At 39.1% G+C, this 144,179-nt stretch overlaps 1 protein-coding gene and 1 pseudogene across 3 annotated transcripts; both read left to right on the top strand.

Moving 5' to 3' along the window:
- Positions 1-30,662: 30,662 nt before the first annotated feature.
- LOC149195529 (putative multidrug resistance protein) lies at positions 30,663-128,039 on the top strand (annotated as a pseudogene). Its single transcript, XR_016255120.1, has 6 exons — positions 30,663-30,740; positions 30,822-30,876; positions 30,963-31,141; positions 41,973-42,349; positions 42,762-43,145; positions 127,906-128,039. The product of XR_016255120.1 is annotated as a putative multidrug resistance protein (transcript).
- On the top strand, positions 124,036-136,210 carry LOC149195528 (protein unc-13 homolog). Of its 2 annotated transcripts, XM_089405352.1 has the most exons (5): positions 124,036-124,501; positions 132,558-132,882; positions 133,120-133,186; positions 135,191-135,572; positions 135,755-136,210. In XM_089405352.1, exons 4-5 carry the CDS (start codon positions 135,525-135,527, stop codon positions 135,974-135,976), a joined length of 270 nt encoding a protein of 89 aa, XP_089261478.1. In that variant the 5' UTR covers positions 124,036-124,501; positions 132,558-132,882; positions 133,120-133,186; positions 135,191-135,524; the 3' UTR covers positions 135,977-136,210. The 2 variants fall into 2 exon arrangements, with proteins under 2 accessions (XP_089261478.1, XP_089261479.1); XM_089405353.1 differs by lacking the exon at positions 132,558-132,882.
- The last annotated feature ends 7,969 nt before the right edge of the window (positions 136,211-144,179 follow it).

Raw genomic sequence — 144,179 nt, 5'->3', positions numbered from 1 at the left:
TTAAGGACTTTCATTAGTTTATCGTTAACCATTACAATAATTTTTTTACCTAAACATCTAAAGTCTTCAATAACTTTTGAAGATCAACTAGTTCATGGATTTTGTTTTTTCATTTGAGAGTTTGTGTTGTTAGTTAAATGATGTTACCTTGTAAAATATTTTCAACATTAAAGTAACATTCTACCTTTCATGCACATTTGTCTATCTGCAATTTTCCCTATATGTGAGGTTTTGACATTTGTCTTTGCCAGCATGTGTGATCATGATTAGTAAAACCACAAATATTGCAAGGATGCAAATTCCAACTCCTAGCTTGTATGTCCCCTATTAAAAAAAATGACTACAATATTGCTCTTGCTTTTGCATATGTTTTGTTGCACTTCTGCCTATAAATAGTTCATATTTTTTCAATATTTATGCTTTAAGAAACTTAATATCGACATTGCTTACGTGAGCTTCATAACCAAGACCTTCATTTATTGTTCTTATACATATCTCTATGGGATTCTAGATTCATTGCTCATTTTTGCTTAAACTTTTTCCACCAAACCCCATCTTTTCATGAATTTGGACCCAATTCCTTTTGTGTTCCTTTCAAAAGCAACCGATTTCATCATCATTAATAAGTTGTTTACTTTCATAAATATTCCAAAGATCATCATTTTGAGTCTCGTAGCATGAGAGATACAAGTGTGTGTCATGATTATTAGCATCAACCAATTTACTTGTGTCACAATAACTATTAAGTTTTTGAAGCAAATCACTTTTCTAAAAAATTGCAACACACATTATTTTTTATTTTCTCACTTCACTTTTCAATGTTAACAATTCTCATTTTCATTTGATAGTAACTATTGTTTCAATGATTTTATATTTTCAGCTTTCCTAGATCATGAAATTTTAAAATACCAATCACCCTTTGATCCAATGATTTCAACCTTTCTTCTAGTTTATTTATGTGTTGTGTAGTGAAACCAACAAATTCTTGATAGAGCTTGTCATCAAGTCCTTTGAGTTTCGTGATTTTACCCATTAATGAATTATTAAATTTATCTACCATGTCTATTCTTAGAAATGATGATTGATAGTTTACTCAAGTAATTCAATTTCATGATTATCATTTTGTAGTAATTTTCCTCCTAAATGATTCATGTTTGCCTGTCAAAAATCAACACAATGATGCAATGTGTTGTGTACAACAAATTAGGCACTTGTCTTTCACACTCAACAATGGCAAGGGAATTGAGAACCATAAAGCACACACCCTAAGGTGTTTCACATTACATTGAAATGTAAAACATTTTCCTTAAATACAAACTCAACCACAACAAAATAATTTATTAAACTAAATATAAACAAAAATGAAACATTTACAAAATAAACTTTTTTTCAGTATGGGGTGAAGGGAAATATGATCCTTTTTACAATTTGTCTCTTAAATAATTTAACAAAATCATCAAATTAACTCTGAATGAATTCCTAAAACCCTTAACCTAAATGAATCTATGAAACTTAAAAACCAACTCTAGTTTCAGTTAGATTTCAAAAACCCTCACTTTCTCAATACCTTAGATATACTTTCCAATATTTACCCCAATAAAACCCTATGTTACAAAAAAATCCTTTCTTTACAACAAAAGCTTTCAAAAAATTTAGCCACTTACTTGCAAACCAAAAAAACATCACCCCTTGATAGTGAATCTTTTTATGAAAATCCCTTCTCATTGATTACAAGTGAGGCATATAAATTATATCTCTTGGATTTTCCTAATTTCTATCCAAATTTATGTCTCATAGGGATTCCTCCTATATCACTATTGTGTTCTCCTCCTTCCTTAGCAACTACCCTCTTTTGAATCTACGCAATTCATGGTTTGACTAACAGTTGGCTTCTAATGAAAGTGGTTCAATCTAGGAAAATACAATGTGAAGTGGGTTGTTCCTTTAACAACAATTGTATCTAGGGTTTACAAAGGAAATGTCTCTGTTAGGTTTCCCTAATAGATTCCTCTAAATGATGACACAAACTACTTGGTGATTTCTTATGACCAACAACAACTAGTCTCCAGATGATTAGTGACTCTATAGGTTTGCTACAAATATTCTCACGATATCCTCTCAAATCCTCTCTCTCAATAACAAATTGTTCCTTTCAAATCATTCACCTGGCTAGTGAAGGATGGATTCAAATTTCTCTAATACTAATCTTAAGGATGGCAACAACATGGTAACTACAACTATAGCTATATCAACTAAATAAAATCCTCACACACTTTACACAAAAGAGATGCATCTCATAAACTTCTATTTGTTTCATTGTTTCATGAAATGATATTAAATACATTGAAGAATGTCTCTCCAAAAACAACTAGATTGTAAAGACAATCTAGATCTAACTACTAAGAACTATCTAAATGAAACATCTAGATCTAACTTCCATTTAACCACGTCGACAAGAAATAACTTAAGTATCTAGTTTAGTGGGAGTAGTTACATTATTGCAGCACATATTGCATCTTTCATAGAGAGAGGAGGTAGAGCCATGAATGTTATGATGATACAAATAAATTATCTAATATATTAAGGGACTAATAGTTAATCTATTTATGTTATAAAACTACTAATAAAATGCGAAAAGAAATCATGCAATTCTACAAAATCATAAAACATAAGTGACACTTCTATAACAAACCAACTTATAATGATTGTATTAGTATCAGTATCAATGAGAGTGGCATCGCCGCAATGGGATGACTTAGAGGTGTTACAAGCAGTATCAAAGCTTACAACTAAAGAGTTTTACCTCACATATGTACCTATATGCACTGAAGATAGTACATAAATAAGAGGGAGGAGAATGTAATACCCTTGGCTTAACCCTTAAATGATCTTGTACATCTACATATGATGCTTAGGCTAGTGAGACAATATATGTAAAATAAGCTAGTGATCCAAGCTTTGTTGAGGCCTACCGACCTATGTGTATAAATGTATTAGGCCGATGGGCCAGTGTACACAATGTTTTGAAGCCAAAGTGCCTATGTGGTTAGGTCGAAAAGCCTATGAGGTAAAAGGTCAATGGGCCTAGTAATTGCAATATGTAAATGCATATGTATTAATAAATGACACCACTACTTTAGACCAAAGGAAAAAAATAGTATGGGGGGCTAGGACTCCATGAGAGGGAAAGGTGAGGAGGAAAACGTAGGGTGGCCAAATAACCTTTACTAATTTAATATTTCTAAAGTCACTTTATGGGATGATATTGTCAATGGGTGTTAGCTCGAGTGGTTGGGATGGTAGTTTTCCATCCCATCCACCAGGGTTCAAGTCTCTAGAGACATTTCCTGTCATAGTAAGGCTAGAGGGATAGACATCCCGTTGGAGTTTCGGATCCCGACTCCAATTTCTAGTGGTCTCTGGATGTCTTGGTCCTAGGCTAAACTATGAGTTTCTAATATATGTGGCTCGCGATTTGTTATATTTAGGGAGGTTGTTGGTTCCCTTGAATGTTATTATAATGGAATGATATTAAAATATATTATAACATTATAATATATTTTAATATAATAATATTTATATTGAGCTATAAATAAAAGGTAAGGAAGGGGAATCATTTTTGTTCCCCCTTCCTCTCCATTAAATCTTCCATGGTTCTAAGGAGAATTAAAATATCCTTTGCTACCATATCTGGAGGACCATAGATGGGTCTGGGTATGAGTGCATTTCTCCTTTAGTTTCCTTGGGGAAGGTTGGAGCCCTAGAGGGAGAAGTATAGGGACAAATTTTTATGTATGGTTATGGAGTGTGCTTGGAGAACCCTTAGGGAAGATGGAACTCCTAGAATCCATAAGGCTTTGAGACATCCTGGTCAGCCTGAGTTGGAAATTCTTGGAGAAGAGTGGTAGAACTCAACACACAACAAGTGTAAATAATGGGGTGCATTACCTTGGATTGTATGGGTTGATGGGGGATGTGAGACTATTGGTTGGAGGTTACTGGGGTTTGGTACCTTAGACTTGCTTGTATTTGATGTTATTTATGTATCTAGATTTAGGTAACCATTGACATTGTGGATTCATGCCCCCAGCTCAGGGGTCACCCTCTATTGAGAGAGTTGGAATAGTGCAGTCTATGGCTAGGTGGGATGTTTGAGATCTGCAACCAATTGGTGGTTTTATGAGATAAGTATTATGTATACTCTGTTGTTTATGCTTTATGACTTTTTATGCACATTATATGTTGTTTTGGTCATATATATATATATATATATATATATATAGATATATATATTTGTTAATGTTATGAAGGTATCAGTATCAATGAGAGTGGCACCACCCCAAGAGGATGGTTGGGGAGTGTTACATATTTTATGGGCACCCCTTCTTTTGTTATACCATGTATGAGTATTGTTACTTATTGGAATAACAATTAGATATAGTTTCTCTATGACTTCTTTAAATGCTTCTTTTTCTTCTCTAACTTCCTAACTCCTCCTTTTTCCTCTTGTAAAAAGGAAATCACATTAAAATCCCTTTTAATAAACTAAGGATTTCTCTAGGTGGTAGTTCCCAATAGGTCGATAGAATCAATAAGATTCATTTTCATAGATTGGATAAGGAGGGTATATGTATTTGTTATATATACTTGTTCCAGAGAGCCCAAGACCTTGTATCTCCTTGAAAAACTTTATGTTTATATTAAGATGTCCAATCTCAGTAGATCAAGATCCCAAAGAAGTGTCAATCCACCCAATGATTTATCCACATCTATTATTTCTACTTCACAATTCTACAAATCTTCTGAATTATATGAGATATGTCCTCCTTATCGCATTTTTTTTTGGTAACATTATGATGCTTGGATACTTTTAGTTAATCCTTTTTCTTAAAATCCTATGCTTGGATGACACGTTGAGGAATATTATATTCCATGATATGAATTTCAAATTAAAATTGGATTGGGCAGGATAGTACTTCACCATGAGTCCTATGGTTTTCCCTAAATCCATTAGAAGAGTGCTTGCTTCTTCCACTTTTTGCTTGGTATATTTTCTTCCTCCCTTATTTTCCTCTACTCCCAACTTTTTCTATAATTTCAATGGATTTTCCCTTATCCCTATTCCATCTCATGTGGTTGAAGATTGCATAGGATTACTGCATTTTCTTTTCCCTTTTATCATATCCTTCTGTAGTTTTCTTAGTTGGCTCTTTGATAGATTACTTACGCGTTCTTCCCTACACATTACTACAATCCTACCAAGGCTAAGATATTTAATTCCATAGCATATTTATCCATCTCTTGTGTTGAATTGTCTTCTTCTAAATTATGTTGAGTGTCTGAACCATTATGTTTGTCTGTGGCGTCTCTGCTTCTTCCTCAGTTATTTCATTTGTTTAATTTGCTAATTTTCTTTCTCTATTTTCCTTTATTTCTAGGCCTTAAGAAATGCTCATGCTTTGCATCTCTTAAGTAAATTATTTCAACAAACTTCTCTTCAATATTGAGGACAACTGTAGTATCCATCTATGTTTATCTTATTTTACTTCATCCATAACTTCTGTGATTATTTTTGCAATGTTAGCAAATCTTCTACTTCTTCTCCATCAATAATTACAACACTATATGACTCAACGTGTTCCTAAACAATATTTCTCCCCTTTTCATTGTATGCTAATATCCCAAGTTTCCTTGGACCTAATTGTTCCTACAATTTTGGGAAGAACACCCTTGTCCAAGCCTTGTTGAATAAGACACAATTTTTTTGCATCATCCTTCTTTTTTTCTATGATTTGATCCTTCTAATCTTGAATTATGGTCTCATAGCATTAACTTTAACCATCCCATGGATTTTCTATGGGTTTCCCTCAACCAATTCAACATATCTATGGTTTTACATGCCTTAGTCTTAACCTTACATCATCAAGGATTTTCATTAGTTTATCATTAACCATTACAATAGTTTTTTAACCTAAACATCTAAAGTCTTCATTAACTTTTGAAGATCAACTAGTTCATGGATTTTATTTTTTCATTTGAGAGTTTATATTTTTCATTAAATGATGTTACATTGTAAAATATTTTTAACATAAAAGTAATATTCTACCTTTCATACACATTTGTTTATCTGCAATTTACCCTATATGCGAGGTTTTGACATTTGTCTTTGCCAACATGTGTGATCATGATTAGTAAAACCACAAATATTGCAAGGATGCAAATTCCAACACCTAGGTCGTATATCCCCTATTCAACCACAATGACTACAATATTGCTCTTGCTTTTGCATATGTTTTGTTGCACTTCTGCCTATAAATAGTTCATATTTTTTCAATATTTATGCTTTAAGAAACTTAACATCGACAATGTTTGTGTGAGCTTCATAAAAAAGTCTTTAATCTATTGTTCTTATACATATCTCTATGGGCTTCTTGACGCATTGCACATTTTTTCTTAAATTTTTTCCACCAAACCCCATCTTTTTCATGAATTTGGACCCAATTTCTTTTGCATTCCTTTAAAAAAACAAACAATTTCATCATCATTAATAGCATGTTTACTTTCATAAATATTCCAAAGATCATCATTTTGAGTCTTGTAGCATGAGAGAGACAAGTGTGTGTCATGATTATTAGCATCAACCAATTTACTTCTGTCATAACAACTATCAGGTTTTTGAAGCAAATCACATTTCTCAAAAATTGCAACACATTATTTTTTCTTTTGTCACTCCACTTTTCAATGTTAACAATTTTTATTTTCATTTGATAATAACTATTGTTTCAATGATTTTATATTTTTGACTTTCCTAGATCATGAAGTTTGAAAATACCAAACACCCTTTGATCCAATGATTTCAACCTTTCTTCTAGTTTATTTATGTGTTGTGTCGTGAAACCAACAAATTCTTGATAGAGCTTGTCATCAAGTCTACCCATATTAGACTGCTAAGTGATTCATGTTTGCCTGTCAAAATCCAACACAATGATGCAATGTGTTGTGTGCAACAAATTAGGCACTTGTCTTTCACACTTAACAATGGAAAGGGAATTGAGAACCATAAATCACACACCCTAAGGTGTTTCACATTACATTGAAATGTAAAACCTTTTCCTTAAATATAGACTCAACCAAAACAAAATAATTTATTAAGCTAAATATAAAAAAATGAAACACTTACAAAATAAACTTTTTTCAATATGGGGTGAAGGGAAATATGATCCTTTTTACAATTTGTCTCTTAAACAATTTAACAAAATCACCAAATTAACTGTGAATGAATTTCTAAAACCCTTAACCTGAATGAATCTATGAAATTTAAAAACCAACTCTAATTTCAACTAGATTTCAAAAACCCTCACTTTCTCAATACTCTCCAAGATTTACCGCAATAAAACCCGATTTTACAAAAGATTCCTTTCTTTTACAACAAAAGCTTTCAATTTTTTTAGCCACTTACTTGCAAAACAAAAAAGCATCACTCCTTGACAATGAATTTTTTTATGTCAAGATCCCTTCTCATTGATTACAAGTGAGGGATATAAATAATATATGTTGGATTTTCCTAATTTCTATCCAAATTTATGTCTAAGAGGGATTCCTCCTATATCACAAGTGTGTTCTCCTCCTTCCTTGGAAACTACCCTCTTTTGGATCTACACACTTCATGGTTTGACTAGTAGTTGGCTTCTAATGAAGGTGGATCAATCTAGGAAAAGACAATGCGAAGTGGGTTGTTCCTTTAACAACAATGGTGGCTAGGATTTGCAAAGGCAATGGCTCTGTTAGGTTTCCCTAGTAGATTCCTGTAAATGATTGACATAAACTACTTGGTGGTTGCTTATGACTCACAACAATTAATCTCCAAATGATTAATGGCTCTACAGGTTGGCTACAAATATTCTCACAGTATCCTCTCAAAGCCTCTCTCTCAATAGAAAATTGTTCCTTTCAAATAATTCACTAGGCTAGTGAAGGATGGATTCAAATTTCTCTAATACTAATCTTATGGATGGGAGCAACATATTAACTACAACTATAGTTATATCAACTCAATAAAATACTCACACACTTTACACAAAAGAGATGCAACTCATAAACTTCCATTTCTTTCATTGTTTCATGAAATGATATTAAATACATTGAAGAAGATCTCTCCAAAAACAACTACATGGTAAAGACAATCTAGATCTAAATACTAAGAACTATCTAAATGCAACATCTAGATTTAACTTTCATTTAACCATGTCAACAAGAAACAACTTAAGTATCTAGTTTAGTGGGAGTAGTTACATTATTGCAACACATATTGCATCTTTCATAGAGAGAGGAGGTAGATACATGAATGTTATGATGATACACATAGATTATATAATATATTAAGTGCTAATAATTAATCTATTTCGATTATAAAATGTTATGAAACTAGCTCAAGAAAAGATAGAAAAGATAGATCAACGCCTTAGAATTCAGCCTCTTCGAGGGGGAAACCTCCTTTACATTACATAAATGAACAATTCTTTGATGATTCAAATGACAAAACCTCCTTTCTATATATAGGAGTCTAAGGAGTCACAATATAATCCAGCCGACCTAAAAATAATAATATAAAGCCACAAAAATAACAATAGAGGGATTCTATGGGGCACAGTAATAACAATATGGGGCAATAGGGGCACAACAATATTAATAAGGGGTATAACTACAATAGTAATGGGGTAATCACTAGTATTATAGGGACCCAACATGCCCCTCTCCTTCAAAAAAGTGTTGTCCTCAACGCTTGAGTAGTTCTGGATACTTCTGCATAAAATTCTCATCCTCCCATGTGGAATCTTCAGCGGATAAGTTCTTCCACTTGATAAGATACTCTGAAATTGATCGATTTCGTAGCTGTCGAGTTTTTGTTTCTGTGACTGCTTCCGGTTCCAATATAATTTTTCCTTCCTCGTCAAGTTCTGGCAATATTGTTTGAACTGGGAGCTTGTCACCTATAACCTTCTTTAAACATGAAACATGGAAAACTGGGTGCAATCGAGAAGCTGCAGGAAGCTCCAATTTGTATGCCATAGTACCAATCTTTTGCAACACCTTGTACGGACCATAATACTTTGGTGATAATTTATTATCCTTCTTAGCTTGCTTGAGGGACATTTGCTTATATGGTTGTAGCCGTAGGAATACCCAATCACCTACATCAAAACTTCTTTCACTGCGATGTTGATCTGCCTGTTGTTTCATTCTATTCTGTGCCAACACGAGGTTATCCTTTAAGAGTTGGAGGACTTGTTGTTGATGTTCGATGTGATGTTCCACTGCCTGAACCTTAGAATTTTCTCTTAAATATGATGTGATGGATGGTGGTTGATACCCATAAAGTGCCATAAATGGGGTCATTTTTGTTGCTGTATGGAAGGAAGTGTTATACCACCATTCAGCCAGAGGCAACCATTTGACCCATTGTGTCTGTTTATCAGATACAAAGCAACGAAGATATCCTTCCAAACATTTGTTTACTATCTCAGTTTGCCCATCAGATTGAGGATGATAAGATGAGCTATGAGCTAACTGAGTACCAAGACAAGAAAATAATTCTGTCCAAAAATTTCCAGTGAAAATGGGATCTCTGTCACTTACAATAATCTTTGGGTTTCCATGTAGCTTTTGAATTGTTTCCATAAATGCAGTAGAAACTGTACTGGCTTTAAATGGATGTGATAATGCACAAAAGTGTGCATACTTGGTAAGTCTGTCAACTACCACCATGATGACACTCTTTCCCTCAGACTTGGGTAAACCTGTGATAAAATCCATTGAAACCTCCTCCCAACGTTGGCTTGGAATGGATAAAGGTTGTAATAGACCCGGTGTCTTAATTGTTTCAACTTTATTTTGTTGGCAAACCAAACATTCCGCCACAAACTTTTGAATATCTGATTTAAGGCCATCCCAAAAAAATTCCTTCTTAACCCTGTGGTAAGTTTTTAAAAATCCTGAGTGCCCTCCTAAGGGAGAAGTGTGCAATTCCATAAGAATCTTTTGTTTTAGCTGGGAATTCTTACAGAGGTATAAGCGATCTTTGTACCATAACGAATCATTTTGCCAGCTAAATGTATCAGACGTACTGGAATCTTGTTGTAACTTTCGAATAAGTGCCCACACTTCTTCGTCATTCTTCCATTCCTCCCTTGCTTCGTTTATCCAATCTGGTTGGATAATAGAAATGGCACACAACAATGCTTCCACATCCTCATCCTTTCTTGAGAGTGCATCTGCCACCACATTTTGCTTCCCTTTTTTGTAGATGATTTCAAAGTCATAACCCAACATCTTTGTGACCCACTTTTGTTGCTCTTCAGAGGATAATCTTTGTTCTAAAAAGTATTTAAGGCTATCATGATCCGTTTTTACCTTGAAGTGTCTTCCCATTAGGTAGGGTCGCCATTTCTTAAGTGCATGGAGTATTGCCAACATTTCCTTCTCATAAATAGCTTTGCTTAAAAACTTTCCCTTGATTGGACGACTTTCAAAAGCAATGGGTCTTTCATCTTGCATTAGAACAACACCAATTCCATTTCCTGAAGCATCACATTCCACAATAAAGGTTTTTGTGAAGTCCGGTGTAGCTAAGACCGGTGCTTGGCACATTGCCTCTTTAAGATGTTCAAAGGCCTTTGTTGCTTCCGGAGTCCATGAAAATGCATCTTTCTTCAATAATGTTGTTAGAGGTGCTGCTATTCTCCCATAATTCTTAACAAACTTGCGATAATACCCTGTCAACCCAAGAAATCCTCGCAGATGCTTTATGGATGTGGGGATTTTCCATTCCTTAATGGCTTTAATTTTGCTAGGGTCTACCTTAACTCCTTCATGAGATACAATATGACCCAAATATTCCACCTCCTGGACTCCAAAGAAACATTTGGATCTTTTTGCATATAATTGTTTCTCCTCCAATAGTTGTAGCACCCTGTCAACATGTTCAACATGATCCTTCCAAGACTTGCTGTAGATTAGTATATCATCAAAAAATACTAACACAAATTTTCTAAGGAATGGTTTGAAAATTGAATTCATCAAACCTTGAAATGTTGAAGGTGCATTGGTAAGGCCAAAAGGCATGACCAAAAATTCATAATGACCCTCATGAGTTCTAAATGCTGTTTTCGGAATGTCTTCAATCTTCATTCTGATTTGATGATATCCTGAACGAAGATCCAACTTGGTGAAGTAAATTGATCCATGCAATTCATCCAGTAATTCATCAATGACAGGAATGGGGAACTTATCTTTAATAGTGAGCTTGTTGAGCTCCCTATAATCCGGACACATGCGCCATGATCCATCCTTCTTGTGCACCAATACTACTGGAGCAGAGAAAGAACTTTGACTCGGTTGAATTATACCAGCCTCTAGCATTTCTGCAACCATACGTTCAATTTCACTCTTTTGGACATAGGGATATCTGTACGGCCTGATGTTTGGAGGAACACTTCCTGGAATCAGATGAATAGCATGATCATGATCACGCATAGGTGGGAGACCTTTGGGAGTCTCAAATACCTTGGAATGATTGTCCAAGACTTTTTGGAGATCTGGAGAAATAGATGATTCCAATGTGGAAACATCTAGCGAACATAATTGTGCAATTACACCTCTTTGCTCCTTTTTTAGAAGCTTTGTCATACCATTAGAGCTGATTATCTTTCCTGGTTTCCCTGCAATACCCCTTAATTCAACTTCCTTTCCTTCCGTAGAAAATTTGATGAAAAGTTCTTGAAAATTAAAAGCTATTGTACCCAAGGATTGTAGCCATTGGACTCCTAGTACAACATCAGCACCTCCCATTGGAATGGAAAGCATTGGGCTAGTCAATACATATTCTCCCATGGATAGCTTGATATTATGGCACTTTCCAGAGCAATTTATTGTTCCTCCATTTGCAATCATCACTTGACACTCTGGTGCTGGATATAGGAAGCAATTCAATTCTTTTGCTACCTTACAATGAATAAAATTGTGGGTGCTTCCTGAATCAATCAACACTATTACCTTTTTCTTCTTGATTTGTCCTTCTATCTTGATGGTTTGAGGAGTGGTAATTCCCGCCAATGCATTACAAGATATGGTCGGATTTATTTGTTCTTCATCTAGGCTTTGTTCCTGGAGTATATCCTCTTCTTTTGACCTTTCTTGCTCCTTTTCTTCTTCCTCTTCACAATCTATGTAGAATAATTTCTTCTCAGCACACTTATGACCTTTAGTGTATTTGCTATCACAACTGTAACAAAGCCCTTTTGCTCTTTTTTCTTCCAATTGTTGTGGTGTCAACCTTATAGGTTGTGGAAGACTAGGGGCAACAACACTTCCGTCTTTATAGTTGTGAGTGGTATGCTTCCTGGTTGCCATAATTTTGCTTTCCATTTTTCTTGCTAACCTGAATGCCTTCTCTAATGAATCAGGTTCCCAAAGGCGAACATCATGTTGGATATTATCCTTTAAAGACCCTATGAACACATCAATCCTATGCTCCTCTGGAATATCTTTTACCCTTATGTTCAATTTTTGGAACTCCTCAATGTGCTCCATTATTGAACCCTTTTGTTTGAGACTTATCAATTGGCTAAAAAAAGTGTTGCTTTTTGTATCCTCATAATGTGCTATCAATTCTTCCGTAAAAATTGCCCAAGTGATAAATTGTTTACGAGAGCAAAGCCATTGATACCATACAAACTGATTTGGTTCCAAATATAAAGTTGCCATACGTACCTTTTGTGTGTTTTGCACATTATTGAGATCGAAGAATTGCTCCATCTGTAATATCCATGTGGCGGGATCCTTGCCATCAAACTTCCTCATATCGATTTTTGGAATATGGTGAGTCTTCGATCCAACATTAGAGTCTATGGAATCATGATTAACATTTCTTTTGTTCTCATCATGAGTTTCCTTTAGTACCCTTTCACCCTTAGTGACCATTTCTTGTAGCAACTTATTCATATTTATCTTCAATTCTTCCATCTTATCATCCATGCCATCAATTTTAGCGTCCATGCCATTCACCTTAGCTTCCATGCCATCCATCTTAGCTTCTACGCCTTTCTTTAAACCATCCATCTTAGCTTCTACATCTTTCCTTAAACCATCCATCTTAGATTCTGTTGCTTTTGTGCAAGTGACACTTGTTGCACTTGTTCTTGTAATTTTGATATATCATATAGCATTTCTTCTTCTTCTTCATGAGTCATGCTAGAGCTTTCAGGTTCCTTACTAGGTGTTTGCATTTTCTTTCCTCGGGGCATCAGTTACCGATAATAATGCTCTACTATGCCCTTTGAATTCCTTCAAAATAAATTTTCAAACCAAGCTTAAGCAAAAATTTAAGAAAATCTACACACCTTTTTTCACTTTGTAAGAACTCAATATTGCCTCTGATGTATCTCTGTACTTTTTGATCATCTAGTTCTGAATTTGTGACCTGTAGTAGCCCTCTATGTCCTCTTTCCAATGCCACAAGTCTGACCCAAATTGGATTCTCCAAGGAAGAGTTATGCAAAATCTCCCACAGTGACTTGATTATAGACTAGTTCAGTAGAGCGAACTTGTACAACGTGCCACAAGTCACTGTTTCGACCTTTGGATCTGAAAAATGGATACAAGAAACTACAGTCTGTCCTCTTTCTATACCTTCTTACGAAATTTCAATCCGATCCCCAGAGAGAAAGTTATGACGATTTTCCCCAGGTCACCTGTTTGGAATGTAATTCAGGAGTCTGCAAAAAGACCAACTTCCTCAGATCATATCTCCGCAAATATAGCGTGAAAAGCTCTGAAATTCGGACCCGAGGTTCAGTGCGATTTCTTCTCAAATGGGTTTTTTTTGCAACTTTTGAAACGTCACAGAAAAAAAGTTATAGCAAAAATTCCACGATGACCTGTTTGGAGCAGCAAAACCCTAGAATCCAAAGCTCTGATACCAAATGTTATGAAACCAGCTCAAGAAAAGATAGAAAAGATAGATCAACGCCTTAGAATTCAGCCTCTTCGAGGGGGCAACCTCCTTTACATTACATAAATGAACAATTCTTTGATGATTCAAATGACAAAACCTCCTTTCTATATATAGGAGTCTAAGGAGTCACAATATAATCCAGCCGACCTAACAATAATAATATAAAGCCACAAAAATAACAATAGAGGGATTCTATGGGGCACAGTAATAACAATATGGGGGCAATAGGGGCACAACAATATTAATAAGGGGTATAACTACAATAGTAATGGGGTAATCACTAGTATTATAGGGACCCAACATAAAACTACTTATCAAATTCGAAAATAAATCATGCAATTCTACAAAATCTTAAAACATAAGTGACACTTCTATAACAAACCACCTTATAATGATGGTATGGCTTAGGGGTGTTACAAGTGGTATCAAAGCTTACAACTAAAGAGTTTTACCTCACATATGTATCTAGATGCACTCAAGATAGTGCATAAATGAGGGGGAGGGGAATGTAATATCCTCAACTTAACCCTTTAATGATATTGTAAATCTACATATGATACTTAAGCTAATGAGACAATATATGTAAATTAGGCTAGTGATCCAAAATTAGTATTCCTCTTTCTGTAACTTCTTACGAAATTTCAATCCGATGTTCAGAAAAAACTTATGATGATTTTCCCCAGGTCTCCTATTTGAGATATAATTCGGGATCCTGCAAAAACCCTAACTTCCTTGGATCATATCTCCACAAATATAGTGAAAATGATCTGAAATTCAGACTTGAGGGTCAGAGAGATTTCGGCTCAATTGGTTTTTTTTTGGCTTCTGAAACGTCACAGAAAAAAAGTTATAGCGAAAATTCCACGATGACCTGTTTAGAGCAACGAAACCCTAGAATCCAAGCTCTGATACGAAATGTTATGAAACCAGCTCACAAAAAGATAGAAAATAGAAATCAATGACTTAGAAATCAACCTCTTCGAGGGGGAAACCTCCTTTACATTACACAAATGAACAATTCTTGAATGATACAAATGACAAAACCCCCTTTCTATATATAGGAGTCTAAAGGGTCACAATATAACCAAAGCCGACCTAACAATAATCATATAAGGGCACAAGAATAACAATAGTGGGCTTCTATGGGGCACAATAATAACAATATGGGGACAATAGGGGCACAACAATAACAATAAGGGATACAATGACAATAGCAATGGGGGAATCACTAGTATTATAGGGACCTAAAATGCCCCTCTCCTTCAAAAACGTGTTGTCCTCAACGCTTGAGTAGTTCTGGATGCTTCTATATAAAATTCTCATCCTCCCATATGGAATCTTCAGTGGGTGAGTTCTTCCACTTGATGAGATACTCTGAAATTGATCGATTTCGTAGCTGTCGCGTTCTTTTTTCTTTGACTGCTTCAGGTTCCAATATGATTTTTCCTTCTTCATCAAGTTTTGGCAATATTGTTTGAACTGGGAGCTTGTCACCTATAACCTTTTTTAAGCATGAAACATGGAAAACTGGGTGCACTCGGGAAGCTACAGGAAGCTCCAATTTGTATGCTATGGTACCTATCTTTTGCAACACCTTGTACAGACCATAATGCTTTGGTGATAATTTATTATCCTTCTTAGCTTGCTTGAGGGACATTTGTTTATATGGTTGTAGCCATAGGAATACCCAATCACCTACATCAAAACTTCTTTCGCTGCGATGTTGATCTGCCTGCTATTTTATTCTATTTTGCGCCAAAGTGAGGTTATCCTTTAAGAGTTGGAGAACCTGTTGTTGATGCTCGATGTGATCTTCCACCACTTGAACCTTAGAATTTTCTCTTAAATGTGATGTGATGGATGGTGGATGACATCCATAAAGTGCCATAAATGGGGTCATTTTTGTTGCAGTATGGAAGGCAGTGTTATACCACCATTCAACCTGAGGCAACCATTTGACTCATTGTGTCTGTTTATCAAATACAAAGCAATGAAGATATCCTTCCAAGCATTTGTTTACTATCTCAGTTTTCCCATAAGATTGAGGATGATAAGATGAGCTATCAGCTAACTAAGTACCAATACAAGAAAATAATTTTGTCCAAAAATTTCCAGTGAAAATGGGATCTCTGTCGCTTACAATAATCTTTGGGTTTCCATGTAGCTTTTGAATTGTTTCCATAAATGCAGTAAAAACTGTACTCACTTTAAATGGATGAGATAATGCACAAAAGTGTGCATAATAGGTAAGTCTATCAACTACCACCATGATAACACTCTTTCCTTCGGACTTGGGTAAACCTGTGATAAAATCCATTGAAACTTCCTCCCAACATTGGCTTGGAATGTATAATGGTTGTAATAGACCTGGGGTCTTAATTGTTTCAACTTTACTTTGTTGGCAAACCAAACATTCCACCACAAAACTTTGAATATACAATTTAAGGCCATCCCAAAAATATTCCTTCTTAACCCTGTGGTAAGCTTTTAGAAATCCTGAGTGCCCTCCTAAGGGAGAGGTGTGAAATTCCCTAAGAATCTTTTGTTTGAGTTGAGAATTCTTACATAGGTATAACAGATCTTTGTACCATAACGAATCATTTTTCCAGCTAAATTTATCAGATGTACTGGGATCTTGTTGTAGTTTTTGAATGAGTGCCCACACTTCTTCGTCATTCTTCCATTCATCCCTTGCTTCATTTATCCAATCTAGTTGGATAATAGAAATGGCACAAAGAAATGCTTCCACATCCTCACCCTTTCTTGAGAGTGCATCTACCACAGCATTTTGCTTCCCTTTTTTGTAGATGATTTCAAAGTCATAACCCAACATCGTTGTGACCCATTTTTGCTACTCTTCTGAAGATAATCTTTGTTCTAAAAGATATTTAAGACTATCATGATCTGTTTTTACCTTGAAGTGTCTTCCCATTAGGTAGGGTCGCCATTTCTTAAGTGCATGTAGTATTGCCAACATTTCCTTCTCATAAATAGCTTTGTGTAAATACTTTCCTTTGATTGGACGACTTTCAAAAGCAATGGGTCTTTCTTCTTACATTAGAACAACATCAATTCCATTTCCTGAGGCATCGCATTCCACAATAAAGGTTTTTGTGAAGTCTGGTGTAGCTAAGACCCGTGCTTGGAACATTGCCTCTTTAAGATGTTCAAAGGCCTTCGTTGCTTCTGCAGTCCATGAAAATGCTTCTTTCTTCAATAATGTTGTTAGAGGTGCTGCTATTCTCCCATAATTCTTAACAAACTTGCGATAATACCCTGTCAACCCGAGAAATCCTCGCAGATGCTTTATGGATGTGGGGATTTTCCATTCCTTAATGGTTTTAATTTTGCTATGGTCTACCTTAACACCTTCATGAGATACAATATGACCCGGATATTCCACCTCTTGTACTCCAAATAAAAATTTCAAGCTTTTTTCATATAATTGTTTCCCCTCCAATAGTTTGAGCACCCTGTCAACATGTTGACCATGATCCTTCTGAGACTTGCTGTAGATTAGTATATCATCAAAAAATACTAACACAAATTTTCTAAGGAAGGGTTTGAAAATGGATTTCATCAAACCTTGAAATGTAGAAGGTGCATTAGTAAAGCCAAAAGGCATGACCAAAAATTCATAATGACCCTCATGAGTTCTAAATGCTGTTTTAAGAATGTATTCAGTCTTCATTCTAATTTGATGATATCCTGAATGAAGATCCAACTTGGTGAAGTAAATTGATCCATGCAATTTATCCAATAATTCATCAATGACGGGAATGGGAAATTTATCTTTAATAGTGAGCTTGTTGAGCTCCCTATAATCTGGACACATGCGCCATGATCCATCCTTCTTATGAACTAATACTACTGGAGCAGAGAAAGAACTTTGACTAGGTTGAATTATACCAGCCTATAGCATTTCTGCAACCATACGTTCAATTTCACTCTTTTGGGCATAGGGATATCTGTAAGGCCTGATGTTTGGAGGAACATTTCCTGGAATCAAATGAATAGCATGATCATGATCATGAATAGGTGGGAGGCCTTTGGGAGTCTCAAATACCTTGGAATGATTGTCCAAGACTTTTTGGAGATCTGGAGAAATAGATGATTTCGATGTGGGAACCTCTAGTGAACATAATTGTGAATATGCCTTGTTGTTCTTTCTTTAAAAGCTAAACTTGTCATTCTGTTAGAGCTAATTAACTTTCCTGATTTCCCTGTGATACCCCTTAATTCAACTTCCTTTCATTTTGAAGAAAATTTCATGAAAAGTTCTTGAAAATTAAAAGCTATTGTACCCAAGGATTGTAGCCATTGGACTCCTAGTACAACATCAGCACCACCCATTGGAATGGAAAGAATTGGGCTATTCAATACATATTCTCCCATGGATAACTTGATATTATGGCACTTCCCTGAGCAATTTGTGGTTCCTCCACTTGCAACCATCACTTGACAACCTCGTGCTGGATATAGGAAGCAACAATTCCTTGGCTATCTTACAATGAATAAAATTATGGGTACTGCCCGAATCAATCAACACTATTACCTTTTTCTTCTTGATATGCCCTTCTATCTTGATAGTTTAAGGAGTGGTAATTCCAGCCAATGCATTACAAGATATGGTCGGATTCATTTCTTCTTTCTCTACGGTTTGTTCATTGTGTATATCCTCTTCCTTTGATGTTTCTTGTTCATTTTCTTCCTCCTCTTCACAATCAACGTAAAATAATTTCTTCTCAGCACACTTATAACCTTTAGTGTATTTGCTATCACAACTGTAACAAATCCCTTTTGCTTTCTTTTCTTCCAATTGTTGTGGTGTCAACCTTGTAGGTTGTGGATGGCTAGGGGTAACAAAACTTCCATCTTTATGGTTGAGAGTGGTAGGCTTCCTTGTTGCCATAATTTTGCTTTCCATTTTTCTTGCCAACCTGAATGCCTTATCCAATGAATCAGGTTCCCAAAGATGAACCTCATGTTGGATGTTATACTTTAAAGTCCCTATGAACACATCAATCCTATGCTCCTCTGGAATATCTTTTAGCCTTATATTCAATTTTTGGAAGTCCTCAATGTGCTCCATCATTGAACCCTTTTGTTTGAGATTTATCAATTGGCTAAAAAAAGTGTTGCTTTTTGTATCCTCATAATGTGTTATCATTTCATCCGTGAAAATAACCCAAGTGACAATTTGTTTATGAAAGCAAAGCCATCGATACCATACAAACTGATTTGGTTCCAAATATAAAGTTGCAATGCATACCTTTTGTGTGTTTTTCACATTATGGAGATTGAAAAATTGCTCCATCTATAGTATCCATGTTATGGGATCCTCACCATCAAACTTCCTCATATTGATCTTTGGAACATGGTGGGTCTTCGATCCAACGTTAGAGTCTATGAAATCATGATTAACATTTATTTTGTTCTCATCATGAGTTTCCTTTACTCCACTTTCGCCATTAATAAGAATTTCTTGTAGAAACTTTGTCAAATATGTCTTCAAATCATCCATCTTAGCTTCCATGCCATCCATCTTAGCTTCCACACCATCCATCTTAGCTTCCACGTCATTCATCTTAGCTTCTACGCCTTTCTTTAAACCATCCATCTTAGCTTCCACGCCATACATCTTAGCTTCTACGTCTTTCTTTAAACCATCCATCTTAGCTTCTGTTACTTTTTGTGAGAGTGAATTTTGTTGCACTTGGTCTCGTAATTTTGATATATCATGTTGCATTTCTTCCTCTTCTTCATGAGTCATGCTAGAGATTTCAGGTTGCTTACTATGTGTTTCCATTTTCTTTCTTCGAGGCATCAATTAATGATAATAATGCTTCACTATGCCCTTTGAATTCCTTCAAACTAATTTTTCAAACCAAACTTATGCAAAAATTTAAAAAAAACTACACACATTTTTTCACTTTGTAGGAGCTTGATATTGAATTTGTTGTATCTCTGTAATTTCGGATCTCCAAGTTCTAAAATTTCTTCCTGCGGTAACCCTCTAAGTCCTCTTTCTAACCCTACAGTCTGATCAATATTGGATTCTCCAATGAAGAGTTATGCCAAATCTCCCACAATGACCTGATTATAGACTGGTTCAGTAGAGAGAGTTTGTACGAAGTTCCACGCGTCACTGTTTTGACCTTAGGACCTGAAACCGATACACAGAAGACTACAGACCACCCTCTTTCTGTAAATTCTTACGAAATTTCAATCTGATGTTCAGAAGAAAAAAAATAAAAAAATAAAAAATAAAAAATAAAATAAAATAAAAATAAATATTTATGACGATTTTCCCCAGGTCACCTGTTTGAGATATAATTCAGGATCCTGCAAAAACCCTAACTTCCTTGGATCATATATCTGCAAATATAGCGAAAAATGATCTGAAAGTCGGACCCGAGGTTTAGAGAGTTTTCGGCTCAAATGGGTTTTTTTTTTGCTTTTGAAACGTCGCAGCAAAAAAGTTATAGCGAAAATTCCACGATGACTTGTTTGGAGCAGCGAAACCCTAGAATCCAAGCTCTGATACCAAATGTTATGAAACCAGCTCACAAAAAGATAAAAAATATAGATCAGCCTCTTCGAGGGGGAAACCTCCTTTACATTACACAAATGAACAATTCTTGGATGATACAAATGACAAAACCTCCTTTCTATATATAAGAGTCTAAAGGGTCACAATATAACCAAAGCCGACCTAACAATAATCATATAGGGGCACAAAAATAACAATAGTGGGCTTCTATGGGGCACAATAATAACAATATGGGGACAATAGGGGCACAACAATAACAATAAGGGAAACAATGACAATAGTAATGGGGGAATCACTAGTACTATAGGGACCTAACAACACATTTCATGGTTTGACTAGTAGTTGGTTTCTAATGAAGGTGGATCAATCTAGGAAAAGATAGTGTGAAGTGGGATGTTCCTTTAACAACAATGGTGGCTAGGGTTGCAAAGGTAATGGCTCTGTTAGGTTTCCCTAGTAGATTCCTTTAAATGATGACATAAACTACTTGGTGGTTGCTTATGACTCACAAGAATTAATCTCCAAATGATTAATGTCTCTACATGTTGGCTACAAATATTCTCACAATATCCTCTCAAAGCCTCTCTCTCAATAGAAAATTGTTCCTTTCAAATCATTCACTAGGCTAGTGAAGGATGGATTCAAATTGCTCTAATACTAATCGTATGGATGGGAACAACATGTTAACTACAACTATAGCTATATCAACTCAGTAAAATACTCACACACTTTACACAAAAGAGATGCAGCTCATAAACTTCCATTTCTTTCACTGTTTCATGAAATGATATTAAATGCATTGAAGAAGATCTCTCCAAAAACAACTACATGGTAAAGACAATCTAGATCTAACTACTAAGAACTATCTAAATGCAACATCTAGATCTAATTTCCATTTAACCGTGTCAACAAGAAACAACTTAAGTATCTAGTTTAGTGGGAGTAGTTACATTATTGCAAAACATATTGCATCTTTCATAGATAGAGGAGGTAGATCCATGAAAGTTATGATGATACAAATAGATTATATAATATATTAAGGGCCTAATAATGAATCTATTTCCATTATAAAACTACTTATCAAATGCGAAAAGAAATCATGCAACTCTACAAAATCTTAAAACATAAGTGATGCTTCTATAACAAACCACATTATAATGATGGTATCTGTATCAATATCAATGAGAGTGGCATCGCCCCAATGGATGGCTTAGGGGTGTTACAAGTGGTATCAAAGCTTACAACTAAAGAGTTTTACCTCACATATGTATCTAGATGCACTGAAGATAGTGCATAAATAAGGGGGAGGAGAATTAATACCCTCAACTTAACCCTTGAATGATCTTGTACATCTACATATGATACTTAAGCTAATGAGACAATATATGTAAATTAGGCTAGTGATCCAAGCTCTGTTGAGGCCTACCTACCTATGTGTATAAATGTATTAGGCCGATGGACCAATGCACACAAATGTTTTGAAGCCATAGTGCCTATGTGGTTAGGTCGAAGAGCCTATGAGGTAAAAGGTCAATGAGCCTAGTAATTGTAACATGTAAATGCATATGTATTATAAATGACACCACGGCTTTATACCAAGGGAAAAAAATAGTATGGGGGGTTAGGATTCCATGCGAGGGAAAGGTGAGGAGGAAAACGTAGGGTGGTTCCTAGGCCAAATAACCTTTACTAATTTAATATTTCTAAAGTAACTTTATGGGATGATATTGTCATTGGGTCTTAGCTTGAGTGGTTGGGATGGTGGTTTTCCATCCCATCTACCAGGGTTCAAGTCTCTAGAGACATGGCCTGTCATAGTAAGGCTGGAGGGATAGGCATCCCGTTGGAGTTTGGGATCCCGACTCCAATTTCTGGTCGTCTTCGAACGTCTCGGTCCTAGGCTAAACTATGAGTTTCTAATATATGTGGCATGCGGGTTGTTATATATGGGGAGATTTTAGTTCCCTTGACTTTTATTATAATGCAATGATATTAAAATATATTATAATGTTATAATATATTTTAATATAATAATATTTATACTTAGCTATAAATAAAAGGTAAAGGAAGGGGAATCATTTTTATTCACCCTTCCTCCCCATTAAATACTGGCAAGCTTATACGGAGAATTAAAAGATCCTTGGCTACCATATCTAGAGGACCATAGATGGGTCTGGGTATGAGTGCACTTCTCCTTTAGTTGCCTTGGGGAAGGTTATAGCTCTAGAGGGAGAAGTATAGGATAGATGTCCATGTATGGCTCTGAAGTGTACTTGGATAACCCCTAGGGTAGATGGAACTCCTAGAATCCACAAGGCTCTGAGACATCCCTCGCTAGCCTGAGTTGGAAACCTTTGGAGAGTAGTGGCATAACTCGATGGACAACAAGTGTAAAGAATGGGGTGCATTACCTTGGATTGTATGGGTTGATGGGGGATGTGAGACTATAGGTTGGAGGTTATTGGGGTTTGGTACCTTAGACTTCGTATTTGATGCTAGTTATGTATCTAGCTTTAGGTAACCATTGACATTGTGGATTCATGGCCCCATCTCGAGGGTCACCCCCTGTTGAGAGAGTTCGACTAGTGCAATCTATGACTAGGTGGGATGTTCGAGATATGCAACCAATTGGTGGTTTTATCAGATAAGTATTATGTATACTCTGTTGTTTATGCTTTATGACTTTTTATGCACATTATTATGTTGTTTTGGTCACACACACACACACACACACACATATATAATTGTTGATGCTATGAAGGTATTAGTATCAATGAGAGTGGCATCACCCCAATAGGATGGTTGGGGAGTGTTACATATTTGATGGGCACCCCTTCTTTTGTTATACCATGTATGAGTATTGTTACTGATGGGAATATCAATTAGGTATAGTCTCTCCATGGATTCTTTATATGTTTCATTTTCTTCTCTAACTTCCTAACTCCTCCTTTTTCCTCCTATAAAGGGAAATCACATTAAAATCCCTTCCAAGAAACTAAGGATTTCTCTGGGCGGTAGTTCCCAATAGGTCGATAGAATCAACAAGAGACCTTTTCATAGGTTGGATAAACAGGGCATATGCATTTTTTATATCCTTGTTCTAGAGAGCCCAATACCTTGTATCTCACTGAAATTAACCTTTGTGTTTCTATTAAGATGTCCACTCTTAGTAGATCGGGATACCAAAGAAGTGTCAATCCACCCAATTATTTATCTACGTCTACTATTGCTACTTCACAATTTCTACAAATATTTTGAACTATATGAGACATGTCCTCCTTGTCGCATTTGGTTTTTCGTAACATCATGATGCTTTGATACTTCCAGTTAATCCTTTTTATTAAAATCCTATGCTTGGATGACACATTGAGGAATATTATATTCCATGATATGACTTTCAAATTAAAATTTGGATTGGGCAGGATAGTACTTCACCATGAGTCCTATGGTTTGCCCTAAATCCACTAGAAGAGTGCTTGCTTCTTCCTATTTCTGCTTGGTATATTTGCTTCCTCCCTTATTTTCCTCTACTCCTGACTTTTTTTATAATTTCAATGGGTTGTTCCTTATCCCTAGTCCATCTCATGTGGTTGAAGATTGCATAGGATTACCACATTTTCCTTTCCCTTTTATCATATCCTTCTATAGTTTTCTTAGTTGGCTCTTTGATAGATTACTTACGTGTTCTTCTCCACACATTACTACAATCCTACCAAGTCTAATATATATAATTCTAGAACATCTTGATCCATCTCTTGTATTGAAATGTCTTCTTCTAAATAATTTTGAGTTTATGAACCACTATGTTTGTCTCTGGCGTCTTTGCTCCTTCCTTGGTTATTTCAGTTGTTTCATTTGTTTTCTCTATTTTCCTCTATTTCTAGGCTTTAAGAATTGATTTCAATCTTATTTTATGTTTAGTTTTGATGGTCCTTCACCTTTGGGTCCTTTTCATTCCAATTCTAAGAAGACATGACAACTATTTTTTGTATTATTAGCCTACAAGGTCACTGGCTTTGTTGGGTTCCTTCTTGACTTTTTCTTGCTTCGAACATTAGCGAATCCATCATTGTCTTACTCCTCTCTAGATTTAGCTAGGGGGTTATAGCCATTCTTGGGACAATCCTATAAACAAATGACCATGATCATGACATTTCATACACTATAAGGGATGTATTCTTGATGTAAAGTTTGGATCCACTCGTCATCCTAGTGGGATATAGTAATTGAGTCTAGAAGAGCACTTGTTGCGTTCACATAAAAACTTATTCTTACATAGGATGTATAACACCCCATTTTTATTACCCTTGACACTTTCATAAAGGTTCAAAGGCTGTGTCCTAGAATTTCCAAATTCTCTTTCTCCTAAATTCTTAAGGTGGGGAGTCCATCCGAATCTAGACCAATACCTTTGTGAAATCCTCCTCTAGTGAGAACTTCTTAGTATAATACCTCAAGTGGAGTCTTGTCAAATTGAAGAAGAAGGATCCTTCTTCAAATATTTACTCTCTATCCTCATTGCATACACATATCATGGTGAAAAATCCTTTTGATCCTTGTTTCAGATCGATTTGACTTTTTGGTTTCCAATAGGTGCTCACCCATCCTATTAGGACCTTTTTAGATGGACAAATGCCCATAAATTTTCCTATTGTAGCATGGTCCTCCCCCCTACTACCCATTTCTTTGTCTATCGAGGTAGGTCTGAATCCCTTATCATTGTATCTTTAAATGATTTCCCTACCTCTAGAGCTCCTGCCCCACTATCTCCATTAGCACGTAGGCTTCTTCTGCTACTATCTCCATTGGCCCATAAGCATCTACCATCACTTACTAACACTGCTTATACTTTTGACCTACCCTGTGTCTCAAATTCATAACCTACCCTAGTTGATACCCCAATAATCTTTCTATCACTCAATTAGTATATGTAAATTTTTATAACTAGTCATAATTTTAATCAAATTCATCACTTACCCTAATTGGTACCCCGATAATCTTTCCGTCACTCAATTAGTATAAGTAAATTTTTATAACTAATCATAATTTTAATCAATCTTCTGTATAAGAACTACAAAGAAAAAAACTCATATTATCTTCTCTTAATTAATTATCTACTCCAAACATTCAAATATTTATAAATTCCAAAATAATTTATATCTAAAAATTTTGTCACAAAAAAATTAAGAATCAAAATTTTCTATAACAAACAATTTAGACATCAAATTTTAATCTTATGAAAAGTCTACAACAAAGGACATATGTAATTTCAATAAACATTTCATATATACCAAATTTGCACATATAAGAAAGAAAAATTCGAAGTTAAATTATGATTTGTTTTGATATCAAACAACCCTCGCGTGCCATAATATCTCCCTGGTAGTTATTCGTCAACTTTTAAAATATTTTGGTCATATATTCCCAAATACCGATAAGCATTTAGTATCTTTTTTTTTTTTATATGTGGGAAAACCTATCATAATTCAATTGTCAAACTAGTAACTATTTCTAGCTATTATTAGCAAATGCAAATTAACTCATCACCCTTATTCAAGAAAAACATTTAATATCTTTTATATCCATATTTTTTTATTTTATATAAATAAAATATTAATTCAATATTTTGATTTCTTTAATTGTGAAATTGAAAATGGAAAACAAAAAATAAAATAAAGTTGTGTTTTTTACAATACATTAGAAGATTCAAAGTAACCCCATTTTCCAAAACATAAATAACATGAAAAGCTTTATCATTATTAAATTTAAAATTAGTGGTGCCAATAATAAAAACTGTTTCCATCTCATGTATTTTGGGAAAATATAAATAATTAATATACTTAGAGAATAGTAAAAAGTTAAAGGATCATTAAGTAAAAAGTTAAAGGATCATTAATTTTAAATTAAAAATGTCTATTAATTTAATATTATTAAAATAAAATAATAAAATTTTAAATATTTTTTAAAATATGTAAAATGTTTATTGTATTAAAATTATTAAAAAAAATTAAGAACATATATATTTTTTTGTTTTATTTCGAGAAAGAAAGTTTTCATATTTTGCTTTTAGTTTTGAAATAGTTTAGATTTTGCAAATTGATGTTGTATCTTACCTCTGTATTTTATCTTGATTTCAAATTTATTTTTGGTTCCTTCAAGGGATGCGTCTCTATTCTATTTATTTGCTTGTTGCTTTTAGTAGCGGTGTCATTCAATCTTGGTTAATGTGGTTAGAAAGAGAGTGTAGTCTTGACTTTTGGTGTTGGTTTGTTTTATTTCAATGCTAACATGAAGGTCGCTTTAGGTGGTGGTGTTATTCAATTTTGGTTATTGTGGTTAGAAAGAGAATGCGGTCTTGGCTTTTGGTGTTCTCCTTTTTAATTACAATGCTAATATGAAGATGTAGGGGGTAGATGCTCACATGGTAGCTCTTGTGCCAAAGTCAAAGGTCAATCTTTTAGAAGGTTTTTTACATGCAAGCTCCTCTTGAGATTCATAAGGAAATTAGAGAGGCAGTGGAGGAAATAGTCAACAATAGAGAATGTGACTTAGACTCAGAAATTTTTTCCACAATACTAGGTGCGAGATACTATGTTCATGCAATACTAGGTGCGAGATACTATGTTCATGCAAGAGACAAACCAATGTTTACATAATATACATCTTTATGGCAGATAAAGTCTCTTCTAGGAAAGTCTTCATTGAAAGGAATGACTTCAAAGATGAAATTTTGTTGCATTTGTATGAAATACAACTTGAGCACAAGGAGATGGACAAGAGCTTGCATGGAATCGAGGCATCTATTTTGTGATTGCTTTTTATTCTAGTTGGGTTATACTATGTATGCAGGACAATTGTATTTTTTTTGAAATCTTGTACAAGATTTTCTATTTTGTCAATGTTCTAGTTCCATGAGTGGTAGACCAAAAATAAATAGACAATATATAACTTTCCTCATCCTAACTAAAAACTTCCAAAAATAAATAGAAAATATATAACTTTCCTCATCTTAAATAAAAACTTCTAACTTTTTTTTTTTTTTTTTTTCAAAAGGTGGAAAAACCTATCAAACTCAGTTTGTCAAACCAACAGTGAGGACAGCCATCTCTGGCTGCTATCCGCGAATGTTAGTTTAACACATCACTGTTATCAAGGAAAACCACGCCACCTGAAATAACCCGCTGGTGGTCCGTAAGGGAGCAGGTTATCACTCCTGCCAGATGCCTCTGGGTCTTGGGCCGTTAACCTGTTTCCTTACGTCCGAGGAAGACGAGCTCTTAGCCAAGCAGAAGCAGTTTTAGGGCATACTCCAGGCCCAAAAAACTTCTAACTTACTCCATCCATATATATTTTTAATATTATAATATAAATAATGATAAATATTTAAGTATATTAACTATTATATAAGCAAGATAAAAATAAGTATATAATATTGATTCAAATAAAAAAATAAAAAATGTCATAATAAGTAAAAATATTCTCCTATATCAATAAAATAAAAATTTCACCATAAGCATAGAGGCTACCTATATAAAACGTAGGTCAAAGTCAAATAATGTATTTAGGTAATGTTTAGCTCCCAAAACAGTGTTAGGCATAACTAAACAGTGTTTTAACATATATTCTAAAAATAATTTTATAAAAACGGAAAACAAACCAACATCATGACAAAGATTCTAAGAATAAAAAAACAAGAGAGACACCAAGATCGTGACCATGAAACTCAGCCTGCAACTAAACATTTCTGACACCATTATCATGACAATCAGCATGCGACTACACCAACTCCCTTAACAGAGTGAATCACCACGGGGAAATCATTGATTCAAAGAGCCCTCTTAATCCCACTGAATAACACCCACTTTCTCTTGGCCAACCACTAGCAGAAGGAGATTATCGAATGGAATGGTTCTGTTTCTCCAAAGCTTCGAGCCACTTAATATCGCTTGCAGAAGAGTTTTACCATCCTGGCTATAGTTGGGCTGATGGCTGAGAGTCTTAATACACGCCAGAACCGAAACTCAAAGAATCCAGAAGGCGGGAGCATATCGATATGGATGATTTTCAATTCTGTAGAATCCATAGATGTGTCTATGATGGTGTTGGGAACCTTGTGTTGGAAACTATAAGTAATTCCAACAACCAGACAGCGATATTCAACAATCATTTAATGTTGTATCTAGAAATCAGCTAGCCACTGTTCTAGAAGTCGGCGGATACATTGACAACAGGAAAGCTTCTCCAACAAGCCACCGACTCAACTGATCTCCGGAAACATCTACAGCTTGTATATATACCTGTTCTACAGCTTGTATATATACCTGTTGAATCTGTGAATGAAGCAAGTGTTCAGATTTGGTTCTGTGTTGTGTTGATAAGTTGTGCGTCTCTGATCTTTTCATGGTATCGGAGCCAGGTTGAGGGCTGAGTGTGAGAGCCCAAGTTGAGCGATCAGAGTGGGTGAGACATCGCTGTAAAGTGAGCTGTGAAGCTGTGTATCGCTGTGTGGTCAAGAGCTATGTGAGCGGTGAGCCGTGAAGCTGTGTATTGCTGTGTGTTGCTATATGGTGAGCGCCGTGTGAAGCAGTTGAGTTCGTATGGTAAGCGTGCCGAAAAAAACTCTGAGTAAGTCGGATTTGCAGAAGTTCCATGCATTCTGTTAGCATGCGATTTGCAACAATATTTTGTTCTCGATATAAATAAATTTTGTGCGAAGTTAATCTCCGTAAATATCACATATATGGATCTACTAAGTCATAAGGCAAACTTGAAAATTATTCGATGGTATTTATAAAGATCAGCATCAAAGAACGATTTAGATTATTATGGTTCAAAACTTCTTGCAAATATTCATGTTGGAAGATATTTAATTCCAACTACCACTGTTAATGCAGTAGCTAGATTAATCTAGAATACAGCAGATAGTCAAAGTGCAGGTTCTGGAGAAGTCGGCAGCAAGCGGCGATAGTGGGCAGATCACTGTTTAGACGGCGCCGTTCATTGTTCATTCGGCGCAGTTAATGTTTACCGTAGCTGCAAACTGTGTATAAATTGCCAAGCTCAGTCATGAATCAAACAAGTGGTGTTGTCATCTGTTTGTATGTATTTTCTGTTCTGTGTTTGTGTGTCACTGCTCTCCCTCTGTCATGGTGCGGTGAGCGTGGACAGAGGGAGAGCAGTGACACACAAACACAGAACAGAAAATACATACAAACAGATGACAACACCACTTGTTTGATTCTGACTGGGCTGGAAATCCAGATGATAGGAAATTTACTACTGGATACCTGTTCAATATTGGTTCAGGACCAATATCATGGAGCAGTAAGAAACAACCAACTGTTTCATTGTCATCCACTGAAGTTGAATATAAAGCATTATGCAGTGCAACCTGTGAAGCAATATGGCTTAGGAGGATCCTTGAAGATGTTGGAGAAACACAACAAGCACCTACAGTAATCAGATGTGACAATCAAAGCACTATCAAATTGGCAAACAATCCTATATATCATGCAAGGACAAAACACATTGAGACACAACATCATTTTGTAAGAGAAAAATTGCAATCAAAAGAAATTGACTTATCATATTGTAATACAAATGAAAATGTGGCTGACATATTCACCAAGCCTCTTGGAAAGGCTAAATTTGAAATATGTAGAAATATGTTGTACATTGTAGAAAATCCAAATTTTGTTGTAAGACTAGCTAAGACTTAGACCAGCAGGCATGACAATTAAGAGTATAGTGTCTTGTTTATTGTATGTAGTTGGAATTAAGGGGGAGTGTTGGAAACCATAAGTAATTCCAACAACCAGACAGCGATATTCAACAATCATTTAATATTGTATCTAAAAATCAGCTAGCCACTGTTCTAGAAGTCAGCGGATACATTGACAACAAGAAAGCTTCTCCAACAAGCCACCTACTCAACTGATCTCCAGAAACATCTACAGATTGTATATATACCTGTTGAATCTGTGAATGAAGCAAGTGTTCAGATTTGGTTCTGTGTTGTGTTGATAAGTTGTGCGTCTCTGATCTTTTCACCTTGGGTTCAATTGCTGATGTATTAGCAGTCGCTGGTGTTTTGTTATCATGAGTGGATTAATAAATGCTCTTGGATCTGATCCTCCATCGCTGAAGTATGACGATTTCGTGGATATAATGAACAAGGTGAAATTATAGTCGATGGTTTTCTTGAGCCTTGATTTGTTACTGGTTAATTTTTGATATAAAATTGTGGTCAATATGCAGCAAATGGTGCCTTATATGTATCCGGCAGCCGGAGCATGGATTGCAGCGTTTTTAGGTTCGGTTTCTAAAACTCTCTTAATATTAGTAGGTATGATGGAATTTGAATTAATTCATTAATTGAACATTGGACGTGTTTTCCAGAGGGTTTCTGCTGGACAAGGACCGGAGAAAGACAGACATCTGCACTGCGCAGAAAGTATTTGAGAGCTGTTCTTCGGCAGGACGACAGGTTTTTCGATACCAGAGGCACACATATTGCCGAGGTGGTTAATAGTGTTTACAACGATACCTTCGTCATACACGATGCCTTCGGTGAAAAGGTTTGTTTCCCACCTCTACCAGTCTAAAATTATTAATAGTGAAAGGTGTCGACCAGTCTCAAATTAATAGTGAAAGGTGTAGTCTAATTAATTAATAGGTGAAGTTGAAGCAATTTAGCACTAAATAAAAGACCCCACAAAGCTAAACTTCAGCGCAAAAATTTGTCCTAGTACCACAATTCCAGCGGAATTGAAAGTTTGAATCCCTGTAAATTCCCGCCCCATCGAATAACCCTGCATGGAAGTTTTTTGAGCCAATTTACATATCATCCTAATTACAAAAGTGCAGGTTTAATGATGTTACTATCAACAATTTACTGATATTGGCTGATTCTAATTATACCTCGTGTGTTAGAGTTTTTCAGGTTCCCAATTTCATTATGAATTTGTCCACTTTCATCGCTAACTATGCGGTCAGTTTCTATTTGTCATGGAGATCGCAACGGTGACAATGCCACTAGCTAGTGTACTGATCGCAGCAGAAATGGTTTACGGCCGAACGCTGATAAGGATAGCAAGAAAGATCACGCAGAATATAACGAGTCTAGTATAATTGCAGAATAAGCAATCTCTTCTATTAGAACTGTTTATTCTTTCGTTGGAGAAGAAAAGGTTATAACCGAAATTTTTTTCATCTCTTGTTGGAACAGTAAAGCTTGGGCTTAAACAAGGCATTCATGTCATGGTATGGAAGCCGATTGGTGATAAATCATGCAGCGACCGGAGTAAGGATTGTCAGTGCGGGCCACTGCGTTATCCTCGGTGGACTGTAAGACACATGACATTTATTCTTCCATGCTCTTGATCATGATTTTACTTGTGCCTAATTTTTCTGTTTGCTCTGAGGTCTCTGTCCAGCGCGCTTTCAAATCTCAAATACTTATCTGAGGCAGGGTTTGCTGCCTTTCAGATTGAGACAGCTCCAGAGATCGAATGAATTCGGCGAACATCAAGAGCTGATTCTGAAACCAAATGGAGCATATGCAGCTTTGGTGCAAATATAGGAGAAAACCACAGCACAACAAACCATTGATCTTAACACAGGATCTGGAATATCTAGGCAGAGGACCAATGATCTTAACACAGTCTCTGCAATATCTAGCTAGAGGCAAAGCTCAGATGGGAAACTATATTGTGCTTCAAATCGCTTTGAGGGTTGCGTATCTGGCTTGAAACGAGAAGAACAAGAAGTTAATGCAGAGACCAAATCAGGGAGATCTCCTTGCTTCCACAGGTTGCTTGCATTGAATGCTCCAGAATGGAAGTACGCTCTCTTGGGCTGTGGAGAAGTCCTTGGATATGCGGCAATTCAGATAGCGTTTTCTTTCACTATGGCACGCATGACTTCTGCGGTGTTCCGCAAAAATCCGGATGAGATTAGATCTAGTGTCACGATCTCTTGCATTGTTTTTACAACCTTGGCACTGCTGGCTTTCTTGCTGAATTTGGTTCAACATAATAATTTGGCTGTGACATGCGAGTTTCTAACGAGTACGGTCCGTCAAAGGATGTTTTCAAAAAATTTTACATTCAAAGTGGGCTGGTTCGATCTCGACCAAAATTCCAATGGAGCTGTTTGCTAATGTGGTAAGTATACTATCCCATTACTTTTATAACGCTGGTTTTACATAAATTTGTGAATAAGGATAAATGGTTCAGGTTTTGGTTTTTTCTTCAAATAGGTTTTTGTTAGAATTTTTGTGGATATTTTGTTTTATTTTTATATAAAATCTATTACAGTTACTATTAAGAAAGAGAAAGTCAAGTCTCTCAAATTTTTATTGTCTTTTTTCAATACGGGTTATCATTAACCCGATCCAAAAATTACTCTAATTAACTACCGCAATAGAAACCAGAAAACTTATTCACTCTCTTTAGAAATGGCTTTAGCTTAATTAATCTGTCCTTCGGTGTTCGTCTATGATTTAACATTATTACTCTTAATCACAGGTAAGATCCTTGATTGGGGTTTGTCTTTCGGAGTGTCTCGCTGGATTATATAGCTGCTCTGGGACTAGTCGTCGCGTGGCAACTTGCTATTGTGTTGATCGCTGTACAGACCCTCTCCTCCCAACTAATGCTACACTTCTCTCTACATTTGGTTCTGAGACAAAAATTTCTCGACTAGCTGGATAAAGAAAATCTACATTCCTCACCTCTATAGTGTCTTGGATTTTATCAAGCTTAGTTCCTTCATGGTCATCTGGATTTATATGACTATTTCTGTCCAAAATTTCAAACACAGATGTAACGACATCAGATCCCTTGGTCAGGTCAAAAGTCATACTTCCTGCATCCGCTATCATTCGACCCATTCTTACGAAAACAAAGTGGTTTAATAAAAAGGCATGGACACTAATATATCCGTGGCTAATAAGCTTCCCTCCATACCAAAACTCAAGTGGCCAATAGCATATTTCGAAAAACCTAGAAGCTCCCAGGGCCAATCTTGCGTACCATGACTGTTTATTGATCTCTCTGCGTGGGCCTTCTTGTGTGGAGTCAAATAATTGAATGATTCTCCCTTGAGAGCATGTATGATGGGTAACACATTCTAAGGCCACATGGCTGCCTTGATCGGTGTGGTAAGTCCACCATCATTGGACTGATAGAGGTCGACCATGACGGTTTGTATAACGCCACACGACGACTAGTCCTAGAGCAACTATAATTACTCCAGCGAGGCACTCCACCACAAGGGAAACACGATCCCCAACTAAGGATCTTACCAGCGATTAAGAGTAATAAAGTTAAACCATGGACGAACACGGAAGGAAAGAAAGAAAGAAATTATTTTAACGTCCACGAGGCTAAAGATAGCCTATGGGACAGATTGCTTCTTCATCTGCTTGATGTATTCGGCCCTTTTTTTGTGAAGCTTCACAATAAATGCTCCCATCTTCCCGACAAACTCCTCGTTAAATAGATTATCCCAAGAGCTAGCTGCCAGCGTATCTGCATAACTTTCCCTATTGTCTTTGAAGGCCTCACATTCTAAAATGAAATGTTTTTCTGTTTCCACTTTTCCAGAAGAACAAAAAATGCATACCCTTTCCTCCCACACTTCCTTTGGCCTTTTCCAGCGCCCTGTTTCACAACGGAGTTGATGAGAATTAGTCCTTAACTGAGCAATAAGAATTTTGGCTCTCCAAGAGATATTGGCCTCTATGTACGCTTTTGGTTGATGATTATGAGTGGGATTAAACTTCAATATAGTAATTTTTCTTTCTTCCTAGCTCCTTATCCCAAGTACGTTTGTGGAACTTTTCCATAACAAAAGCTTTTATCTCTTTGCTGTTTATGGGACACGCATTCAAGCAAATACCCCATTTACTAAACCATTTGTTATTTTGCTGCATCCAAGTTTTTTTGCTCTTGCACAATCTATCATTAAAGACAACCTTAGGCCATCTACCCTCTTCCATTTGCTCAATTTTTTTTAAATACCTTATGACTCGCACCATAGCAATTGCTTCAATAGGAGCAGTCCCTGTTTCACTTAACAAGATATCATAAGGAACTGCACTTTTAATCTTAAATTTGTTTGTAATCAAACGCTTCTGAATTTTCTCAATTTGTCTCCACTGCATGTCAGAGGTACTGCTAGCCCACAGTTCACAACCATAGAGAATCACCGAAATCACTAGAAGCCCAAAAAGAGTTTGAGTGGTCTTCCAGTCCCATAACTCTGCCTCTCTACACCTATTTTGAAAAGCATAAAATGCTTTCCAACCCCCCAAAGTTATTTTCTTTCTACAACCATTCCAGCTTAGATTTTTGTTGAAGTCAATTCCGAGGTATTTGTAATCTGCAACTTCTTCCAGAATGTTGCCTTCAAAGTAGAACTTATGTTGGTTATGTTTTCTTTTCTTAGAGAAGACCACTACTTTCGTTTTGCTGATATTGACTTGCATCCCCACACTTCTACAAAAATGCTCAAGGGATAGTAAGTGCCCTTGCAAACCAAGAGCCGATTTAGCAATCAGAGTAAGGTCATCTGCATACAAAAGAAGCCTTATAACAGACTTGCACAAATAGATACCATCACCCCCTTGCGAATTTAACCACTCCTCAAGCTTGTCGATATATAAACCAAAAAGGGTAGGAGACAGTGGGCAACCTTGCTTGACCCCGATATCGCTTCTAAAACTTTCAGAAATGCCTGCTGAAGTTCTAATTTTGACTTTCACCTCTTCATACAGCCTATGCACAACTGCTCTCAAATGTTTAGGAACCCCAAGTTCCTCCATTCTCTGCCAAAGTTTATCCCTAGGAACCAAGTCAAACGCTTTTCTGAAATCAACAAAGCAACAAAAGACTTCTTCCTTTTTCTCCCAAACTTTTTCAATGATGTGCCTTAAAGTTATGCAATGATCAACTGTGGAATGCTTAGGTCTAAAACCTGCTTGCCCTTTAGCACGCTTATCTCTTTCTTCTGCCCACTTGCTAATTTTGTTTTCTAGCATGCTTCCAAATAGCTTTGCAAACAAAGGGTTTATCATGATGGTCCTATAATTGGAGGGATTATTGACGTCGCCGCTCTTGAAAAGAGGTATTGCCAGACTAGTTGTCCAATCTGTGGGGAGCCCTTGTTGTATGATGTTGTTGAAGATTTTTGTAATGTGAGGTGCAAGAATCTTTGAGCCCCACTTTAGATATTCTGCTTGGAGTTCAGCTAAGTCTTTTGCTTTTCCAACACCCAACTTCTTGATACCCATCTCTACCTCTTGTACCGTGAAGAGTTTAGTATCCGTGTTGACCAAGGGGGGAGGGTCAACCTTGGGAACCTGCTCGTAAAGTTGTCTTGCATAGTCAAACCATTTAGAAGTTGTAATATTATTTCCAATTTGTATCTTTTTCGGTTGGAGCTCCTTCCAAAATAATTTGGGATTATTTTTCCCAAGGAAAATTAGTTCTTCCCTCCTTGAAACCATGAAATCAGTCTTTTTCTTGCTTAGTAAATGCTTGTAAGATTTGAGCTTTATGTTATCCTTGTTTGACTCTTTCCACATTCTCCTTGCCTTTTTGCATTCCTCGTCAAACCAAGCATTAACCAGAAAGCAATTTGTTTCAGACTTCTTAATTTTTGTTCTTTTGCACTTTGCTAGTACGCATTGAATTAAATGTGTTAATTCGTGACTATGAAGGCTGTGAATTGTAATTTTCTCCTTCTCAAAGAGCCTCTATAGCGTCATTTTGAAGGTATTACAATTTTCTGGGGTCAAAAGAATTCTGCCCTGTGGGAGATTTTGTTGGACATGCTGAATTTTTGACTCTAATTGTTTCTTTCCAATCCAAGAGAAACATAAATAAATTGGCTTGTGATCTGATTTCAAATCCCACAGCTGATCTCCAACCTTCCATTTTCTCACACAAACCATGCGAGCAAATTACATAATCTACCACACTTGCTCCATTGTAAGTATTGCAAGTGAAATTACCGGACTTTGCCCATCTAGTCAAGCCATTACAAATGACTAAATCAAAGGCCCCACATAAAGTAAGCAATTGTTCACCGAAGAGATTGCAACCCTTGTCCTCTGAAATTCTTTCCCACTGATGATTATTTTCTTATGTAAGCCAAATAGGGTCACAATCATCTTTACAACAAAGAATGCTAGCTTGCTCACTTGCAGTCCTAGCATTGAAATCACCCATTATAAGGACTTCACCTAGCTGAGAATATGTTGCAATATCCGCTTTTAAAGCTGCAAATGTATCTTTGTGGTCAAGCCCTCTACCTTTGTAGAATTTTGAAACCTGTGGCGCAAAATAGCATGCTGCAATTCTGATGTGGTTTCCATTTTCTGATATTTTAAACCAAATGAATTGCTTATTTGAGTCTTCTTTTTCTAATTGAATGAGACGACCTTCTTTCTCCCTTACTAAAATCATGATACCCCCGTGCCCTTTGCCATTCCCTGCTGCCTTGTTCCACACTGCCATCTTCCAGTATCCTTCAAACAAAGGTGTCTTGCACCCTTCATGCTCATGTGTTTCTATGAGGCAAATTATGTCTCTGTTTTCCGCAATAGGCCCTAACCCAGGTCCTCGTCTCCATGGGTAACCTCTGCAGTTCCAACAAACTAATCTTAAGGAAACCTGGGTATGACTTGATTGCTATTTATTTTGACATGTAAGACTCACATTTGAGTCTTTGTCCCTGTTTTCCCATACTGACCTTGCTTTCTGATTTCCTGTTGAAGAGTTTGTTGCCTCTTCTTTATTACCATATTGCTGCTCTGTTCTGGAAGGAGGTCCAAATTGCGCTATCACAGCTTTGCCTTTATAAATCCATGCTCTTTTTCCTTCATCTCTCGCTGCCCTAACCTTTAAAATTTCCTCTCTTCTTTCCACCTGTTGTTTTACAGTTAAATCTTCCTCTAGGAAAAAACGAGAACCCCTCAAGAGATGTTTCTTGCTTAGAATAATATATTTATCACGCAAGCTAGGCATAATGACTTTTATGGGCTTGGCTTTCTCCCTGTTAAACTTACCCACCCTCCATGCTTGGCATATTTGTCCTTGCCATAGCAACTTGTCTTTCAAGAAGTCTCTTGCAAGGTCAAGAGTACATTCATTTTTTCCATAGTCTTTCACCCCTTTAATAATTATGTTTGCTGCCCTATTTTGTCTTTCCTTGCTTTCACTATCTTGCATGTTGTCAACCTGAATATGTGTTTCTCCTTCCTTATTAGCAGAATTGCTAATAACTTGAGCCCAAGTTTTGGAAACTTTGGTGGAATCTTCTTTCATTTCTTCTTTTGCATTCTCTTCATGGTTGTTTATTTGGACAATCATTTTCTCTTTATCCTGGGATGATTTCACATTCACTACCTCTGTACTTTCCACTACATATTTCTTTATGTTTTGCACATCCGCCTTCATGCATTGCCATTTTGTCTTCCCTATCAGGAGAGCTTCCTGTAGCAATGCCACTTGTTCTTCTAAAATTTTATTGCTTTCTGCTAACGCCTTGTTCTCAGCCGTTATTATATGAATTTTATGATCTCTTTCCTACCCTTTAGCTTCTAAAACCTCCAACCTTTGTTTTGCATTTAACAATTCTTTCACATAAAGATCAGATGACCAGGTGAGAGGTGTGGATGTGGGACTATATAAGGCAAAATCATCAATGGTTTTTCCTTTGGACTTCTTGTTGCCATGTGCTTGTGGAGGAGACTTGTTTGAGTGCTTTTTGCGAAGGACTCGGTTACTTTTCTTTTTAGACTGTTTCTTCCTTGCTTGCTCCCATTTTAGACGGGCTATTCTTCGTTTTAAAATGCCCCGATATTGTTTGGCATTGACCCAAACCCACTTCCCAACTTTGGCGGATGAGGCAATTTTCACTTGCCCTAAATCATTTGTTTCCACATGTTCTGAAATTTCTGGTTCCTTTGTCATGTTTGAATGCATTTGCTGTTGCTTGCTCGCTGCTCAATACTTCCGCTGCATAAAAATTCCCTGTTTTCACACTGCTCACTGTTCGCTGCTCTCGCTGCTGCCCACACTGCTCTGCTTATATCGCTGACCACACTGCTCACCACGTTGCTATGCTCATAAATGCCCTGCCCCAAAACCCCATGGGCTCCATCTTTAGCTGTTCTCTCTGCGATGAAATCAAACGGAATCGCATGAAATTATTTTGCTCTCTCCGCTGCCCGAGCCCTGCAACACTTCCCCTTGTGCGTTTGCACTTTTGTTTCTTCTTCTCTCTGCAAACGAAGGGCGTTTCTTTCTGCAAACGGGTTATCAACCAACGATAAATGTGTTTACGCTCCTGCTCGATGGGACGATAAATTTATCTGGGTTTTCAATGGTTTGCAGTTTGTTGCTCGTGGGAAGAGATGTGGAGCTTGGAGGATGGAAACATTACATTAAAGCCATTTCTAAAGAGCGTGAATAAGTTTTCTGGTTTCTATTGTGGTAGTTAATTAGAGTAATTTTTGGATCGGGTTAATGAATAAAGGCATAACTTGTATTAAAAAAAGACAATAAAAATTTGAGAGACTTGACTTTCTGTTTCTTAATAGTAAAAGTTTATACTGTAATAGATTTTGTATAAAAATAAAACAAAATATCTATAAAGTTCTAACAAAAGCCTATTAAAAAAGAAACCAAAACCTGAACCAGTGTTGCACGAAGCGCCCCCCCCCCCCGGTTCCAAGCCCCGAAGCGCGTCCCGTACGGAAGCGCCTAGGAAGCTTGGCCGGAAGCGGCGCTTCCGAATTCAGAAGCGCCGCTTTGGCTTTTTTAGCCGCTTCCTGGAAATTTGGAAGCGCTGTACGGAAGCGCCGAAGCGCGCTTCGTACGGCGCTTCGGGCGTCGGAAGCGTGGCGCTTCGGAGGAGGAAGCGTACGCTTCCCAGATGCTTCCGTACGCTTCCCAAACGCTTCCGTACGCTTCCAGAAAAACTTCCGGAAAAGCGTTTAGAAAATCGTTTTTTTTTCAATTTTTTTTTTAAATTTTAGGTGAGTTTGCTTGTTAGGGGTGGGTCCACCTTGGGTTAGGGTGACGAATGAAGGCAAAAAAAATATAAATATAGCAGATGCTCCCTCATGGTAATGTTAAATTCTTAAAGTAAAAGTGACATTCTCCTTTAATTTTCATTTTCATCCTTTTACTTAAATTTTTAACATTACCATGAAATGACTCAGGATGTTTGAGAGTGGTTCCAGCCTCATTAGACTTCATATGGAGAAAATAGAATTTCATATCCTATTCAAAATTCAACAGACTTAACAGTTTTCAGGTATTCAGGATCAATGGGATTGTGGCATTTCATTAGATTATATCAAGTATGAAGGTATGCGATTAGCATTTAATCAAGAGCACCAAGCCCTATATTACCCTGGTGTTGGTGGTGTTAATTGTTGAACTCCTTTGTCACGCGGCACGCCCTTAGCAAAAAATTACCTTTCAATCAAGTCAAAATCATCGATCAAACATGTTAAGCTTTTTCTACCATATTTTAAGTCTTGAATTAGGTAGTTTGATCAAAATTGGGCAATGTTGACTAATATCCCTAGACAATCGAGGTAGAGGCAAAGGCTAGACAAGAGGAGAAGAATCTAGATTCTAGATCATTAATGTACAATGGATGTTATATCTATCTTGATTTATGCAAAAATATGCATGTTTTCATGTCTTCTACAATTAATTTGGTATTTGGGATGTTTGTTTTGAGTATAAATGCAAAAAAAATATAAATAGATATATATATATATATATATATATATATATATATATATATATATATATATATAGATAGCAGACGCCTCTGTAGACGCTTCGCTTCCTAGATTTTTGGAAAATGACGCTTCGGCGTCCCCGCTTCCAAAAAACGCTTCCGCTTCGCTTTCGCTTCGTGCAACATTGACCTGAACCATTTATCCTTATTCACAAATTTATGTAAAACCAACATTATTAAAAGAAATGGGATAGTATACTTACCACATTAGCTCCTTTAGCGAGCCAGGAGCTGGAATTTTGGTCCAGATCGAACCAGTCCACTTCGAATGTAAGAATTTTTGAAAACATTCTTTGACGGACCTTTTTTATTTTTCAAATGGGAGGGGCTAGACCCTTTTTTTTCAAATGGGAGGGCTAGTTCCCGAAAACATTCTTTGACAGACCTTTTTTATTTTTCAAATGGGAGGGGATAGACCCTTTTCTTTTCAAATGGGAGGTCTAGGTCCCTTTAGAAGCAAGGGGCGCTCTTTTTTTTAGAATATTTTTTTTAGATATTGGTACATATGCGCGTCAGAACAGTCTGACCACTGTCACATCGAAACAACAGTAGAGGCTCCAAGGAACAAAAGCGCTGCAGCATCTGCAGCTCCGCAGGAATCGAACTACGGCTGGGGGCGTGTAAACCAAGCAGGCCGACCAACACATCATGCACTCGCATGCATTCTTTGACGGACCTTACTCATTAGAAACTCGCCTGTGACACCCAAATATAATGTTGCATCAAATTCAGCAAGAAAGCCAGTAGTGCCAAGGTTGTAAAAACAATGCAAGAGATCCTGACACTAGATCTAATATCATCTGGGTTTTTGCAGAACAGCGCAGAAGTCATGCGTGCCATAGTGAAAGAAAACAGTATCTGAATTGCCGCATATCCAAGGGCTTCTCCACAGCCCAAGAAAGCGTGCTTCCATTTTGGAGCATTCAGTGCAAGCAACCTGCGGAAGGAAGGAGATCTCCCCGATTTGGTCTTTTGCATTAACTTCTTGTTCTTCTCGTTTCAAGGCAGATATGCAACCCTCAAAGCAATTTGAAGCACATTATAGTTTCCTATCTGAGATTTGCCTTCGGCTAGATATTCCAGATACTGTGTTAAGATCAATGGTTTGCTGTGCTGGGGTTTTCTCCTGTATTTGCACCAAAGCTGCATATGCCCCATTTGGTTTCAGAATCAGTTCTTGATGTCCGCTGAATGCAATTCGATCTCTGGAGCTGTCTCAATCTGAAAAGCGGCAAACCCTGCCTCAGATAAGTATTTGAGATTTGAAAGCGCGCTCGCCTGGCGAGCCTGAGAGCAAACAGAAAAGTTAGGCACACGTAAAATCATGATAAAGCAGCATGGAAGAATAAATGTCATATGCAGTACAGTCCACCGAGGATAATGCAGTAGTTCACACCGACGATCCTTCCTCCGGTCGCTGCATGATTTATCACCGATCGGCTTCGATACCATGACATGAATGCCCACAACGCAAAAACTACCGATCTGTTGCCACCTATGGAAAGCCCCTTTGCCAGGCCTTGTTTAAGCCCAAGCTTTACTGTTCCAACTGGTGAGAAAATGGACACGATGAAGATATAGTTCCTACCAAGCTTACAAAAAAATGTAGATTTTGTTTATCCATATCGTCCAAACGCCATGATCTTGAGAAATTTTTATCTCAGAATCAATGCGTAGAGCAGTGTAGCATTAGTTGGAAGGAGTGGGTGTGGTAAGTCCACTATCATTGGACTGATAGAGAGATTCTATGATCCCTTGAAAGGGGTTTTACTAATTGATGGGCAAGACATCAGGAGCTTTAATTTGAGGTCTTTGAGACAACCCATAGCCCTTGTAGGGCAGGAGCCAACTCTATTTGCAGGCAGCATCAGAGAGAACATTGCTTATGGTAAAGAGAACGCAACAGAAACTGAGATAGTAGAGGCTGCAAAGACTGCCAATGCCCATGAATTCATTTTGTAAGTAGACTGAAATAAAGCCCCTGACCACTGTTCAATTTGTTTTTCAAGGATTGCAAAATTTGGTTAGAAACTAGTTTTCCAACCAGGATATGTTTTTTTCATAATGTATGAGTTGTTTTACAAACTTCTATGAACTTAAAAAACATAATTTGCATGTGACATCTTGTAAATCTTATTTTAAACTCTATGTTTTATTAACTTTTCCTAAACCGAAAAATACACTGATATTTTAAGTTTAAACTCTATGTTTTATTAATTTTTCCTAAACCGAAAAATACACTGCTTATTATAAATCTTCTTACTAAATTCAATGCAGGTTATCTTTTTCTTTTAACCTATAAATAAATAAGCTCTGCATGAACAACTTGTCAGACTTCTTGTTAAATTCCATGCATTTTTAATCTTCCAGGGGCATCAGTGATGGATATGAGACTTACACCGGGAACAGAGGAACTCAGTTGTCTGGAGGGCAGAAACAAAGAACAACAATAACAATGGCAATTATAAAGAATCCAAGCATCTTGTTGTTGGAAGAAACAACCAGTGCTTTGGATAGTCATTTTAAGAAAGTAGTTCAAGAAGCACTGGATGGAGACATGGTAGGAAGAACAAGCGTGGTTGTAGCTCATCATCTGAGCACAATTCAGAATGCTGACTGTATAGTAGTACAGTGATTGAGAATGGGAAGGTTGTTGAACAAGGAAATCACGCTTCTCTGATCAGTAAAGGCGAAGGCGGTGCATATTTTGGTCTGATTAAACTGCAGCAACCACATGAACCAATTATTCATCCTGTAAGTTAAGATGCAATAACCCTCACACTCCTCATCACAAATGTGGCTAGTTATAAGGAGTGCAGGGCACTCAGCCCTCATAACCAGAATTGATATTTGAGTTGTTTCGCTAAATGGTAATGATTAGAAGTAGAAAGGATAAGAATTAGGGCGTTTGTTGTAAAAATGGTAATTAAATATCTCGGGTGGTTATAAAGAATAATCATAAACCTTATTATTACTGCTTTTAATGTGAAAAATATCTTTATCCGGAGTAAAATACCTTGTTGTTACATGGATGTTCTAAGAATTGAATGGCATTGCAAATCTTCTTATGTTCTACTTGAGAAAGGGCTGCAGTGGAAATATGTATTTGTAACAAACTTACATTTTCATTAACATCCTAGTAAAGTATGTATTTTAAATTTCATTAAATTTTCATTTTTATATGGTAACATTGTATATGAAATTTAACCTCCAACCTAGCTTTCGTGATTTACAGAACCCAAACATAGAAAAATGGAAAAAAAGAAAAAAAGAAAAAACAACAATTGAGGTTGGGATTACTTTAACCTCCAACCTAGCTTTCGTGATTTACAGAACCCAAACATAGAAAAATAGAAAAAAAGAAAAAACAACAATTGAGGTTGGGATTACACAGAAATATATTAGTTTTATTTTTTTATTATATATATATATATATTAATTTTCGCTTTTGCTCTTGTTTTTATAAGATTTCACAAGATTAACAAAGATGCTGGAGTAACAGCAATTGAGGTTGGGATTGCACAGTAATATATTAGTTTTATTTTTTAATTTATATAGATATATTTTTTAATTTTCGCTTTTGCTCTTGTTTTTATAAGATTTCACAAGATTAACAAAGATGTTGGAGTAATGTCACACTCATTTTATTGGGAATTGATTATGTAGACTAATCGTCATTTTGGGAACTTGGGATTAATTGCCCACTCAAAGTAATGGTAAAGGTTTGGAAGTTTACGAAGTCCTGCCTGTTTTGATGTAATGGAAAACCTCAACATAGTATCAGAGCCGGCGCATGATCGATTTTGTGATTTGCGTTTGACTAGGGGTGTTAGAATAATTGTCACACTTACATCATTGGGAATTGATCAAGTGGACTAACCAACACCCTGAGAACTTGGAATTAATTGCTGACTCTGGAATTAATTGCCCACTCACTCAAGGTAATGGTAAGAATTTGAAAGTTTACTAACCCAAAATAATGGAGAAATTTCTGATCATCAATCCATCTTAATCTGGGTGACCAAGATGAAATCAATGTGTAAAAAAATTAGTACTTATTTTTAAAATTTTGATATGTCTATTTAAAATTGGAATGAGATAGGCAATCAATTTAATAGTAAAATATAAAACCTTTTGCAAACGACATTGAAATAAATTTGTCTAGAAGAATTTAGTTCTTATTTTTAAAATTTTGAGATGTCTACTTAAAATTGGAATGAGATTTTTTTAAAATGAGGGGGGGGGGGGTGGTGAGTCCCTCTAGAAGAAGCTGTATTAACCCGAAATTCACAATTTACATATATTTACAGAAGCGAGATTGAATTCGCAATGAATACATATTTACAGAAGCGTGATTGTACAATATATGCTGTGGAGCAGCGGAGCAAGATTGATCAACATATAAGCTACTGGAGCAGCTGGAAACATGCATTGAGGGGTTTGAACCCGGGTGGGGAGGCGGCAAGCCATCTGTCCCGACCGTGGGGGTAAATGCCCAAGTGCAAAATTGGAATGAGATATTCAATCAATTTAATAGTAAAATATAAAACCTTTGGGTAATGAAGTGTTTCCATTGCCTGGGAATCTAGGAAATGTTATGTGATTGTTGCCCATTTCCATTTCCTGTGCCTTGTTTGTGAAATAGCTTTAAATGGTACAAAGGGATGATAGCTACCTTAACTAAAATGCAAGATTGTTGGAAGTTGTGTTAGTTGTAGTGAGCGGTTGCAAAAGGGCAGCTTGGTGTGTTCATAGAATCCCTTCATGGACGAATTCTTGATTCTGTAAATAAAATGGACATGGCAGCAGGGAATGTCGCTCAGGGAGCTCACCAGCAGGGTTGGAAGTCGTGTTAGTTACAGTGAGCGGTTGCAAAGGGGCAGGTTGGTGTGTTCATAGAATCCTTTCATGGACGAATTCTTGGTAAGTGAGTTTTCTCAAATTATGGGACTTCTTATTGCTGCTATTATGCTTATTCGTCTTTTGGTGAAGGATATTTGCAAAGCCAAAAGTACCAAGAACACAAGCTGATATCTATCTTTGGTCAAGGTAGATAGAGTCTATTGCTGCCTGTCTTTTTGGGAGGAGCAGCTTTTTGGCTTTAATATGCAGACATACTGAGGAGTTTCCAGAAAATCTTCAAATAATCTATTCCTCCCTGTGACCTGTTAGTTACCACTAATTAAGGACCATTCTGCATAACATCTAAATAGGGATGACTGATGGAACAGGGGAAGTGAAAGGACAAAGAGGTGGAGATAAAGAGGTAATCCAAGGCTCAGAACATAAAAAACTTCTTTAACTCCCTGGAAAATGACTTAGGAAGACAGCAGAGAAACTAAAAAGCCTTACTCTAGTAAAGAGGTATGTATAAAAGATGGAAGACAGAAAGCTGGGTGAGATTGGAGCAAAAGCAAATCAAAGTCGACGAGTTAAAATCAAATGGACCTGCAGTTGTTGTAGGCTGAGCTGTAGCTTATGTTGGCTCAGATGTTGCTGGTGTTGCACAAGTTGTGCATGACACTAAGAGGGACTTGAAATCTGAGTCCCCAGTAGATTTTCAATTATTTAGGGGGAGCAGTGCTGAATTTTCCTATGTCTCAGAAAAGGATCTTTCCATCCCTCTGGATTCGATCCTGGATCCAGAGTCCACTCGAGGGTGAGTGCAGGGAATGTTGGTGAGGGGTTTGGGAAGGTACGGAAAGGAGACTTAATGCGACATTCTGTGGTTTCTCACCAACCATAAATTTGAATTCCCGACATTAATGATTTGGGAGGTGCGAAGATAGATATCTATCAAGCACAATCTCTCCTGATCAGACTTGCCTGCACGGGGACATTTCTAATAAAGGCACGTTGTCAACTACATTGGGAGCTGTTGCATGCAAGCTACAGGCCAAATAAAAATTCATTCTGATTGAAGGATTCCCTGCACACAGTGATTGGAAGTACTATGCCTCTGTGATGTAGGTCTTCTGGTGGAATTAGTTGGGGTTACTTTTGGATTCGAATCCTAACAATACCCAAAAAGGCTCTGCCAGTTGTCAGCCTCCATATCGGCTTTTAAGTGGAGTGGTAAATATATCTTGTGATTTGCAGTAGGCTGAAGCGGTTGGTTGTTGGTGTATATGAGGGCGTGGGTCCCCAGGAATCCTAACTGGCCAATAATAGTGCTTGTATCTGTAAAGTGACACATAATCCAGCTAAGCTTCTTTGGCTATCCCAGCCTCCTTCATTGGTCGGTGGGTTCACTTAGGCTGTAATGGAATGTCAACAGCCAATCAGTGATCAGTTGGAGGATGTGGAGGCTCTAAATGATATAGCTATTGCAGCTGAGAATGAAAGTGCGTCTTGAAGGAGAAATACCTCCACAACTTTGACTGTGCAAAGGGACAAAGGAGCATCGACCCAGAAATCTATCGATCATGAAGCGGATAATGTGCCTCAAGACAATACTGTTGTTGGTAATCATTCTTAGAGGAGGAAGTTGAAACCAGTGAAAGCACAAGAGGAGATCCAAAAACTCATAATGGGGATGGATGTCAAAGCACAGGAGGAGATCCTAAAACTCATAATGGGGGTGGATGTTTACTGGGATAATGTTGTAACGCTGAATGAAAGAGTTCTCGTGGGTCGCTGGGAATACATAAAAATGGTTTGCTCCCAAATTGTAGGAATTTACAGGGTAAGTTCCTCAGATAGAACACCAAAGGACATTGCTCACAAACAGATCACATATCAATACACCAGTATTCTTGACGTGGTTAAAACCCTCAAAGAGGGAAATAGTCCACGGCCTGAGCCAACGCGACCACTTTAGGTATTTTATTAATAAAAGAAATAAAATTTACATAAGCTTCTCTCATGAATGGTCACCCTACAAATGACCCTCCATGCTCTTTAAATAGAGATCATGGACCAATCGGGTGTTAAGCCACGGATCAAGTGTCAGTGTTAGGTCCCTATACTACTAGTGTAAACCCTTACTGTTACTAATACAACCCCCTTATTATATTTTTGTGCCCATGTAGTCCCCATATTGTTATTATTATGCCCCATAGAAGCCCACTATTGTTATTATTGTGCTCTTACATTATTATTGTTATGTCGTCTCTAATTATATTATGACCTCTTAGACTCCTATATATATAAAGGATGTATTGTCATTTGTATCATCAAAGAATTATTCATTTGTGTAATGTAAAGGAGGTTGCCCTCTCGAAGAGGCTTATTTTGAAGGCGTTTATCTATCTTTTCTATCCTTTTGTGAACTGGTTTCATAACATTTGGTATCAGAGCTTTGGATTCTAGGGTTTCGCTGCTCCAAACAGGTCATTGTGGAATTTTTGCTATGAATTTTTCTCTACAAAGTTTCAGAAGCTAAAACAAAAACCCATTTGCGCCGAGATCGATCTGAACATTGGGTCTAAATTTCAGATATTTTCGCGTTGTATTTTCGGAGATACGATATGAGGAACTTAGGGTTTTTGCAAGTTATAGAATTGCATTTCAAATAGGCCATCATGGTATTTTCGCTATAACCTTTTTTCTGTAACGACTCATACTCTAAAATTAAAACCCATTTGAGCCTAAATCATTCTAAACCTCAGGTTTGAATTTTAGATCTTGTCTCGCTATATTTTCAGATATAGGATCTGAGGAAGTTAGGGTTTTACAGACTCCCGAATTACATTCCAAACAGGTGACCTTGGGAAAATTGTCATAACTTTCTCTCTGAGCATCAGATTTCACTTTTGTAAGAAGTTATAGAAAGAGGACGACCTGTAGTTTTCTGTGTATCAATTTCAGGTCCGAAGGTCGAAACAATGATACGTGTCACTTCGTACAAGTTCGCTCTACTGAAAAAGTATATAATTAGGTCATCTTGGGAGATTGGGCATAACTCTTTCTTGGAGAATCCAATTTCGATCAGACTGATGGCATTGGAAAGAGGACGCAGAGGGCTACCATAGGTCGCAATTGCAGACCTTGGAGATCCGAAATTTTAGAGATACAACATATTCAAGAGCAAGCTCCTAAAATCAAGAAAAGAGATATGAGGAAGTTTGATGGCAAGGATTCGGTAAATTGGATACTACAGATGGAGCAATATTTTTATATACATGAGGTGCAATTGTTACAAAAGGTACATATTGCATCTTTATATTTAGAACCGAATCAATTTTTATGGTATAAAGGGCTTTGCTCTCGTAAATCACTTGTCACTTGGCCAATTTTCACAGAAAAAATGATAGCATATTATGAGGATACAAAGAGTAACACCTTCTTTAGCCAATTGATAAATATCAAACAAAAGGGTTCAATGGCAGAGCACATTGAAAGCTTTCAAAAATTGAATATAAGGGTAAATGATATTCCAGAGAAGCAAAGGATTGATGTCTTCATAGGGACTTTAAAGGATAACATTCAACATGAGGTTCGTCTTTGGGAACCTGATTCATTGGAGAAGGCATTTTCGTTGGCAAGAAAAATTGAAAGCAAAATTATGGAAACAAGGAATCCCACCACTCACGACTATAATTATGGAAGTGTTTTTTCTCCTAGCCTTCCACAACCTACAAGCTTTACACCACAACGATTGGAAGAAAAAAGAGAAAAAGGGCTTTGTTACAATTGTGATAGCAAATACACTAAAGGTCATAAGTGTGATGAGAATAAATTATTTTACATAGATTATGAAGAGGAGGAAGAAAATGATCAATAAACATCAAAAGAAGAGGATATACACCAGGAACCAACCCTAGAGAAAGAAGAAATAAATCGTGAGAAGAATTTATTTTACATCGATTATGAAGAGGAGGAAGAAAAGGATCAAGAAACATCAAAAGAAGAGGATATACACCAGGAACCATCCCTAGAGAAAGAAGAAATGAATCCAACCATATCTTGTAAAGAATTGGCAAGAATTACCACTCCTCAAACTCTTAAGATAGAAAGACATATCAAGAAGAAAAATGTTCAAGAAGTGAAAGATCACATCGAGAAAGAAGAAATGAATCCGACCATATCTTGTAATTCATTGGCCGGATTTACCACTCCTCAAACTATCAAGATAGAATGACATATCAAGAAGAAAAATGTTCAAGAAGTGAAAGATCACATCAAGCATCAAGAAATGAATCCGACCATATCTTGTAATGCATTGGAAGAAATTACAACTCCTCAAACTCTCAAGATAGAAGGACATATCAAGAAGAAAAAGATTCAAGCAGTGAAAGATCACATCGAGCATCAACAACAAGTTCTCCAACTTTTAAAGGATAACGCCACTTTGGTGCATAATCGAATGAAACAACAGGCAAATCAACATCGCAGTGAAAGAAGTTTTGATGTAGGCGATTGGGTATTTTTATGGCTACATCTAAAGCAAGCTATTTATGAGAAGGAAATGTTGGCAATACTACATGCACTTAAGAAATGGTGACCTTACCTAATGGGAAGACAGTTCAAGGTAAAAATGGATCATGATAGTCTTAAATACTTTTTAGAACAAAGATTATCTTTAGAAGAACAGAAAAAATGGGTCACAAATATGTTGGGTTATGACTTTGAAATCATCTACAAAAAAGGGAAGCAAAATGTTGTTGCAGATAAACTCTCAAGAAATGATGAGGATGTGGAAGCATTGTTTTGTGCTATTTCTATTATCCAACCAGATTGGATAAACGAAGCAAGGGATGAATGAAAGAAGGACGAAGAAGTGTGGCCACTCATTCAAAAGTTGCAGAAGATCCCAGTTCAAACAATATTGCCAAAACTTGACGAGGAAGGAAAAATCATATTGGAACCTGGAGCAGTTATAGAAACAAGAAACCGACAACTACGAAATCGATCAATTTCAGAGTATCTCCTCAAGTGGAAGAACTTACCCACTGAAGATTCCACATGAGAGGACAAGAATTTTATACAGAAGCATCAAGAGCTACTCAAGCATTGAGGACAACACTTTTTGAAGGAGAGGGGCATGTTAGGTCCCTATACTACTAGTGTAAACCCTTACTGTTATTAGTACAAGCCCCTTATTATATATTTGTGCCCATGTAGTCCCCATATTGTTATTATTATGCCCCATGGAAGCCCACTATTGTTATTATTGTGCCCTTACTTTATTATTGTTATGTCGTCTCTTATTATGTTATGACCCCTTAGACTCCTATATATATAAAGGAGGTATTGTCATTTGTATCATCAAAGAATTATTCATTTGTGTAATGGAAATGAGGATTCCCCCTCGAAGAGGCTTATTTTGAAGGCGTTTATCTATCTTTTTCTATCTTTTTGTGAGTTGGTTTCATAACAGTCAGTAATACCGAGGAGAGAATGAACCGTCGGATCACTTCATGTCTAGAACATATCGTGACCGTCGGATTGTAAGTTACAAAAGTACATAGTAAAGAAACACACTTTACCTAACTCTACACTAGACCAAGTTATATTTAACTATTTCCTATGTGTCGGAATATCCTAACATCCCCCCTAAGAACAACTTGGGATAGGATTGAAGGATGTACAAATATGACACAATAGGAGAAGGAAGGAGGCATTAGAGCCTATTCCTCCTTAGTGACAACTTCTTGAACTCCAACCATAAATCGAAGTTTAGTAAACATCGCCTCTATGAGAGCCTTTGTAAAGATGTCTGCAACTTGATCATCTATTGAACAATATTGCACTTCAAGAACATGGTCATGAATGAGCTTTTTGATGAAGTGCATGTGTAGTTCAATGTGTTTGCTGCGCTGATGTTGGACTGGATCTTTGCATAGTTGAATGGCACTTTGATTATCACACCAAAGTGTAGTCAGATGTTGTTGCTGAAAGCTGAACTTTGACAGGATTTGATGAAGCCACAGGGCTTCCTTACTAGCTTCTACGACGCCACGATACTTTGCTTCTGCTGAAGAAAGAGAAATGGTACTTTCTTTCTTGCAAGCCCATGTAATAGGTCCAGAACCAAGAGTGAAGACATAACCGGCAGTAGACTTTTGATCATCAGGGTCACGAGCCCAATCGGAATCAGTGAAACCAACTAATAGAGGAGATGCTTCTGCACTGTAATGAATCCCAAACTGAACTGTACCTCGAACATAATGAAGTATTCTTTTATCTGCTTTCCAATGACTTTCATGTGGGTTTTGCATAAACCGAGCAATAAGGCCAACAACAAAGGAAAGGTCAGGATGAGTATGGGTCAGATACAAAAGTTTTCCTACAAGATGATGATATAATGTAGCATCAACTTCAGGGGAAGTACAAGTAATTGAAAGTTTGGCTCCAAACTTAAAGGGAGAAGGGGCTGGCTTATAGTCTTCCATGTGAAAGTGGCGTAGAAGATCACAGGCATACTTGGACTGGGAAAGGGAAATACCTTCCTTGGATTGCAAGACTTGAAAACCAAGAAAATAATGCAAGTGTCCTAAGTCTGTCATTTCAAACTTCTTTTTAAGGCTAGACTTCACATGGTTTATAAGGTTGGGAGCACTACCAGTAAGGATAATATCATCAACATAAAGAACAAGAATGATAAGAGACTTACCCAATTTCTTGGTGTAGACAGTATTGTCAGAATGACACCTAGAAAAGTCAGTATCTAAAAGAAAGCTATCCGTTTTGGCATACCAAGCCTGAGGGGCTTGCTTGAGACTAGAAAGGGATTTCTTAAGCCGACATACAAGGCTAGAGTCGGTTTGTATAAAGCTAGGAGGTTGTTCCCTATAGATTTCTTCATGCAAGTCCCCATGCAAGAAGGCAGATTTAACATCCATCTGATGGACTTCCCGTTTGAAAGAGGCAACAAGGGAAAGAACAAGGTGGATAGAGTTAATTTTAGCAACAACAGAGAAGGTTTCAGTATAGTCAATGCCTTCAACTTGTGAAAATCCCTTAGCAACAAGACGAGCTTTATGTTTATCAACTTTTCCATCTGGTCCAAACTTGGTTCTGTAAACCCATTTACATCTAACAAGTTTTCTTCCCTTTGGAAGAGGAACAAGATCCCATGTATCATTTGCTAATAATGAACGATATTCTTCATTCATAACTGCATCCCAATCTGGATGCCTGAAGCTTCTACAAAGCTGTCAGGATCATGATTCGCTGAAGCTTGAGCCAATAAAGAAGAGGCTCTATCGAACTGAGAATGTGTATGTTGTTGATCTGTAGGATCACCTGCAAGAGCACTTGTTGCATCCCGAGTAGCACGATCCCATTTTGGAAACTGAGGAGTTGAAGGAGGATCCTGAGAAGGTGGGGGGGATTGTCATCCTCGCTATCATCACCTGAAGAAGAAATGTTTGAAGAAGTAGAAGGGATAAAGAGAGGTGGCACATCCGTCAAACTAGGCTCGTAGGTCGATATATTTTCAACAAACTTTACATCTCTTCTAATGATAACATTTTTGGACTTAAGTGGAATAAGTCTATATCCTTTGACATCTTCAAAATATCTAACAAAAATACATTTTTCACTCTTAGGTTCTAAAGCTTTATGTTTCTCATCTGGAATATGGGCCCATGCTTCACTTCCAAAAACACGAAAGTGACTTACATCTGGTTTAATTGAGCTCCATGCTTCTTCTGGAGTGATATTCTTTAAAACCTTAGTAGGAGTGCGATTTACTATGTAATTTGCACAGTTAATTGCTTCTGCCCAAAAATTAAGACTAAGTCCTTTAGATTGAAGCATACAATTATCAATTTCCTTTAAGGTGTGATTCTTCCTTTCAGCTACACCATTTTGTTGTGGAGTATATGGAACAATATGTTGCATTTGAATTCCATGCTCAGTGCAAAAGTTGATGAATTTGTTGTTAACATATTCTCCGCCATTATCAGATCTTAGCTTAAGAATTTGATGTCCAGATTGTTTCTTAACAAAGGCCTTAAAGGCCAAGAACATGTTAAATACTTCACTCTTAAGTTTTAAGAAGTATACCCAAGTGCGTCTGGAGAAATCATCAATGAAAGTTAAGAAATACTTGTAGCCAGAGAATGAAACAACTAGAAGTGGACCACATAAATCACTATGCACAAGTTGTAAAGGGGCTGAGGCGTGCCAAGAGGCACGTTTTTCAAAACTATCCCGATGATTTTTTCCGAGTACACATCTGGAGCAAACACCATCTCTGCAAGATACCATAGGAAAACCTATCACCATATTTTCTTTACATAGATTTTGAAAGGAGTGATTGTTGAAGTGATCAAATCGATCATGCCAAAGTTTGCTCACTTCATCATTATGAGCAACAAATACCGAGGGAAGTGTTGATGACCCCAAGTTGTTAAACTTATACAACCTTGTAGAATCATCAGCGATGCCAGTAGCTAGAATATGTCTAGGATATCTTAGGTCCTTAATTACAACACCGTGAGGTGAAAATTCAACGATTTTATCTTCCCCTGAATGAGTTATTTGATATACAGATAGAAGGTTGTAGGATAAGGTTGGAACACATAGTACATCATTAAATTGACCATTGTCTAGATGAATAGTTTCAGTTCTTACAACACTAAGAGATCTATCATCACCAACATATATATTTTTGGTGTTACAACCATTTAAAGAAGAAAACATGGCTTTGTTTTTGGCCATGTGATAAGAAGTTCCAGAATCAATGAGCCACTCATGAGAATGAGAAGAAGAAGATACATTTAGTGCATAACCAGACCGAGATGCTTGACAACCACATGCAAAAAGTGCTATTCCTGAAGATGAAGTTGAAGTTGAAGAGTGCTCCAAATGGATGTTATGCTTCTTCATTGCTACTTCCAAGGATTCCATCTTCCTAAAGCATTTGGATTCGAAGTGGCCATCTTGAATTACGAAAGTTGGAATGCCTATCAGTCTTCTTCCCTTTGCTTTTATTTGCCTTATCATTTTGTTGAATTGTTTTTTCATTTTGAGAATGAAATTGCTTAGGACCATTCTTTTTAGGATATTGCTTCTTAGGATTCTTTGAATTTGGTTGTTGCTGGGCAGCTAAGGCTTTCTTAGAAGAGTTTCCAAGATTAAGAAGACCAAGATGTAAGAGTTTTTCTTGTTCTCTTATTAAAGAATCAAAAAAGGAATCAAAAGAGGAGGACTTGTAGTCTTGTCCTTGAGAAATAAATGCTTCTCTAGTAGAATGGAAGGTGGAAACCAACACAGAGTAGGTTGGTCCCAACTTAGTAAGAATAGAATAGGTAAGGCTACCATCTTCTTTCTTAACCTTAACATGTTCCAAGAGAAGTCTAAGGGTCTTGAACTTGGACAAAAAATCTTCAATGGAAGAGAAATTATTGGGGTCCAACGTAAGGAACTCATTTTCGAGTTGATGGGCCCTAATTTCATTTTTAATTCCAAAAGATTTAGTGAGTTGTTTCATTGCTTCATTAGGGGTATTAAGTTCTGTGATATGGAATCTAAGGTCTGGAGAAATAGACATCCCTATCAACCCGCGTGCTTGATCTTGCCTATTTTCCCATTTGGTTGCCTTATCTTCATCTTTAGGTTTAGTTTCTTGGCTTGAGGCTATTCTGTAAAGACTTTTACTTCTAAGTAAATTTGCAATGTAGGACCACCATTGGAAGTAGTTGGTGCTGTCAATAATAACTTGGCATGGACTTTCCATTTTAACATAAACTAAAGCTGTAGATGCTAAAACTAAGTGTTCTAATGGAAAAATATCGAAAAATTGTGCAGATAAAAAAAAACAGCTCTAAAAACGGCTTCCGAATGAAGAAGTTATGGCTTTTTGAAGAAAAGTTGTTGAAGATGTCGACGAAGTGCGTGAATGTGCGGAAGTGAATGATAATGTTATATTTAAAAAAATCCCCCCCTTTCCAAACTTAATCTAATTAGCTCACTTAAAAAAAAGATTTTATGTGACCCACTTTTATAAATAAGTGAAAGTCACTTTTACAATGGTACTTTATGAGCTACCCACTAAATTGTAACTTAAATAAAAGATAAAGAGACTTTAGAATTATAAGTGACTCACTTTTTATAATGGGTGAGAACACTTTTACATAAAGTAACTTTAAAACATAAGTTACATGTGCTTTTTGAAAAAGTAACTCAACAAAAAGAAAGATTTGAACTCAAGACCTCTATTCTCATAAAGTAACTTTGGACCAAGTGAGCTAGTTTAAAAGGTTAGTAATTTTTGGAAAAGAGGAAGGGGTTTTTTTTGAAGTCACTGAAGCTTTGGGATGCGTGCTTACTTGAAAAATCCCTTTTTGCCTACAAAACAAAAAACCACACAACCCAACACGGACATACAAAAAAAACCAAACCTTATGGCTTGAAGTTAGCTTTCACCGGAAACTAAATATTTTCCTCAATGTTTTTGATTTTCCGAGATCACACTAAAGCACGGCAGAAAAGAGCATACGCATGAGAAAAATCTTTCCTTTCTGTTTCTAATTTGCCCAGATCGCACAGAGTCGCGGGGCAAAGAGCATACACAGAAATAAAAGGTATAGATCCGGTAATAAAAAACAGAGAGATAAATAAACCGAAATAAACAAAGAGATAAATAACTAAAACTGCAAATAAAGATTGTACACCTCCAAATCTTAAAAATGACATAGCTAGGGCTACTAGAAACTTTTTCGCGTGAAACGAAAGGGGTTCCTCATTGGAACAGATCCTCGTAACACAATAGAGCAGTCCTCTTGGCCCGAAAGCGGTCAAAAACAGTATATCTAGGAAACGACAGTCGGATGCGGTTATACCGGCTTTTGATTTGGATCACCAACAAATGCGACCCTCAAATAGCTCTGATACCATGTAGGAATTTACAGGGTAAGTTCCTCTGATAGAACACCAAAGGACACCGCTCACAACAGATCACAGATCAATACACCAATATTCTTGACGTGGTTAAAATACTCAAAGAGGGAAACAATCCACGGCCTGAGCCAAGCGACCACTTCAGGAAATTTATTAATAAAAGAAATAAAATTTACATAAGCTTCTCTCATGAACGTTCACCCTACAAATGACCCTCCATGCTCTTTAAATAGAGATCATGGACCAATCGGGTATTAAGCCATAGATCAAGTGTCGGTAATACCGAGGAGAGAATGAACTGTCAGATCACTTCATGTCTAGAACATATTATGACCGTCGGATTGTAAGTTACAAAAGTACATAGTAAAGAAACACACTTTACCTAACTCTACATTAGACCAAGTTATACTTAACTATTTTCTATGTGTCGGAATATCCTAACGAAGGAATGGATTGACAAAAACTGGTCAACAATAGTAGGATATTGTCCAAAGGTAAGCATTTTGTTGAACGGGTTGTTCAACTTTCACTTTATGTCTAAGGAGGATGCATAAAAGATTGTGGCCATGCCATTGGTGAAAGGCAAAGGAGTCTTAGTTTTACACAAATGGTTCATTGGCTTTGATCCAATCAAAGAGATTCCAAACAGAAAGTATATCTGGGTTAAATTAGCTGGGCTTCCTCTTGAATTATGGTCATGTTACCCACCATTTTGTGGGTGATATCCCCAGGAGAATTTTATTTTTCCAAGATGATCCTCAGTTAGCAGCCAACAGCCCCTTGCAGCCACCAACTAGCTCATTGTGCCATTTCTCCACCACCTGAGCCAGCCATGTGGTCCCTCACCCATCTGCCATGATCGTATGTTTGAAGGTGGGCCTCCCAAACCTAAAGGTATGCCTTGTCGTTTGATAATTGAGTATTGTAGTTTGCTCATCATGGACACTTCTGGGCATGGTTTAATGGGGGGATTCAGCGAAAATAATGGGTTAACTCTGTGCTCTTGTTCCCTAGACCCCTTTTGGATATTAACCTTGGATTCTAGTCCCATGGGATCTTTTTAACTTACCATTTGGCTTTAGGGATGGTATTTCACGGGGAACCCTGATTTTCGTTGTGTTGCCCCTCTTCCTCATTCAAATATATTACCCCCTTTCCACTCATTATTACCTGATTCATCATTTCTCCCATCTAGGTCCACATTCCCCCACTGGGTCCACATAGGGCTAGTTCTCCCCTTCCCCTTGCCCACACCTTGGGTCAGACCTGGAATGATGCCCTAGAGGTTGATGCAACTAAAAAAAAAAGTAAAAGCATAATTGGCCACATTCAACAGGAAAATGTACCACAAAATGCAAAAGATTGCCGGGACAAACACATTTAGCACGTGGAAAAAAACCAATACATGATCTCTACCCCATCATCATGGTCATCTCCCTGGTTCCTACAGGTTCTATGAGCCTCCTTCATCATATAGGAACTCATGATTGTCCCAACCCTTGGTGGGAAATGAACCGCCCTACCTTAAACGGGGATATCCACTTCCACATCTCACACATCATGCTCTTACCCCTTGAGCATCGAGTAGTTAATTAAAGAAAAATCATGAAAAGACAAAAGACATATAAAGAAGGGTGGAAAATAAAGGTCGGGGCACCTCATGTACCACGATTACTCCTACCCAAGTGTGGGCTTCCCTTTTATCAGCGACCCTTGTACCCCAGCGTGTGGCCTAGGGCTTCCCCTCCTCATCCCGTACTCCATTCACCTCTTTATCACATACCACCACCTTTTAAAGGATGTACCTTGGACATATTATTCCCTTTAGAAGTAGAAACCACATAATAGGATACTTGGTTAACCCCATTTGGAGTTTGGGGACATTAGCACATGCCAAAGCCCATTATGGAAGGGTAAGCCATTATGAAGTCCCCATCTGTGGTCCATGTTTTTTAAGCTCTTTTACTTGATTTCTTTGATGACTTGCTGTACTGGAAGGCTAGGGGACGCATTATATCTTATGCAAGATTGCAGGTGGTCTCCATCTTGGGTTTGGTTTCCCTATACGGGGTCCTAACCCTCCAGAGGGCTACATTGGCACTTTTAGGGTGTGTGTTGAGAGCCATGGGCCTCCATAGCAGTAGAAAACACTCCATAGATGCCCAAAAAGTTTGGATATTGGCTCGAGATCCATCTTTTGGACGAGGAAGATGCACCTAGTTCACCTTTGCCCAACCAACTCCACAGATGTACCATGCACTTGGCGGCTGAACCAGGACTTGTACGATGATATGGCATCACCCACACCATCACCAGAGCCCTTACAGATGGTCTACATTCATCTTCGACTAATTTGGAGATCGATGATGTTATTATTGTACCCCCACACCCACTGGGAGCACCATAGGTTTATTGTTTGGAGAACAAGGGGCCACCCCCTTGTCTATCACTTTCGAGGGTCCTATTTTTTATTATGGCACCTATGGACTTCATCAGGCCTCTTGGAGGGCTCTATGACATGTGTTGTTTATCATTTGTCCTCTTAAGAGGCTTATTATTTCATTTATGAGCTAGTTTGGTGGGTTTGTCACCAAAAGTTAGGTTATTAGCACATTATTTTATTTTTGGGGCTTATGTAGGCTTAGGAGACTAATTTGAACTCCTCATTAGTGTATAAATACAAGTGATATGAGTTCATTTGCTCATCATCACTTGGATTGGATCTCTTTTCTCTCTTGAGAATTTTGCACTTTTTCTTGGAGGATGAATTGGAGCTTTATGGATGAATTTTGATGTTTTCATTTGGTTTATCTTATCTTGGAGCTTATCTATTGTTAAATTGTGGATGGTTGGATATGTTATGTTACATGTAAGTACATGCTTTTAATGTTATTCTTATTTTACTTTGTGATATACAATGGATTGGGAATTTTGCTATTTTTAGGGTTAATTGCTGCATGCATTTACTGTTTAAATTGTGGAATTTTGTCTCTATATAGCATCTCTCAATGTATGGGATATGTATTTTTGAATGAAATTTCCTAGGGATAATTTCATCAATGAATTCATCTTGATAAGCCATCACCTTTTGCAAGTCAAAGTATAAAGCTGTAAGGTTGCTTCCCTTTGCCCTAGAAGACAAGCGAAGTAGTCTTAAGGCCTCCTTGATCAAGAAACAAGGTCCTCATTCATATTTATCCTAGACTCCATTCTCCTAAGACTAAGGCACTGATCTACCAAGAGGTGATCACTCAAAAATCAACTCCTTTTCACATTTTTCTAGGTCTATCCAAGTTGGGTCAGCTAGGGCATCAATTTCCTGACAAAGGAGCCCTCCAAAAAGTTTGATCTCCTAGCCTCTCTTGCACTGGTGTATCCTCAAGGCCTCCTCCAATTTTGAAGCCATTCCAACAGTGGAGTTGTGAGATAACCCACGCTCTAGCTCCAAGATAAAACTTTGCCCTAGCATCCCCAAGGCTAGTGCCTCATAGGATCAATTTGACACCTTTAAGTGAAAATTATTCTTTTGATCCTTTCCCCTCCGTGTCTTGGTTAAGAAAATCATTGGATGCTAAATTCTTGCCCCCTAACCTAGGCTGGGTCCACTTGGTCCCGTGTGGTCCCGAACGTCTAAAAAATCAAAACTTTAAGAACCATTCGGGAAGTCAAGTTCAATAAGGATTTTAAGATTGGGAAACTCCTTCACAAGGCATATTCCTCTAAACCTAACCCTAAAGTCCTCAACTCCTCCTAGAAATCTTCGTAACTTGCTTGATAAGCAAAAAGTTCTATTCTTAAAACCCCTTCTAGGAAAAGGATTACAAGGGTCACTTCATATCCATTGGTTGATTATCCTTGTCAGGTGACCTTTTGTATATACTGGATCTCCTCCCATTGGTGAAAGTCCGTAAAGAGTAGGGAGTCTTAGATGAGGTGAAAGTGGGCTAAGCCTCCATCGTTGCCCTTTGATCTAGCAGTTTTCCTTTAGGAATCCCTTTTATGACCCTTGCTAGTTTGAGCAGTAACAAGTCCAAAAAGGTTGTTTCAAAGATCGCCAAAAAGATTGGTAAAATCTATTACGTGGATGAAGGCTGCACATGATTGCTTGACAAGAGAGTGGCATGGTTTTTGATTGAAGAAGATTTCTCTAAGGGCCTCCTAGCTGCTCTGGATATATATTGGGGGACCTTCTCAATCAGGCAACGGGTGGATTACTAGGGGATTCCTTTTATGTGCCTAGGTTGCCATGAAGTTGGGCATTTGGTAGCGGAGTGTCCTAGGAGATTTGGAGGGGTACACCCTTCTAGAAAAGGTTGTGCCTCCTGGATGAATTGGACTCCAAAATTTGCTAAAGGGAAGGGGGTTAACTCGCTGGCTTCCCCAAACCTTGAAATGCCTGCTCCAGAGGATTTTCCTATTTACTATAGTTCACATGACCCAGTGGACTTTCCTTTTCCGAGTTTGGGTCAAAATGACATTGGGGAAGACTTTGCCACAACATGAATTCCAGATTGGTGAGCAGAACAAAGAAAAGATCAATCATAGATGATCGACTCCCTCCTTACCATCACTTAGACTCAATGACAAGGCTCGGTCCTCTTTTATTTATTGGAGGCCTCACCCAGCTCCTCGGAATAAAATATTGCATGGAGACCTACCTTACCCTCTTCCTATCGATTTTGAGTTGAAGAACATAGTTGAAGACGACTTGTCGGTCCTGGAAACCCTGATAGTGAAACGATCCTTTTTTCAAAATAGTGAAGTGGTTTGAGGCTCTGAGTGAATGAAGTTCCGATCATCTAAAAAAAGAAAGGCTCTCAAATACAAGAGGGGATCTCCACATGTATCAACCAAGAATCGAACCTCAACATTAAGTTCGCTGAGACATTGGAAGCAACTCTCTACCCTGCGATTGACCTAGGTTGCTCCACTGATAAGGATGTTTCTTGCGACGATATGTATAATCAGGTCCTTAGAGCATATATCCTTGTGGTCTTTCATCCCAAATGATGAGTTTGTCATACAATATTAGGGGCTTGGGATCGCCATTCTCTCGATAATCTCTGTATAATATCATAATTTCTAAAAGACCTGCAGTGATATTGCTCCAGGAAACAATGGTTGATAGAGACAAAGCAATGAATATTCGCTCAAAATTATGCCCAAATTGGGTTATGTGTGCCATCAACGCTACTTGAAACTTGGGTGACCTAGACGCAATGTGGAATCCTTTACTTTTCTCTCTCAAAGCATACAAAAGCTTCGTTGGAATTGTTCTATCCAAGTTCTACAAGGGTTCTCTCTACAAAGTTTATATTTTAAACATTTACGCTCCATATGCTAATCATAAACATTTCTGGCAAAAGTTGGACGACAGTGGGATTTTTGTTAATTTTGGGTTAACATGTTCTTGCTTAAGATAGATACTTCAAAGCCCATTTGTTAGTCCATTTTCACTTTCATTAGCACCGAATCATTATCACGTTGATAACAACTTAAGAAAGAACATATACGATCGAATCAGAAGACAAGCCAAGACAAGCCAAGACAAGAGAACACAAGGATATGGCACAAGCCAAGGAAAAACCCCAAGATGGGGAAACCCTTGATCAATTCTTCTTCTTATTATAATAAAAATGCTTCAGCAGAGCACGAGAGAGTACAATAATTAAAAGGTCGAGATTGGCTTGCCAATTAGGAGATCCATTAACACTGCCTTCCATTACAATTGTAATTCTGATGCAATCAAGACATATCCTCTTAATCTGGTCACAAAAAGTAGAAGAACCTTGTCCTTGCTAGGGCTACTAACAGGTCATCAAGAATCTGTAAGGATCTGTCCAATTGGGACAACTGAATATAACGAGAGCTGTAAATTTACTATTGTTTGGATGCTGCTCCTTGTTAGGGCATGAGACATAGTTTCAATCTTCACAAAACCATTCAAAACGGACTTCTATCACTGTGGTCTCCCTGTAGGATAATCTGTCCTCTTCTTGTCACACTTTTGGGCTTAATCCAACCCCAAACTAGCCTCCACAAATACTTGCCTTCACCAAATTAGGGTTGCGGCTTATCTGAACAGAAACTAACCCTTTCAGTCCATAGATTGCAAGAAGAGATATGTGGCCTACTTGAGAAAGGCTACTAGAAGCTATGGTCCATCTATGAGAGAGATTTCACACCATGAAAGTACACCCAAAACACTTTAGCTCTGTGGTCATCTTTAGGAATAGTTCAGACCTGCAATAGGAGAGAGATGCCCAAAAACAATTCTTGCATAAGCCCAAACCTGATCTAAGAGACTCGGCCTTCTTCTCAAGGGACTCGGTCCATCAACCAACCTTGACTTGACCCCAGACAAGCCCTTCATCCTTCGTTGCAGATACCTTCCTTCTTCCGCCATTTCAAAGAGAGAAGAACATGAGATCGATGTGTCTCAATGAGAATGGACACCTATATATATAAAAATGGCCTTGTCATGGAGGTGAAGCCGACCTTGACAATTGGAGGCAAATTTGAATTTCCAATTTTCAATTTCCCGCCTTAATAAAGTCATTACTTGTAGAATTTCTTTTAAATAAATAAATATTTTTCTTTATCCAAATTTGTTGTTCTTTAGGTCGATTTTGGTCCTCTCAAAAAGATGAATTCAATGCCACAATTATTTTCCTCAAAGTAGCTGTCCAAAGTGGGATTTGGCCCTAGTTGCCAATTTTAACACTCCCTCTCAACTAGAGAGAATCCCACCCGTCAAACCAACAACTGTGTCACTGATTATCATGCCATCATGAACCATCTCTAAATCTTGATTTTGCTCTGCTCTGCTGAACACTGAAGTAATAATGAAGAAGAATTGATTGAGAGTGAGTCACAAGACCTTATCACTCTCCACTGGCAAAAAGTCAATCCAAAGGTAAAATCTCAATCAAACTTGATCCCAGATCAAGTTGAAGAACACCAAGCATCCTATTCATAGGGAGTACGATAGTACTCGATGCGTCCATCGGTAGTGCTATAGTTCCTAACCACTTTTCCCAACTCATTGGCCAGATGAGAGGTACTTCCCATGTGTCCCAGACAACATGGGTAGGATGATGTAGGAACACCAACAGGGAAAGAACATATCACATCTTGCTCATAATCACAAGTAGGGAAAGGAGAAACCACATCCTACACATAACAACCACATGTAGGGAAAGGATGAACCACATCCTACAAACACATATCACAACCACATGTAGGGAAAGGATGAACCACATCCTACATGCATGCCAATCAATCATTCTTAGGAAGGATTCTACTCGTGGGGAAAGGAGGAACCACGTCCCACTGACATGTCAACCATCAAATGTAGGGAATGAACATCCTACATGTGGGGAAAGGGTGAACCATATCCCACTGACATGTCCACAAACAGATGCCTAAATGCATCTCTCACTGTCATATCCCCATTTTTATTCTTCTTCATAGTACAACTAGGGTGGATTTCCAGGACAGAGGATGATCAGGTTAGTGGAACAGGTTTATGTCATCACGGGTCTCGATGGAGTTTTGAGGAGTTTTCATGGGATTTAATGGCATTTTCTTGGCATATTCCATCATCTACACAGTTTGCCTTTCGTTCTGTTGCATTCTGACAACTTTGAAAAACCAACATTATTATTGGGCATAACTTAATTAATTATGCTCGAGGTGGCATTCGGGAGAGTTTAATTGATGGATCACCTTAGTGTAATAGCTCGTTGGAGCCGGAACAAGAAGATCTACAAGATGGGATGCTAAGAAGAGACTTCCAATGGTCGAAGAGAGTATGGTGGGCGATTTTCCATTTTCCTTAGTTAAAAATGACTTTAATTAGTCATTTAATTAAGGAAAAATAATTAATTGGAGAAATAGGGCCAAAAGTGACTTAAGTGAAATAAAATAAAATTAAAAGGTCACTTGATAAAGTCAATGGAGGAGATTCTAGAATAATAATAAAACAATAAAGTAAGATGCTTCTAGAGGCTTGGAGATCTATCCACCAGATCTATAAAAAGAGGAGAATATCATTTGGGACATCTTGGATTTGATATTGTTTCTTGTATGAGAGGTTGAGAACCTAGTTCTCTACTCCATTGGTAGCCCCAGGACGAAAACCCTTGGGTGATTCAGTGAGATTGGGCGAGCACCCATCTCCCCTTGGTGGATTCATTCAGAATCCACAGGTGTAGTGATTGATTTCCTGTTTCAGTTTGGAGGCCGACATTAGCATTATTATCTTGGAGGGCCATTCCCAGCTATTGTATTGGCATCTATTTCTATATAATAAAGCTGGATTTTGTTGTTGCATTTCTCATTGTTCTTCATGTTGTGATCCTTTAATGAGATTTTAGTGCAATTTGTGGGTTTATTGTTTCTGTCAAATTTATGGTATTTGGGTTTTTACATGGCAATCTTCTGTTAAGTGCATGATAATTTTGTGTGAAGGGTTTGTTCCAAATTTTCTTCATTTGGGACATTACAGAGATATCCATAGGAGAAGGTGAACCTCTCATCCTGCTCACATGCCATAGGAGAAGGTGAACCACTCATCCTATGCATGTCATCAATAGTAGGGGAAGGTGAACCACTCACCCTACACACGTGTCTGCAATCGTAGGGGAAGGTGAACCACTCACTCTACACACATGTCAACCACCATGAGGTATCATAGGGGAAGGTGAACCACTCACCCTGTACACAACGCACCAATAGGGGAAGGTGAGCCACTCACCCTATGGTTGCTCATAGCTCAATAAGTACCTCAAGTCCCCAAGAGCTCCCAGAGCTCAATCTTTAGTCAAGAATCCCTTCATAGAGGGAATAGTGCCAAGTTACTTTCTGAAAGCCAAGACTAATTCTTGGTGAGAATATTGATGACTGGATTGTCAGTGGGAGCCTAATTGCTCTACCTAGAAGCATATAGATGTATACATGGGGACACACAACTCACTGAAGAGTTTCTTATGACAAGGCATACTAGCAGCAGTGATCTTAGCAGCACTTGGCAATTCTCTATTTCCTTTGCATCTTGTTTACAGAAAATATTTAACTAACCTTACTCCCTCTTATTCAGGGAGACCACAAGCCTAAGCTTGTCTCTATCATGAAGGTGCCCCAGTACCTGTTTTGCAAAAGAGATTTCATATGACCAGACTTTTTCTGGTCCAAGGTCCATGCTGAAGAGAATCCATAAACATGCCATGACTTTGACAGTACCCTTCCATAGATAGAGAAGTTCTTTGCTATAGTTTAAGGAGAGTTCAACAAACAACTCCCTCTTAGGCTGATGAGATACACCATTCTTTTGGAGATAGACTGTAAGCTAATCATACATTCACTTCATTAAATGATCATCATAATTCTTGCTGCAAAACTCAGAGGTAGCTTCAAAAGGTGATCCATCCAGTAATACATGCAAGGATCTTATCATTATCCTCTCCCTCTGAATAGGAAGCCTCTTCATCAATCAAAGATATCAATTCATGGATCTCTGAAGAATTTATGTCATGGAGATTTTGAGACCATGTTAGACATGAAACATCATTGTCATAGCAGATATAAGAATATAGACATACCAGAACTTTGTTATATCCTTCAGAGGTATTATGCTCATCTTCTAAATCACTGTCTGTCAATCATTATAAAGATTGCCATATTGGCTCATCATTAGGTGATGACATACATTACTGTAGAAATTCTGCCATATAGAATTGTTGTCATGAGGAGTCATAGACTTCAAAGATTCATAATGTTGTACCTGTTTCCCGTAGGCAGTCCTTGGCTGCAAAAACTACGCCATCAAACCAACTCAACCAGCCTTTACGTTCAAGCTGGCCCTTGAACCAAAGGGGGCTCCCTCAGTTGTTACGAGGCTTTGTTTAATGCTGTTCACTTGTCACTGAACAACAGCCTTTGAAGCACAATGGCCAGATTTATGGTTTTAATGGGGATGGTTGGTGATCAATAATAATCCCTAATCATGATTAAAGGCCTCTCTCACAGGGTCCCTTTTGAAAGTGTCAGCGTTCAGCCTAACAGAATGACTTAGCTTTTTCAAGAATTATGGTAGAAGAATGTAAGGGTATTCCTAATAATTGAGCAGTCAGACTGACTACTTAACAACTAGGAAAATTTAGATGCATGTAGAAGATTTCTACAGCCCAACAAAAACATATTCAAAGGTAACAAAAGGCCAAAGTGAAACCAATTCCAAGAGGAGCTATTTCAGACAGATAGTCTAATAAGCTAATCTTTTTTAATGACTATTAGAAAACATAAAGCAAAAACCAGTCAAAGAGGAGTTATCTTGGACAAACAGTCCAATAAGCTAATCTCTTTCTAAAGGTTATGATTTTGTAGGGAATTACAGAGAGATTAAGACTTAATCTACCTTACCCAGACCTTCCTACAATTGCTTTGAACATATGTAGAAACAAGTTATGAAAACACTAGAAAGACATACAAGAAACACAAAATTCTGTCATAACTGGAGCCGGAAGGCTTTTATTAGAATTCTAAAAGAGAAGCTATTACATAATTTAAGAGCCTTGGCATCAAAAGCCAACACATATTACTTCAATTGATGAAGTATTTATACAATTTCCTCACAAAATATCTTGATAAAAATATCAAGAGCTATTACAAATATCTGAAAACTGTATTACAAAAATAGAACACAAATAAATGTAACTAAAACTATTTGAAGAGTTCTTGTACTATCCTTGAGGATTTATGTTGATAAAGAAGAGAAATTTGAATTTGATTGCAACTCATATTTGATGAGGTGGCCTCCAAGTCACTAACTGTCTTTGAGCTTTTTCCTCCCAAATTTCTGAAAAATAGGGTCCAGTCATCCCTTCGAATATCTCAATCCGTGCTAGCTGTGTGAAAACTGAGAGAGGTTTTTGTAGTCTAGTATCTTAGGAACAACAGTTTCCCAAGATTCATATCTTATTATCCACAATAGTTTCTGTAAAAAGGTGGCTTAAACAGGACATTGCATAGTCGGAAAAATAGGCTAAACATGATGAGAGTGTATCTCCCAACCCCTGACACCTGTGTGAAAAGTGAGATAGGCTTTTGTATTTTGGAATCTTATGAACCAAAACCTCTTCCAGTTTCCAAATATTCATCTTTGTTTAGTCAAAATATCCTCTGCAAAAAGGTGACTAAAACAGGAAATTTCTGGAAAACATGCCTTCAAAGATGCATTTGCATCTCCCAAACCATAATAGCTGTTAGAAAACTGAGAGAGGTTTTTGTACATGAGAATGTTATAAACAAAAACCTCTTTCAGTTTTTGAAAATTCGTTCTCAGCTGTTTTTAAACCATGTTTGAATTTACTTTATTACATCATTTAATCATGTTTAAATGCATGATTAACTAAATCAACCAGCTAATGAAACTTAAATTTACATTTTGAGGGCGCATTTACTCTTGCAGACCCATTTATTATTTCTAAACTACTAAAACCTATTATATCAACAAATTTAAATTATCAAAACTAATCATGTTACAACACATTACAAAATATTGTTATAATAGCAAGATCAAGGTCTCATATGGGAGGCCTTTAATATGAATAATGTAGTAAAATGTAATTACGAAAATCTCAGACTTATGAATCATGACAGTCAAAATTTGATCAGTGTACCGAGATTGAAGACCATAGATGATACCTTGTGATGGTTGTGGACTATACCAGATCCTGGGATTAGACAGCCCCCTATGTCCTGTCATCATCAGCCCACGGTCCTACTGAAGTCTTGGACAAGTCATTTATAGGAGCTCAACCAAAATCTTACTACCTTCAGTGTAGATCCACTGAAGGTCTTGATTTACTGCAATGATAATATCTAACAACTGTAGTATATCAAAGCAAGAGGTCTGACAGGTTTGGCAACTTTTATTACAATTGGATGACATATGGATGGTGACTGAAACTTGTCACAGTGGATGACTATAGTCGTAACTAGAACTTCAGACAGTCACTTCAAATTAACATAAGAAACTTCTTGACTGTATATCAGAATTACAGTAAGCTTGAATCACATTTCTTCCATATGAACAGTGGCTACAAGCCAGGTGGAACTTTGATAATCATTGTCCATAGTCCAAAATTTTCCAAATTTTGTTGACTGCAGACAAATGGATCTGAACAATATGTGTGAATACCATGTAGTGCAACATGTCCACCAAAGCATCAATACCTTTCATCCATCCATGTGTATTCACAACAAGAGGTATCTGGAGTCCTTTTCTTTTGACAGAGGCTTCAATTGAGATCTTATGAGATGAAACGAGCTCTGAACTGGAGAGTTAGGTTGCTCCTTTTCTGAGTAGCTCTTACCTCGTGCTCAACAATATACAGGTTCATGCTTGAATTATCCTTTCAACAAAGTCAACATTTGACTCAATACTTACACAGGATTAGTTCCTTTGAGGACAGACTTTTATGGGTTGTCAAATAAAATAGTAACATAGGATTTGGGCCATAGCATAAGATTTACCTTCCATGGTGGCCCAATAGAAAAGCCTTGAATTCCTTGCATCATTAGAGCAGTCCCTCCATAAAACTTTATATATATTTACTAATCAATAATGTACATACCAGAGATCAAAAATTCAGAGAAGAGTGCAAATCTGATGGTCTTTCTTTTGTTGCTAGAAATGACTTTCACAATGGAGTACTGGATGCCTCCTTGCTTAATTAACCTGTTTCTGCAAATTTTGATGTGTATTGATGACTTCGGTCTCCATCAGAAGCTTAACCTTTTCTTACTCTATTCTAAGGCCGGAAATATTCCACAGGAATCTCTGAACCTTTAAACAACCAATCTCAAAATATTTCTTGCTCAGGAATACGTAGAAAACTATTCCAATGAGTAGGACGAATCCTTCTCAGGATATCGAAATGCATAACAATTTTCCCAAGGCTAGGACCCTCAAATCTAATAGGCCGAGGTGCATGCTTTAGCAAATCCTAGTTCCAGACTGAAATGATTGCTGCCAATGTAAGAAAATAATCTGTAACAGTGCAAAGGCAAACTATCACAAGGAATGAGAGCATATTGAATTCTTCTTTTCAGTTCTTTCACAGGTTCAAATGTTCAACGATAGCTAATTCAATTTGATTGACAATCCTTTCATGATCCTTGCTATTTTCCAACTCATGTATATTCCAAGTGAAGGAGTCTTAAGAAAATCGGTCCTTGATGAGACTGGGCCTCGATTTCTGATCCGTACCAGATCTGAGGTAAGATTGATAGAAGTCTCAGCCTTAGAGAATGCTCCTCCACCCTGGAACAAAGATTCTTAACTCGGAATAAAAAAATACATCCTTCTTTCTGCTGCTTATTTAATTAGACAGCCTGCAGTCAGTGCTCACAATCCACTTCATGTTATTTTATCTTCAGGAGATCATTCAACAAAGCTTATTGAAGATTGCCTTTACTCTTGCTTGGGCTTGTCTTCACCTGTGCTCTGATACCATGTTAATTTTGGGTTAACATGTTCTTGCTTAAGATAGATACTTCAAAGCCCATTTGTTAGTCCATTTTCACTTTCATTAGCACAGAATCATTATCACATTGATAGCAACTTAAGAAAGAACATATACGATTGAATCAGAAGACAAGCCAAGACAAGAAAACACAAGGATATGGCACAAGCCAAGGAAAAACCCTAATATGGGGAAAATCCTTGATCAATTCTTCTTATTATTATAATCAAAATGCTTCAGCAGAGCGCGAGAGAGAGTACAATAATTAAAAGGTCGAGATTGGCTTTCCAATTACGAGATCCATTAAAACTGCCTTCCATTATAGTTGTAATTCTGATGCAGTCAAGACATACCCTCTTAATCTGGTCACAAACAGTAGAAGAACCTTGTCCTTGCTAGGGCTACTAACAGGTCATCAAGAATCTGTAAGGATCTGTCCAATCGAGACAACTGAATATAACGAGAGCTGTAAATTCACTGTTGTTTGGATGCTGCTCCTGGTTAGGGCATGAGACACAGTTTCAGTCCTCACAAAACCATTCAAAATAGACTTCTATAGTTTCGGTCTCCTTGCAAGATAATCTGTCCTCTTCTTGTCACACATCTGGGCTCAATCCAACCCCAAGCTAGCCTCCACGAATACTTGCCTTCACCAAATTAGGGCTGCGGCCTATCTGAACAGAAACTAACCCTTTCGGTCCACGATTTGCAAGAAGAGATCTGCGGCCTGCTTGAGAAAGGCTACTAGAAGATACGACCCATCTATGAGAGAGATTTCACACCATGAAAGTACACCCAAAACACTTTAGCTCTGTGGTCATCTTTAGGAATAGTTCAAACCTGCAATAGGAGAGAGATGCCCAAAAACAGTTTTTGCATAAGCCCAAACCTGATCTAAGAGACTCAGCCTTTTTCTCATGGGACTCAGCCCATAAACCAGCCCTGACATGACTCTAGACAAGCCCTTCATCCTTCACTGGAGATACCTTCCTTCTACGGCCATTTTAGAGAGAGAAGAACATGAGATCGATGTGTCTCAATGAGAATGGAGGACACCTATATATATAACAATTTTTTCTCATGGAGGTGAAGCCGACCTTGACACTTGGAGGCAAATTTGAATTTCAAATTTTCAGTTTTCCCGCCTTAATAAAGTCATGATTTGTAGAATTTATTTTTAATAAATAAATATTTTTCTTTATCCAAATTTGTTGTTCTTTAGGTCGATATTGGTCCTCTCGAAAAGAGGAGTCCAATGCCACAATTATCTTTCTCAAAGGAGCTGTCCAAAGTGGGATTTGGACCTAGTTTCCAATTTTAACAATTTTGGATCTTCACCACTTAATTATAGTTGGAGACTTGAACCTTACATTGAATTTTGAGGAGGTATGGGGACAGAATTGTAATCCAGATCCTTTTTTATTTTATTTATTTATTTATTTATTTTTAATTTTCCGCAGAAAAATTGAACTCTTTATTAAGTAAATAAAATTTTACAGTGTAGATGCAATTAAGCATTCATATATCAAACTGTGAGTCCACCATATGCAGAAAGTGAAAACGACAACATATTGAGAAAAAGTGGATAAGCACTTGCTCAATACTGATAATCCATCAAAAAGAACTCAAAAAAGCAGAGATAAAAAATCGGGTCTCTTCGAACAATCAGAGAAAACAACCCATACCAGAACCCATAATGAGTGATAATATCCAAATCCATCTGTCCATTACAACATAAATAAACAGAAACTGAAACGTTGTCATAAGACAAAACAGTCTCATAGCCTGCCAATATGTACATATTATAACATAAACCAAAAGAACAAAATGGAGAGATTAAAGGTAAGGGGCCCGATCCGAAACTGTGACCAGCCCGTTGTCCGAGTCAATTATGTGCCAGGAGTCCAGAGCTTGCTGTAAGCCTTTTTTAGAGAAATAATCGGCCTCCATATTCCTCTCCTTGTACCAATACCCACAAGAGCTTTTAAGATTTGTTGTTCATTTAAGTGTATGACGATCCCAACCCCACAACGATCATGGGCATATGAAGCCCCATCAAAGTAAGCCCAAGGGATATCAGTTCTGATGTTTTCTTCCTGAATAATCCAAGAAGGAAGAGTAGGAATGATGTGTGGTATCATTTCGAAAATAGAAGCACATTGAATAGCTAGAACATAAGGGTCTGAAGGCTGATCCATAAAAATGCATTTGTTCCGAGCCAACCAAATACCCCAACAAATAATCGGGGAATATTCCTATAATGTATATTAGGTGAAAGAGTCCACCAATTTTGCCATGCATCCTCCATAGTGTTCCCAGTCCAATGAGAAACAATACCAACTGTCTTCAAAAAGAGTTCCCAGGTTCTTAATGCAAAAGGACAGGACAAAAAGAGATGATATGAACTTTCTTCAAAAATTTTGCACAAGGCACACCAACCTGGCCCATGTTTGTTCCTTTTTTGAAGGTTGTCCCAGGTTGGGACTTTGTTTCTGAGAATGCACCAGAAAAAGAGTCTAGATTTTGAAGGACAACTGAGTTTCCACAGAGACTTTGACCACTAGTACCGAAGACCTCCCACCCTTCTCTCCATTTGAAAATTGTAACCGAACTTCGGAGCATAAAAGCCACTGGGAGAGTATACCCATCGAAGATCATCAACCCTATCCTTTATACAAACATTTGACCTTTGTAGTTCCATCGTGTAATTCCTCTAGGATCCTACCCACTGTGGCTCAAGCTCTAAAGCCAACACAGACTTCCAATCCTGATTCCAAATGGTAGTGGATTCCTCACGGGAGATTTGGTTGAGTGTTAAAATCCCCTTGATAGAAAGTGACTCACACAGTTCCCTTAGAAGAATGCAAGCCTCGTTACAACCAACCCATGGATCCACTTGGTGGGTTCCAGTATTGTAGCAATAATGCTACAACTCCTGGAGCTTCCTTCTTTAATTTTATCAACCCGGTAGTTCGTAACAAACTTGGAAGCGACGGTGCTGTATGCACAAGTACTAGCTCTTGTTGCAGCTGTCACTTGGTCAGCTGGCACAAGTCCGCTAGGGGCTCAAGCCAACTTCTATGAGCTCTTAGAAGAAGCTTTTGAACTGATGGGCGAAAGCTAATATCAAAAGAAGCTAATCTATTTGCAAAAAGGAACTGAGAGCCAACAAGAAACGCAAACCCTAGCAAACCCTAATTCTACCAGCTAGTCTTACTGATGCAGAGATGGGGATGCAAACTACTAAAAGCGATGCCATTACTTCTATGAAGGTGAAATGCAGGTGTTTAGACTACCTCTATCTGAAGAAAACACTTTTTGTATTTTTGTTCCAATTATTAGAATTATCATGCATGTGCTTTTAACTAGCTTTTTACTGTGCAGAGGTGGATCAAGGAGGCGGAAGGTTTGAAAAAGGTTGGGAAAGTTCAGAGAGGGTCTAAGGGGTCCCTAACACCCTTCCAGAGAGTCTCACAAAGTTTGGCTCCCAAGAGACCGTGTTTATGAGCTTCTACAGGAAGTCTGCAGGGGTTCTACAGGATGTTCAGTAATTCCTACAGGATGTTCTACAATCGGATTTTTGGGTGAGGGGTGAGTGGAAGAGGCTGCATGGGTGGATAGGGAGGTGGGAGAGGGGTTTGTAATGACTTAGTGACAGAGAGATGAGATGATGAGGGGATGTGCTAAGCTAGCTTGTCTAAAGGAGGGTAGAGGGAATGGAAGGCCGAAAAGGTGGGGTAACGTGGGTGGTAGAGTGGCTGAGAGACAAGGGGTCTAATTGGAAGATGAGTAACTGGTCTGGGCAAGGCTTAGAAGGATGAGAGAGTGAGGGAATAGTACTGCACAGTGCAAACTGAATCAAATTCTTCCATGTCCTGCATATAATCAAAACATTCCTAACTGTTTAATGGAACCAATGAACAACAACGTTATTCTTAAGGAAAACCATGTATAGTACTGAAGCAAGGAAATATTCCAAGAGGTTTGAACGCATGGGCAACTTCTACAAACGAAAATATTGCACCACAGATTGCATGAATTTGTAAACCAATGTTTTTGGTGGGCAGCACTGTCTGCAATTCCAGCCCCTAGAAAGAGGTGAAAATGAGTGTGCAGGCAACCCCTTTTTTAGAACTTTTATCAACTCCAATCTCTTCACTCTACTCTAAACAGCTAAAGCAATTTTGTCTTATGAAAATGACCTACTTAACCACACCAAGAAATCTAACTCAACAAACTGCGTTCTGAATGCATGTAAATAAAACCATAATGCTGAAAGAAAGGATAACAATACAGAAGAAGGAGGCCTTAGGCTCTCAGGTTGGGCCCAACCCCGAGAGCTATGGCTCCTTTAAAAGCTCAGAACTGAGATCAAATCCGACTGCATTCCATTAAAAAAAATAATAATCATAAGTCACATAGTATGCCAACAATGGCTACAAAAGAGCAAAACTAAGCTAGCAGCTCGTAGTGCAGGATGTGCAACAATGTTTCAAAAGTCCTTTTCGAAGGCTAAAGCCCTATCATTTATACATCTCGAGGCCCCAAGCTAGCCTCCTAAATCAGTGGGGCTTGGCTAACCAAACTAAGAGTGAACTGCTGCTTCCTCAAAATTCGTTTGGCTGTCTTTAAATCTGGTTGTGGTGGCTGCTGGAGCTCGGAGTTGGGGGTGAAGATCCCGAGGAAGGTCATTTTAATGCTGTGGACAACCCTCCTACGAATCCTCAACCCCATCTTGGCTGTCTTCTGTCCTTATCCGCTCAGTTTTGTTCCAATCATGTGTCAAAAAACCTGAAATGAACACGTGTTAGCCACCTAGGAATAGTGACTGCCCTTATTCGTACAAATGACATAAACATACTAAAAAATGATGCATAAGTTATGAAAAATGAAGGATTGAGCAAAGGTAGTTAGGCCAAATGAGCCCAAAATGTTACCAAATTTGGGGCTCATCATCACCCCCCAGCTAAAATGATTGCTCATCCTTGAGCAACTAATCCAGCTCCTCGTCCTTCATTGCTTTCACCGCCACCCTCACATCCCAGGCTTCTGAAGTGGTCTCTTCCTCACTGGCATGGAACCCAGCCTTCCTTTCCACCTCCTCCCACTGCTTTTTCTCTTCTTTTTCTGTGCTACCTTCCATCAATCCTAACAGCAGAGGTGGGCTTAACTTGAGGCCAATCCAGTTGGCTTGAAGGTTCTGTATGGACTTTTTGTAGAGGGGCACCCGTGCCAGAGCTTCCCTCATTCGAGTTGGAGTATGGTATTCTCTGATTTTAAGGCTGTGGAACAATGTGTTCCATCGGCGGGTGCAAGCATGAACACAGTTGTCCCCTAATAGTCGCTCCATATCCTCGAAATGTGCTATGGCCTGTGCCTGCTGATCCATGTATTTCAATAAAGTTTGAGGGTTGGTGGCTAAGTGTTGGTGAGCCGATATCAACGCAGTGGGATCCCCTGGCTCTGCTCTGATCAGCAGTGGCTCATGTAATTCTCGGTCCATGACCTCCTTGACTTCTGCTGCCCTCTTCTCTTCATGGTTCAACCATGAGGAAAATGCCATCAATTGCATATCCCCTACAACTGTGTTGGGATCCCATGTAGTCACGTTAGGAAGGGCCAAATTATGGAGATAGAACTTCGAGAGTTTGGCCTTATCCTCTGATGAGTTGCTATTACATAACGCTGTGAACTGCTGGGGGTCTTGGAGTTGGGAGATACCCCTCTGTGGCAATGCATTTATCTGAAATTGCAGCCATTGGTCTCGTAGGTACAGGCCATAGGATTTGGCCGGCTGTCTGCATTGGAGAGCATCCATGGCCCAACTGGCCATGCAAGCCAATTGCGCCTCTTTTTGCTGCAACTGTTGTTTGAGAGCTTGTATCTCGATTTGTTCTTGGAGTTCCCTTTCCTGTAGATGCGAGGTTGGCTCCCCAAGACCAACTTGCAGTCCTTCTCTGCCTTGATGTTCTACTGTAGTGTCCCCTGAGGATGTGCCCTTTTCCTTCTTCAGCTCCTGTAGCTGCAGTCTAAGTTTTTCGTTCTCTTCCTGTAGGAACACCCGCTGGCAGTTTGCCACGTGTTTAGCCATAGCTAATTCCTTTCTTGCCTCCTTGAGTTGTTCCTCCAAGGGGCCTATATCTGCCACACCTTTTGATTTAGCTATTTTCATCCACGTGTGGGTCCTTACCCTTTCTTCCTCCAACGCAAAGAAAAGTGGCACGGTGAATTTTTGTGGAATAATTTTCCCAGCCTCCAAAAAGTTATAATACGAGCTCAAGCTTGGCTGGGGACTCGGTTCTGGAATATGCTCTTTCTCTTCTTCCCTCGGTGGCTCTACTTTGTCTTCCCTCGGTGGTGATGAGGGTGCCTCTCCCTCCATTCTCTCTGTCTCCTTAAGCCGGGCCAAGGTTTCCTGTAGAGCGGCCTCAGCATCCTGTAGCTGGTCTTTTGAAGCCAACCTGTCCATTCTTTCCTTCCAAGTAGTTGTCTTCGGGCTCCCCCTCTCATAAGTGACTGATATCTTTGAGGGGGACCTCTCCCTTGGCGAGGTAGGAGTATCTTCTATAGTAATTGGGCTGCTGGATGGAGGTTGTGGCCTGCCTGTTTTGATTCTCACACTTCTCCTGGCTTTGAAGTACAGAGGGATCTCCCTCTTTCGCTTTTCCTTCGGCTTAGGTGTACTAAGGGCGGCCAGCACGGCTGCTGCCTCCCTTGCAAGAATTTCGGCTCTCTTCTCCTTTGGTTTTCCTTTGTCAGGGCTTCCTGTAGAAGGCCCTGTATCAACTGATTTCGGGCTTCCTGTAGAAGCCGTTTTGGGTTTTCCTGTAGAAACAGGTGGCATCGTTTTAGCTTGTTTAACTGAGGCCGCTTTGCCTTTTGACTTGGTTGAGGCTGCTTTCGAGGTGCCTTTACTGACGTGGACGGGTTCAGTTCTTTCCATCCTACTCTGTAGCCTTTTCTCTCTGGGTGTCAATGTGGATTTGTCACCCTCCTTTTCGGCAACCTGGGGTTTCTCTTGCCTCCCCTTTTGTTCTTTCTTCGGTGCCTTGGCCGCGGGTTCTTGGCCTTTCTCTTTCTTCTCTGTGTGTACTGGCTCCTTCTCCTCGCTGCTGGAGGTGGTGAGCTCCTCGGTCAACATATTGATATCGCCATCCTTAGTCAGATTTCGGAAGGCTTCCCACGAGAGCGGGACTGTGTAGGTGTGGAGTGCATCCTCCACGAGGAGCTTAATGAGCCCATGATGGGCTACCTGGTCTGGCGTGCCTTCTTTTAACTTGGTGGCACATTCAGTCATAGACTGCAGGAGAAAGTAAGGAATACTGAGCTTGTTTTCTGAGGGTAGGTCCATTTGGTGCCTCAATTCTGTGAGTAGCCGGAAATGGTACCCATAGACAATGCTGAACCGTCCTTCGCATGTGATGTATTTCATAATTTGGAGGCTGACCTCACTCCAAAGTGGCTGTAAGCTAGCTCTGCGAACCCCGTTCTTATCCTCTGAGAATTGCTCCTCTGGTGGGAAAAACTCCTTTTTAGCCTTTTGGCCTAATTTCCTCTCCTCCTTGTCCCACGGTACCCCCATTGGGAGGTTAGTGACTCTGCTGATGAACTGTGGGGTGAGTCTGAGATTCAAACCCCTGAAATTAACAATGGCCAGCGTTTTTGATTTTGGTTTCAACGCTCGCAGGAACTCCTCTGCCACCTCATCATCATAGCCTTGAAGTTTGTCGCAGAACGACATCCATCACGCCCGAGTGAACAATTCTACCACCTCCGGGTTCTCCCGTAGTTTCTTTGAGTCTGTCGGTTCTTTTTTGATGAATCCACCCGGCATGGTGAAAGCCTGCTATGTTAACCGGAGGTGGCGGGTGCGTATCAAAAGATGGTCTTTCAGATTTCTTTGGGACAGAGCGTAGAACTACGCCTCGGTCACGCACACAATTCGAATTCTGGGCTAGCTACAGATGAGCCTTGACAGGGGCTCGATTACACACCACATCCTGTAGAAAACCCCGCATGTGCTTCGACGACAACTTTCATGCAAAAGGAAGACTGTAGTTTTACATTTTTGAAGACGTCGACTTCGCCACCCTTTAAACCAATTGCATGGGAGGAACAGGTTCAGGCTTACCTTTTCCAATTCGCCACCTTTGACGTGAATAGACCAACTTTCCTTCGTAGCGGCGAGCTTCCTGTAGCGCAGCTTCCTGTAGAAGTCGCGCACAGGTTCCGGAGAGCACGTCAGTGGTTCTGCTCCTTCTGTGCCACCACCAGACGTCTGAACGAGCCGAGGACTTGGAGTAACGAGCTTCAGAGAAATTCGGACGCTACTCGACTGCAAACGGCTGGTGATAAATGAGTGGAGTGACGATCTAGGCGGTGGATTTGAATCCCGGCCGAACTCGTGGCGCGGGGGTGAGCTGTCCCTGCCGGACCGTTGGACGACGTCACCTACTCATTTCACTGCAAATCTCCCTAACTGCCGCATCATTCCCCGCAGATCTGCCGCCGCCATTTCCGTTAAATCACCGCTTCTCCTCGACTGGACGCTTCTCACGTGTCCATTACCTGTTTTGCTTGCCACGACTACCACTTCCCAAATCTGACTAGACCATCTGACTGGTCGTGGTGGCCAGTGGAATGGCTACCCGACTGCTCAACCCGTTCATTTCCACACTTGCAAACATTCTAGAGTATTATTCATGTAATTTGACGAAAGAAAGGGCGAGGCACTTACCTGTGCGACCGCGACGTTGTTTCCAGGTTTCGGGACGAGGGTGATTGGATTTGCTTGTTGCTGCTATTTGCACAGGCCCGGGGGTCCTTCCTTGCAGACTGCCGCTGATGACGAAGCTTGTGACTCGGCTGCATGTGCCCGCTCTATGTGTTGCAGGCGCTTTGATGGTGTACACTCTAGCTGGATGAACTGCTACGGGATTCCTGTAGGATGTCCTGTAGCAGTTTTTCCTCCTCGGGTGCATGCTGAGATAGTGGAGACGGTGGCATCACAGTCACGATCGCAGGGCCCTCGGGTGGCTTTGATAAGTAGTGCATGGTGTCTCTGCAACTTTTTTCATTTATTTGAGAATTGCTTCCTCTGATAATTCAATGTTCTGCGTTGACTGTGCAGGTATTTTCATTGCATGGCAACTGGGGTGGTAGAAGGAGGTGACAGCAGTGCGTGATGGAGAAAATATTAGCTTGCATGCCTCCGTGTCGGACCTCGGGCATTAGATCTCCCCACACAATTGGTTCTGGGCCGTCCAAAACTTCTACAGGAAGTTTCCTGTAGAAATACAGAACTTCCTGTAGAAAGTCTTGTAGCTTCCTGTAGAAGGCTAAACTGTGATCAAATCGTGCCCAGACCTTGGAGAAGATGGGTGTTTCCGGAGGGGGTGTTGGTGAGGTCACCTGGTAGCATAGTAAGGACCCTTGTCTTTGAGTTGAGGGGCCTCTTTTCCTTCATAGAATACCTGCAACTTGCATGCATTGCCACATTGTGAACTTGCTTTCCCTGTTTTTTTGTTTTTTTTTTTTTTTTTTTTTGAAAGACAGCAGGGACGCCTCCATGAGGTTTTCACCTTTACCATCTGCCTTGAGCGCCTCAAAGAGGTTTTCACTCAAGGGTCTTTTTTCAAACATTTTCAGAAAGATAGTAGGGACGCCTCAATGAGGTTTTCACCCCTACCATCTGCCTTGGGAGCCTCAGAAAGGTTTTCACCCAAGGATCTTTATTATTATTATTATTATTATTATTTTTTTTAAAGATCTTCAAGGTATGCCCAAAACAGAGGCAGAACCCTGATCTATGACCAGCACTGATTTTTCCACAGTTTTGATGAATTCTTGTCTTGAGAGAGGTTTCCTGTAGATCTTTAGTCGATGCCCATTGACAAGCATAGGGATGGCCTCCTCATCAATGGTCCGAATAAGAACAGATCCATTGTCATTACATTTTTCCACTGCATATGGTCCCAGCCATCTGGTTCTCAGCTTCCCCTTGAAATCCTTATGCCTGGAATCATACAACAGCGCCCAATCTCCCGGCTGAAATTGCTTGTCATTGAGGTGTTGGTCATGCCACACCTTCCTCTGAAGTTGAACCACTTCTGAGTGGAGAAGGGCCTGCATTCGGTGCTCGTCCAATCCATTCAGCTGCAATAGCCTTTCTTGTTGGGCATGGCTGAGATCCAGGTCCAGCTGAGCTGCCATCCTCAAGGTGTTGTATTCAAACTCAATTGACAGCAAAGCTTTCTTCCCATAGACCAGCTCATAAGGTGTGAAGCCGGTTGTGGTCTTCCAAGTGGTGTTGTAAGCCCATGTGGCCTCAACCAGGCGATCTGCCCAATCTTTCCTGCTGCTGCTCACCACCTTAGTCAAGATCCCTTCTAATGCTCTATTGGTGACTTCCACTTGCCCATTTGCTTGAGGATGATAGGGGGTGGAAGTCCTATGCTTGATTTTGTGATGAGCGAGTAAGTCTTCAATTAAGTTGGAGGTGAACTGGCTTCCTTGATCGGTGACTAACTCTCTTGGGTAGCCAAATTTGTAGAAGATGTCTTCTCTTAAGAACTCGGCCACCTTTTCTTCTGTCGCTGCTTTGATTGCCTTGGTTTCTGCCCACTTTGTCAGGTAGTCTGTGCACACAATGATGTAAGACCTTTGCCTCGAAGGAGGATTGATTGGACCAATGTTGCACGAAGCGGGAGCGAAGCGGAAGCGCGAAGCGGAAGCGCGGAGCGCGGAAGCGTCATTTTCCAAAAATCTAGGGAGCGAAGCGTCCGCGGAAGCGTCTGCTATATATATATATTTTTATATATTTTTTTGCATTTATACTCAAAACAAACATCCCAAATACCAAATTAATTGTAGAAGACATGAAAACATGCATATTTTTGCATAAATCAAGATAGATATGGCATCCATGATTCCATTGTAGTTACTAGTATGTACAACAATCATCTATATTCTAGCTATTACAAACATACATCAAATTTTTAAGCATATTATAAAACATAAAACATTTAAGCATATTATAAAACATAAAACATAGAGCATATTATGATTTATCTAGCAAGTGAGCAACTGTCAACATTTGTCATGTCCAAAATTCAAATAATAATGTTTACAAAATATGTCACTTGGTCACCGCCAAGCCAAAAAGGTTCAAAATTCAAATTCACAAGTCTACAAGTCTAATGAGTAATCTATGACAAAAAGAAGTAGATTGTGAATATATCTACTAATCTCTCCTCCTTCCACCACGAATAGAACGTGATGGCGGGCCTCCACGTGGTGGCAATGAAGAAGATGGTCCCTGTGTAAGTCGTGGCACTGGAACTGATGAAGAAGAACCCCCTGCCGTTGGTGTTGAACCATGGAACCTAGAAACCAAGGGACCAGATGGGGGTGGGGGTGGTGGCATATCAACACCCGTGTCATCATCCTAGAATCGCTCAAAAAATTCATGCAAAAAAAAAAACACTAGTTAACAAAAAAATTAAAAACATGAATTAGAGAAATGCTTTATAAGGGAAAATTGGAAAATTCATACCACAATGGACATACCTGGATAAGAGAATCCTCTAATTGCTCTAGTCGCAACACTCCATCCTCCAAATTGGGCTCCTCTGGATTCTTGTCCCAAGTCAACAAGTCTTTATTAGACTTTGCATCTTCACAGTAATGGGACAACAATCGCAAGTTGTAATGAACATAAACCAAGCTCTCTGCCCGGTCTAAATTCAACCTGTTCCTTTTAACACTGTGGATGAAAGAATAAGAGCTCCAACACCTCTCTGCAGAAGAAGTGTTTACCACCTGTGATAGCACCCGCAATGCCAAACTCTGTAGAAGTGGAGTAGGCCCTCCATGCATGTTCCACCACTCAAGAGCAGAAAAATGCTCTCGATCTTGAATTGCATGCATGCTCGAAAATGGACCAGTGTTGCTCGTATAGTTGCTCACCTGTCTCCGTACCAATGCAGCCTCCTCCTCATCAGGGATTAATCTACTCAATGCAGCCATATATTTTTCGTGAACCTCTTTATCTTGGTGTGGTTTTCTCCTGACTCCCCCCCCAGGTGCTGGTTTTGAAAGCCATGATGGATGATAGTATTTAGGTGTCAAAACATATGCTAATGCATGCAATGGAACATTTAGCATATCCCATCGTTTTTCCACCTCTTCACGAATATAATTGTACAAGGTGGTATCTCTAGGCTCAACAATGTCTTTAATCTGCCCCAACATGCTATCCATTTGCTCATACACCTCCCCAATTACTGGTCGATCTGAATCTGCAAACTTGATCATGTAATAAATTGGTTTGGTGAATTGCAAAACATATTTAACCTGTGACCAAAAGTAACTGTCAAGAACAGTGTCCTTGACTTCATTAGCACCATCTGTACTGACGTTAATTTCATCCCATGTTTCAGCACACACCAGATTAGTTAAAGCTTGTCTCACCCTCACTAGCCGCCTAAAGGTGAGGTAATAACTAGCAAATCTTGTCTTTGCAATTTTAAGCAATTGCAACTTGGAGTAAGTGCCATAGAAGTAGTTTACCCTTGTATGCCCTGTGATGAATTTAATGAGCTACTTCCCTTTCCTGTAAACCTCAGCAATCCACCCACAATCTTTGTGTTTCACAATATCATGCATCAAAAGGTTCAATGTGTGAACCAGGCACCCAGACCAAAAGATGTGTGGATGAGTACGCTCAATAATTTTTCCTGCTAACTTACAATTTGCTGCATTATCTGTGATCACTTGAACCACATTATTCGGACCAACATCTTTGATTGATTTCAATAGGAGATCTGCAATGTTTGGTGCAGTTGCACTGATGGAGGAGGAGTCATGAGATGCAATAAATACTGCACCACTAGAAGAAACACCAAGAACATTTATCAAATGTTGGTTTCTAATATTTGTCCACCCATCTGATACAATGGATACCCCAGAATCCACCCACTCATGTGTAAAACGTGTCAAAGCTCTTTGAACCTTAGCTTTTTCTCTTTCTAATAACACTGTTCTAGCTTTCTCATAGTTGGGGGCCTTGTATCCTTTTGGGGCTTCATTGATGGCCTTTACCATGTCATGCCAATAGGGAGAGCGAAGCACATTGAATGGTACACCGCAAGCACAAAGAAAACGGACTATCTTTCCATCCACATCATCCCTCCCAGAAACATTAAGGAAATCCCCTATTGTTTTTCTACCTCCAGAGGTTGCAAAAGTACCATGAGGAGATGGGCAACTACCAAATTTAGAGGTTGCACTTGATTCAGAATGAGTTTTTTGTTTCTTGTTTTTTCGTTGTGCAGCCATCTCTATTTTGATGTATTTTTGTCTTTGTTCACTTGAAATGTTTGGGCAAATGGTTACCCCCATAGAACCCTTTTTTTCATCACTGTCTAGCACCCCACAAAGATGCCTCCTCAGACGGGTATATGAACCCGTATATGGTTTTCCTCCATGACAACCATGAGGGCACATCCATTTGTAAGATCCACCACCCTTTCCCCCTTCAAGTTTGGTCACATAGTTCCACAAGGGATTTGATGTACCTTTCCCATCTTGTGCTTCAGTGTCCTCTTCAAGTTCATCCCCTTCCTCTTCAAACCCTTCCTCCTCATCATACATTGGGTCACTACTATTAGGACCAAGTTCATCCCCTTCCTCTTCCCCTCTATTCCTCACCCTTGCCATCATTAAAACCAAGAGTGGAATGATACATAGAAGCCAAAAGAACACCATCTTGGAATATGGATATAGGTGGTGGACAACCTGTAAATAAAGGAGCAAGTAGAAACAATGGGAAAGAGTAGGAGAGGGAGGAGAAAAATACAATTTTTTTTTCAAAAAAACAAGGGAGTTTGGGGTTTGAACTTACCTCTTTAGCTCTTGTAGATGAAGTCCTCCAAGCTCTTGCTCCAAGCTCCTCCTCCTTCTCCTAGCTCCTCCTTCTTCACTCCTCCAAGCTCTCCTCTCTTCTCCTCTCCTTTCCTCTCTTCTCTTCTCCTCTCCTCTCTTCTCTTCTCCAACTCTCATAAACTCAAAGTGAGAAAATGAGAAGAGAATGGGGGCTTTATTCTTTTCTAAAGTCACCCTAAACTCACCCTAAACTCACCTAACCCACCCCCTCATGCTAGTTAAGTTACATTTTAAAACAAATTAAAAAAAAAAGAAGTAAAAATGCGCTGCCCGCGGGGTTGCGTCCGGGTTGCGCCTGGGTGGCGTGCGGGTGGCGTGCGCTTCCGGGCAGGTTGCGTGGCGCCACCCCGTGCCCGGAGCGTCTTCCGATCCGCGGTTCCGGGGGGCCGCAACAGCAATTGGCAGGAATCGTTTTTTTTTTGCCGGAATCGTTTTTTTTTGCCGGAATCGCGCCACCTCCAAATGTGAATCGCGCTTCCAGTGTGGATTCCAGGTCGATTCGCTCCGATCCGCGATTCTGCCTTTGGATCCGGCGGGGGGGGGGGGGCGATTCCTGCAACCCTGGATTGGACCCACAAAATCCATACCCCACTTCTCAAATGGCTCAAGAGTCACTTGAGGTTGGAGAGGCATTTCATCCCTTGGAGTCGGTTTCCCCATCCTTTGGCATCGGTCACATTGGCTGATATATCTTCTGACATCTTGATGAAGCGTGGGCCAATAGTAGCCTGCCTGCAGGATTTTGAAGGCAGTCCTTTTCGCTGCAAAATGTCCTCCACAAGGCCCGTCATGATAGGTTAGGAGGATATCAAAGACTTCCTCCTCCCTTACACAACGCCTTAAGATCTGATCAGGGCCAAGCTTGAACAGGTTGCCCTCGATCCAAGTAAATGAGGCACTCTTTCGTATGATCCTGCTCTTCTCTCTTGAGGATAGGTGCGGAGGAAACTGTGCTGAGACAAGGTAGTTTGCTATATCAGCAAACCATGGAGAGAGTATTGAGATAGCAAACAGATGTTCATCTGGCATCTGGTCATCCACTGTTCCATCCTCTCCTGCAGGTAAATCCAATCTAGACAAAAAGTCAGCAACAACATTTTCTTTACCTGGCTTGTCAACAATAGTCAAATCAAACTGCTGCAACAAAAGTAACCATCTAATAATACGAGCATTCACATCCGGTTTATTCATTAAATATCTAATTGCAGCATGATCAGTATGTACAAATGTTTGATATCCAGTGATATAATGTCGAAATTTGTTCAGTGCATGGACCACGGCCAAGAATTCTTTCTCAGTTACAGTGTAATTCAGTTCTGCCTTGGATAAGTTTTTGCTGACAAAGTAGATGGCATATGGAAGTTTTTGTTCAACTTGTCCTAAGGCTGCCCCTATGGCTTTGTTCGAGGCATCAGTGTGGATGTGGAAAGGTAGGGCCCAGTTTGGACCTCTCAAGATTGGGGCAGACACCAACTTGTCCTTTAATTCATTCAGAGCCTTCTGACAATCGTCAGTCCATTTAAACTCAACATCTTTTGCCAAGAGGCTAAACAATGGCGAGGCTAGCTTGCTAAAGTCTTTAATGAATCTCCTATAATATCCCGCTAATCCTAAGAAACTTCGAACATCTCTTACCTTCTGAGGAGGTGGAACCTTCTTGATGAGAGCAATTTTGTTGGGATCCACCTGTAATCCTTGGCGAGAAATGGTATGGCCTAGCACGGTCCCTTCAGTCATCAAGAATTCACACTTTTCAGGACTAAGGGACAGGTTCATCTCAATGCACTTGGTTAGGACTTTTCCCAGATTGGACAATGCTTCTTGGAAGTTGGACCCATAAGGGGTGAAGTCATCCATATAGATTTCCACCGAATCATGGACCAGCTCAGAAAAGATGCTCAAGACGGCTCTCTGGAAGGTGGCAGGAGCATTGCATAGTCCAAAGGGAAGAACTCGGTAAGCAAAGGTACCCCAAGGACAATTGAAGGTGGTCTTATCTTGGTCTTCCGGGCTGATTTGGATCTGGTTATACCCGCTAAACCCATCTAGGAAAGAGAAAAACTTCTTCCCTGCCAGGCCATCCAACACTTGATCTATGAAGGGTAGAGGAAAATGGTCTTTCTTGGTGGCCTTGTTCAGTTCTCCGTAGTCCACACAGATTCTCCACTTCCCGTTTTTCTTGGGAACCAACACCAAAGGGGACACCCATTCGCTATCCGAGATGGGGTAGATGAATCCGGCATCCAACAGTTTTTGTAATTCCTCCTTGACGATGTCCTTAAGGGCTGGATTCATTCTCCTTTGGGGTTGCCTAACCAGTTTACAGTCTTCTTTGATGTAGATGTGATGGGTACAGATCGAAGGATGAACTCCTTTCATCTCCTTATAGTTCCAAGCAAAAGCATCTAGATGACTGGCCAACAGACTACACAGCTCCTTTTCCTGGGAAGGAGATAGGGAGAAGCTGATCTTTAACGTTCTCTCAGGACCGAACTCCACTTTTTTTACTCTGGGAGTGACAGGGTCGGTCACACAAAGGTCCACTAAGGTGCTGGCTTGGGCATCCTCCACCAATTCTTCTAAGGACAATGCACTGGGAGGTGGAGTCTGGATCAAGGTCTCAATCAAATCATCCTCGGTTGGGAGGCCTCCCCTAGTGGTGTCTAGGGTGCACAAAGGTGCTGAGTACACCTCATCCTCTTCTCCTTCCTCCAACCAAAGTGGTAAGTCATGCTCTAATAAGGGTTGGGCAAGAGGGTACAGGACTAGCTGCTTGGACATAGGACCATTTTTGATGGTCATGTTTCCTGCACGACAGCTTATGTAAGCATCTGCAGTGGCTAACCAAGGCCTTCCCAAAATGAGAGGGTATCCAGTAAGCTTTGCCTTTGGTTGCAGAACCAAGAAGTCTGCAGGGTACTCCCAAGAGTCAACTGAGACCAAGACATCCTCTACGATCCCTTCAGGAGTCACAGTGGAGCGATCTGCTAGTTGTAGGACTGTCGAGGTCTTTCTCAGGGAACCCTAAAGGTTGAGTTTGAGCATGGTATCTCTGGTCATCACATTAATGGCAGCCCCCAGATCAATCAATGTGTGAGGTATGATGGTGCCATTGATGTGGACATCCACTACAGGACTCCCAGGATCCAGATACTTTGGGCAGATGGCCTGCCCTAACATAAGATCAGACAGTTGTCCTATGACATTGATGGTTGAAGCATCTCTTTTTCGCCTGCCTGGGTGTCTGAAACACTTTTCCTTAACCAGTTTGTTGTATATCGGTACATCTTTGATGGCTTGGAGAAGTGGTATTCTCACACACAACTGTTTGAGTTCTCCCAGAAGCTCATCCTCCTCTGGGTTGGGTTGCGTGGTGGCCGTTAGTCTCTCAGGAAAGGGTGGAATGGCCTTTGGTTCACTTTCCTGTTTATCTTCCTCGTCCTCTGGGGGAGGAGGTTGGCGATCCGGAAGAGTCTTTCCAGATCGCAGATTGATCTCCTGGATCTCCACAGCATAGGTAGGGCATGATGTTTCCCTAGTATATACCTGCTGGGCCTGTCTGTTGTTGGGGTTCGGGTTCGGTTGAGCAGGCATTTGGGGTTGCCTTGGAGGAGCAGGAGGTAATGGTTGTGGTTGAGCCGGTGGTGGAGGCAAAATGGCAGGAGGAGTATTGTACTGGGGCCTCCACCCCGGTTGAGGTGCATTCCACTGAGGCTGTGGCTGGGCATGTGAGTGAAACGAAGGAGTAGTGGGCTGAGTATGGTACTGAGGTGGGTAAGACCATGGAGGAGGTATAGACCAGGAAGGATGAACAGGGGGTCCCCAGGAAGGCATAGGAGCAGATTGGTTGGGGCTGTAATAGGTTTGGGGTGTCCCTTGCATCCCCTGTTGGTAAGGTCTAGGTCCATGTGGCCTTCTTTGGTTGAGGAAATAGAGAGGTTCAGTGGGCGCTTTTGTCCCTTGATACATGGCTTTAAGCCCAAGTAAAGTTGGACATTGGTTTGTGGGGTGGTCCTCCTCACAGACAAAACATACCTCAACCGAATGTAATGGGCACTCATTATTAGGGTGTTTCCTTGTACACCTAGGGCAGAAAATAGCCAAAGCCCTCTCAACTTCCTCTTTCTTCTGCTGGATTCAAAATGTATCAAGTTGCATGGCGATGGTCTGTCTCACCTCACTCTTGAGGTCCTCTAATTGATTTGCAAACTCATGTTTGGAGAAAGGAATACCAGCTGAGAGGATGTTTCCTCTACCTCTTTTTCGGGCTGCCCTAGAGTGGTTTCTAAACACAATCTTTATGTCCTCATAAGGTAGTTGGTAAATATCTCCTCCCGCTAGCATGTGAAGGGTATCTAAGAGGTCTTCAGGGACTCCTCGGAGCAGGACCAACTTGAGGGATTCAGGGTCAAGTGTACACCTGGCCCGTTTATAGCTGAGTTGGAACCTTTCCTCGTAATCTTCTAAAGACTCATCATTCCCCATGGTCATCCGAAAGATTTCTCCCTTGGTTTCCTTGGACCTACAGTAGTCCCGGTACTTGGTATTGAAAGCTTGCTGCATCTGGGCCCAAGTGGTGATACTGTTCCCAGGTAAGCCCATGAACCAGCGTAGTGCTGCATCCTTAAGGGTAGAGGGGAAGAGTTTCAGTTTTTGCTCATCCTCAGTATAGTCATAGGTTCGACAAAGGACGACAAACTCAAACAGGAAGGTATCAGGATCTTCAGTAGTCAGTCCATGGAAGTGAGGTAAAGCGGAGGGGCTGATGTTCTTCATTTTCATGTCCCCATTGGTCTCTCGGATGGGGAAGGCACCTTCAATTCTCTCATCTTCTCCCCTATTGTCAGCCATAGCTTCAGATGGAGTGGTCTCTAACTCTTCTTCTGCTATAGGATCTTCGTATATCTCAGGAGGTTCACCTATAGGTTCTTCTGGATCACTGTCACCAAAGAAGAGAGAAGGGTGACTTAGTGATGTGGTGGGGGTGTTGGGTAAGAATTTGCCTGTTTTATCTCGGTTTCTACGAGGCATGAAATGAAAAGACTTCTGATTGCTTTTGTTTTTTCTGGTACCTGCAAAACTAAAACAGATTGAACTGCAACTAACTATCTTGCTGAAATGGAAATGCGGAATTGAAATGAAAGCATGAAAGAACTAATCTATTTTGCTCAAATGAAATTGCAGGAACGAAATGCTAAGCTATGCTTTGCAGAATTGAAATGCTAATCTACGCTTGCAGGAATGAAATTGCGGAATTGAAATGTTAATCTATGAAAGCAGGAAATGTCTATGCTACTTTTGCAGAAAGGAAATTGCAGAGTGGAAATGGAATACTACTTAGCAGAAGGCGAGAGTAGGAAAGTAGAAGAAAAGCAACAATCACCAATACTCTAACGCTTCCCCGACAACGGCGCCAAAAAGATGGTGGGCTCCAGTATTGTAGCAATAATGCTACAACTCCTCGAGCTTCCTTCTTTAATTTTATCAACCCGGTAGTTCGTAACAAACTTGGAAGCGACGGTGCTGTATGCACAAGTACTAGCTCTTGTCGCCGCTGTCACTTGGTCAGCTGGCACAAGTCCGCTAGGGGCTCAAGCCAACTTCTATGAGCTCTTAGAAGAAGCTTTTGAACTAATGGGCGAAAGCTAATATCAAAAGAAGCTAATCTATTTGCAAAAAAGAACTGAGAGCCAACAAGAAACGCAAACCCTAGCAAACCCTAATTCTACCAGCTAGTCTTACTGATGCAGAGATGGGGATGCAAACTACTGAAAGCGATGCCATTACTTCTATGAAGGTGAAATGTAGGTGTTTAGACTACCTCTATCTGAAGAAAACACTTTTTGTATTTTTGTTCCAATTATTAGAATTATCATGCATGTGCTTTTAACTAGCTTTTTACTGTGCAGAGGTGGATCAAGGAGGCGGAAGGTTTGAAAAAGGTTGGGAAAGTTCAGAGAGGGTCTAAGGGGTCCCTAACACCCTTCCAGAGAGTCTCACAAAGTTTGGCTCCCAAGAGACCGTGTTTATGAGCTTCTACAGGAAGTCTGCAGGGGTTCTACAGGATGTTTCAGAACTTCTACAGGATGTTCAGTAATTCCTACAGGATGTTCTACAATCGGATTTTTGGGTGATGGGTGAGTGGAAGAGGCTGCATGGGTGGATAGGGAGGTAGGAGAGGGGTTTGTAATGACTTAGTGACAGAGAGATGAGATGATGAGGGGATGTGCTAAGCTAGCTTGTCTAAAGGAGGGTAGAGGGAATGGAAGGCCGAAAAGGTGGGATAACGTGGGTGGTAGAGTGGCTGAGAGACAAGGGGTCTAATTGGAAGATGAGTAACTGGTCTGGGCAAGGCTTAGAAGGATGAGAGAGTGAGGGAATAGTACTGCACAGTGCAAACTGAATCAAATTCTTCCACGTCCTGCATATAATCAAAACATTCCTAACTGTTTAATGGAACCAATGAACAGCAACGTTATTCTTAAGGAAAACCATGTATAGTACTGAAGCAAGGAAATATTCCAAGAGGTCTGAACGCATGGGCAACTTCTACAAACGAAAATATTGCACCACAGATTGCATGAATTTGTAAACCAATGTTTTTGGTGGGCAGCACTGTCTGCAATTCTAGCCCCTAGAAAGAGGTGAAAATGAGTGTGCAGGCAACCCCTTTTTTAGAACTTTTATCAACTCCAATCTCTTCACTCTACTCTAAACAGCTGAAGCAATTTTGTCTTATGAAAATGACCTACTTAACCACACCAAGAAATCTAACTCAGCAAACTGCGTTCTGAATGCATGTAAATAAAAACCATAATGCTGAAAGAAAGGATAACAATACAGAAGAAGGAGGCCTTAGGCTCTCAGGTTGGGCCCAACCCCGAGAGCTATGGCTCCTTTAAAAGCTCAGAACTGAGATCAAATCCGACTGCTTTCCATTAAAAAAATAATAATCATAAGTCACATAGTATGCCAACAATGGCTACAAAAGAGCAAAACTAAGCTAGCAGCTCGTAGTGCAGGATGTGCAACAATGTTTCAAAAGTCCTTTTCGAAGGCTAAAGCCCTATCATTTATACATCTCGAGGCCCCAAGCTGGCCTCCTAAATCAGCGGGGCTTCGCTGACCAAACTAAGAGTGAACTGCTGCTTCCTCAAAATCCGTTTGGCTGTCTTTAAATCCGGTTGTGGTGGCTGCTGGAGCTCGGAGTTGGGGGTGAAGATCCCGAGGAAGGTCATTTTAATGCTGTGGACAACCCTCCTACGAATCCTCAACCCCATCTTGGCTGTCTTCTGTCCTTATCCGCTCAGTTTTGTTCCAATCATGTGTCAAAAAACTTGAAATGAACACGTGTTAGCCACCTAGGAATAATGACTGCCCTTATTCCTACAAATGACATAAACATACTAAAAAATTATGCATAAGTTATGAAAAATGAAGGATTGAGCAAAGGTAGTTAGGCCAAATGAGCCCAAAATGTTACCAAATTTGGGGCTCATCACCACTCCCACTCTAATACTAGTACCATTGCCACTCAGCATGGATAGCCCAATAACAATAATGTCAAAAGAGTCAATCTTTGCCTTCCATATGACCAAAGAGTTTCTAGAAGACTTCTCCGAAGTTCTCAACCAAACCATCAAGTCTGTGGGATCAATGTATTTCCTTTTAATCACCAAAGTCCATAAGTTGTCCTTGATTAGAAGACTCCAGCTAGATTTTGTTGCTAAAGAGCAAGAGAAACTGGAGAAATCCTTTATACCCGACCCTCCCTTCTCTTTAGGACAAGCAATTTTCTCCCAGGTCACCCATGGAAGTACATCATCCACTTTGGAACCCGCCCATATAAACTGACCACAAATTTTCTGAATTTGAGATAAGATGCCTTTTGGAACCCATGAAAGAGCAATCCAATAAATTGGAATAGCCTATAGGATTGAATAATCTAGATCCTCTTGCTAGATATTTCACCACACTTTTCTCTCAAAAATTGTTCAGAGACATAATGCATTGGCCCATTTGTCCTACTTGGAGAAATGATAAATCTGGCGTTGAGGGGATTGCAAAGAGGTTGGACTATTTTCTTGTCCACTCTTCCCTTTATGACAGGTTACAGAACCTCAAATCATGGACTTCTTACCTAGGCACGTCAGATCATGATGTCATTTTCCTAGAATGGAATGGAGAGTAGGACCCCATCGCTCTCCCTTTCAAATTCAACCATACATGGTTGCAGGACAAAGATTTTGTCATAGAAAATTTTAGGAGCAAATCTTAGCCCAAGGTCGAGATTTAGGGGGTTTTATATTTTGGAGGGGCAAATTTTTTATATTACACCCCTTTTCTATAGTTAACCCAAAAATTTAAAAAAATAAATAATTATTACATTTTAGCCATGAAAAACAAGCTTGATAAACATTCCAAAGGTCCAATTTGCTTGGTTTGGAGGTTGGATTTGGTTGCAATCACCCCGATTTCCAAGAATGGCACTAGTTAGGGGCTATTTTGTCCTCTACCATTCCAGGAAATCGAGGGAAATTGAGGGTAGTGTTGAATTCGCCCTGGATTTTAGGGGTTTGCAGTTTGATACACTTGTATAAATTCTACAGTCTTCATTGTTGAGCCGCGGGTGTGTAAATCCTACAGTCCTCATTGTTGAGCTGTGCGTGTGTAAATTCTAAAGTGTGGGTGTGTAAATTCTTCAATCCTCATTGTTGAGCTGAGAGTGTGTAAATTCTATAGTCCTTTGTCGAATGCGCTCTTGACAATTGTTATTGTCTTTGAGGCAAGGTGGTTACTACTACTGGCCCTTGTATTTCCGAGTCTGTCCCTGGCCTATACCTGTGAAGGGCGAGTGTGTCATGTCTGAGGCTCACGCCTTCTTCTCCATTTTGTTTCATTAACGAAGGCCAAATAAATTACTTGCTTATGCTTGTGAGGCAAGTTACTATCCATTCACTAGTAACTGTGAGTTGCGGGTGTGTTGTTTGTCTTTCATTTGTTTACTCTAGAGTGCCTGAAAAAATAGAAAGAAAGAAGATCCTGGGAGAGAAGTGACTCATTGGTCTTGCATTTTTATTCTCTGTCTATTCTCTGCGATTCGAACCCGTCTATTTTCTGCAATTCAAACCCAAGTCAAGGACTGGTGAGCCACAAAAATAGGAAAAACCTTTACAGTTTACTAGTCATCTATGAATTTTATTATACCTTTCAATTCAATTACACCCATGATGCTTGTTGAAAAAATAATAGTGATAGTCATATGTTGGGTGGATATCAAGGCATGCACGTCTTTGATTCGGTGACCACTTCACTCGGGTTCTCTGCTAACAGTATGTATTGCATTTTTTTTGCTTTGACTTATATGGGTTTTGTATGATTGGGACTCAGCCTCTGCTTCCGAGATAGTTTTTAAATACATATGGATATACAGGAGTTATATGATGCTCTCTTTAGATAGGCTTAGTGGTTAATACTAACTCCCAAATTGAGAGCTCCCACACTGACCTTCAATTGCCATCAATAGAAGTACTGATGCTTTGGGCTTGGGATGGATGGAGTAATTGATTTGTTCGGTACTTCGTACGCGATGACTGAGCTCAAAGTGCTTGCCGACCCAAGCCAATCACTCTAGATCTAAAGCGCAATAGCTAATAAAGAGTTTATTTCAATTTTCCACATCTCCTCTGATGGTAATTCCTTGGAGGAACTGCCCTGTTGGATGATTGATTCATTAAATCCAGAAACCTGTAGCTTACCCTTGACTTGATTACTTTCACCCTAGGATGATGGAGGGTCTGCTGGGTTTTGTGAACAGAAGATCCATTGTCTTGAAAATGAAACTGCAGAAAAATGGATGCTTGGATGCATTAATGAGCGTGAAGGCCATATCCTAGGTGACCATGAATTCTAAGTAGAATTGGTATTTAGGTTTGATTTTCAAACCAATGGATGCAAAAACCTTATATGGGCAGTAATAGTTGTCTTGAATTAGAATATCCTGTTATAGTGATCTCATTTTTCCATGGAATTTGATTGTTGCCAATGAGAGGAAATTTAGGCTTCCTTTCTTTTTGTGAATGGAAGGGCAATGCTAGGAATTGAAAGTTTTGAAATTTAGTATGTTGAAGAGATCAAGTGTGTCGTATTTCTAAAAAGAAACTGTAAGCAGACATCTTTGACTTATATTGACAAATAAGTATGTATAGTTCCTATTGTGGGTTGTTTGGATTTGATAATTCAACATAATTTCGCAAACAAGTCTCGTCAAGTGTGTTGTATTTATGAAAAGAAACTGTAAGCAGACATCTTGGACTTATATTGACAAATAAGTATGTATAGTTCCTGTTGTGGGTTGTTTGGATTTGATAATTCAACATAATTTCGCAAACAAGTCTCGTCAAGTGTGTTGTATTTATGAAAAGAAACTGTAAGCAGACATCTTGGACTTATATTGACAAATAAGTATGTATAGTTCCTGTTGTGGGTTGTTTGGATTTGATAATTCAACATAATTTCGCAAACGGGTCTCGTAACTATACATACTTATTTGTCAATATAAGTCCAAGATATCTCTGCTTACAATTTCTTTTCAGAAATACAACACACTTGATCTCTTCAACATACAAAATTTCAAAACTTCCAATTCCTAGCATTGCCCTTCAATTCACTAAAGGAAAGGAAGCCTAGATTTCCTCTCATTGGCAACAATCAAATTCCATGGAAAAATGAGATCACTATAATAGGATATTCTAATTCAAGACAACTATTACTACCCATATCGGGTTTTTGCATCCATTGGTTTGAAAACCAAACCTAAATACCAATTCTACTTAGAATTTATGGTCACCTAGGATATGGCCTTCACGCTCATTAATGCATCCAAGCATCCATTTTTCTGCAATTTCATTTCCGAGACAAAATGGATCTTCTGTTCACAAAACCCAGTAGACCCTCCATCGTCCTAAGGTGAAAGTAATCAAGTCAAGGGTAAGCTACAGGTTTCTGGCTTTAATGAATCAATCATCCAATAGGGCAGTTCCTCCAAGGAATTACCATAAGAGGAGATGTGGAAAATTGAAATAAACTCTATATTAGCTACTGGGTTTTAGATCTAGAGTGATTGGCTTCGGCGACAGGCACTTTGAACTTAGTCATCGCGTACAGAGAACCAAACCAATCAATTACTCCATCCAACCCAAGCCCAAAGCATCAATACTTCTATTGATGGGCATTGAAGGTCAGTGAGGGAGCTCTCAGTTTGGGAGTTAGTATTAACCACTAAGCCTAACTAAAGAGAGCATCAATAACTCCTGTATATCCATCTGCATTTATAAACTGTCTTGGAAGAAAAGGTAGAGTCCCAATCATACAAACCCATATAAGTCAAAGCAAAAAAATTGCAATACATACAGTTAGCAGAGAACCAGAGTGAAGTGGTCACCGAATCAGAGACGTGCATGCCTTGATATCCACCCAACAGATGAATATCACTATTATTCTGTCAACAACCATCATGGGTATAATTAAATTGAAAGGTACAATGAAATTCACAGATGATCAGTTTTTATTATTTTTATGGCTCACCAGTCCTTGACTTGGGTTCGAATCGCAGATAATAGACAGAATAAAAATGCAGGACCGATGAGTCACTTCTCTCCCAGGATCTTCTTTCTTTCTCTTTTTTCATGCACTCTGGAGTAAACAAATGAAAGACAACCAGACACACCCGCAACTCATAGTTGCGAGTGAATGGATAACAACTTGCCTCACGAGTAGAAGCAAGTAATTTATTTGGCCTTCTTTAATGAAAGAAAATCGAGAAGAAGGCGTGAACCTCGGACATGACACACTATAGGCCAGGGACAGACTCGAGCCCTTCGCAGGTATAGGCCAGGGACGAACTCGGAAAGACAAGGGCCAGTAGTAGTAACCACCTTGCCTCAAAGACAATAGCAATCGTCAGGAGCGCATTCGACAAAGGATTGTAGAATTTACACACCCTCAGCTGAACAATGAGGACTGAAGAATTTACACACCCTCAGCTGAACAATGAGGACTGAAGAATTTACACACCCGCACTTTAGAATTTACACGCGCAAAACTTAGCAATGAGGACTATAGGATTTACACACCCGCAGCTCAACAATGAGGATTGTAGAATTTATATAGGTGAATCAAATTGCAAACCCCTAAAATCTAGGGCAAATTTAACCCTACCCTCAATTTCCCTCGATTTCCTGGAATGTTAGAGGGTGAAATAGCCCCTAATTAGTGCCATTCCTAGAAATCTGGGAAATTGCAACCAAATGCGACCTCCAAACCAGGAAATCAGGGCGATTGCAAGCAAATCCAACCTCCAAACTAGGCGAATTGGGCCTTTGGAATGTTTATCGGGCTTATTTTTAATGGCTAAAATGTAATAATTATTTATTTTTGAAATAATTTTTGGGCTAACTATAGTAAAGGGGTGTAATATAAAAAATTCGCCCCTCCAAAATATAAAACCCCTTAAATTTCGCCCTTGGGCTAAGGTTCGCTCCTAAAATTTTCTATGACAAAATCTTTGTCCTCCAACCATGTATGGTTGAATTTGATAGGGAGGGCGATGGGGTCCTGCTCTCCAATCCATTCTAGGAAAATGACATCATGATCTGAGGTGCCTAGGTAAGAAGGTCATGATTTGAGGTTCTATAACCTGTCATAAATGGAAGAGTGGACAAGAAAACGGTCCAACCATTTTGTGGGTGATATCCCTAGGAGATTTTTTTTCCAAGATGGTCCTCAGTCGATAGCCAACAGCCCCTTGCAGCCACCAACTAGCTCATTTTGCCATTTCTCCACCACTTGAGAAATCGGGGTGAAATGTTCCATGAATGACTTATGGGTATCATAGAGCAAACGTTGAAGCTAGACGTGGAATATTGTAAGGTACCCACGGGATATATGAATGTACCCACTAGATTTTGAGCCAACAACCTTCACACAAGGAGTGCCTTAATAGAACACACTGTTTCCAATTGCTCTACATCTTGTAGTGGTATGGGGTTATGCTACTGTAGTAGAATGACTTCTTATTATTATGGCCATTTCATAGATAATAACCACAAGCCAAAGAGGGCCCACAAGGCATGAAACAAAAACCACATGTATTTTAGCACCAGAAACAAAAACCACAGGTATGAATATATGAAATGTGCATCTTTTGAGTCACTGTATGGTGGGGATACATGAAGTAAATATCTATTTATGCTTGAGTATGTATAAGTTGGTTTATAAAGACATCAACCTTAAAAACTGTATAGTGGAAAACTATAGGTGCAAGCAACACCTATTCTAATTAATCTTTGATCTTGGAGAACATTCTCACCATATGTATGTATATATATATATATATATATATATATATATATAATCTTTGGATGGAGAGGTGTTTTGCAAAGGATGATTAAAGTTATTGTAATACTTTGTTGTTTTGTTTAAAGCTTTCGAGTGTTCATAAGGTGATTTGGAGATATGAATTAATTTAATGGAAATTTTTATATATTTTACATTTGAATGATGTTCTTTGTTTTATAGATGATGAATCATGATGTTATTGTTTTGCGTATAATGATTTATTTTTGCTTTTGGGCTTGGCATAACATTTTAATAAAAAATTGCTTAATGGTTTTTGTGAACATTATACTTATTTTACTTTGAATGCTACTTGCAAATCTAGTAATTCTCAACTCTTGGAAACTATTGATGTAGGTTTCTAGATCGATTTGAAATTTTACTTGTGGAATATTCAGTGAGATGTCAAAATCTAATCATGGGAAGAAACCATCAAGGCAAATGGATGTATTATCATACTTTCAAAAGCCTCCATCCAAGAATACACATTCTTTTCATGCTTCAAACTCCTGTGAACAATCTATTACTAAGAGAGATGTTAACTCTTGTGAAAATGCATTTGATATTCATATGATGGATGAAAAAATAGGTTCCTCAAGTGATCAAGGTGAGATAAATGTAGTTTCAACAGAAATTGGTGATGAAAATGTTGAATATTTTTCCTTGGAAGGTGACACAATCCATTCGTGGGAAAGGAAAAAAAGCCAGTGGACCAAAGGGAGACAATTCCAAGAAGATTGGGTCTCAAGTTTTCCATTTATTGAAGCAATACCTCTTACAAATGAGAATGAGGTTTCCACAAAAGTTAGATGTAATGCATGTACTTGGAAAACTCGCAAGGTAGTGAAATTTTAGATGAAACTAGATACAATGCAGAAGCATGTAGGAAAGGTGTATGAAAAGAAAATTGTAAATGGTGAAAAGAAAACTATTCTCAGATGGAAATCTTCTGAGGAATGTCAACATATCCAATATGCAGAAGAATACAAGAAATATTTAATAAGTAAGAGAAAACTTGAGGTAAATGAAGGAACCATCATATCTATATTTGGAAAGACGATGGAAAGAATTTTGTTATCCAAGACGATACAATTGAGCACTGTTTTTCACATCTTATCTGTTAATTTTTCATAGGGCTACATTGTTCTTTGCTTTGATGATTGCATTTCTTCATTAATACATTAAATTCACTCCATATCATCATTACATTATTCAGATCTACACCATTATTCATCAGCATATGCAATTATATAGAAAGAACAACATCATCATCATCAACTTAGCGGAGCATAAAAGAACATGTACACATAAAGAGACCAGGATTGGTCTGAGACCAAGGCAAAACCCACTATGGGGAAAACCCTTGAAAATATTCTTCTTCTTAGATTGTCATCAAATGATTCAGCAAAAGAGAGTACAATGATCCATAACTTGATCTATGCAAAAAACAACTATGATGTCCATGAAACATATCTAATCATGCTTATAATCAAAACCCTCATTCTGATGGCTGTAATGTGATACCACTGACTGTAGTCACTGTTGGATACTGTTGAACATTGTTGTCACTGAGTGGAATCTTCGGAATACTAAAATCTCATCTTTGAGTCCCGGACGTAGGGAGGAGGAGCTATGCGAGTGTCTATAGCAATCCTGGACGCTCACTACAGAACTGGAAGACAATGTCCGGAACAGATCTGGATCCTCCTAGGTGAATTGGATGAGGGCGTCTGTGGTCAAAGATACCCGGATCTGCCTCAAACCTTGGATGCTCTCCTAAGGTTTTTGTGTGAGCGTCTATGGTAGCCCGGATGCTCTCAGGACCACTTTGTGAGAGCGTCTATGGCAGCCCAGACGCTCTCAGGATCACTCTGTGTGAGCATCCAAGGACCGACACCTCCAGATCTATCTCTCAAACTCTAGATGCTCCCATAGGCTTTTGTGCAAGCGTCTAGGGCTCTCAGGAAACCCTAGATCAGTGCGAGCTTCGACCCTGAGATTTCGGACCCTTGCGTGAACTTTCCTCTGACAGATCTGTGCGAACCAAGACAATAAGAGAAGAGAAGATGGCTTGATCAATGTGTCCAAATGAGTTTGAGGTCTCTTCTATTTATAGGCTTTCATGAAGGTACATTTGGGGTTGAGGCCGACCTGTCCAATTTAACATGTTCTTAGGGCCGACCTAACCCAATATACATGAGTGAATAAATAAATTCAAAAACCAACTTTCGTTTATCCAAATAAGGTGATCTTTAGGTCGATTTTGGTCCTCTCGAAAAGAGGAATCTAATGCAATCATGGTCTTGGTCCTCTGATCTGTCCAAGGTGGAATTTGACCGCAGTTACAAAATTAACATTATCTAAGGGTCGTCCTATGACAGATTATACAGATCACATGAAATATCTATCTTTTCTTCAAGTGTCAAACTTTCCATCTTCTCATTGGTCTTTAACCAGTGGTTGGAAATGGGCAAGATATTTAGCTCAACTAGAAAATGATGATTTGAAATAGAAGATTGCAAATGCTAGGTTTTTGGCATTGTCTATGGATGAGCTTACAACTATAGATAATACTTCATGGATTTGCATGAGCATTTATATGGTTATTGACCATACTAGGCATTCCTATCTAATTAGGATTAAAAATATGAGATAGACTTCTATAGCTTGAAATATTTATGAACTTGTTCTTAATAGTTTAAAGGAAAGTGGTATGGATCATTTAATGATTGCAAAAAATTTGGTACGTGTTGGAGTAGATGGAGCATCAATAATGCAAGGACAAAGGAGTGGCCTTAATGTTAGAATACAACTATCAACTTCACCATATATGCTTAATATTCATTGTATGGCTCATAGGATGAATCTTGCATTTAAAATAGTAAGCAAGTTTCTACCAGTTTCAAAAGTTGAAGATCTTGTACGTGAGACTCATGCATACTTTGCTCGTTGTCCCAAATGGTTTTTAGAGTTTCAACAATTTGTAGATTGTGTTACGGATGGAAAAAAAAACTATTGAAAGAGGTTGATACAAGATAGATCTCATTGAATGGGCCAACTCAAAGACTATTTAGTGAGTTCAAATCTTTGGTAGGTTTGATGTATGAAAATCACTACAATGTAGGCAAAGCTCAAGATCTTCTTTTTCAACTAACTAATATAGAGACCTTATTGACATTGGCTGGAATTCTTCCTATGCTACATGAAATGAATGTCCTCGTGAAAATGTCTCAGAATCGCACAATGTATATTGCAGAATACACAAATGCAAGAAAGTCAACATGCCTTGCATTGGATAATTTGTATATGATGCCAGAGTCTTTCACTGGTCCAGAGTTTACAAGTTGGAATAAGATCATCAATATAGAAATTACTGAATTTTATTTTATTTTTTATTTTTATTTTTTTTTATGTTTGATGAAAAAGGGATGCTCTGTATCACAGTGTGTGGGTATATGGTTCCCTTTCATTATATTAGTAAGATGGGACTAATCACTGAAGAGTGTCCCGTGCATAGTTGCGGGGGAGCGCCGCCCCCCCCCCCCCCTCGAACCCGCTCTCGAATCGCGCTCCGGGCCGAAGCGGCTCCGGAGCGCACTCCCAAAATCGCTCCTGGATGGGAGCGATTTTTGGGAGCGCGCTCCCTAAAAACATTTACGCTCCCTGCCCTGTTCGGGAGCGTTTCGGGGAGCGATCCAGCGGGAAAAAATTCTGCGGACGCAAAAAAAAAATCAAATTTTAATTTTTTTTTTTGGTTTTAAAAGCCCAATGGGCCTAAAAAAATTTCATTGTGACTTCATTGAGCAAGAGTTTGGAGCAAGAGCAAGAGCAAAGGAGCGAGGAGCAAGTGCTGAGGAGCGAGGAGCAAGTGCCAAGGAGCGAGGAGCAAGCCTGCAGAGGTAAGTAACTTAGTAATTTAGTTAGTTTAGTTAGTTAGGTAGTGATTTAGTTAATTTAATTTAGTTTATTGAGTTTAAAAATCATAAATTTAAATTAAATTAATTAATCCCAATAAATTAAATTAATTTGCAGATTCAGGAATCAAAACCCTACAAACATCAAACACCATGGACCTGGCTATATTTCTTGGCATTTTCCTCTTCCTGGTCCCTTTTATGGTTATTATGGTGCTGGAGAGTAGGAAACGGAGGGGCCAAACTGAAGAGGGGGATGAAGAAGCTGGAGAAAGTCAAATTGGTGAAAACCCTGGTGAGGAGGAGCTGGAGGAGGGTGAACATGACCCTCAAAAAACTAAACAAGACCAAACTCCATTGTGGAAATATGTTAACAGGGCTGAAACAGGGAGAGGGGGTGGAACCACTAAATTTCATTGCCCCCATTGCAACACTGATTACACAGGTTCATACACCCGTGCTAGAAGACACCTCTGCGGGAAAAGGCCATGGGATGGAGACAAAAAAATAGGAATCGAAACTTGTACAGCAGTGTCAGCGGCGGATAGAGCCAAATACATAAGAGAAGAGGAGGAAGCCCAACACTAATCAAAAAAATCAAGGGGTTTCTTTGAACCAAGCTCACAATCACAAAGAACTCCTTCAGCATCCTCCCAAGGCAGTGGATATGGAGGCACAGGGTCATCATCTTTAAGGCGTAGAACCATATCAGATTTCCTTGATGAGGGGTGTAGGAATGATGTGGATTCAAAGGTTTACAGGTTTCTCTATGCATGTGGGATACCATTAAATGTTCTTCGCTCACCTTATTGGCACGAAATGGTTTCTGCCATAAATGATGCCCCTAAAGGATACAAGAGCCCTGCGTATGACAAGGCAAGAACCGTTGGCCTTGATCATGAAAAAGCAAAAATATCACATTCTTTGAATAGAATGACAAGTTCTTGGACTGACCATGGGGTGCCCATTGTATCTGATGGATGGACAAATGTAAAAGGTAAGCCATTGATAAGTGTTCTTGCTATGTCTGTTAGTGGTCCCATCTTTCTAGCTACACATGATTACTCAGACAAGTTCAAGACCGCCATCAACATTGCAGAAGCATTACTTGAAACAATTGAGCGTATTGGCCCATACAATGTCATCCAAGTCATCACTGATAATGCTCCTAATTGTAAGGCAGCGGGAGCAATTATTGAGGATAAATACCCAAACATATTTTGGTCTGGATGTTTGGTTCACACATTGAACCTTCTGTTGCATGATATTGTCAAGAACAAAAATGAATAATACCAATGGATTGGTGATTTGTACAAGAAAGGCAAACAAATGATAAAATTTATTACAAATCATAGCAATACCCATGGCCTTTTCCGCAGTCACTCGAGATTGGAGTTGTTGAAGATTGCGAAGACCAGATTTGGTAGCTATTACCTCACCTTCAGGCGCCTTTTGAAGGTAAGAGAGGCATTAGCTAGCATGGTATCAAGTCCACATTGGCAGGTATTAAAGGAAAGGGCTACAAATGTAGCTGACATGGCAGGTTTTGAAATGGTGGAGGAGGCCGCTCTTGATGGGCAGTTTTGGACAACTGTGAGGCAGGTATTGGATTTCACCAAGCCAATTTATCACATGATTCGGTTTGCAGATACAGAGAAACCAGTGATTGGCGAGGTGTATGAGCAAATGGATACCATGTTGGGGGAAATAAAAGACATTGTTCATAATAGAGATCCCAACTTGTACAAACTGATTCATGATTGTGTGTGTGAACGGTGGAATAGGCTTAATCTTCCACTACATTGCTTGGCGTATATCCTTACGCCAAAATACTACTCTACATCTTGGTTGGGCCAACCTGCAGCAGGGGGTGGGGTTAGGACCAAACCCCATTTAGATCCAGAGGTAACTAAAGGATATTTGGAAGCATTAGAAAAGTTGGTACCTGACAGGGAGGAATGTGCAGCTGTGCGCCTTGAAATAGGCAGATACTTCAGTGGCACTGGTTTGTATGGTAACTTCCATGCAATGGACGACAGAGATAGATTTGATACTCTCACATGGTGGGAAACATATGGCGGACATGGACTTATGCCAAAATTGGCAAAAAAAGTTCTTTCACAGGTTGTAAATACTTCTTCTGCAGAGAGGTGTTGGAGCACCTACATCTACATACATAATGTGAAAAGAAACAGACTCAATGAAAACCGAGCAGAAAGCCTGGTTTATGTGCACTACAACTTTATGTTGTTGAGTCATTACTGTGATCGGGCTTATGAGGATCCCACATATAAAATTTGGGACAATCACCCACAGGATGACAATTTGGAGGATGGCATTGTACATATTGAAGAACTGGAAGAGGAACTTGTAAGGGATGAAGATGAAGCAGCTGCAGCAGCCATGCCACCTCCACCTCCACCTCCACCATCCAGTAGCAGTGCTCGAGGTCCGAGTCTTGTTCCTTTGCTGTCGCCACCTTCATCTACACCCTCACGTGGAGGTTCTAGTTCTGGTCGTCGGTCTGTGCGGGAGACTCCTAGAAGACCACCACGACCTGCTTATATTCCTGGAGACTCTCGTGGCAAGGGCCACATGTAGATTTTGATTTACAGTTTACTTGTCTTTTTTAGTTTCTATTAGACGTTAGTTTTCATAACTATTGAGTTTTGACTCCTTGACTCTTGACTCTTGACTCTTTCATATCATAATGATATTTTTTGTAAACAACATATCATTGTGACAATGAAAATTTGAAGTTTGAAGTTGGGCCTTGGCAATTATAACTCATTGGTAATGATGTGAATTATGAATATGATGCTTCGTGAAAGACTAAAGTTTTTTCATTTCATTTCATTATTCATGTTTCATTTTATAAATTTATAACATTTCATATCATGTTAACAGTTAGGAGTTAGGATTTAGAAATATCTTAGATATTACTTCTTGTAATGGTTAAACTTAGCTTACAAGTACAACTTTGGTGATCAATGATGATAAATGTTATTGAATTTTCAATTTTGAAAGCTTGAAGTTGAAACTTTAAGATTGAATTTGATGAATCATGATTCATGATGATGAGACTCAATATGTTGCAGTTGTAATATGTATTTTACTAACTTGTGGACATGGTTGATGACGATTATAATTTCTAGATGATTGATGTGATATGGTTCAGTGATCAATCTATGTTTTTTTATGTTTTTTATGTCTAATTCATCATTCTACATGTTTTTGTTGACATATATGTATCAAAAATTAAAAAATATATATATTTTTAAAAAATCGCTCCCGGATTCGCTCCCAAACCGGGAACTTCTGAAAATGGTCGCTCCCGCTCCCCGCTCCCGCTCCCGCTCCCAAGCAACATTGGTCTCGTGTCAAGAGACCAATTTGATAATATTGTGATTTTAGTGAGACAAAATTTGATAGAATTGTAAGATACCTATCGTTAGAGATAAGAGAATTATTTCCTCAAGATGAATTGTTGGAGCCCATGTGTGTGGTATACCCTCAATATTGGAACAATTGTCAATCTCCAAGAACTTTAAAAGTCGATTTTCAAAAGAGATTAGAATTTTTAGTAGACCACTTTTGCAAGAATGTATCGATACATGGAAAACAAATTGAAGGTATTTTACATTCATCAAAATTGTATCAACAAAGTGGACCCTTTGCTGAAACAATGTGGAAGCAATATCCTTTTTTGGAAAATCTTAATGAAAATGGTGCTATAACAAGATTATGGACTTCTTTAAGTGCTAGCCAATACCTGTGAGAAAACATATCAGAATATTTCAAATTAGCAGATTTGTGTCAAACCATGATTTTGGGATCAGTGGAGGATGAGAGAATGTTTAGTGCACTGTCATTCTTGAAGTCAAAGTTGAGGAACAAGCTTGATAAACATATGGATACATGTTTAAGATTATATGTAACAAAGTGTGACATTAACAATTTCCATATGAAAGAGCACTAGCTCTTTGGCAATTAGATTGTGATAGAAGGGGATAAAACAATATAACAAATTTCTCTAATGAAATTTATACAAAACATAATGTTTTGGAGGCTAATAATGATAGTTCATTTGGAGAAGATCATGTTCACAATGTAGAAAATGAGGACCAAGATGAGAACTGGGAAAATGATATGCCCTAAGACGTAATCTAATTCGATATATGTGAGGGGACTCTTAGTTTGGTATACATGTTCCATCGATCATGCAAAATTACTATATGTCAATTTCAGGTAAAAATAGGTTCTATATTTTGTATTTTTCATTGTAACAATTCAGTTGCATTTCTTTGATGCGTGTTATTTTAAGATTGATGTTTCATATTTAATCATTACATTGTCCGTTTCTTATCTGTGATAGGAAATGAAGCTGGGACCTATTTCCTTTCACATAGATAGTGTCTGAATAGTATTAAGTGATAAATAACTAATTTAACAAAACTAACGCAAAGCTACAATAGGCTCATTCAAATACATGAAACTACCTTGATGTTTAGCTTTGATATCTTGGAAAATTTTAGTGGTTTGTTTGCTGCTTGTGTTTAGAGAATTTTGTCGAGTTTGAAATTTTTGGTTTGTTTTGGTCAAAGATTATGTTAGTCCCTTGAATTCTTTTAGTTCTTATTTCATGATTAGATTCATAGATCTAGTTTTATAAATATTATTGTTTTCTTTATATATTTGGTGGTTTAAAGAAAGTTGTTTTTATTTCCTTTCACTTTGTGGCATGAGTTTAGAATCTTCACTTTTAGAATCTAGTAGGCTACTATGCTTATTTTATATTTTCTTGGAAAATATTTGGAAAGGGCAATGAGCCATGGGTAGTTAAGCAAAGAGAAAAATGGTTTATATACTAGGTTCCCACGCATTCATCTTAGGAGGCTTGTTTGCATGAGATGGACATTCTTTTGTATAGAGTCTTGTCGGTCATCTGTCGACCATGCTTTCAAGTCTTTAAGGTACTAAGTTGTTTGGGTTCCCACATGTTCTTAGGACCTGTTACCGCTCAAACTAGCAGGGAGCTTTAAAGGGACTCCTAAAGGGATAACTGCTAGGTCAAGGGCAACAATGGAGACTTAGCCCACTATCACCTCAGCTAAAACTCCCTACTCTTTACGGACTCTCACCGATGGGAGGAGACCCGGTATATGGAAGTCACTTGTGAAGGATGTATCAACAAATGGATGTGAAGTGACCTTAATGATCATTTTCCTAGAAAGGGGGGAAATAATGGAGCTTACTTGTTCTTTAAGCAAGGTACAAAGATTTATAGGATAAGGAGGCAAGGATTTGAGGGTTAGGTTAGAGGAATATGCTTTGTAAAGGAATTTCCCAATTCTAAAATCCTTATTGAACTTGACATCCCATATGGTTCTCGAAGAATTGACTTTTCAAACGTGTGGGACCACACAGGACCAAGTGGACCCAGCCTAGGTTAAGGATAGGAAATCTAGCAACCAATGTTGTTCTTAACTCAGATAAGGGAGGGGAAAGAATCGAACCAAGAATTTCCAATTAGAAGTGTCAAATTGATCCTATGAGCTGCTAGCTTAGGGAATACCAGGGAAAAGTTTGATCTCAGACCTAGGGCTTGGGTTATCTCACAACTCCACCTTAGGAATGGCTTCAAAATTAGAGGAGGCCTTGAGGACACACCAACATAGTAGAGGCTAGGGGAGCAAACTTTTTCTATGGCCATTTCGTTGGGAAAGTGATGCCCTAGGTGACCCAACTTGGCTAGACCTAGAAGAGGAAGGGAAGAGGTGGAGAAAAATGTTCCTTGAGTGATCACCTATTGGTAGACCAATGCCTAATCCCTTGGGGAAAATGAAGTCTAGGAGAATGATGAGAAAGGAACTTGTATTTTTGTCAAGGAGGCCTTAAGGACTACTCCTCTTGGCCTTTAGGGCAAGAAGAAGAGACCTCAAAGCTTTTACACTTCGCTTTGCAAAAAGAGATGGCTTATCAAGATAAATTCACTAGTAGAATTATCCCTAGGAGATTTCATTCACATATATGGCCCATACATTGAGAGATGCTATATACAAACAATAATTCCACTATTTCGCAATTATGCAATGCAACAATTAGCCCTAGTATAGTGACAATCTCATTCAATGCATATGACAAAATTAAAACAAGAATAACATTAAATGTGTGTACTTACATGTAATAGAACATATCCAACCATCAACAATTTGACAATAAAGAAGCTCCAAGATAAAATACTCCAATCCAAACATCAAAATCCATCCACGCTCCAATTCATCATCCTAGAAAAAGTGTGAAATTCTCTAAAGAGAAGAATGATCCAATCCAAAGTGATGATACAAATGAATTCATGTCTCTCCTATTTATACACTCATTAGGAGTTCAAATTACTTAATTTGAGCCTACATCACCCCATCAACTAAAATAATATGAAAATAACTATCTATTGGTGACAAGCCCACCAAACTAGCTCACAAATAAAATAATAAGCCTCCCAAGAGGTCGAATGATCAATATGCATGTTGTTGAGCTCTCTAAGAGCGCTGATGAAGTCCATAAGTGCCAAAATGATGAATTGGACTTCCAAAAGTAATGGACAAGGGGTTGGCCCCTTGTTCTCCACATAATAAACCTGTGGTGCTCCTAATGGCTGTGAGGGCACACAAGTGATCTCATGGGTCTCCAAGTAAGTCGAAGATGCCTGTAGACCATCTGTAAGGGCTTAGATGATGGTGTAGGTGATGCCACATCATCTTACAAGTCCTGGGTCAGCTACTAAGTGCATGGTACATCTGTGGGGCTGGTTGGGCAAAGGTGAACCAAGTGCATCTTCCTCGTCGAATAGGTGAATCTCAAGCAATCTCCGAACATCTTTGGGGATCCATGGAGTTCTGTCTACTGCTGTGGAGGTCCATGGCTCTCAACACACACCCTACATGCGCTAATGTAGCCCTCTAGAGGGTTAGGACCTCGTATAGGGAGACCAAACCCAAGATAGACACCACCTGCAATCCTGCATAAGATCCAATGCATCCCCTAGCCTTCCAGTACAATAAGTCATCAAGGAAATTGAGTAAAAGAGCTTACAAACCATGGACCATAGGTAGGGACTTAATAATGGTCTGCCCTTCCATAATGGGATTTGGCATGTGCTCATGTCTTCAAACTCCCAATGGGGTTAACTAAGTATCCCATTAGGTGGTTTCTACTTTTAAAGGGGATAATATGTCCAAGGTACATCCTTTAAAAGGTGGTGGCATGTGATAAAGAGGTGAATGGAGTAGGGAATGAGAAGGGGCAGCCTTGGGCCACATGCTGGGGTACAAGGGTAGCTAGTAGAAGGGAAGCCCACACTTGGGTATATAATGTATAGGAGGGAGCAATCGTGGTACATGAGGTGCCTCGACCTTGATTTTTCCACCCTTCTTTATATGCCTTTTGCTTTTTCATGATTTTTCTTCAATTAATTACTCAGGGCTCAAGGGGTCAGAGCATGATGTGTGAGATATAGCAGTGGATACCCCCTTTTAAGCAATGTTTTTAAAACCGGAACCGGTGACCGGACCGGTCCACCTAATGAACCGGTTTACCGACCGGAACTGGTCTAACCGGGACTGGTTTGGTCTAAACGAACCGGTTTTAGAAAAATACATTAAATAATTATCTTTTAATGAAAAAAACTATTTTTAAGATTTAAAACCATGATTCCAAGCCAATAGAGACAAAATATGCGAAGATTGCTCATTTATATACCATGTAAAGGTGAATATATCAAAATGGCACCGAGTGCAATACATATCATCGACAAAATACATAAGCAATGAGGCTCTAAATGGCCTCTAGAGTGCAAAAACAAAGCCTACAAACTATGGGGCCAGTGGCCTACTACAAGACTTAAGTCTAGACTCTACATATATGATAATAGTGAATACTATAATAGTGATCAACATTATCACTTGAAGTTGAAACTTCTCATGAGTCTCAGTCATCATGATCAAACTCAGTTGGTTGAGTCTCGACTCCCAAACTTTGCAGTCACAAACTTCTCTATTGGTTCAGTGACTTGAGTCTCAAACTTCTGAAGGTATTCTGGCCTAATATGCCCTATTATTTCATTTGGTGCTCCACATGGCTTTACATGGCCTCCTATCCCAGCCAAGTGTTGTTTGAACCTGTTAATACCCCCTCCTTGAATGGATTTTTGGCAATATTTGCAGATCATTTTGCCATCAATCATATCACAATGAGCCCATGCAGTATCTCTGGCTTTTGGAGGCATGATGACTCCCTGGATGGTAGATCATAGAAGTGAGAAGTTTATAACACATAAAAAAAATTAATTCATGGACAACAGTCAAATAAGGAATTTTCAAGTGCAAATCCTTACCTGGAAATGCAAACTAGCTTCCTTAGCCTCCTCTTGAAGATGGCAACTCCACTGACAGCTACACACTATCTCCAAAATAGCTCCAACTCCAACTCCAAGATGACTACTTCAGCAAAAACTCAACACTCTCCAAGCTCACAAACAAACTCACAAACACTCCAAATCAGTTGTGTGAGACAAATGAGAGTGAGAGGGGCCTCTTATAGCTTGGAGAGGGTGTTTTTGGAGGGAAAACACCCTTAGTTCCCCCCCAAAACCCAAAAACCACAGTTAGAAATCTGCTTTTTTCAAGTTATGGTGGGCATGCCTAAAACCGGCCGGTTTAGGACGGAACCGGCCGGTTTGATACAAACCGGCCGGTTCCGTCCTAAACCGGCCGGTTTTCACCGGTTAGGGCCAAAAATTGGAGAAACGGCCTTCCAAACCGGGTTTTTTGGCCAGTTCGGACCGGCCAGCTTGCTAACCGGCCGGTTTGACCGGTAACCGGTTTTTGAAAATGGTTTTTAAAACAGTGCTTTTAAGATAGGGTGATTCATTGCCCACCAAGGGTTGGGACAATCATGGGTTCCTATATGTTAAATTTGGCAACTAGGGCCAAACTCCACCTTAGACAACTCATATGATGGAGATGATGTTTTTGTTGGATTCCTCCTTTCGAGAGGTGTAGGATTGGTATAAAGTTCATCTCATTCTGACATGTATAAATGGAATTACGAATTTATTTCTTCTATGGACAAATTATCAAGGTCTGCCAACAATCTAATGTAGGCTCAGAAGCCCAAAAAACATGTCTCTTCACCCTCAACGTTGCATATAAATAGAAGGAGCATCTACCTCATTTGATCATCATTCATTTCACACATCTCTCTCTCTCCTCATCTGATTGGGTGTACAGATTTTTGGGTAGGGTCTCTCCACACATGCGAAGGACAGTTTGTGATTTTCGGTTTCATGCGTTAACAAAATTGCAGAAGGTTTAATGAGCGTTGACCGGGAAACAATTGACCTTGTTTCACTGTGATTTTCTTGGAGAAAATTATGTTTTGGCAAGCTGCATTTTTGGGCACAGATTTCGAGGTATTCTGTACTATTTGACCAACGTTGACCGTAGGTTTGACTTTGCGTTGACCAAGTTTGACTGATATTTTCAGGACTGTTTTGGGCTGATTCAAACTGTCCTCGGAGGCTGAATTGACTAGGTTTGACCGAGCTGATTTGAAGTTGTAATTCTGCTAAGTTGACCAATGTTGACTTTCTCGTTAGGACATCCTGTTGACTGCAGTTTGACTGGACAGATTTGACTGTGATTGGGCAAGTGAATTTTATATATTGTACTCTCTCTGCTGAACTTTTGAAGAATAATAAGAAGAATTGATCAAAGGATTTCCCCACATTGGGGTTTGTCCCTGACATGCGCCACATCTTGTGTCCTCTTGTCTTGGTTTGTCTTCTACTTTTTATTTATGCTCTATCTGCATTTACTATCATGTTAATGTGATTGCTAATCTGGAAATTGATATTGGGCTAATAAGAAAAATTGAAGTAAATTGATCTTAAGCATAGAACATACCATTGTTATCTAAAATTAACATGGTATTGGAGCTGAGGTGAAGGCAAAGCCCAAGCAAGAGTGAAAAGAGCAATCTTTAAGATTTGTTGGACAAGGAAAAGATTCAGTGGCCTCCGCATCTTACTACAAACTTGATGACAAGCTCAATGACAATTCTGATTATCATGCATGAAAGATGTCTCTTGATTTGACTTTGGAAGAGCAGGATGTTATGGATTATGTGCATGGAAAGATTACTGAACCTCCTTCAAATGCACCAATCGCTGCTAAGACAAAGTACAAGAAAGGGAAAGTCAAAGATAAGAAGATTATCAAAGATTCTATTAACAGGCATTTGGTTGCATACATCTTCGATTTGAACACATCTAAGGAGATGTATGATAGGTTGGTTGGCATGTTCAAAGTTAGCAATGCAAACCAAGTCCTCTTTCTCAAAAACAAGTTGAAGGACATAAAGAAGGGAAGAAGTGAAGATATCCATTCCTATTTCATGAGGATTATCGAGGTAAAAAATGATCTTCTTTCAATCAGAGAAGTTATTGCTGATAGGGAGCTCATTCTCATTGCCCTTGGAGGTCTCCCTCATGAATGACGTGTTCAACACTACTATCCTCAACAATGACAGGATTCCAGGTTTTGATGAATTGTTTTCTAGATGTAATCAAGAAGAAACAAGGATGATGGAGAGAGACATGCCTTCAAATAGGAATGAACCTACTTCATTCTCCTCTCATGCTAAGAGAAGAACAATGCAGGTTCAAAGAAGCAATGTCAAGGAAGACTGGGATTCAAAGATGGAAGGAAGGGAAGATGCTTCATTTGTAACAGGTTTGGCCACTATGTGAGGGAGTGCCCTAATAGAAGGGATACACCTCGGGATGATGACAACAACAACCACAACAATTTCAGGGGCAACAACAATCAAAGGAATGGCATATTCAACAACAAAGGAAAAAGGAATGCTCTCGCTACTCAACATGGAAATGGTTGACCTCCCAAAAGATCAAGAAACTCCAAGTATGATGAATCTAATGTTGTAGATAACAATAAAAAAGAATTTTATCTTATATCTGCCCTCTCTACTGCCTCTCCTCCGAATACCTTGGGAAATTGTTTGATTGATAGTGGTGCCTCAAGGCACTTCACTGGGTATAAAGAAGGCCTTCCAAATCTGATAGAAAAGGATACAAATTTGGAAATTGTTCTTGGGGACAATGCCACCTATCCCATGAAGGGAGTTGGGAATGTTACTCTTCAATTGAATCAAGGTAACACCATTCATCTACAAGAAGTACTATATGTACCCGATCTAAAGAAGAACCTGGTGTCTATCTCGGCAATGGAAGACAAAGGCTTCAAGGTGGCATTCATTGATTGAATGGTATGTGTCTAGAAAATAAATTTCAAAGAAGCATTTACTCTTGGATTTAAGGTTGATAGCCTATATCAAGTTAGAGGAAGCCCATTGGGAGCTATGTCTTGCGATACATCTCTTCAATCCGAATTATGGCACCGGAGGTTTGCTCATCTACATTATAAGGCTCTACCTGATGTGAGAAAGATGGTGATAGGTATGCCTGAATTTAAAGTAGAACATGAAGGTGTTTGTCAGGGATGTGTTGAAGGAAAACATACAAGGGGACAATTCCCCTCAAGTGATAGCAATACTATCGACATTTTGCAATTGGTTCATTCTGATCTATCTGGTATGATGTCCGTGACATCTTTGGGAGGATATTTATATTATGCTATCTTTGTGGATGATTTCTCTCGCAAAACTTGGATATATTTCTTGAAGAAGAAGGACGAAGTATTCTCATGGTTCCGTTCTTTCAAATCCTTGGTCGAAAATCAAACAGGGAAGAAGATCAAAATATTGAGGACTGATAATGGAACCAAATATGAATCAAATGAGTTCAATGACTATTGTAGAGAAGTTGGCATTAAGAGGGAGACTACTACCGCATATACTCCCGAGCAAAATGGAGTTGCTAAAAGAAAGAATTGTTCCATTATAGAAGCCACTCATGCCATGCTTCATGATCAAAGCCTTCCGAAGTTCTTATGGGCGGAAGCTGCCAACACTGTTGTGTATGTTCAAAATAGATGCCCTCATCAAGTGTTGGACTCCAAAACTCCTGAAGAAGTTTTCACCGGTAAGAAACCTGATGTTTCTCATTTTAGAATTTTTGGTAGCCCCGTGTATTTTCATGTGCCAAAAGAAAAGAGAAGAAAATTGGATGCATCTGGGAAGAAAGGAACATTTGTAGGCTACAGTGAAACTTCTAAAGCATAGAGAATCTATGTGCCTATGTGCCTGGTCAAAGAGAAGTGGAGATAAGTCATGATGTCACCTTCGATGAGGATGCTACCCTCGGGAAGATTAGTAACCTTCCTATTCCAAGGAAGGACAAAGAAGAAGATACAAGAAAGCAGGGAGAACCGCAGGATGAGTCGATGCCCGATGTCGAAGTACCAATGGATCCCATTGATCCACCTCCTCATGAGCCCTCCTCCTCAAAAAGGAGACCCTCATGGCTTAGGGAAACTCTCGAAGATGCTGAGAATCATATTGCCCCAAGGGGGACATTTCGTGAAAGTAAGAAACCAAATAGGTACCAAGGGTACTTAGCTGCCATGAGCAACATTGTTTAACTTGAGCCTTGCACATTCGAAGAAACTGTGAAGCACCAAGTTTGGAAGGATGATATGAACGAAGAGTATGAGTCGATTATGAAGAATGATGTCTGAGATGTGGTCCCTAGACCCAAGGACAAATCCATTGTCACCTTGAAATGGCTCTACAAGATCAAGCATGGAGCTAATGGAAGTGCTGAAAAGTTCAAGGCTAGATTTGTCGCTCGAGGCTTCTCCCAAAAGGAAGGTGTGGACTATGATGAGATATTTGCACCAGTTGCCTGATATACCACCATCCGTTCGATTATAGCCCTTGTTGCCTCGCAAGAATGGAACCTACACCAGATGGATGTCAAAACCGCCTTCTTGCATGGCAATTAAGGAGGAAGTCTATGTAGAACAACCTGAGGGGTTCAAAGTTCAAGATCGTCAGACACATGTGTGCAGGTTGAAGAAAGCCCTCTATGGGTTGAAGCAAGCTCCCCGGGCTTGGTATGAGAGGATCGACAGCTATCTGATAAAGCTGGGATTTACAAGAAGTGAAGCTAATCTGAACCCTTACTTTAAGGTTGAGAATGACAAACCTCTCATCTTGGTACTTTATGTGGACGATCTCTTTCTGACAGGTGCAGACCCTCTCATTCATCAATGTAAGAGGGAGTTGTCTTCTGAATTCGAGATGAAGGTCTTAGGACTGATGCATTATTTCCTAGGGTTGGAGGTATGGAAAAAGGAAAGTTTTGAAAGATTTCGGATGGTGGACTGCAAGTCTGTGAGACTGTGACTACTTCGATGGAACTTAACTTCAAGAAGTTATGTGAAAGTGCTGCTCGACTCGATTTGGGAAATCCTTTTGAGTATCGTCAACTCGTGGGGGCCCTGATGTTCTTGGTGAACTCCCGTATGGAAATATGCTTTGCAGTGAATACATCGAGTCAGCTTATGGTTGAGCCTCATCACATACACTGGATTGTTGCCAAAAATATTTTGAGATATCTCTAGGGCACAATCACCTATAAACTAAGATACACTGTCGGGAATGTGTTCATGGTTATTCTGATGCTAACTGGGCTGGCAATGTGGTGGATCGTAAGAGCACATCTGGATGTTGCTTCTCTCTAGGTTCTGCTTCGATATTTTGGATGAGAAGGAAGCAAAAATCGGTTGCTTTGAGCATCGTTGAGGCTGAATATATTGCTGCTAGTATGGCCTCCTGTGAAGCTGTTTGGTTGAGGAAGCTCTTCAATGATCTATTTGGACATGTGATGGATACCACCGTGATCTATTGCGACAATCAAAGTGGGATTCGTCTTTCTGAGAATTCCGTATTCCATGACCGCTCCAAGCATATTGATATCAGGTACCACTTTATCCTGGATATGGTACAACAGGGAGCAATAAGGCTCCGTCATATTGGGAATGATGATCAGGTGGTAGATATTCTTACAAAGCCCTTGAGGAAGGTCAAATTCTTAACCTTCCGTGAACGACTTGGAGTTGTGGAGAGACCCTCTTATGAGGGTCCCGTTTGAGTTGGATATTGAGCTCTGGGAGCTCCGGGGTGCTTGGGGTATTTCTTGAGCGATGAGCGACCATAGGGTGAGTGGTTCACCTTCCCCTAGTGGTGCGCGATGTACAGGGTGAGTGGTTCACCTTCCCCCGTGATACCCCACGATGGTTGAGATATGCATAGGATGAGTGGTTCACCTTCTCCTATGGTATATGAGTAGGATGAGTGGTTCACCTTTTCTTGCCGATACATCCTACCCATGCAGTTTGGGACTCATTGGAAGTACCTCTCATCTGGCCAATGAGTAGGGAAATGAGGATAGGAACCTATAGTACTACCGATGGACGCATTGTGTACTATCGTACTCCCTATGTTAGGATGTTTGATATTGATCTGGGATCAATGGAGACTGATTTCGGGTCAGTGGAGAGTGGTATGACGCACTCTCGATCATTTCTTCTTCATTATTTCTTCATAGTTCAGCAAAGCAGGGATGTCAGAGATGGTATAGATTGACAGATGGTTTGGCAGGTGGAGTTCTCCCTAGTTGAGAGGGAGTTTAAATTTGGCAACTAAGGCCAAACTCCACCTTGGACAGCTCATATGATGGAGATGATATTTTTGTTGGATTCCTCTTTCCTAGAGTTGTAGGATTGATCTAAATATCATCTCATTTTGACATGTATAAATGGAATTATGAATTTATTTCTTCTATGGACAAATTGTTAAGGTCAACCAACAATCTAATGTAGGCTCAAAAGCCCAAAAGACATGTCTCTTCACCCTCAATGTTGCATATAAATAGAAGGAGCATCTACCCCATTTGATCATCATTCATCTCACACATATCTCTCTCTCTCATCTGATTGGGTGTATGGATTTCTCGGTAGGGTCTCTCCTCCACATGTGCGAAGGACAGTTTGTGATTTTTTGTTTCATGCTTTGACCAAATTGCAGAAGGTTTGAATAGCATTGACTAGGCAACAGTTGACCTTGTTTGACTGCAATTTTCCTGGAGAAAATTTTGTTTGGGCAGGCCGTATTTCTAGGCACAAATTTCGAGGCATTCTATATTGTTTGACCAACATTGATAGCAGGTTTGACTCTGCGTTGACCAAGTCTGACTGATATTTTTGGGACTGTTTTGGGCTGATTTAGACTACCCTTGGAGGCCAAATTGACTGGGTTTGACCGAGTTGATTTGAATGTGTAATTTTGCTAAGTTGACCAGCATTGACTTTCTGGTTAGGGCATCCTGTTGACTGCAGTTTGACTGGACAGATTTGACTGTGATTGGGCAAGTGAATTTTGTATATTGTACTCTCTCTCTGTTGAACTTTTGAAGAATAATAAGAAGAATTGATCAAAGGATTTCCCCACATTGGGGTTTGTCCCTGGCATGTGCCACATCTTGTGTCCTCTTGTCGTGGCTTGTCTTTTGCTTTTTATTTATGTTCTATTTCCATTTACTATCATGTTAATGTGATTGCTAATCTAGAAATTGATTTTGGGCTAATAAGAAAAATTGAAGTAAATTGCTCTAAAGCATAGAACATACCATTGTTATCTAAAATTAACACTATATGATGAATGAGGCTTATAGAACTTGTAGGAACGAGGGTGATGGCCATGATGATGGGGTAGAGCTCATGTATTGGCTTTTTCCCACGTGCTAAATGTGTTTGTCCCGACCATCTTTTGCATTTTGTGGTACATTTTCCTGTTGAATGTGGCTAATTATGCTTTTTTTCTTTTCAGTTGCATCAACCTCCTGGGCATCATTCTAGCCCTATGTGGACCTAGTGGAGGAATTTGGACCCAGGTGGGAGAAATGATGAATGGGGTATTAATGAGTGGAAAGGGGGTAATATATGCGGATGAGGGAGCGAGACCACACAACCAAAATCAGGGTTTCCCGTGAAATACCATCACTAAAGCCAAATGGTCAGTAAAAGAGATCCCACGGGACTAGAATCCAAGGTTAATATCCAAAAAGGGGTCTAGGGGACAAGAGCATAGACCTAGCCCATTCTTTCTGCCAAATCCCCCCATTAATCCATGCCCAGAAGTGTCCATGATAAGCAAACTACAATACTCAATTACCAAATGACAAGGCATACCTTTAGGTTTGAGAGGCCCTCCTTCAAACATACGATCATGACAGATGGGTGAGGGACCACATGGCTGGCTCAGGTGGCGGAGAAGTGCCAGAACGAGCTAGTTGGTGGCTGCAAGGGGCTACTGGTTGCCGACTGAGGACCATCTTGGAGAAATTTTTTCTGCTAGGGATATCACCTACAAAATGGTGGGTAACATCTGGCTCCAATTGTGACGTGATTTCTTGAAGAAGTGGACGAAGCTACTTGAACGGGAGGTCACGAGAACTCCAACAATCTCTTGGTTTCCACAGACTTGTTATCTACACATATCAACGTTTGAACCCATGGGGCAACATGTTTTTCACATCGTCTTATGATCACCCATGCCTAGTGTTAGGCCGTAAAATCAAGAGAAAAATAAAATATGCAAATTTTAATTTAAATGCATCTAATCTACCATGAGAAATATCATATGAGGTTAGTTCTAATGCAAAATCAACATGCGATGCATCCTACTCTAACATGCATAACATACAATGTCAAGTGCTAGGTATAATCATAGACCCAATGCAACTAGCATGTCAATTGATCAATACAAGAATGCATGCTTCCATGATTATTTTTGCAGTGGACTTGGCAGTACAAATGGGAACAATGATATGAGGGGTTGCGAGGGAGGGAGATGAGAAAAGAAGAGACCCATATGCCATAGAAAGGAACCTTGGAAGAAGGAAAAGACACCAGTCGAGAGGATTGGATTTGATCCTCCAACCAAGAGATGGAAATGTCAATGACCAAGTATTTGAATATTTGATGGAGAACTATCTCGGGCCTATCATCCTTAGTGTAAGGAGTGAAAGATTCAAACATGTTTAGGATGATACTATTTTGTTCATTGGGAAAACAAGAAGTGGACCCATCATCGTATTTGGGGAAAAACAATGATTCTTGGTCCTTCATAGGGGATAGCAGCTCTTCATCAAGAATATGGGAATGAACATCATCACAAACATCTATTTCCAGAGCAGGGGAGGAACGCTCAAACATGAAGAAAACCCTTTATAAGTGGCATGGCCTAGGGAAGCAACTTCCTCAATTTCTTCTATTTTAGAGTCATTAGAATTTCCCACAATCTCAGAAGGCTCTTCTTTGATTGAATCATCTTGGAACATAAAGAAGAGACCTTTCCAACCACTAGGAAGGGCTTCATAAGGACCAACATTGTTATTCAGAAGGGGCGGAGCATTTTCTTCTTCCCTGAGCTCATTCTTATGGACTTGAGAAACCATGGGGTCTTCATTTCTATAATCATACCCAATTCCCCAATCAACAACCCAAAAGTCACTCGTAGATTCTTTGTTTATTCGACTATCATGATCTTCCTCATAATCCTCCCATTCTTCACTATATATTTGGTGTTGGTTAGGATGCCATTCATTCTCTTCTTTAGATAGGGAGGACTTTTCCTCCTTCATCTATTCCCGAAGAATGATCTCCAAGGTATTTACTACATGATTTTGATAAAATGCCTCAAGAAGAAGGTCATCGGTAGGACTCTCTTTATATTCACTCTTCGTAATACAGAGCCTTTCTGATTGCTCGCAATAGTGGGAGAAAATCTCTTGGGAGTTATATGTGGCCATTAGTTTTCTGCAAGACTTTTCATATTCCATCATCCATTCTTGCAATGTCTGAGGGCTCTTGGGGTTGAGATCTCCCTTATTATACTTAGAGGACATGCTTTCCAATTCACGAGTCTCTCCTTTGGCACCATCATTAAAGTATGCATCAATAAGAGACTCTTCCTCAAGCATGAAACCATATTCAATAACTTCCTCCTCTCGAAGGACCATATCTAACTTTTGGGATATGTATTCATGAGATTGGAAACTCGGCCTTTCATGCAACAAGAAGTGTGTAGTCAACGTTGGAAGAGAAGGAATGCTTTTAGGTTTACATGACTCAAGCCAATCTGTACTTGGGGCAATGGATAAGACAAACAATTCCATTTGGTCATAAGGTTGAGCTATATTTTGCTTTGAAAGGTACCTTAGGAACCTTACCACATGGTTGGTTGGTTGCGGAATGTGGATCCCCATAGAACATTGGCATATTCTTCATGGATTTTGATGAAGGATATCTTGGGGTCCCTGTCATATCTATGGTGGGAATATATGTGGTCAACATGCTGCTAGGTCCTTAATGACGCGAGAGTCGCCAGAGTGAACGAAATTATCTTAACAAATGCTTGCTTCACCCTACAAGCATTGACTTTGAAGTTCAATGAAGAACTAGGGCTTCGTTCTTCCAATTGAGTCGCCAATAATGTTATGTCAATATGCCGTATGGGGAACCAAACACACGTTTCGTATCCCCGACAACGACGCCAAAATGTTACTGCTCAAACTAGTAGGGGGCCTTAAAGGGACTCCTAAAGGGATAACTGCTAGGTCAAGGGCAACAATGGAGACTTAGCCCACTATCACCTCAGCTAAGACTCCCTACTCTTTACGGACTTTCACTGATGGGAGGAGACCCGGTATATGGAACTCACTTGTGAAGGATGTATCAACAAATGGATGTGAATTGACCTTAATGATCCTTTTCCTAGAAAGGGGGGAAGAATGGAGCTTACTTGTTCTTCAAGCAAGGTACAAAGATTTCTAGGATAAGGAGGTGAGGATTTGAGGGTTAGGTTAGATGAATATATTTTGTAAAGGAGTTTCCCAATCCTAAAATCCTTATTGAACTTGACTTTTCGAATGGTTCTTGAAGAATTGACTTTTCAAAGGTGTGGGACCACACGAGACCAAGTGGACCCAACCCAGGTTAAGGATAGGGAATCTAGCAACCAATGTTGTTCTTAACTCAGATAAGGGAGGGGAAAGGATCAAACCAAGATTTTCCAATTAGAAGTGTCAAATTGATCCTATGAGGTGTTAGCCTAGGGAATACCAGGGCAAAGTTTGATCTTAGAGCTAGGGCTTGGGTTATCTCACAACTCCACCGTCGGAATGGCTTCAAAATTGAAGGAGGCCTTGAGGACACACCAATGCAGTAGAGGCTAGGAGATTGAAATTTTTCTATGGCTATTTCGTCAGGAAAGTGATGCCCTAGGTGACCCAACTTGGCTGGACCTAGAAGAGGAAGGGAAGAGGTGGAGAAAAATGTTCTTTGAGTGATCACCTATTGGTAGACCAATGTCTAATCCCTTGAGGAGAATGGAGTCTAGGAGAATGATGAGAAAGGAACTTGTATTTCTGTCAAGGATGCCTTAGTGACTACTTTGCTTGGCCTTTAGGGCAAGAAGAAGAGACCTCAAAGCTTTTATACTTTTCTTTGCAAAAAGAGATGGCTTATCAAGATAAATTCACCGGTAGAATTATCCCTAGGAGATTTCATTCACATACATGGCCCATACATTGAGAGATGCTATATAGAAACAATAATTCCACAATTTCGCAATTATGCAATGTAGCAATTAGCCCTAGTATAGCGAAAATCCCATTCAATGCATATGACAAAAGTAAAACAAGAATAACATTAAATGTGTGTACTTACATGTAATAAAACATATCCAACCATCAACAATTTGACAATAAAGAAGCTCCAAGATAAAATACTCCAATCCAAACATCAAAATTCATCCATGCTCCAATTCATCATCCCAGAAAAAGTGCGAAATTCTCTAAAGAGAAGAATGATCCAATCCAAAGTGATGATACAAATGAATTCATGTCTCTCCTATTTATACACTCATTAGGAGTTCGAATTACCTAATTTGAGCCTACATTAGCCCATCAACTAAAATAATGTGCAAATAACTATCTATTGGTGACAAGCCCACCAAACTAGCTCACAAATAAAATAATAAGCCTCCCAAGAGGTCAAATGATCAATAATTCATGTCGTTGGGCTCTCTAAGAGGCCTGATGAAGTCCATAAGTGCCAAAATGATGGATTGGACTTCTAAAAGCAATGGACAAGTGGTTGGCCCCTTGTTCTCCACATAATAAACCTGTGGTGCTCCCAATGGATGTGAGGGCACACAAGTGACCTCATGGGTCTCCAAGTAAGTCAAAGATGCCTGTAGACCATCTGTAAGAGCTCAAATGATGGTGTAGGTGATGCCACATCATCCTAAAAGTCCTGGGTTACCTACCAAGTGCATGACACATCTATGGGGTTGGATGGGAAAAGGTGAACCAGGTGCATCTGCCTTGTGCAATAGGTGAATCTCGATCCATCTTTGAACATTTTTGGGGATCCATGGAGTGTTGTCTACTGTTGTGGAGGCCTGTGGCTCTCAACACACAACCTACATGCTCCAATGTAGGTCTCTGGAGGGTTAGGATCCCGTATAGGGAGACCAAACCCAAGATGGAGACCACCTGCAATCCCACATAAGATCCAATGCATCCCGTTCCAGTACAACAAGTCATCAAGGAAATTGAGTAAAAGAGCTTACAAACCATGGACCACAGGTGGGGACTTCATAATGGCTTGCCCTTCCATGACGGGCTTTGACATGTGCTAATGTCTCCAAACTCCAAATGGGTTTAACCGAGTTTCCCATTAGGTGGTTTCTACTTTTAAAGGGGATAATATGTCCAAAGTACATCCTTTAAAAGATGGTGGCATGTGATAAAGAGGTGAATGGAGTAGGGAATGAGGAGGAGCAGTCTTGGGCCACGTGTTGGGGACTGGGGTACAAGGTTAGCTAGTAGAAGGGAAGCCGACACTTGGGTATATAATGTATAGGAGGGAGCAATCGTGGTACATGAGGTGGCCCGACCTTGGTTTTTCTACCCTTCTTTATATGCCTTTTGCCTTTTTATGTTTTTTCTTCAATTAACTGCTTAAAGCTCAAGGGGTAAGAGCATGATGTGTGAGATATAGTAGTGGATACCCCCTTTTAAGGTAGGGCGGTTCATTGCCCACCAGGGGTTGGGACAATCATGGGTTCCTATATGATGAAGGAGGCTCATAGAACCTGTAGGAACCAGGGTGATGGCCATGATGATGGGGTAGAGCTCATGTATTGGCTTTTGCCCACGTGCTAAATGTGTTTGTCCTGACCATCTTTTGCATTTTGTGGTACATTTTCCTATTGAATGTGGCCAATTATGCTTTTAATTTTCTTTTAAGTTGTATCAACTTTCGGGGCATCATTCTAGGCCTAATCCAAGGTGTGGGAAAGGGGAACGGGAAGGAGAGAGCTAGCCCTATGTGGACCCAGTGGAGGAATGTGGACCCAGGTGGGAGAAATGATGAATGGGGTATTAATGAGTGGAAAGGGGGTAATATATGTGGATGAAGGAGTGGGACTACGCAACCAAAATTAGGGTTTCCTGTGAAATACCATCCCTAAAGCCAAATGGTCAGTAAAAGAGATCCCCGGGCCTAGAATCCAAGGTTAATATCCAAAAAGGGGTCTAGGGGACAAGAGCATAGACCTAGTCCATTCCTTCTATCGAATCCCCCCATTAATCCATGCCCAGAAGTGTCCATGATAAGAAAACTAAAATACTCAATTACCAAATGACAAGGCATACCTTTAAGTTTAGGAGGCCCACCTTCAAACATACGATCTTGATAGATGGGTGAGGGACCACATGGATGGCTTAGGTGGCGGAGAAGTGGCACAATGAGCTAGTTAGTGGCTGTTGACTGAGGACCATCTTGGAGGATTTTTTCTCCTAGGGATATCACCCACAAAATGGTGGGTAACAGGACCATTAACAGATGAAATAACATGAGTTAGTCCAACTCATGCCTTGAATCTACTTTTTACCTATTGATGTAAGCCTTTTTTTACGACTTCTTATCGCCAATAAAATTCTACCATAACATAACCCATTTTGAAGACAACACTTCTCATCTTCCTTTTACATAAATGCTCTATGGACCAATGTCCCTTCTTGGTAGGTCTCTCCACCATACCACTAATCGCACAATATACACACACTAGTAACTACCACATTCTATAAATCTCTCTAGTCTCAGTTATTGGTGTCCCTGTCACACTCAACCAATATAGTCTTGCAGGTCTATTTTTTTGTCATATCTTTATTTTTTGTTATTTTGTGTCTTTAACTTTAGCACCATCCTGTATTTCAACATTTGTAGGTAGTGAGAAATGGTTACTTTGACACAACACTAGCAACTCAAGTGTCAGCATAATTATTGATTACAAGAATGTGGCATTCAATATTGCAAAAGGAGTTATTGATTTTTCTTTGTTGCATGAAGGTTGATTGAACTGGCATTGAATTGTTGCCTATCTAGTAGTGTTCATATTTAGTATTTAGTGTCTTACATGATCATGTTATATTTTTGAAAAGTTCAATTTTTGTTAGGGATATCTTTTTGTTGGGCTATGAAAAGGATTATATGAGGGGTCTAAGTGGTTAGGTGTTAAGATTTATAAAGGGTGTGATTTTATATTGGTACTGGAAATGAAGTTGGTTTTGATCTTTGACTGGAAATGAAGTCGGATTTGATGATGCTGGGACCTATTTCTTTTCACATAGATAGTGTCCTAGTATTAAATGATAAATAATTAATTTAAGAAGGCTAACGCTAAGCAAAAATGGGCTTATTCAAGTACATGAAATTGCGTTGATGTCTAGCTCTGATATCTTGGAAAATTTTAGTGGTTTGTTTGCTGCTTGTGTTTAGAGGATTTTGTCGAGTTTGAAATTTTTTGTTTGTTTTGGTTAGATGTTTATAGTTCTCATTTCATGCATAGATCCATATATCTAGTTTTATTATTATAATTATTATTGTTTTCTTTATATATTTGGTGGTTTGAGGAAAGATATTTTATTTCCTTTCACTTTGTGGCATGATTTCAACATCTTCACCTTTTAGAATATAGTAAAATATTATTCTTATTTTATATTTTCTTGGAGAAGAATAACTGATATTTGGAAAGGGAAATAAGCCCTCAGTAGCTAAGCGAAGAGAAAAACGGTCTATGTACCAGGTTCCTGCGCATTCATCGTAGGAGACCTATTGGCACGAGACCAACATTCCCTTTATGCAATTACACTTTTGATGCCAAGGCTAAAAGAAAATTTGTTTGTTTCCTTTGAACGTGATTTTTTTTTTCGCTTGTTGCATAATTTTCTGTGACTACTATCATATGTCTTTCAAACTTCATGGGTTACGGTAAGAAGACTAATCTGTGTGCAGATTTGGAGTCACATGAGTAGAAGCTATGTTGCCATCTTTCAATATTCATCAACATGTGTAAGGGTACCAATATGTGGAGAAGAACTCGGTTCTTCGGATGCCTTAGCCCTGGGTTTAAAACATTTCTCTAGGTAATTCAAACTCTTCTTCAAGCACAAATATAAGTTTGTTGTTCATAAGAAGTGCTTATTCATGTGCAATTTTGTATATGTGGAAGAAATGCATGTTCACAGAAAGTAATGAAGCACCAAAACTTCCACATGCAGAGGAAATCAATGAGATTTGACAACCAAACCTGCTAGCTACAAGTCAACTTCTTCAAAGGAAGTCCACTTAGTCAACAAAGGAATGTCACCTTCAAACTTCTACAATTCTGGATCACTGTAATAAAAGCCCAAGTAGCTTTCTACCATTGATCTATTAAGGCCTGAACTCTTTGCTTTCTTGAATGATCAAATAACAGATTTTAACTCTTCCTTTGTCAGCTAAGTCTCCAATTTCCCATTTTGTTGTTCGTCTGTCATATTAGGGCAGTGAGAGGCAAACTTGAGAATCTCAGCTAGACCACTATGTTACAATCTGCAGTCTCTAGAAATAAGGATATGAAGTGATTTATTCCTCCTCCTGCAATTTCCCAAAATGTAGTTACCATAGAACCATCATTCCTTTTGATCTCCCATGTGGTGTTGATTTATTTGTGTCTGGTTGAGTTTTATCCTCATCTCCCTCAGCCTGCCATGTAACCCTCCTCCATATCTTTAAACTCCTTGCTACTTATTCATTCTCCAACAACTCCATTTTTATTTGTTTCAACTTTTTCAGATTAGTTTTCTCAACTTCTGAGAAGATGCCTTCTTTAGATATGTCATGCATTAGTTTAAATTTTTTGTTAGTCCTACCTAAATCATTTTGAGTTGCCTGGGCTTTACTTTTTTCCCATTGTGTGACTACTCTTGACTATCTTCAAATTTTCTTCCAATTGAATCATCGTCGTTTCTCATGTATTTGTGTCAAATTTGTTCCAATTCAGGGTTACTAGGCTTTTGTACTCCTCTTCTTCTAACCAACCATGATTAAATTGGTAGTGACCTAGTTTTTTTTGCAGTATAGATAATATGGTCAAAGCCGCCTCCATCTCCAACCCATGACTTAAACCTATTTGAATCTTGTAGAACTCTTTTTGAAACCAGGAATTTGCCCAATCATTTTGACACTCCATCTATTCCACTTCTGACATTTCTCCAACTTGGAATTATCTCATTAGTTTCAATATCACACAGAATGAGGTCTTCAAACAATTGGATAACATAACCAGTGAGGGGATCTTGATTACATCATTACACAAATATACATTCACAAATACAAAGTTGACGAGTCACCCAACCTTCATATTTGGCTACAAAATGCAATGCACCCCACTTTTTACATTGCAATCACATTAGCCTTCATATTTTCATTCAATTTTGCAGAAAATGGCCACTAGTCTATAATACAATTTTTTTTGCCTTTTCCATTTTCTCTTATTCAGGCTTTTAATTTTCCATTGGTTTGTATTACTTTTCTTTTCCCATTTTCCAATGCCCAGACTTAATTTTTCAAAAAAACAAAGTGCTGAAGGACTAAATGGTTTTGTTATAGCAGATCTCTTCATATTTCTCTGAGATATAGGGTCAACATAGATATGTGATGCATAAAGTTAGAATAGTACTTCATTTTATGTTTCAATTTTTTTATAGTTATACTCAATCTTCAGTGTTTCTTTGAAAATGTTGTTGTTGCTATCTATCAAAATAAGCAAATCCCTTAATGTACCCCCACTCCTATCCCCTATACTATCAAAGAGAATTTCCATGGCCTTTAGTGATGTATGAAGATAGAGGTCAGTCTTACTATGTCCTAGGATCCTGCAACCATGTACGACTCAAATGAACATTGACCATACACATGACCTAATATTTTGCAACCATGTGCAACTCAAATGAACATTAACCATTTTGTGACAACAATTTGAAGTTATTTTCAAGCATGTTCACAAGTTACAGACAATATTTTCCCTTAATCCTTCATCCTTCAGCCAATCAAGTGTATCTATGTCAAGTTTGACGTGTTCATAAACTTGAGAGGACCATTTATATCCTGGTGGTCTAATAGAGGTTCACCTTGAAGTTGGCCTGTATTAATTTGTATAGTTGGTTCTATTGTTAAAACTTTGGAGCATAATATATAAATTTTCTTTTTGGTAGGCTTCAAGGTTGTTGAAACTTGAGAAACTATCTACTGTAGGAACAACCTCCAAGAGAAGGGTTGGGTCAGAGTTGTGACTGTGCCCTCCGATGATTATGTCTTATAAAAATGTCAAAGGAAAGGCCTTAGTCTAGGCTGAGAAACCTATGTTATGTCAAAGGAAAGGCCTTAGTCTAGGCTAAGACACCTATGCTAATCCTGCATCTTTGGAGAAATTTTCGAAAGCCACATGTAAAGATGTCCACAACCTTCCTTGCTTGAGGCAGGAAAACAAGTATATTCTTTGTAAGAGGAAGAATGTGCCCTAAGGAGAAGACTTTTCTATCCTTTTGGTCTAGGACAATAATGAAGGAATGTTGATAGATTGGCCCCAGGGTCCAGTTGTCGTTTCTCCTTATCAACTTTTGGTCTTGGAATGTTCATTGGCTTGTTGACCTCTGGAGAGGAAATATGGTTAGGAGAACTAAAAATATATTTAAAGTTGTGATTGGGAAAGTGTGATCGAAATGACCTCTGGAGAGGAAATATGGTTAGGAGAACTAAAAATATATTTAAAGTTGTGATTGGGAAAGTGTGATTGAAATGTTGACAGAAGAATGGAGTTCTATGACCTTTGGTTTTACCTTGTGAAATTTTTGATAGAAGGTGAACAGAGTTCTCATAAGGCAGATTAGAGTTTCTTTGTCTTTGATAATTTGGTTTGCAGAGCCCACTCTTTTAAGCCACCAGTGGCCAACAACTTAACTTCATAATGGTGTGGGACTAAATTCAACCAAGGTTTGGCAATGGGAGGATAAAATAGCCTACAAGTACGAACTTTAGTACTTCTATTTTGGTTTTTTTTTTATTTAAAAGTGCAATTTTTGTAATTAACCTGCCAATAATGACATATGGTAGTCAGAGGCTTGTCTGATGTGAGCCTACTTCATTACAATATGTATTATATCTTTTATCGATATCAATGGATATTAGAAAAACCATTTTCCAGTAAAATAATGTGTGTGAAGGTTAACTTGTGCTCTCCATTCTTTCCAATGCCTCAATTATCTCCTCCTTTTGGGTTTTGACAAAAGTTTTTACTGTGATGCCTCTGGTGAATGTTTTTTGGTTTGTCAATGTTTTGCAGTATGGTAGTATCAACATGAATTTCCTATGTTTGTTTTGAGTGTTCTGATTTGTCTACTTGTTTCTGAAGCAAGTTGAACCTGTTAATAATTTTTTTATTTGTTATTGCTTTTATTTTTATGTTACTTGGTGTGTAAGAATGACCGTTGTTCTTTGTGATTTACAGAGTTTTTGAAAGCTAAATGTTTGATGCATTCTGAGGTTGCACTAGTTCTGGAGAGAAGACTTGAACAACTCAGGAAGACAACCGATGATCCCTCATCTCAAGTGTCACAGTAAGAACATATCTCACGAAAAAAAATTTTTTCTGCCTTCCCTTCCCTCTAGACTACATAACAACTATATTTAATAAGAGTTAAGTGGAAAATTATATTATGTATAATGGAAGAGGGGTATGTTAGTATGGGTGCTAGTATTTTGTTGAATTTATTTTTATTTGAAATTTGCATTTGCAAGTAATTATTCTTGTTATAATTTCTATGCAGGGTGTTTGAAAGATCTTTGTAGTACGTAAAGCAGTTCAGTCGATACAAAAATCTAGATGTTGTGAAACAAGTTAGAGAGTATTCTTTATGTTAATTCCTGGGATTAGTGTTCTGAAAAGGGCTATAACTTATATTTAAAATTTCTCACCTTTTAAATCCAATAGTTAATCAACTGTTGTGTAGTATAGAATTTTGGAAAAGAGGTATGTAATCCTTTACTAAGGCCTTACATTGTGCTTAGCAGAAACGGATTGGGTGAGTTCGAGGTATGAAATCCTTTAATTGGGAAATGCCCATCTAATTGTGGTTCAAATTCATACTTTTAGAAGAGTTCATCTTACTGAATCTAAATATTGTTGCCATTACAGCTCTGTGTGATTGGAAATCTTTGCCCTGAAACTGTAGAAGAGGCCAAAGCTATGGTTCCATCCCTTAAGGTAAGCCTAAAGTTACCTGTTCTTTATGATCAAAAGGATGTTTATTATTTCTGAATTGTGAATCCTATTAACTCATGAAATTTGATTAAGATAACTACGCTATTGCATTTTTATTGGTGTAACTTTGTTTTGCAATTTGCATAGTCACTTCATTTCTTTTGCCTTTATATCTTTAAAGGCATGAAGTTGAGAGCTCAATCAATGCATCATTACACAAATATACATGCATAAATACAAAGAGTTGATAAGTCACCCAACCTTCAGTTCTAGCTACAAAATGCAATGCACCTCACTTTTCACATTGCAATCACACTAGGCCTTCATATTTTCATTCAATTTTGCAGAAAATGGCCATTGGTCTGTAATACATTTTTCCTTTTCCATTTTCTCTTATTCAAGCTTTTAGTTTCCATTGGTTTGAACTTCGTATTACTTTTCTTTTCCCATTTTCTGATGTCCAGACTTAATTTTTCAAGAAAGCAAAGTGTTGAAGGACTAAATGGTTTTGTTATAGCAGATCTCTTCATATTTCTCTGAGATATAGGGTCAACATAGATATGTGATGCACAAAGTTAGAATAGTACTTCATTTTGTTTCGTGTACGCTATTTTAAGAATAGTGTACGAGTTTTCTGTTACTTTTTTTTGTACATGCTATTTTAATAGTTTTCTACTTGCTAAATATAGTTTACAATAGCTAGAAGATGTGAATAAGTCATATAGTTCGTTGGGTTTGCCTTCTAAATTGAGCATATGGAGAAGGGCACGAGGTAAATCACTGAGTTTTATGGTCTAGATTTTAGTGTCCAATGGCATGAGAGATAAGTATGCTAAGAATTTGTTGTTATCAAAGGTTGTTATGCATATTAAATAATCTTTTCCCACAGAATGCGGGAGGCACCCATTGCCATGTTCTTGCCATTTTAGTCATAGGCAGGCAATTGAGTGAATGATTCAGGGTCTTTTTGAGGTTTAATTCAAAGTTTTTGTTTGAGTCAGTTACTTGCAGAAAATGTTCGCTCGATTCCCCCATATTTGAGTTAGATTACTGTATTTATTGTATTTGTCTGCCAATGTCAGTGACTTGTGGGGAATGGTGATAAATTCAATTAGTTGTTCAATTTGTGATTTAAGTTCATTAATGGGCTTTGTTCTATTATTACAGGCTTGCCAGAACTTCGTCATGACCAACAACCTTATAAAGAATATGTCGAGAAGATTTCAGCTTTGGCAACAGGGCTATGTCCTAGGGGAATGAATCAATCCCTCTCGACAAGGAAGGTCCCAACCTTTCTAAATTCAGATCCAGCTCCACTATAGAGCTACACCCAAAAATCCATGACAAAAAAAAAAACAGATGCCCCCTACAAGTGTCATGAATAGGCTTATTCTTATCAGATGTTATGTACACACTATACCCTTGTAGGTTTGATTTCAATGCCTTAGCTTTGGTGCCAAATATATTTTCTTCAGTGTGTTTTCTATTGCTTTTCTGTCATGTGGCGCTAGCCAATCTTAGCCAAGGTTGTGTTTATACAATGGAATCTCCTTGATGATGATACTTTGTATTATACAGGGCAATTAGTGTCGTATATTCCCAATCCAATATTCTTTGTCAGTGGATAATGCATGACACTAAACTTGTAATGAACCTGGATTTTCCACCACAGAGCAGCCATATGAGAGGTAAGGGAGGCCAACAATACAATGTTGGCCTTAGCCCTTACAAATAATCTATAATGAGCACTTGTCCAACATAAGTGGGATGCTCCATGTTGATGTTATGCACAATAATGGCTCCAAGATGTTGTAGCTACCAACGCAAGTCTGCATCCCTTCATCACAAGCCTCCATGGACTCCATTGATCCTCGTAAGCAATGTAATAAATTGGGTTAGTTGCCCTTGCAAAAATACTATTGAAGCCCTAGGCATCCTTGAGCCATCTCCAAACCTTCGAACAAAAATCCAAGCTATCACATGCCAACTAATCTTTGATGACCTCCTCCAAGCCACACAATGCTCCTCATCCCATGGGTGCTCTCTAAGCAAGTGGATCTCCATGGGGCCCCAGTGAAGGGCATGCACCAAATTGCCAAGAGAACTTCGATGCCTAAGAGAAACTCTTAAGCCAAAAACCATTTTGAGGTCAAGCATACACTAAGCAAGCTTTCTCAACTGTGCAAATCCACCAAGGACTATCTCTCATGTACCAATCCATCTTGGATTATCTAGGGGCTGAAAATACATCATGTACCTCAATTCTCATTTTGATAACTTGAAAGCACTGTTGCAGGAACCGTCCCCCCTAAGGATCTGGAGGCAGAACCACATCACGTATAGATCTGCCACCAATCCTTCGGCAGAATCGCGGATCTGAAAATCGGATCCACGGATCCACCTTTTTTCGGTGCTTCCTGGCAAATTGGATCCGTGGGGGCCCGATCCACGGATCCGGAAAGGATTGGGTGTGGATCTGTGGAGGTTCGGGCGTGTATCCACCGCGAATCGCGAGCGGATCCAAGGGAACGTGGACGGTTCACACGGTTTCGCGAGGTTTTTTTGTTCTTTTTTTTGGAAATTTCGAACTGTTACATGAGGAACTACACTTTCCGAATACTCCCAAGGTGCCCCTTGATGCTCCCTAGACGCTTTCTAGATGCTCTCTAATGGTAATGTTAAATTCTTAAAGTAAAAGTGACATTCTCCTTTATCTTTCATTTCCATCCCTTTACTTAAATTTTTAACATTACCTTAAATTTTTAACATTACCATGAAACGACTCAGGATGTTTGAGAGTGGTTCCAACCTCATCAAACTTCATATGGAGAAAATAGAATTTCATATCCCATTCAAAATTTAGCAAACTTAACAATTTTCAGGATCAATGGGATTGTGGCGTTTCATTGGATTATATCATGTATGAGGGCATGTGATTGGCATTTAATCAAGAGCACCAAGCCCTATATGTACCCCAGTGTTGGTGTTGTTGATTGTTGAACTCCTTTGTCATGGCCTTAGCAATTATGTACCCTTCACTCAAGTCAAAATCATTGATCAGGCATGTTAAGCTTTCTCTACCATATTATAAGGCTTGGATTAAGCTGTTTGATCAAAATTAGGCAATGTTGACTAATATCCCTATAGAATTGAAGTAGAGGCAAAGGCTAGACAAGAGAAGAGGAATCTAGATTCTAGATGGTTGATGCTGGAATAATTAATCATTGATGTACAATGGATGCCATATCTATCTTGATTTATGTAAAAATATGCATGTTTTCATGTCTTCTACAACTAATTTGGTATTTTGGATGTTTTTTTAAATATAAATGCAAATATATATATATATATATATATATATATATATATAGCAGATGTTTCGCTTCCTAGATTTTGGGAAATGACGCTTCTGCGTCCCCACTTCGTGCAACGTTGCTTGAAAGTCTCTGATAAGACAAACATCTAATATGATGCATATTGGTCCGACAACAGTTAGGGATTTTATTTCCTACAGGTTATAGCAATTTTATTCTAAGTCCATTGCACAACAAAATCCTTTTGAGGAAGCCAACAATTTTGTTTTAATTGTCATGGTTGCCAATGATGGTCCCTCATCCTTACTCTTTATTGATACATTTGAAATTTCAGTGGTGACTTTTTTTAATAGAAACACAAAGTGACTTTGGAGAACTGAGAATTCGAGATTTTTATAATTTTCATGTTGTATAATACCAAATTAAGTAGGAGAACTGAGAATTCGAGATTTTTATAGTTTTCATGTTGTATAATACCAAATTAAGTACTTAGTTACCTCTACTATCCTGGTAAAAAGATATAGAGAGTAGTATTTTTCTGAGGGGTTATGCCGGCCTAAACACCTTTATGATTGGCACATGCAGACTGGTTCTAAGTTAGGGGCAAAGTACCTTCTGGTCTCAAATCCCAAGTTATCTGGACCACCACCTCAACAGAGACCACCTCCACTTGCAGTCAGTACACCAACAAAGTCTACAAACCTCCCAAAAACTCAAGTCAGTACACCAACAAAGTCTACAAACCTCTCAAAAACTCATTCTCCTCTATACTCTACTCCTTCACAACAATTTTCTGGGGAAGAGGAGATTGATGATTTTGAAGATGAAGATTCAATAGCAGAATGTGTCTCGAGGCACCAGTTCAATGATATCACGAATCTTGTATTAGAGTTTCCAACTTTTAAATCAGGTAGTCTAAAGATGCTTTGCTTGTTCCCTTTCATGTTTTGTTTCATATTAGTCAATATAGCTTGCAGAATAAGTCTGCCATGATATGTGGTAATTGATTTGTTTAATTGAGATGTAGACTGCCAGTATTCGTTTTACAAACAAGTCATGGAATGGATTGAAGGAATTTAACAGGTGGGCTGATAATAGCATTGAAACTTGAGAAAGTCTAAGGAGATATATCTTCTTGATTGTGCAGGTTTATCAAGTGATGATCTTCGGGAAACAACTTATGAAGTACTGTTAGCATCTGTTGGGGCTGCTGGGTAAGGGATTCTTTTGGCAGTTTTTAATGCTTTACATGATTGTATTTCAAGTTAGGTAAAAATTTATAAGAGACATTGGACACTTATCTTGCTGTCCAACCATGTATGGTGTAATCAATCTTACTTGCTGGCATTTATTTTTAAGCCAAGCAGTGGTCTTAAACTTCCAAACAAGGAAAATAGAAAAGAGAAAAAATAAAAGTTTACGAGGAAGCTCACTGGTAGCAAGAGTGGGAAGCATAAGCCTCAGCCTCAACAAGCAACAGGCCTAACCAGATTACTCAATATCATTCGTGTACAAATGCAGGCAAGTGACATGATATATTACCATTTCTTTTCTAGACAATCTTGACTCTGTCCCCTCTTTGTCAAAGTGGTTGCACAATATGCATCTATAAATGCCTGATTAACGGAGTTGTTTAGTTTGTGTCTATGTTGACTTGTCAACTTGCTAAGAAAGATTAAACACTTGCATTATCACTTTGGCCTGTTTGCAATAGGACAAAAATATCTTAACCATGGGAGGAAGTTGTAGTCTTTAAAAAGACTGCATCCAAAGTTCCAGTGAACTGGAAACAAAGGCTACCCTGTATGTGCAAAAAACATATTCAATGTTCACAATTCAATTTTTGGCATGCCAAATTTCTGTTGCAATGCTTCCTTAGTACCTATCAATTTATTGTATTCATGTTGAATGAAATCACAAAATAAGTTGGACTTGTCCCAAAGCCTTATTTAGGTAGACCATAGAAGCATCTCTTCACAAATTAACATACCTTTTCGATCTATTTTTGATATTTTAATGGATTCGTCTTCTTTTTTCAAAAAGGAAAAATTATGAAATTTCTTGATTGAGCTCCTACTTTTTCATATGTATTAATGCAGTTTGTGCAGGAGAATCAGTCCATGACATCTTAGTCGTCGACTCGTCAGGATACACCATTGGCACTTTCATATTGCAGATTGATCTTTGAGTAATATTCATATGATAATGCATTGTACTGACCTTGTACGACCTCATAATAAAGAAATACTCATGGTTCTCAACTTTTCAATATGAAAAAGTACATTTTGAAGTTATAAGTGATTATTGCTTGATTATTGTAACTACCTTTTTTAACTAAAAACAGAAACTTGCTTTACTTCAGCCTATCCTGTTCAGTGATATCAAGATGAATTGTAGAAACTGTTTTCCAAATCTAAATACAGCATGTGTGCAATATGATCAAAATCTACTGTTGAAGATGTTAAAATGCTTTGCTGGTCAACCAACTATTTTATTAGACATTTAAAGAAAGTTGAAAGTCACATGCACATCCCATGTCTGCTCAGCAAGAGTTCAGTTACCATTAATCTGTAGGTAATTGGTCATGTGTGTGGGTACTCCCTAATATCAGTAACATACAGAAGAGTTTAGAGGTTATGAAGCAAATACTGAAATACTTGATTAGCAACCAATTATTGAGAGTTTGATCCCTTACTCATCTGTATTATATTAGCAATCCCCAATAGAAGAGAACTACAACTTTGAATTATATTTCATGATTCTATTTTCATTTTGTTGCAAAGATAATATCTGATAGAGCATTGACATATTTCTGATGAGTGCACTTGGTTGAGTGTTTTTACTGATACTCCTTATAATGCAAACTGGAAGTAATTGGCATGCATTTATGCTCTATATGTTATAACTTTGAATTCAAATTTTATTAGATGAGATACCATAAGTAAGAGTGTTTCACATGAACTTGGCTATTTTGACTTTCCAAGGGCTTCAGTAAGATTCTCATCTCAATTTTCTTAGAAAGCATTTTGTTACAGGGTTTATTGCATTTTCAACTGTAGCTGAACTTTTAGGTGAAACTTTACTATTTTCTTTCATCATCATCTATGAGATGAAGTAATACCATTTACTACAGATCAAAAGATTTATGTTTATCTGGTAGATTTTGCCTATGTGAACAAGATTGCTTATTTGAAAACAATGTGGTTGTTTACTTACAGATTTCAGAAACAATGGATATACGAACAAGAGAGGGTTTACTTTCTGCTGTAGTAGGTAGAGTGTCCAACAGAATCTATACTCTTTTGGTCCCTTTAGAGCTTTTGTGCAGCATATCACCAACTGAGTTCTCTGACAAAAGTCATATTTATGGTGGCAAAAGCGACAGGTGGTATACAGGTTTAGAGTAGTTGCACCTCATGGATTATTTTTACTCAGGGTTGTTATTGTGGTACAGTGTTAAACTCTTGCTTGTCTTTTTATTTGTTTTAGATAAAAGTTTTGGAAGAAGGGCTTCTAAATCATCCTGCATTTGGACTTAAGGCTTCTGAGGGTATGGAAGTTGAATTCAGATCTCTCTTAGTGAAGATTGAAGAAGCTGAGGTACATGCTTATGAGAGATAACTCTCCCTGAATGTTTTTCAAAGGAGGTCAATAATTAAAGAATCAAATGAGAATCAACCTAAATTTTAAACCAACATTTGGCAGTACAAATTTTGCAATCCATTTGTGTTTAAATTACTTTGGAACCATAACGAGGATTCTTTTTTCATTCATGATCTTAGGGGCTTCCTTCTTCAGTGGGTTCAGCTCAGCGGGCCGAAGTTTTAAGGGCTTTGAGAAGAGTTGCTGTTGAACTTGTTGGAAGACCTACAAGAGTTGATGTGTCAAGTGAAATCTGCTACTGGGAAGATGGTTATCATCTGAATGTTCAGCTATATGAGAAGTTGTTGTGTAGCGTGTTTGATATTCTGGATGAAGGGAAGCTACTTGAGGTTCATTGTTAATATTTAGTTGTGGATTCTTGTTTGGATGATATGTGCTATACATGGGTACTGTTTCAGCAGGTATATTTAGATTCACTCTAAATCTGCGTGTTTCATTTATGGTTATCCCAATTTCTGGGAGAGACTCAAAGAGCAACCTTTTTTGTACATTGAGTACCATCATATGTGCAATAAAATAATAGACTCGGATCCTTTAGTTTCTTGAAAACTGGTATCAAAGGAGCTCATGTAATAACTTTTCCTATCTTTTGTAGCTTTTATGTATGGAGAAACCATCTTTGGCACTTATACCATGTCTATTAGCATCTTCGAGCCTCATGTGATATTTAAAAGTTATATACCTGATCCAAGCCACTTCACACATTCAAACATGCCTATTCTCAAGGATTAGAGACGTTGGCATTTTTTAGATTCTCTAGGTAGCAATCAAGTGCTTGTATGAGTCTGTCCTGGATTGTCTCCATGTAGCACACAAAGTTTATCAAGAGCACTAGTAGGGTCAAGAAAGGGTGTCCACTATCTCCCACCTTGATTGGGATTTACATCAATGAGTTGGAGTTTTTCCTTAATGGGCATACATATGAAACAATGGGTGCAATTTTTCATTCCTATTCTTCTTTTTGTTGATGATGCGATCCTTTTTGCTTCTTTCCTCAAGGGTCTACAGAGAGAGACAACTGCATTAGAACTTTTTCTATGACCTTCATAGTTGATGGTCAACTTGGGTAAAATTGAGCGGTTACGATCTTCAACAGGTAGGAAGGGTCTTCTTAGATTATCATTTCTTCCTTAGAGTGAAGGAGATTGAGATCACCAGCTCATATTACATACTTCGGTGTTCAGTTCTTAGGCTCTCATTTTAGTTTAAGGCATGTTTAGCCTTGGGTCAACAGGGGGGCTACATTTCTTTTTCACTTCTTAAGAGATAGTGTTTCTGACATCATTTCTAAGAGATGGACATCATTTCTAAGAGATGTCGACCAAGATGGTAATAGTCTTAATTTAATTTCAAACCTACTTAATTAGCAAATCAAAAAACTAAAATCTCTGTTGAAATTGCAATTTGATTTTTACTAGGAATTGAAACACATCACGCTGAAGAAAGTAGCAACACATGCATATATCTAAAACTCATTTCACATCACTGTTTATTATCAAATTTCCTTGAAATTCTGCTTGATGCTTAAATGAACAATCTGAAACTACTTTTCTTTTCACCAAGACACAAAATTTCTCAACAATAGAAGCAATGGAATGAAACAAGTTAAAGACACAATTACACAAGAGACATTAATTTTCTAGGGAACCCAACTGGGAAAACCCTCTCCTTGTTGTGGTATTTTATTGATAGAGTATACAGATCAAATAAAAGAAAACTGTCTATTGAGAACAGAGTTGTTCTCCTGCTAACCTAGCCTAGACTTGCCCTGAACGTTACTTGATCACAACTCCTATCCTTTGCACATAAACAAGCCTGAAATCCTTGCGCACTAGCCTCTCTTCTTGGCTCCTAAACTCATGCGCACAGGGCCTCCTATTTTGTAGCACAAATCTCTTAATCTATGCGCACTTGGTACTTAATAATATGCACACCACAAGCAGGAAGCTCACACAATTCTTGTGCACTTTCTCACAAACCTGTGAGCTATTGTCTTTTCTCACAACCTTGTGCACAAAACAATTGTTGAATTCTGTGCCTTCGTCCTCCTTTTATGCTATTTGATCATGCTATAATTGGCAAGTTTATTTTTAGAACTTGGTCTTGTGATTGATTTGTTAACTGAGTCAAACTGACTCTTCTAACTTATCCTTGCCACAATTAGACATTGAGGCTCTCACTCGTTTTTTTTCCAAATATAAACTTGCACTTGGAGAGCCACATAATTGAGCCTCCAACTAGCACATGAACAAACTAACTCGTCCTTTTCCATGAACTCGTACTTGAAAAAAGAAGAACACATTGAAGTCTTTCTTGACTAAGGCACAAGTCAAGAAGACCTTCACTCGCTATTATTTTCAACATTTATTATTGTTGAAAATAGGAAATACATGGAAAGATTTAAACTACACCCTTCACTTATGTTGATTTGGGGTAGCATCATATGTGCTCTAGCCATGAAATTTGGTGGATAGGTTAGGGCACATGAAATCTCCAATACCCAGAAAGGGTTTGGGCAGATTCTAAACAATTTAGGAGATACTAAAATAATTAATATTTTTAATGGAGTCCCTAAGTCTAAACTTAGGGAAATTAAAATATTAATGTGGATTAATATAAAACTGTTAGAATCGTCCAAAAGACATGGATCAAGCCAGATCTAATCTTAGCCGTTGATTAGGGACTTAATGGCCATTGATATGTCAACGAGAAAAGTATAAGAGGAGGCTTGAGAGTCACTTGGAGAGTACACCATAGTGATCAACCATTCTATTCTCTAGAGTTGGGTTTGCTAAGAGAGATAGAATCAGTGATCGGAGTTGTAGCTGAGGGCCATTGAGTACAAAGAGACAGAGAGGCAGAGATAGTGCCAGGAGAGCAATGCAGGATCTAGAGAGAGTTATGCAATAGTAGCTAGGGCTCATGCAGGGCCACACAGAGGCAGCCAGGAGCTACGCAGTGCTTCAAGAGGCCAGCGTTGTTGACACAAAGGGCCAGAAGGTTGACACAGGGCCTCCTAAGGTTGACGTAGGCCCATTCAGGGTGACGCAGGGCCAGCGCTGGGCAGAGAGAGGTTGACGCAGTCCAGAGAGGCAGACGCTGGGGTTTCTGGGGCAGATTGGAGCTGAGGAGCTGCCGGAGGGTTTATCCGGGTTTCAACCGGGACATTTGTCTCAGATTGAGAGGTACTACTGCCAAGGAAATTCTCTGTTGGGTAAGCCAGATTTGGCAACCAGATTGTACTCTAAAATTGCTTAATAAGAAAACCCTTAGATAGCTACACCGATTTTCCCACATTGGGTTTTTCCGGGGACATTGGTCCAAAAATAACGGTGTCATTGTGTGTGCTTATTTCTGTTTCCTTCAGTTGATGATCTGTAATATGTTGAGCATGCACTAGTGTTTATTTTCAGTATTTACATTGTAAATAACTTGTTAAGTAACAGAACAAGTAGGTAGGAATAAATCAGTAAAGTGCATGGAGGGTTTCTAATTGGTAGACTTAGAAACTTCAACATGGTATCAGAGCGTGGTTGCAAATCATAGGAGAACTGAGGACATCAGCCGAGCGAAGCAATAGTAGCAGAAAACAGTTGTCCCGAGTGACAAAATTTATTTCTAGCAGAGCAACAATAAGGGAAGGGTGACGCAGTGCTTGCGTCATCAAGGGTGAGCCAAGAAGAGGCAGCGTAGAGGCTAAGGGACGCAAAGGAAGACTCACGCAGAGCCACACAAAGCTAGGAGAGCCGATGCAGTTGGCTGAGGAGGTCGGGTTACTGGTGCCGGGATTGTGCAAAGCCTAGGAGCTCTCACCTTCAGGTTGCTGGGGTTTAAGAGGCTGTGGGAAAGTTGCAGAGTGGAGCTGGTGAGGTACTGTAGTCAGAACAGTACCTGACAGGGCAAGGCCAAGAGGAGGGAGTTGCTACCTAGGGTTTCTAGTCGAGAAATCCGGATTAGTGGTGTGGTTGCACAATAGACGATCAGAGTAGGGGGCATCTCGACATCAGTAGAAGGATTTCCAGGAGGGAAATCGAGATTCAGAGGGAGTCACATCGAGAACTTCCAGGAGGGAAGTAGAAGAGCATCATGGCACTACATAGAGTAAGAGACCAGGACAGGCTGGACGGAGCGTCAAACTTCGCAGTCTGGAAGGCCAGAATCTTATCCGTACTTGACAGAAATCGTGTCAAGCACTTTGCCTTGAAGACAATAGTTATCCCAGTCGACCCAGCTGAGAACGACAAGTACGAGGAGGCAATGGCGAGGGCCAAGAGCATCATCCTTGATGGGGTCAAGGACCATGTAGTACCACACATTGTCGAGAAGGAAACGACAAATGAGATGTGGGAGGCCCTAAAGAAATTGTACCAGCATACTTCTGTGCAGAGAAGAATGTTACTAGAAAATCAATTGAGGTCATATTAGATGAAGAAGGGAGAACCAATTGACATCTTCCTCGGAGGACTGAATGAGATCCGAGATTAGTTGACTGCCATAGAAGCCACGCCAGATCAGGAATTGATGGTGAGGACAACCCTGAATGCAGTCTCAGAAGACTGGGAGGTATTTGTCCAAAGTATACTAGGTAGAGGGACACTTCCACCTTGGGATGAGATGTGGGTGGCTCTTCGCCAAGAAGAGATCAGATGGCAGTCAAAGGCAGGAAGTAGCAGTAAGGGGATCAGAGTCAAAGAGGAAGAAGATGTTGCCCTAGCATCTAAGGGAAAGCAAGAAAAGCGGAAGAATAAGGATCTCTCCAAGATCAAGTGCTTCCACTATGAGGAGCTGGGTCATTATGCGACAGTGTCCAAGGAAGAAGAGTAAGGGAGAGTCTTCCGAGACTAAGGTAGCGCCAGCAAGGGTAGAGAAGGAAGTGGAGACAGACGATGACTGTGCTATGAGTGCACATGCACCACTTGAGCGGAAGTGGGGAGACATCGAGCTGTAGTTAGGCGGACTAAAAGCGATGAGGGGTAGGATCCTCGAGGTACCTAGCCTCTTGGATTAGACCTTGCTACAAGAGCCTCGAAGAGGAGTAGCAAGACTAGCTGATGTGGGTAGAGATGGATGCGGATGAAGCGACAGAGAAAGGTATAGTGCAGGAGTCCCAAGACAGCGCGAAGCTAGCAGGCTGCAACAGTGCGAGAGGCATGGGAGTGTTGCACCAGTGCAGGATGGCACAAAGAGTTGTGCAACGGTGCGAGATGCAGGGAGTTGTTGCAGCAGCGCAGAGGTCAGAGAGGGGGCACTTGTCAGTGGCAGACGGAGCTTCAGCATCAGCAGGTGTCTCTAGCCCAATAGAGAGGTCAGAGTTGGGAGATCAGTTACTTACTTCTCAGTATCTAAGTTGCAGTGCAGCAGTGGGCAGCACGATGCAGCATGATGAGAGGAGTTGCAGTGTGGATGGAGTGTTGGGAGAAAGGACCAACAACAACACGGATGCAGAGGGAGCTGTCGTACAGATGTAGCAGTGGCAGTGGCAGAACCATGGGCAGCAGTATAGAATACAACAGTGCAGAGGATGGTGGGCAGCAGGCTTAGCATTAGCACAGGGACCGATGCCGAATGATCAAATTAATACTCAGTAAAGAGTATTGCTAGAGCACAGTCCTCGCTAAGAGGGAGTGTTGATTTGCGGTAGCATCGAATGTGCTATAGCCATGAAATTTGGTGGAGGTTAGGGAACATGAGATCTCCAATACCCAGAAAGGGTTTGGGCAGATTCTAAACAACTTAGGAGATATTATAATAATTAATATTTTTAATGGAGTCCCTAAGTCTAAACTTAGGGAAATTAAAATATTAATGTGGATTAATATAACACTGTGTTAGAATGGTCCAAAAGACATGGATCAAACCAGATCTAATCTTAGCCGTTGATTAGAGACTTAATCTCGGCCATTGATATGTCAGTGAGGAAAGTATAAGAGGAGGCTTGAGGGTCACTTGGAGAGTACCCCAGAGTGATTAGTCATTCTATTCTCTAGAGCGGGGTTTTCTAAAAGAGACAGAATCAATGATTGGAGTTACAACTGAGGGGCATTGAGTACAGAGAGGCAGAGAGGCAGAGATAGTGCCTGGAGAGCAGCACAAGAGCGAGAGAGAGTGACGCAGTAGCAGCCAAGGCTCACGCAGGGCCATGCAGAGGCAGCCGGGAGCTGTGCAGTGTTTCAGAGAGGCCAGCGTTGCTGACGCAGAGGGCCAGAAGGCTGACGCAATGTCTCTTGAGGCTGATGCAGGCCCATTCAGGGTGACGCAGGGCCAACGTTGGGCAGAGAGAGGCTGACACAGTCCAGAGAGGTAGACGTTCAGGTTTTCGAAGCAGATTGGAGCTGAGGAGCTGTCAGAGGGTTTATTTGGGGTTTCAGCCGGACATTTGTCTCAGATTGAGAGGTACTACTGCCAAGGAGATTCTCTGTTGGGTAAGCCGGATTTGGCACCAAGATTGTACTCTAAAATTGCTTAATAAGAAAACCCTCAGATAGCTGCACCGGTTTTCTGCATTGGGTTTTTCCGAGGACATTGGTCCAAAAATAATGGTGTCATTGTGTGTGCTTATTTCTGTTTCCTTCAATTGATGATCTGTAATATGTTGAGCATGCGCTAGTGTTTATTTTCAGTATTTACATTGTAAATAACTTGTTAAGTAACAGAACAAGTAGGTAGGAATAAATCAGTAAAGTGCATGGAGGGTTTCTAACTGGTAGACTGAGAAACTTCAACAACTTACTACTTCCCACTCTGAAAAAATTAATGAACTTCACTCACTACTCCCCACTCTGAGAAATTGAATGAAATACAACATATAGACTTTCCTTCTCCTTTATATACTAGATGGCACAATGAATTTGGACACATGCATGACATTTCTTTAACTAAAATATACCTAAACCCTAGATCTATTCTTGGTCTTGAGATTAATAGCTTCAACCTACATGAAAGATTTTGTGAAATGTGAAATGTGGAGTTATATCACATTTTGTGAAATGTCTGGCTTGTCTATTGAGACTTCCCCTTCCATCTATTGATATTCACAGTAGCAATATTACCTCAGTTTTTAATATGGTCCTAACATCAGGAAAGAGTGACAATCCCTTAATGCAGTCTTATGTTAATTTACTTGTTATGCTTTTGAGACATGCAAATACAACCATCTCAAATGATCCATTAAAGATGCTTCTCCAATGTCCACTCTTTATCAATTTAGAGAGTATCTCAACTATCATTGCACTATCACTTTTGAAAGAAATTGTTAGGCGACAATTGCTGGTTCTAGATCTATATGATTTAGTCACTAGAGTGGCGCGCTTGATGGTAACTAGTCAAGCTTGTCTGATTCGCCAACAATGTTGTCAAGTTCTTTTACAATTTCTTCTTGAATACCCTCTTGGTGCCAAGTGATTGCAAAAACCCTTGGATTTCTTAGTGATTCACCATTTTGTACTAGTGATTCACCATGATTTTACATGATAATATAATCTGGCGAGAGATTCACCAAAAAAATATATATACATATTATATTATTAATAAAATTGTCTTCCATTTTTCCTATGTATCATGGGGATTCACCCATTTATTATACATATAAATTTAGAGTGGTTCTTAAAATTTCCCTGGATTTTGTGGACTTAGTCAACCGTGTTGAAATTTCTACGTCTGACACGTTAGAAATCCCTACTGCATTATCTGGTTTAATTTCTCCTACTTGTTCATTTCATTAACAAGTTAAACATAAAGATTGAAATAAACACAAATGCGGCCTTAACTCATATACAGATCAACAACTGAAATAATTGAGACAAACACACAAGGGACACCGTTATGTTTGGAAAATCGTCCCTGGAAAAACCCAATGCAGGAAAACCGATGCAGCAGATATGAGGGTTTTATTATTATGCAATTTCTGAATACAACTAGGGTGCCAAAATGGCTCACCAAACAGAGAATGCCCTCGGCAGAAGTACCTCTCCTCGGAGACAGATATTCCTGCTGATCAATCACTGGATGAATGATCCCACAACAACTACGACAGCTCCTTAGCTGGACAACGAAAGCTGCTCCAAGCTTCTCTACTACTCTGCGTCAATCTGCAAGCACTGCGTCACCCTTCCCAGCTCACTAGCACTCAGTCTGTCCCATGAAAATCACCCAGCGCTGCCTCTTGGCCCTGCGTCAACTCTGCTAGCCTCTGTGCAACTGTTGATGACTCTACATCAACCCTTTGGCCCTCTGCGTCACCCACGTTGGCCTCCTTAGCCTCTGCATAGCTCCCAGTTGCCTCTGCGTTAGCCTCTCCAGGCTTTGCGTTGTCTCTCTGGCACTATCTCTGCCTCTCTGCTATGTATTCTCGGCCTCATGCCGAACTGCCCCTCGCTACAACAAATCACTAGCTTGATTCTCTCAGCAAAACTCCGCTCCAGAAATCAAACTGGTTGATCAATTTTGGTGTACCTCCAACTGATCCTCAAGCCTCCTCTTATACTTTTCCTGTTGAGTCTTCAACGACTGAGATTAAGTCCCTAATCAATGACTAAGATTAGATTT

The sequence above is a fragment of the Pinus tabuliformis genome, chromosome 2_2, assembly GCF_031772625.1.
Source record: "Pinus tabuliformis cultivar Carrire ecotype Pingquan chromosome 2_2, CPIR1, whole genome shotgun sequence".
NCBI classification, from domain to species: domain Eukaryota; kingdom Viridiplantae; phylum Streptophyta; class Pinopsida; order Pinales; family Pinaceae; genus Pinus; species Pinus tabuliformis.
This window is presented reverse-complemented; position numbering and strand designations above follow the sequence as displayed.

What these genes read in the sequence shown, in the direction of transcription:
- LOC149195528 (XM_089405353.1), top strand. Translation starts at nt 135,525, where the DNA reads ATGGAAGTTGAATTCAGATCTCTCTTAGTGAAGATTGAAGAAGCTGAG. An exon ending in TGAAGATTGAAGAAGCTGAG is followed by an intron (nt 135,573 to 135,754) that starts GTACATGCTTAT and finishes TCATGATCTTAG; the next exon opens with GGGCTTCCTTCTTCAGTGGG.